General features: G+C 43.8%; 2 long non-coding RNA genes across 2 annotated transcripts; both read left to right on the forward strand.

Moving 5' to 3' along the window:
* Positions 1–15,064: 15,064 nt before the first annotated feature.
* Positions 15,065–23,692, forward strand: LOC148685582 (uncharacterized). Its single transcript, XR_015950147.1, has 3 exons — positions 15,065–15,299; positions 19,419–19,482; positions 22,400–23,692. It is a non-coding gene; the product is annotated as an uncharacterized LOC148685582 (long non-coding RNA).
* Positions 23,693–32,704: 9,012 nt separating this feature from the next.
* LOC148685583 (uncharacterized) lies at positions 32,705–115,512 on the forward strand. The gene is made up of 4 exons (XR_015950146.1): positions 32,705–33,355; positions 102,027–102,144; positions 104,568–104,665; positions 114,042–115,512. It is a non-coding gene; the product is annotated as an uncharacterized LOC148685583 (long non-coding RNA).
* The last annotated feature ends 28,667 nt before the right edge of the window (positions 115,513–144,179 follow it).

The raw sequence follows: 144,179 nt of genomic DNA on the forward strand, positions 1-144,179 counted from the left end.
TAAGATGCTGTCTAGGAGTTTTTTTATATACATTGTTTATATAATGTAAATAAATAAACATATTTATTTATTTTAGTGTAGTGTAAATAAATATATTTATTTTAGTGTAAACTAAAAGAGACAATGAGATTTAAAAATGCAATAATGCCTACTGGTAAGAGCTTGATACTGCTGGTAATGGATATGCTTGTGTTTCTATTTTACTCATGTGCAAACTTGCATCTTACACATGTATTCAAGGAAAGCATGACATTGGGGGATCTCTAATCTAGAGACAGTTGTATGTCCCAGTGCTTATTGCACTATATAGCTACCGACTTAGAAATGCTAGTGTAGTCTTGCTTGCTTGGGAGAATTAGGAAGCACCGATGAATGTCAATATAAACACATTCCTTCAGTAGCACCTTAAAGACCAACTAAGTTTATATTTTGGTATGAGCTTTCGTGTGCATGCACACTTCTTCAGATACCAAAATATAAACTTAGTTGGTCTTTAAGGTGCTACTGAAGGAATTTTTTTATTTTGCTTCGACTCAGACCAACACGGCTACCTACCTGTAAATATAAACACAGATCTCCAAATTCACAGTTATGCATGAATCTAGGGTGTTCCAGCACTCCAAAGCTCACCCTGGATGTTCCATCAGTTTCCATGGCAAATTAACGAGTGGTGTTTGGCTCTGCATAAAAGGGCATTGTTATTCATAATGTAACGACATAGTGTATACGGTATGCTGATGTTACTCCTTCCAAATGACATCCCTGACCTTTAGCTACTATGGCAACATGTGTCATTCGAGGGCACTCTGGGGATGAAATGTTGGCTCCCTCCCTTTTTCTCTCCCCCACCCCTCTATCATGGCAAATATTCATATTTTTCTACGGGGTGAGGAGGTCAGAAAAATGGGGGAAATCTGATTTTTTTTCTATGAAAAAAAAAAACTTCTTTGAAATTTCAGCTGCACTCTGTGATGGATCCCCCACCTCACTGCTTTAACCTCAGAGGCTCTCCCTGTGCTTCTCCACAAACAGGAGAAAAAAACCTCCAGAGTCCAAATTGGACTTGTCTCCAGAGTACCTCAGGCTCTGCATTCGAAACCTATGGCCACCAGTGGGGTCTCCCTCCCTGGGATCCCTACTGCTACAGTGTGCCTCTCCCTTAGGCAACTATGTGGCTCCTTCGGCTTCGCTAACCAGCCCTTTGTATGACAGGAGAAACAGCAAACAGTTTCCTCTTCCCCAGGAAAGATTTATTCTCCCCTCTTTGTCACACCTCTGAAGGTACCGAGACACTGCCGAGTCAGTGAACGTTTAAGCACATTTAACTTTATTATTTAACTTATAAACATGAGTTTCTTTGGTTCTTAAAAGCACATATCTTCTTTTTTTATTTAACACAGTTTTCTTCATACAGCTCCTGCATCCCTCTTTAACACTCTACCCTCTACCAACTCCCTAACTCCCAACTGTCAATCCCCAACTCCCAACTGCCATTTAGAATGCCCCCCCCAAGCTCCGCCTCTCAGGGAACACTTGTCTAGAATGGGAGTGAGGGATTAACCCATGATGAACCAGAATCATCATCAGGCACCATTCCGCCACATTCGTCCCTCCCCCAAAGTCATTGCATCGGCATAGTTACACTTTTAAACAATGCCGAAGCAATGTCTTGGAGCTCAATTAAAACCAATTAACTCAGAATTCCCTTTTTCAACAACTTTTATGTTCTAACATTACTTAACAAATTCTTTTCATTTACCTGTATCTTACCTCCACCAACACATATTGATTTATTATTGATATACCTTTCCAGTTGCCATAACATTGGTTTTTTTCCCTTTTCTTATCAATCAATCTTTAAAACATCTTGACAATGCATCAGCTACGATGTTATCTTTCCCTCTAATATGTTTAATGTCAAAGTCATAATCTTGCAAATGCATACTCCATCGGATTAATTTGCTATTGGTGCTTTTCACTTGGTTTAACCACCTTAAAGGAGAGTGAACTGTGCACAGGGTGAATTTTCTCCCGCACAGGTAAGGCTTCAATTTCCCAATTGACCACACTATTGATAGGCATTCTCGCTCTATCGTTGAGAGATGCTGTTCTCTCTCTAACAATTTTCTACTAAGATATAATATGGGTAGCAGAATGCCGCCTTCTCCTTCCTGGCTTAACACTGCTCCAAGTCCCACATTTGATGCATCAGTCATGAGAATGAATGGTTTAGAGAAATCTGGAGCTCTCAAAATAGGCTCCACCATTAAAGTAGATTTCAACATATCATATGCCTGTTGACACTGTACTGTCCAAATAATCTTATCAGGCTGGCTCTTCTTTACACAATCATGCAAGGCTGCAGCATGAGTGCTAAACTGGGGAATAAAGCGTCGATAATATCCTACTACCCCAAGAAAAGCTCGAATCTGTTTCTTAGTGGTGGGTCTAGGCCATTCACTAATTGCCTTTACTTTGTTGGTGTCAGGCCTGATGACCCCACTTCCTAAAATGTGTCCCAAATACCGTACTTGCCTCATGCCAATTTGGCATTTAGCAGCCTTCACCGACAACCCAGCCGATCTCACTCTCTCAAACACTACACTCAGATGTTGTAAGTGTTCTTTCCATGATTGACTAAAGACAGCTATATCATCTATATAAGCTAATGCATACATTCTCAATCCCTTTAACATTTTATCAATTAATCTCTGAAACGTGGATGGAGCATTTTTTTAGTCTAAAAGGCAAAACTTTAAACTCAAATACACCATCCCGGGTGATAAATGCCGTTTTGGGTTGATCCACTGGGTCCATGGCCACTTGCCAATACCCTTTTGTCAAATCTAAGGTGGAGATATAATTGGCCTTGCCTATTGTCTCTACCAACTCATCTACTCGCGGCATCGGATAAACATCTGCCACAGTTACCTGGTTTAACTTTCTGTAATCAACACAGGGACGATAAGTCTTGTCTGGTTTTTGCACCAAAATCATGGGGGAGCACCATGGGCCATGTGAAGGTTCAATCAGTCCCAAGTCTAACATTTCCTTAACTTCAATGGAGATTAAATCTGCTTGAACCCCAGTCACTCTATAAGGTTGGGAAGCAATTGGCTTAGCCTCACCAGTATTTATCCGGTGTACAGCTAAATGAGTTCTTCCAGGGATGTTGGAAAAGATCTGGGAGAAGTTTGCAAGGACGGTTTTTATTTGTCCTTCCTGTTCTGGGTTCAAATTTGGGTCTAAGGACACTTCTGACACAGTGGTTCCCTTACTTAAATTCCCCCATCCAGTTAATCTCACATCATGCGTTATCTGCCCATTAACCTTCAATATTACCTGGCTTCTGTCGAAATACGGTTTTAACATATTAACATGAAAAACTTTACATCGTCTCTCTTCAGCATTTATCTCAACTAGATAGTTCACCGCTGATAGTTTTTCTATCACTCTAAAGGGTCTGTCCCAGGAAACCTCAAGCTTCCGCTGTCGTCTAGGTCTCAGAACCAGGACTTGGTCACCAGGTTGGAAGTTCCGGTGTCTAGCGTGTGCGTCGTACCATCCTTTCTGGTGTTGTTGTGCTCTCTTTAAATTGCAGGATGCTAGTTCCTTGAGCTCCTGTAAGTCACTTTGCAGTTCCTGAAGATAGGTTAAGACGTCAGCACTCTCAATGGGTTCCTTTCCTACCCAGGCAGACTTCAACAGGTCTAATGGTCCACGGGGTTGCCTTCCAAATAAAAGTTCAAAGGGGCTGAAGCCCGTACTTTCTTGAGGTACCTCTCTGTACCCAAATAGAAAATGCTGTAAACGCTCATCCCAATCATTTGGGTGATTGATCGAATAGGTCTTCAGCATTTGATTAAGGGTCTGATTAAATTTTTCGGTCAAGCCATTTGTCTGCGGATGGTAAGCTGTCGCTTTTAGATGTTTAATCCCACAAAGAGATAACAGCTCCTCCATTGACTTAGATATAAAGGCTGCCCCCAAGTCCGTAATGATCTCCTTAGGGAACCCTAGCCTAGAGAACACAGACAATAAAGCTTTAGCCACTGTCTTTGTGTATATGTCTCTCAGGGGAATAGCCTCCGGATATCGTGTAGCATAGCCCAAAATAGTCAGAACATATTTATGACCACGACATGTTGCTCGAGAAACTGGCCCAATGATGTCCACACCAATCCTGAAGAAAGGCTCTGTTACTACCGGAATTGGTTGCAGCAAGCCACGGGTCTTGTCACCACTTTTCCCTGCTCTTTGGCATATCGGGCAGGACTTGCAGTAAGCCCGAATGGCCTTTCCCATCCCAGGCCAGTAAAACCGCGATTGTATTCTGTCCCTGGTTTTATTAATGCCTAGGTGAGCGGCAATGGGTGAATCATGTGCCAGCTGTAGAACCTGCAGTCGGTATTTCTGGGGCAAAACCAACTGTTTTTTTGTTTTCCATACTGCTGCACTTTCTCTCCTTTTAGCTATTCTATGAAGTCTCCCCTCTATTTCCGTAAACACACAGGGATTCTCCACGGTCACTTCAGTGTCAGGACTCTGCACCTTATCCCACAATTCTTTCAGGGATTCATCCTCCTTCTGTTCTACTAAAAACTGGGTGTTAAATTCCTGTGCATTCGGTAGTGTAAGCAGTACCTCCTCTCCCACAGGCTCTATGGGTAGTGCATTAGGGACAGGGGCCGGACCCGCAAGGGCTTTCGATTTTGCTCTTGTGACAACTTGTATTTGCTGTCCCTGTTTTCCTAAGTCATTCCCTATTAAAACAGGAACCTCCAGATCATCCCATATACCCACTGTCCACTTGCCATTAAAGCCTTGGTACTGAATGTTCACTTCCGCTATCGGCACCACAAATTCAGGACCCCATATACCTTTTAGGCTGTAAGACTGGTTTGGGAGATATTGTTCTTTAGGGATCCAACAAGGCCTCACCAGAGTAACCTGTGCGCCAGTGTCTCTAAGACCCATTAATCGTTGTCCATTTACTCTGACAGTCTCCATAAATTCCTTGTTAACCTCTCCCTCAGCTCTCCAGACCTGCATAACTTTAGCAGAATCCTCTGCTTGACTGGGCTCTGGCACCTGGCCTGCTGTCTGAGGAGGGTGTATAGTATCTGTTTGAAGCAACAATTTTACCGGTTTCGCAGCATCACCTGCAGTTTGTGCTTTTGCCAGTAGGGGGCATTTTGCTCGAACGTGCCCCTCCCTCTCACAGAAGAAGCATGTAATTCTCTTTTGAGGTGGCTTATCAGACCCCGCTTGTCTGACAGGGTTGGGTTCTTGTCTTTCCCGACTTTCTCCAGCTCGCCACAGTTTATTTTTCTGTGAAGGCCTAGGGAATATTATTTCACCATCCTCCCCTTCAATTTGATCTAAAACTTCTGCTGCTGCTGCCACAGTTTGTAATTTTTTGTCCCTCAGAAACCACCGTAAACTGGAAGGAACATGTTTGAAGAACTGCTCTAAGCCAATTAACTGTTTAAGCTCCTCAAAGCTCTTCACACCGCTTCCTTCTACCCATCTATTCAGCAGTCTATCCAAGCGACTTCCCAACTGGGCATAAGTTTCCTTTGGGTTCCGCTTAATTCCACGAAATGCCTTCCTACTCTGCTCTGCTGTGAGCCCACAACACACTAACCCGATGTTTAAAAACTGAGTAGCTTGATAATTCCTCCTCCCTCAAATCTGAATAAATTTCACTCAAGATCCCGCAGATCTGAGGTCATAAATATATCATCCAATTCTCCTCAGGGATTTGAAATTCTCCACATACCCTCTCAAAAGAAAATAAAAATGCCTCGATATCATCGCCACTCACATATTTAGGGAATCGTTTCACGTTCACTGAGGTAACTTCATTAGTATTAAGGTTTGGTGATAACTCCGCCCTTAATTTCATCTCTTCAAGCCGCAGAGAATACATCTCTCTCTCTCTCTGTCCTCAATCGTTCCAGCTGTATTTCTTTCTCTGCTTCAACTCTACTTTGTTCTGCTTGAACTCTACTTTGTTCTGCTTGAACTCTACTTTTTTCTGCCTCAACTCGAGCTATCTCCAATTGAACTTTCAATATTTGTAGCTCTGAGTTGGAATTTTCTTCACTAGTTTCAACCTCCTCAGTTCTCACATCTCCCTTTGCCTCTCTCCCCTTTCGTAAATGTGCCATCTTCTGACAGGATTTGTTTGTCTTATTCGACTTCACTCAGCGTGTGGGTGTTGTTTTCGAATCACGACGCTGCCACCAAAAATGTGATGGATCCCCCACCTCACTGCTTTAACCTCAGAGGCTCTCCCTGTGCTTCTCCACAAACAGGAGAAAAAAACCTCCAGAGTCCAAATTGGACTTGTCTCCAGAGTACCTCAGGCTCTGCATTCGAAACCTATGGCCACCAGTGGGGTCTCCCTCCCTGGGATCCCTACTGCTACAGTGTGCCTCTCCCTTAGGCAACTATGTGGCTCCTTCGGCTTCGCTAACCAGCCCTTTGTATGACAGGAGAAACAGCAAACAGTTTCCTCTTCCCCAGGAAAGATTTGTTCTCCCCTCTTTGTCACACCTCTGAAGGTACCGAGACACTGCCGAGTCAGTGAACGTTTAAGCACATTTAACTTTATTATTTAACTTATAAACATGAGTTTCTTTGGTTCTTAAAAGCACATATCTTCTTTTTTTATTTAACACAGTTTTCTTCATACAGCTCCTGCATCCCTCTTTAACACTCTACCCTCTACCAACTCCCTAACTCCCAACTGTCAATCCCCAACTCCCAACTGCCATTTAGAATGCCCCCCCCAAGCTCCGCCTCTCAGGGAACACTTGTCTAGAATGGGAGTGAGGGATTAACCCATGATGAACCAGAATCATCATCAGGCACCATTCCGCCACACACTCCATTAGGGACACTTGTGTGTTCGAGATGTTACAGCCCTATTCCTATTGGAAGCATTTGGCATGCCAGGGGATTCTACTGGAAATGGAAATTGGAGCAGAAATTGCTACGATTTGCATGTTCGTCTGAGGTGCAGGACAAAAATCACACAAGCCAATATGTGTGGTATTCATTATTATTATTATTATTATTTTCAATCTGCAAACATTATATAAATAATCTCATTGTTTTTTGCATTGTTGTTGACACTTCCCTTCTGCTGAAATGCACTGAAACTAATTCCGTAAGCTGGTAGCAAGACAAATAGTATACATTTTAGCAGAAGCTGAACTGTAGTAGAAGAGAAACAGCGCTGAATGTGACAAAAACAGGATGGGGTGGAAATTGCTGCCTCCTTACATTGCTAGTAAGGATGACACCCCACACATTATGTGTGCCTGCTGCAGAAAGCATACAGATATTTATTCATTCTGAAACAACTGACCTCATAATGTCCTATCCAATGGTGGGCTGTGCACTATGCAGTGCTTTAGTGCTCAAGCATGCGTTATTTTACCTGCACATGAAACTAGAGGAGAGATATGCTGGGGTCTTCCCCTCCCCACCAGATTTAACAAAATTCCAAGAAATGCAAGAAATGAATTGGATACTTGAAAGTTAACCACTGTAGTTGCAGTGTGTGTGCTCACACTCACACTTTTTTTTAAATGGCAATTCAGAAATATTACCCCACTCAAAGCATCACAGAGCCAATAATTTACCTGGCGATGGGACCAAAAAAATGGGGCTGCCACAAGTGAAACTACCGAACTACAGAGAGCCATTAGAATAACCAGTCTAATAGTCCTGCATAACTGTCTTCCCCAGAGATGATTGCAGCCCACCTTGCTTCATACTGTGCCGTATCCAACTGGGAACACAGGGAGTTACCCTAACAGAATCACTGCATCCCTGTTCAGAGTTACAGCTCAATTTGACTCGGCTTGGGGGTGTCCATTCAGCAGCTATGGAACTAAAAGCCATTGGACGTTTGGAAATCATATTCAAGGCAGTCAGGTTTCAAGGTGTTAACTTTACTAGCCATGCAAATCCCAGCATGAGAAATAGCTTCCATGCTTCTTTCCTAATGTGACTTCATTGCACCTGAAATTACATTGCAGAAATAGTATTTTGAACTCCCGTTTCCCAACGGAAAGCTTAGGTCAGGCAAAAGTAGCCTGGAGGGATACATTTGCCTGATTAAATCTGATATATTCTGAGTATCCTGCCTTGCTTTTAGCTTTTTCCTAGTCCATTTATTCTCGGCTAGTAATCAACCTCAGCAGCCACCTATTAGAATGATTACTGCTTTACAATATGTAACGTGTAATGCGTCGAGCTGACTGTTTCTTGCATATGAAATATAAGAGGGGAAACAGAAAGATTTTGACTTTGTCATTTACTGCATCCAATCACATCCAGGAAAATGCATTTTTCCGTGGGGGGAGAACCCCAGTCCACAAAATTGAGCTGGTGGAGATTTGGGCCTGCAAGACCAGCTGAGCCAGGGATTTGATGGCTGCACACCACAGGCTAATCTTGATGTAACCTGAGTAGTGTCTGTTTCCCTGCCACTGCTTTGCCTGGCCAGGGTGAAGGCGGTCGTCTTCTTATATACCTGCGGGATTGACAAGGCATCTGACCCTCACCTGAATCTCATAACTCTCCTGATAGGTCATTTTCTCTGCAGCCACAGTGTGGAAATAAAGGATGAGATTGCCCACCAGACACCAGGCACTCTACTATTCAAATTAGGCCCCAGTTTTTTTTGTTACAATCCCAATCTCAATTAAGTAATCAATTTTAATCTAGAATTTAAATTCTCAAAACTTTCTTATTTGTTAATTCGAGCAAGTATACTACTGCTCTCACTTCATTACAAACAGTATTTCTACCTGCAACACACTTGACCAAACCTGCTTCTCTTCCTTTCACATATATTTTGTTGCCATTTGGTAGCTGCCTCTGATTATCATTTAACTCTTGGGGGAACTAATTAGCACATCATGTGCATGGTAGTTGTTGAACCAATTAACCAACTAGAAGGATTACTTTTAATAGCACCAGTTTTCCTATAACTTGATATTGCTGGATAGTTTTGATGAACTGCAAAAGCATTTTTAGTTTGCCTTCTGGAACTTTTCTTTATTAGTGCCACTTTGACCTGGAGACTCCAATAGAGAGCATTCCATGTCAAGAAGGAGGGCAAGTGGACACTCTATCAAATGACAGGGCAGGAGTTACAGGGCCTTTTCACTGGTGGTGCCCATTGTATGCCTCGCTTTTCCCAGACCTGTTCTCTTTTGGCCTGTATTTTGGAGCTTTATAATTTAGGAAGACTTTGGAAGAACTGCTTGACAAGTCTTATCAGTCGCTGACGTATGAGCAGATTTTATTTGCTGCTATTCTGGGCTTCTGGTGCATCATGGTTTACACCAGGGGTCCCCAAACTAAGGCCCGGGGGCTGGATGTGGCCCAATCACCTTCTAAATCCGGCCCTCAGAAGGTCCGGGAATCAGCATGTTTTTACATGAGTAGAATGTGTCCTTTTTATTTAAAATGCATCTCTGGGTTATTTGTGGGGCCTGCCTGGTGTTTTTACATGAGTAGAATGTGTCCTTTTATTTAAAATGCATCTCTGGGTTATTTGTGGGGCCTGCCTGGTGTTTTTACATGAGTAGAATGTGTCCTTTTATTTAAAATGCATCTTGGGGTTATTTGTGGGGCATAGGAATTCGTTCATATTTTTTTCAACATAGAGTCCAGCCCCCCACAAGGTCTGAGGGACAATGGACCGGCCCCCTGCTGAAAAAGTTTGCTGACCCCTGGTTTACACCAGCGTAATAGAGTTGGCAAGGATGCCAGAAGGGATACAGATTTTGCAGACTTTGGCTGTGAACTGGGGTCCTAAAAAAATTAAAAAAATCAAGTTGTGCCCCACTGCTTCAAATTGGGCCCCACTGGCTAGCCCTGAGTCTCATAGTTGGTGGGCTTGAGTTGCCCTGCCCTTGCATGAAGTTTCCATTGGGTTTCCAATTTTGGGAGAGGGGAGTCTGCGGCACTGGGGAGCAGGCAGGCTGATGAGGCCCCCTAGATTTAGAGGCCCAAGTATTCAAATTTAATAAATAAAAATATATAAACTGCAGCACAACTAAGGATCTCAGTGAGGATCTTGAACAAAGTGGACCATTTATATTTAATAAAGCATTTGTTGCATGTTAAGTACCCATGGCCTGTAAATAAAGCATCTATTGAAGTCTAATTATCTTAAGAGGTGCATCTAGCTCTTTGTGTAATTAATTGCACATTACACATTCAAATCAATGCATTTGCTAGTGGTGGCTCAGCAGACTGGCGATGAGTATTCTACTTATCAATTAAGTGCCATTGCTGTATCAAATTAATTAGATATCAGCGAATGTGTGAAACAGTTATTCATGTCTTGGGCAATATCAAATAAGTGACATTTCGGCAAGAGGTCCTTATGCTTGCAGCTGATCCAAATAGTATGTTTTTTTGAGGGCAATTTCACAAACACACACACCCTCCCACAGTCCAAATTTCACACAAGTGCATTACTGTGCAGGTGCCATTATAGCAGGAGTATATGAGGCAGATATGAGGCTACAAGGACACCAGGAGCCCTGTTCAGTCACTGATTACCCGTTGCAATAGGAAGAGTGGCAATGTGCTGGCTGGGCCCATCCCCTCCATTGCATCCTTGAACTCAGCTCCGATGCCCTCTGCACACTGGAGTGCAAACACCCTTAGTAGGAAGCATCCTGACAGAGGTTGTGACCGAGAGGGTGTACCCCCTGCTCTCTCACGTGATTCTACTCAGGGCCAGCCCAAGGCATTTTGCTGCCTGAGGGTGCTAAGATTGGTGGAGGTTGCTAAGATGTATAAGAGTAAGACTGAATCAGATAAGTGCTAGAGATGCAATGAGGTCGAGGGTACGTTCTTTCATATGTGATGGACCTGTAAAAGAGTAAAAGATAATTGGGAAATAATTTATAATGAACTGGAAAAAAAATGTTTTAAAACACTTTTTTTTAAAAAAAAAAAAACCCACCAGAGTCCTTTTTGTTGAGGATAATTCAGATGGAAATTCCCAGGTGTCAAAGAAAGATTATTTATGTATGCCACTACAGTGATGCGGGTGGCGCTGTGGGTTAAACCACAGAGCCTAGGGCTTGCTGATCAGAAGGTCGGTGGTTCAAATCCCTGTGACGGGTTGAGCTCCCGTTGCTCGGTCCCAGCTCCTGCCAACCTAGCAGTTCGAAAGCACATCAAAGTGCAAGTAGATTAATAGGTACTGCTACAGCGGGAAGGTAAACAGTGTTTCCGTGTGCTGCTCTGGTTCGCCAGAAGCGGCGTTGTCATGCTGGCCACATGACCTGGAAGCTGTACGCCGGCTCCCTCGGCCAATAACTTGATATGAGTGCTGCAACCCCAGAGTCGGTCACGACTGGACCTAATGGTCAGGGGTCCCTTTACCTTTACCTACAGTGACCCATGTTTTGTTGGCCCCAAATGGAAAACGAGTGAGGTCCCAACCAAAGAAGAATGACAACTTAAACTGATGGAATATGCGCAGCTTGCGGATCTAACTTATAGAATACGAGAAGAACATTCATTTAAAGAAGATTGGAAAATGTTTATTGAATATCTGGGGGGAAATTGCATACACTTGAAAACTTTGGCAGCATTAAGATATCAACAATGGAAATAGGTTTTGATGGAAGTAATAATGGAATACTGAATGGTTTAGTTTATATAAAATACACAGGGATTTATGCTATGCAAAATGAACCATGGAAAGAGAGGAAGGGGAGTCATTGATATTTTAAGGTTGAAAAGGCACTTTTTTGACACTTGAGATGTATATTTTAAGGACACGCCTAATTTCTGTAATTTTAATGTTGCTTTGAACTGCATTTAATGGTATTTTTTAATTGTTGCAACCAACCCTGGAACCTTAGACTGCAGGGTGGGTAATTAGAAATAATTACATAATTATAATTATTATAATGGGTAGGCACAGCTTGCTCCCCCAATCAAGGTGCATAGTCCCCAAGGCTGGCCAAGTTATTTTGGTACTGAGGTAGAAAAAAATCAAAGCACCTTTCCCTGGAAGTAAAGACAGAATAATAATAAACAACAACAATGTGCTGCCTTTTTGTGACATTCAGAATCAGCTGCCCGAGGCAACTGCCTCACTCTGCCTGATTGTAAGACTGGCACATATTCTGACCATGTGGTGGAATTGAGTGCAAAATTGGGTTGTAGGAAACAGAAAGGAAACCCAAGTCAGGAACAGCCTTAAGGAGGCTCTTGAACGTAGTAACAGAGGAAGAGTGTTCGATATCAGGTACAAGGGCATTCCAGGGGCAGGGAGCTGCAAGTTGAAAAGGATGCAGGCGGAGAACAGAAAAGGTCATCTTAGGTTTAACTAGGGGATTGGTGCTTATTGTTGGGAAAACATTTTCAGCCCAAGGTCAGTTGGAAACAGGGGACTGGATTTGATGGAGCATTGGTTCATTCTAGAAAGTTCTAACCTAGCATTTGTCCTGAAATGCTAATATTGTATGTGTAGGCAGTCTTTTCTTCAGGGGGAGGATTTCAAAGATTCAACCCATTATCTCCTGCTGTCTGAAATAATATAAACTAGCAGCAGATAAATCACATACCCTCCAACATTTCTCCAATGAAAATAGGGACATCCTATTCCATCATCGTTGTCACCATTGCTGTTGTTTTTATATTTATATCCCACCCATCTGACAGAGTTGCCCCAGCCACTTTGGGCAGCTTCCAACATATATAGAAACATAATAAAACATTAATTTTTTTTTTAAACTTCCCTACACAGGGCTGCCTTCAGATGTCTTCTAAAGGTTGTATAGTTACTTATCTCCTTGGCTCAGGGATCACATAACTCCAACATTTCTCCAGTGAAAATAGGGACGCCCTACCATAACCGCCAACATTTCTCTGATGGAAATAGGGACACCCGAAGGAAAAGCGGGGCATTCTGGGATCAGATCAGAAACTGGGATGGCTTCTGTAAATCTTTGGACTGTCCCTGGAAAATAGGGACACTAGGAGGGTCTGCCATCACAGTAGCTGACCTACTCATCTGCTTTAGCTCTGAAGCACAGACAAAGGGCAGTTGGCGAGCCGCAAGCCAAACTCTAAATTAGTTCTTCTTTTATGCAGCACAGATGCTACCGTAATTCTTTAGGTCCTGGGGTCAGGGCCTATGCAACTAGAACGCTATGCAAATAATCCCTCAAAACTCTCTAGCAGTTTCTCGGGTGTGGGGCTCACCCTGAGCTGTGGCTGCTGTAGCACAAATTATTTCTTTTTTCCTAAGGTTTCATGGGGGGAGGCTGTTGCTATTACAAGTAGCAGAACTGGGTGACATTTGAGCCTGGCCAAAATTTTGATTCCACAGTGCTAGGCCTAGCATCATTCTGACACACACACTCTCTCTCTCCCTCCCCCTCCCTCTGTGGTGCTACAAATAACGGTGGTGAATATTTGGTTAAAAACCTGCAAAATTGCTTTCTTTTTAATAAAGGCATGAGGAACAACCTCAGAAATTTTCTCAGGGGGAAAACGTCCTCTGCGAAATTTCACATCAGGATTTCTGGGAATTTCAGATTATCCCCTTGGACCACTGGTCATAGCCTGGGGAGAGTCATAGCCTGGCATTTCTCAAGGGGCTATGGCACTTCTTTACTCGAGCATCCTTACCATGCTCCCCCCTTCTTTTGTTCCAGGAGTGTCCCTGCTAAGTTGTTCCTTTTCCCCATAAAGGTGTGGTAGGATGAGACCCCTGAAACTCATTTTCGCTGGTGACCTAATCAAGGCTTTGAACCCAAGTGTCCTAAGATGAAAGGCTATTGCACATATTTTTCATTTGAAAAGCCATTTGGAGAGCACATAGACCTTTTCCCCCTGAGAGGAGGTGTCAGATTGATGTACTGCAGCACAAAATGGGAGTGTAAATGTATGTGATGTTCATGGACTAGTGAATAGGGCTAGTTTACTATGAAATGAATTACTGGCAAAACAAATGGGTCAGCTCCTAAGCCAGACACTCTTTTTGCTTTTTGACTTTTCGAGGCAGCGTTAACCAAAGGAAGGCTCCGAAAGGTGTTGATTCCCGACACTTTTCTAATGATCCTGTCATTTCGCTGAAAAATGTTTTAAGTGCTGCTGAAGATTTGTTCTCATTTTTATTTAAAATGGAACAAGGACAGAGAAAAGAGCTCGAGAGGGATGGCAGGCTCAGAAATGGCTTATTGCTATATTGTCATAATGGGAAGAATTCATTTGGTTAAGGGCTTTGGGGGTAATAAACGCAGCCTCTAAATTAAAGCAGCCTTCAGAGTTAATAGCCGCAAAGACTTACTCCGGTTCTTTCTGTCACAACTCTTAAAGTGCAAATAAGCATGGGGCTGGTTTATTGCGTATGTGTTGCTAGCTCAGGACATGCCAGCTTCTTTCTAAATATGAAATGGTGCAGCTACCTGCATCTTCTGAAGCAATAACCTCTCAAGCACTTAAATGATGGAAACACCTCTGCGTGGTAGAAACCCACCACTGCCAGTATCCTATGACTGCTAGGATCTGCTATGCCTTGAAGCAGGATTTCCAGACACATCAGCATGATTGTGTCCCTTGTGGTGAACTACTTGAGGCTATCCACCTCCTGCTCAGATAGCCTCCTGATATGGCCGATCCATAAATATCTCTGAATATGGGGTAGATCGTGGGTAGGCAAACTAAGGCCCAAGGGCCGGATCTGGCTCAATCGCCTTCTAAATCCGGCCCACAGACGGTCCAGGAATCAGTGTGTTTTTACAGTAGAATGTGTTATTTTATTTAAAATGCATCTCTGGGTTTTTTTTGTGAGGCATAGGAATTCATTCACCCCCCCCCAAAAAATAATCTGGCTCCCCACAAGGTCTGAGGGACAGTGGATCAGTCCCCTGCTGAAAAAGTTTGTTGACTCCTGGGGTAGATTGTTGCTTGGGCATACTAGCTCAGGCCTTTGTGTCTCAATGTTTTTCTTATATCCACCTCCACCCAGCTTATCTGTTGCCTTTTTTTACATCCAGTTCCCTTTGGATTTGAATTGACCAGTGAATGATGTGACAGGCCTGCATTTTGTCTTGATGACCAAGTTCCTGGGAGCTCCCTGAGGATGTTAGATCCTCATCCTACACATTTGGCTCTACCGTAGCTACCTATGGCCACTGCTCTGGGGGTACTCAAGGGTTCGCAGAACCGGCATCTTTTTATTCTAGAAGAAAAGCACTGGTTAAAAGTGTGGCACTTACTGTAACAACTTCATGGTGAGTACCGGCACATTTTTTTTCCTAGAAGCACTGCCTATGTCTCATGGCTAATATTGACCGGATCCCCTTGATTTCCAGAATCTCATCTGTTTACCAGTGGAGATTTATCAGGGATGCCTACTGCCTCAAGAAAATCCACTAGTATTTTCCATGATTTTTTTTTAAATATACACATATTGGTATGTGCTTATGCCCAATGTAGACATTTTTGCTCAGGAATTTCCAGTAATATAATTCATTTTTTAATATTAGTTTCACTAATATGTGCATTTTTATACTCACTTTACTCCCAAACCCCTCACATTTATTGCAATGTCCAATCTCCAGTTTCTCTCCCCACACCGCCAACTACTGGGCTCATTCACACACAGCAGCCGTCTTGCAGAGACAGAAGTTCCTCCTGCCCACACAGTAGCCTTGAGCTCTACACCTTTCCTTTCCTTCATTTTATCTGCATTAAATATGCTCTCAATGATTGACTCCCAGGAAGTTAGAAAAAATGTATAAGACAGGTACAAATATCTGTGGGAAGTATAAAGAAAAAGAAGGCACCTTTTATCATATGTGGTGGTCTTGTAAGGTAATAAAACCATTCTGGGAAATTATATGTAATGAGATGCGAAAAAAAATGTTTAAATTAACATTTGTTTTTAAAAAAAGAGAAAAAAAGAGGTTTTTTGTTAGGAATTATAGGTGCTGATATTCCAAGGGAGCAGAAAAGACTTTTTATGTATATGACGACAGCCGCATAGATGTTATTAGCTTATGATTTAAGGAAAAACATAACCTTAAACGTAGGAATTGAGGGGAGAAAACTGGTCCGCCGTGCCCTCAATGGCCATGTGATTTGGTCCTCAGTCAGGAAAACTGTTGAGTCTCTTTTTCCAGAGGCTGAGAACTAGCACTGAACATGGAAGGTTTAAACATAGGAAACCCTATTAGAATTGCTTAGGCTTGAACGAGGTTTTCCAGCTCTCTGACCTACAGTTACAATAGTCAATTTAAACATTTGCTGTTGTAGGACAACAGCCACTCAGATGTTATTAGCCCAGAGATGGAAAGAAGATGAAGTCCCTACCAGAGAATTAAACTATAGGACTATGCCGAACTGGCAAAACTGACCGGAAAGCTCAGGAACCGAGAAGACCAAAACTTTAATAAAGAATGGGAGAAAATTATAATTTATCTTGGAGACCACTGTAAATCAGATAGAAACATTAGCAGGATTGCAAGACATTTGTAATGTAGCAAGTACTATGGAGACAATGATGTTATATAAAATAAAGATTATTGGAAAAGATGCAGTAGCAAAGGTTGAATATGTAAATGTGGATGTGAATGGTTGTATTGTTGTAATTATATAGGCCTACTTGTAAAATCAAATGAAAACTCTTTAAATAAATAAATAAATAAAATGCTCTCGGTGAGCCCTTTGTCCCTTACAGGACACCAGTCTCTGCAGCTGCCCCATGTCCCTCACAGTTCCTCATCAAATATAGATTTGGCCCTTTTCTTGCTTCAATCATCTTTGCAACTGAGCCTTCTGGTTGATCTGTTCTGGTAGATCTGGTCTTCCAGTGGGCTTTGTTATGGTCTTTTATGCAAAAGGCACAGGCCGGATCAGCTAGACATGAGCATTGCCTCAACTGAACTCAATGTGTGTTCACCCAACACACCTTCATGGCTGCACATTGCAAGGGAAGTCCAGCAGCAGGGGCCAAGGCCTTTCTCAGAGAACCTTGCTTACCGTTGCTGAATTTTTCATTGAGCAAGCTCTGGTCAGCTTCCAAGGAACCTCGGAGTCCCTACGAGCAAAAGTTGGAAGAAGATCATTGAGAGCACAGCTGCTTTTAACTGGGCTAGAGGCAGTTGGCTGCTGGGTGGCCACAAGTAAATAGAAAATTTAAGCCAGGCACATAACAGCTGGATCACAATATAGCAAACCCACACTGATTTAGAGATTTCTTTGTTTTGTAGTTTAGAAGCATTTAAGGTGTCTGAGGCTGAATTTTAATCAGTACAAAAGAAGGTGAGATCAAGGCACTGCACTGTGTGTGTGTGTGTGTGTTTCGCAGAAGGCAAACTGTGACCGTGAATAAATGTGTTGAGGAACAACACAGCACACCACATAATTCATCAGGAATAGAACCAAGAAGTTCTGGGATCTCCCTGTACTGCTTCTTTAGCCAAACTACAGTATATATGGGTCAGAAACAGACCGTTTTACCTCCACTAGGCCTGAAAAGGAAGCCGTTCCAGCCTTCTTCTTCTTCTTCTTCTTCTTCTTCTTCTCCTTCTTCTTCTTCTTCTTCTTCTTCTTCTTCTTCTTCTTCTTCTTCTTCTTCTTCTTCTTCTTCTTCTTCTTCTTTTTAAAAACCAAACAAACACACAACAATCTTTAAATCCTGCAACAATCCTTCCTGGTCTCCTCCTCTTCTTCTTTTTGTTGCCTCTGTATTTACAGTACTTGAAAACATTGCTCGCCTTTGAATATCTGGCTGTTTTTCTTTCCATGAAGTGTATGACTCATAATTGATGGCTTCATAACAAAAGTAGTTGTTTCCCAACTTGCTTCCAAATCCTTTAATATTGTTATTGAAACGCAAATGCCTCGTGGGAAATCATTGTGGATGCTTTCCACGCACTCACCGCTTCTCTGGTCTTTGGAGCTATTTTCTGTCGTTTGAAAGCGGGTCTCTAGCATTATCTTTAATGTGCCAGGCTACTATGTAGGTCTTCCGACTTGACGAAAGTCAAAGTGTATTTCAGTGCTTCATTTATAGAAATGAAAAGGAGAAGAATTGAGTGTAAAGCCTGCCCGAGACCCACATTCCCTGAGTTTTCCTTCTCCCCGGCTTCTGAATCTCAAGGCGAATTCACAGGCTTGCCTGATTCTTCAAATGCCTACCTATGTTCAACTTTGGGAGGTTTTCCGCTGACATGGCTTCTTCAGGTGTTGACATGTTTATTGTAGGTCCATTCCATGATCCAGAACAGGGTTCCAGATGTTCTGGGCTTAGCACGAAGCAGTCCACCACAGATTTCCAGTAAGCAGACAGTGGTAGGAGAAACTCTGGGGGGAAAGAACACTAGGTTCTACATTACAGTAAGCAAGCAAGGAACTCTAAAATAAACCTGCTCATCTAGTAAACATAAGAGTCCTGGAGTCCAGGTTCTTATTTCTAAGAGACCTGGTCCTTTGGATGAAACATATAAGTCAGAGGAGATCACTGTAAAGTGGAAACCTCCAGAGCCGCACTCTTGGGCCTGCTCGGTAGTGGTGCCCGCCCTGTGGAACGCCCTCCCACCAGATGTCAAAGAAATAAACAACAATCTGACTTTTAGAAGACATCTGAAGGCATCCCTGTTTAGGGAAGTTTTTAATGTTTGATGTTTTATCGCTTTTATTGTTGTTATTGTTGATATTCTGTTGATATTATGTTGGAAGTCGCACAGAGTAGCTGGGGAAACCCAACCAGATGGATGGGGTATAAATTATTATTATTATCATTATTATTATTATTATTGTACTGAACACCAGGGATGTGGAACTTACAACCCTCCAGAGGTTGTAAGTTCCATCCCATCATCCCTAGCCATTGGCCAAATTGACGGGTCGTAATGGGAATTGGAGTCCAGCAATACCTGGTTCACCATCCCTGCTTTAGAGGGAAGGGAGAAGAGGTAGCATTCTTCTTCCACGTCCCAATGTGTCAGTTCATTAGATCAATCTTTCTCCTCCCCCCCGCCCCCATAAAATGAGAGATGTATGAAAAGTGTATCAGATTATTTACACAGAAAGCAAGGAAAGGTTCCAATTTAAAAATTATATACAAGGATTCGAATTTATTGGCTTCATATCACGTTTTCCACTCCAGCAAAAAAGAGACCAGTGGGTGGTGGGGAGAAAGTGACATATTTAAATCATTACAAATATATTCACTCCACATCTGATTCTAAAGACGTCCACAGGAGTGGATTCTGTTGGCCAGTCTCCATTCCAAAATTGTACAAAGGGCCGAGCAGTTTCCTTGAAATGTGTCTATACAATTATTTCTTCCTTCCCTAACACATTTATTTATTTATTTATTTATTTATTTATTTATTTATTTACAGGCCATCATCTTTTTGATAAAAAAAATGATATTCCACATGTCAGTCCTTTATTGAGCAATAGATGGTAAGAGCCTCTTTCCACTCTTTGGCTAATAACATAAAGGCTGCAGTTCGCATATTTACAACACACAAAACATGCTCTTTCCTGTTGTCCTTTCATCATTCCCAGTAAAAGGGTTGAGGGATTCAATTGAATCATATATCGCACTATATCTCTGGTACTCCTTCTGATGTCTGACCAATATTTTTTGACCCGAGGGCGTTCCTGCCAGATGTGAGCTAATATGCCTCTTCCTCTGTTACCTCTCCAGCATTTATTTTGACAGATTTGAAGACATACTTGCTATTCATACTGGTTTGTAATACTGTCTATACAATATTTTATAGAAATTCTTCATTGATGCAACATCTGCCAGATGTTTGATTGTTTTGCACACACATACTTCCACTTGTCTTCCATTATTGCAATATTCAATTATCTTTCCCAGTTTCATTTTACAGTCTTTTGGATTAGTTGGGTCTGGCAGTATTTTGTATATTTTAGGCAGCAGCCCTTTGTCTTTCCCTAGTATGATAGCTTTTCAGAAAGTGCTAATGCCTCTCTGCATTTATTTCTCTTGCAATGTTCTGAAGGTAGAGTGATATCCAGCATTAGTTATACTCATCCATTAAAATCAATGAGTTTAAGTACTTAATTTCAATTGGTCTCTTCTGAATATATATTTATTATTTATTAAATTTGCATACTGCCCTTCATGTGAAGATCTCAGGGTGGTTCACATCATAAGAACATAATAGAAGATCATAAGAACATAATAGAACATCATAACAACAGCGTAAATCATATAATATAATTAATAAATCACCATAAAAAATTCCTTCCAGCAGCACCTTTTATACCAAAATAAAAACTTAGTTGGTCTTTAAGGTGCTGCTGGAAGGATTTTTTTTATTAATAAATCACCAGTAAAACAATTATAGTATTAGCAAACCAGCAACTAAAAAAACAAGCTAAAGATTATAATTACAGCGTAACAGGTAGGTAGCCGTGTTGGTCTGGGTCGAAGTAAAATAAAAAAATTCCTTCAGTAGCACCTTAAAGACCAACTAAGTTTTTATTTTGGTATGAGCTTTCGTGTGCATGCACACTTCTTCAGATACAGCGTAAGTCATACTTCTTCAGATTACAGCGTAAGTCATATTATATGATTAACAAACCAATATTGCTAATATGTTTGCTTTTTCTGGAAAGTCTTCAGATATTCTGCCTATAGTGGAACTTGCTAGACTTGCTAGGACATTCACTTTTGCGAAATTCAGTATTAATCTTTATTCAGTACTAGCTCAGCAGCAAGCACAAGGTCCAGGAGTCAATATTTCAAGGTTCATGAGTAAACTAATCTGCTTTCTCCTCTCCGACATCTAGAGTTACAAGCAGAGGACCTCCCAGCTCAATCCCTGGGTGCCAACCTTCCAGCCCCCCACCTGCTGCTTCCTCTTCCTCCTCTTGTGTCTAGAGCTGCCAAATCATGTCAGGTCCTGGCAGAGCCCATGACATTGGTAGACCTCCAGATTTGTTGGCCTACAACTCCCACCATCTCTGGCCATAGGCCATGCTGGCTGGTGCTGATGAGAAGTGGAGTCCCCCACTTCTGGGGGACCACTGGTTCTCCAGCAGTGCACCAGAAGGTGGACATCCATGTCAATGTGTTGACATCTCCTTTTTCGTCTAGTGAGCTGGGAAGAGGTGAACTTTGTCTCCGATTAAACTTTGAAGGCAACATACAAACCAGGCCTATATTAGAATGCTGGTATAAATGCCGGCGAAAAGCCAGTTGCAAAAAGCTCTGTTCTATTTCCACGAGAAAACTAGCACAGCTCCCCACTTAATTGCTGTGTCCCTGATTCAGAGGGAAAGCTAGAAGTCATCTCACAAGCAGAGGTGGATGATTCTGACACTGACCACAATGTTCATACCTAGAGGGAGAATATGCTTCAGTGGCAGAGAGGAGAACAACAGCAAAATTTATCTCTGTCACTCGCAATTAGAGAAGCTTGACTGAAAATCCTTGGACTGCGATGCTGCTTTATGTCCGGTCATCACACGTCATTTAACACATTATGTCCCAACTTTCCAACCTTAAAAGAAAATTTCAGGTACAATCCTGCTGGAGCTTTGTAGGCTCAATGTTTTCAAGTGGAAAGTTCAGCAAATACATATATTTCATGCAATGAAAACAATGGGACTGGAAATTGCTTCCCTTTAGCTAGATTGTGCCCAATTTTTAAATAAAAAAGTTAATCTTTAATATTGAGGACAATCAACATGTTTCATGGACCAATGTGTTTTGCTGCCAAACTGAACTTATTCTGAATGACCAAGCTCTATAATAGAATTGAGGCCATCAAGCAAGAAGGGATGTACAGTTACAGAACACACACCATGAATTATAATCTAAGTATCATCACCATGCGATAATGAATTCAAAAACATCAAAATTTGCAACCCTTCCCCAAGCAGCCCAGCAAGAGCTGATCATGTGCAGTGGTCAACAAGAGCTATGAAACATTTAGTATGAGGCTGTATAGACACTATGCATTTAAAGCATGGACCTCAAGAATCCTAGGATCAGTAGTTTGTGAAGTGTGCTGATAGCGCTGCAATGAATAAACTACAATTCCCAGGATTCTTTGGGCCTCACATAACCAACATACTTACTTCTAATTAATGCATGAATGGGTTAAGACCATAGAGTAAGCTGTCCTGCCAGGCTTAGCTAAGTCACACACCCTCACTGTGGGAGGAAGGGTTACTATATTATTTATTCTCCCATTTTTCCATCATGTGAACCAACCAGTGTTGGTAGCTCCAAGCCGAGACCACATGGTTTTAGCAAGCCATCTTTGTGTTTCTATGTAAAGAATTTAGGAACTCTTCCTATTCTTGAAACTAAGTTATACTGCCTGTCTTTTTTCTACAGTACTGTATGGAAAAGCACGCTAATCTGACCTTTGAAGAGTTCTTCTCTTTCCACGCTAAGGGAAGTGGAAAACTTTGGAAGAAACTTAGAAGAGGATATTTTAAAGCTGTAACAGTCTATATTTCCATGCTTTATTTTGCTGCATGTTTTGTGATTTTAAATCTCTTCTGGGTCTCTCTCTCTCACCAAGAATGTACTTGCTCCAAACATGGATTCCAGGGAATTCTCCTTTTATTCTGTAACCAAAATTACTAAAAAACAACAAAATGGCCCCACAAGGAAGAAGAAGAGTTTGGATTTGATATCCCACTTTATGACTACCCTAAGGAGTCTCAAAGCAGCTAAGAATCTCCTTTCCCTTCCTCCCCCACAGCAAACACTCTGTGAGGTGAGTGAGGCTGAGAGACTTCAGAGAAGTGTAACTAGCCCAAGGTCACCCAGCAGCCCAAGGTCACCCAGGAGCAGGGAAGCGAACCCCGTTCACCAGATTACGAGTCTACCGCTCTTAACCACTACACCACTATTGCTCTATAACTTCCAGAATCGACGGGAAGTCAAGGGGGGTTACAGGGAACCTGCCCACCCTGTGGGATGCCCTCCCATCAGATGTCAATGAAATAAACAACTATCTGACTTTTAGAAGACACCTGAAGGCAACCCTGTATTGGAAATTTTAAATGTCTAATGTTTTACAATTTTTAATGTGCTGTAAGCCACGCACAGATGGGGTATAAATAAAATAATAATATCAATAATAGCAATAACAATAATAATTGTTATTATTTGAACTCAGCTCCATGCATTTTCTCTTGCGAGTGAAAAGGGCGCATCTCCCTACTTCTGCACACCCCATTTTTGCTTTTAAAAAGCTTCCTGTCCCTTCCCCCATCTGATTGCCTGCTATTGTATCTAATCCAGCTCTCAATCCTGCCATTTTTAAATGGTTTTAAGGTGCTCCTGACATCTTTATGTTCGGGTTTTAGTGAGTTCCCATCTGTATGATTCTTGGCTCGCATTGCGGGGTCAAGTCCCAGGCGCCTGCCATATTTCATGGGCTTTGCAGGTGCTGCCATGCTGGTGGAAACTAGAAACGCCAGCCTTTCCCTGGGAAAACCTTTTGAAACAAGCCTCGAATGTTTTCATTCTTCCCCACCTGCCAAGATGTTTCCGTTCGGGTTGCAGCCAGAAAAACCATTACAGATGAAGATTAGATTAAAAGAAATAGATTTAGAGGCTAACAGGATGCCTTCCTTGGAGAGATCTCGATATTATACTGTTTATATAAAGATTTATGCCTAGTATTTATGTGTGTGTGTGTGTTTTGCCCATATGGATAGTAAACACTGAAACAGGATGCAGTTTGCGGGAAGGGGAGACAAAAGGGTATCAGTGAGGGTGGAGAACATCTGGTTTGAGGTGTGTCGAGTGGGAATGGGAAGGAGCAGGCACAGAGCTCGAGGGCGCAACCACTTCATTTCTCGCATAGACTTTTTTCAAGTGCGTCAAATGTCTGTATGTAAAAGCTGTCTCTGCAGACACCGAGAACCATCTGTGCCACTGCGTGGCAAGTTCTCGACCCCACCCCCCTTTGGTAGAATAATGACACATGACACAATTATTTACGGTTAATGGGCTGGAAAAAGGCCACAAGATCTCCCGGCTGCGCCCTGCGCATGCCACACACCCCGGTCAACCTGATTGGCTGGCTAGGCGAGTGACACAGCCGGGAATCCCCCAATCGCACAGGGCTGGCCTCCTACCCACTGCGCACATGGGGAGGTCATGAAAGCCCACACCACCACCTCCTCCTGAAGGCGGAAGTGGCTTTGTTAGATTTCCAGGCTTGTCTACAGATCCGTGAATGAAATGAAGCTGTACTTGTACAGTTCCCATTAGAGATGATGAATAGTTCTCTTTCTTTTCGTTTGAGTGGGTGTTGTGGGGAAGCTTGACTGATTATTATGGACTGTTTCCATGCATGCACTGAGCCATCCCAGCTAAGGAAGGTACACATTTGATAGCAAAGTCTTTATTGAAAAAAAGAAGCACTTGCAGCAACTCCTGTGTTACTCTGCATGCCCCTCAAGTGTCCCTATTTTCCAGGGATTTCCCTGATGTAGAGAAGCTGTCCCAGTTTCTGATTTGATCCCGGAATGTCCCACTATTTCTTAGGGTGTCCCTATTTTCATTGAATAAATGCTGGAGGGTATGGAGTTTCCTGACCCGCAAGCCATCTGAAGGCAATCCTGTAGAGAGAAGGTAAAGGGACCCCTGAGCATTGAGCCCAGTCATAGACAACTCTGGGGTTGCGGCACTCATCTCGCTTTACTGGCCGAGGGAGCCAGCGTACAGCTTCAGGGTCATGTGGCCAGCATGACTAAGCTGCTTCTGGCGAACCAGAGCAGTGCACGGAAATGCCATTTACCTTCCCGCCGGAGTGGTACCTATTTATCTACTTGCACTGGCATGCTTTCGAACTGCTAGGTTGGCAGGAGCAGGGACTGAGCAACGGGAGCTCACCTCGTTGCGGTGATTTGAACCGCCGACCTTCTGATCAGCAAGTCCTAGGCTCTGTGGTTTAACCCACAGTGCCACCCGCATACCACAGGGAAGGGGTGTGTGTGTGTCTGTGTGTTTTTATATGTGTTGAAAGCTGCCCAGTGTGGCTAAGGCAAGCCAGTACGACGTGTGGGGTATGAATAGTAAAATTATCATCATGGAATGGGACGTTCCTATTTTCATCGGAGAAATGTTGGAGGGTATGCAATTTTAGGCACTAGGCAGTTGTCCCTTAGTCCTCCACCCTGTGGAGCAGATGCAGCAAGAGGGAGACTTCACCTCTCTGCTGGCTTATGTACCTTATATACCTTCGCCCAAAAGGCTACACACCCACAAGCTGAGACTTCTCCTGCACAAAAGTCGATGCTGCTCTTCCTGTTTCAAGCCCCTCTTGGTTCTAGGGAAAAGTGGGGAAGGTGGGGAAGCTATGGACCCATTCCTCACCTGAACCACCCCTTCCTCCTCTGCCACACCCTGCGTGCCTCCCTCTGCCTCGGACTGCCCCGACTCTCCCTCCCTCCCCCTGCCTTTGCAGGTAGTGCCTAACCCCATCAATCACTGGTCCCCTATCCTGGGTCACTCCCTGGTCTCCTGCCTCCACTGCACACACTCAGGAGCCCTGTCATCAACTTGTGGGCAAGGCTGGGTACCAGTTTTTCTTCTCTGCTCCTTCCCTATTATGCCACTCAGCTATGGTGACTGAATAGTGAGAATCACCTGCCCCAAGTATGTGTAATATCTCCTAGCCTAACCTACTTCAATACATTGTTCTGAGGATAAATTGGGGGAAAGGGGCACACTTCATGTATACCACTTTCTTGTGTGGGGGTGGGTGGGTGGGGGTAGGATTAGGGATGAATGGACCAGTTTATTTCAAGCCTGTGTCAGTTTTGCATGATTTCGTTCATTAATCAATTCTACCACGTTTTTGTATTAACCAGGTAATATGTTAACTTGAAAAGCCTATATAGAAACTCACATTTAATTTCCTATTTAATCTCAATGTATGCATTTCTAAATGTATTTTATCCTAATATACACACTTTTAATGCATTTTTGCATATATATATATATATGCTGGATACAGTTTTGTAAAATTCAAAGAAGCGCACTATCTGAATGATAGTTATGTCCCAGACTAAGAGGTATGAATTTGAGCACTTTGCTTAAAAAAGAATTTTCCTCTATCCCTAGCTAGAATGTAAATGTAATAAAATAAAGACATGTGAGATACTGTTCCTATCCCCCCCCCCCGGTCCTATATATTCTTGCTCTGGAGAAATTTTCATTGAACTTAAAAGTACATACTTCTGAGTAAACATGCATAGGATTATGCTGCAATGGACAGAAAGGAAGATTACAACATTAATTGTGTAAAGGGATTAATGTGAGTGTGTATATCGAGAAAAAGGAAAGAGAATGAAATGTGTACACAAATGTCTGTGTGTGCAGAGAGAAAAAGGAATTAAGGGATAAGTGAGGAAGCTGGTATGGAGGGGAGGGGGAATCTGAATTTGAATGCACCAGGCACCAAACACATTCATTTTTGCACAGGCTCATTTGTTGATTTCTGCAACCCTTTGCTGGCTGAAGGAATGAACTTTAATGCCCGATCTTGAGCGCACATGCATGTGAAAAAATGATTTGTATCTGCTTCATCCTTTCCTTGCTCAACACCTTTCTCGCTCACTGTTTGATGGTCAGTTCTGCTTCCTGCAAGTCAACTTGGCCATTTCCCCTCAAGAGCGCTATTGGACAGAAAGTGGGCGTTGTTTGGCAAGTAAAAGTGGTCTGGGGTTGGATGGGGCAGGGGTGAGACATGGAGAAGGAAATTAAAAAGGGAACAGTTTACTGATTTCCATTCGCTGTGTGTTGTACAGAGAGCCAGAAGGAAGGAAGGAAGGAAGGAAGGAAGGAAGGAAGGAAGGAAGGAAGGAAGGAAGGAAGGAAGGAAGGAAGGAAGGACACAGGGAGGAAGTGAATAGGAATAGGTTGGAAAGCACAGCCTGGGGCAACCAGAGGCAAGTTCCCTCATTGCACACACAACCAAGAGAGGATGGTGGGGGTGAAGGGCCAGCCCACCAATGAGGCAAGGTGAGGCAACTGCCTTAGGCGACAGTATCCACAGGGGCAGCAGACCCCAATGTAGATCTTTATTCAGGGCTGGCCCACCTATGAGGCAAGGTGAAGTAACTGCCTCAGGCAGCGTGATTCATTGGGGCAGCAGATTCCAAGGTCAATCTTCCTTCACTGCCTTGTTTCTGATTCATTCATGTTCATTTATTATATTTCTATGCCGCTTTTCACTCACATGAGTCACATGTAGCTCTTCCTTCCCCCCTCTTCCCTGGTCCACCTCGGGTGCTAAAATGTATTGGGTCAGCCCTGCCATGTTATTTCTAAAAACATAAGAGCGTCAAGAAGAGTCTTGCTGGATCCAGTTAGTAGCCCATCGAGCCCAGCTTACTGTTTGCACAGTGGCCAACCAGATGTGTGTGGGGAGCCCACAAGCAGGACCTAGGCCCAAGAATGCTCTCCCCTTCTCTGGTTTCCAGAAACTGGCATTCAGAAGCAGACAGTCTCCAACAGTGGAGGTAGACCATAGCAATCAGGCTGAGTAGCCACTGGCTATGCGAAATAACCTTAAAATAATTATAAATCTCCACTAAAGGTAAGAGTGAATTTCATCCAGGGAAAAAAAGCAATAATTATTTCTCTTTTCAAAGCATTATAACACAGAGGACCTTGGAAGGTATTGCTGAAACAAAAAAAAAGATGCAAAAAAATCCCCTCTGCCAATTTTCACAGCATTCATCCTGTGGACTTCATTTTTTAATTGTTTTCCTGTGTTTGTTTATTAGTTTTGGAATTAAACTCTGCCATGGCGACATCTCAACTCAGTTGCTCCCTCTGCCTATGGGGCTCGTGGAAATTTTGGCAGAAGTCTGTTAACATCTGTTCCTTTTATTTGGCTGTAAAAAAAAAAAAGTTGGAGGAGGGGAGACAGACTGCTGTTGAGGGACTCACTTTGGAGAACAATTTCACTTTGTCATGCAGCAATTATTTGTTATGAGTTTTGAATATTTTCCTGATTGAATAAGGTTTTATTTGTGTTTCTATATTTAAAAGGAGAGAGAAGAGAGAGAAAGAGGAATTACTCTGGGAGTCAGTTCTGTAAGATGATAGGAGGGAAAGATCAGCTGAATTCCTTAATTGCAATTCTTTACAGTGCCAAGTCCAACCTTACCCATTAGGGATGCTCTGCGCACCACATGCCATTATTCTGCACCGTCTCCTGAGCATGATCCAGTGGCACTGCCCCTTCCTCCTTACTTTTAAAAAGAGCTCTCTGCAGCACCAACTCCTCTCAGAGAATTCACTGCCCCCTTTCTCATTACTTACCCAGCATGCTACAGATATCGCCTCTGGTAGACCGGCACTTTCAATCTTCTTGGCTACTGTCAGGTCCAGGGGATGAAGAAAAACAAGTTGTTGTTGCTGCTAGGCAACTGCAGAGCCCACAGCATCCAGCAACTTCCCATTGTTGATGATTGGAGGATGAGTCCTGAGGTTGCCTAGCAACAGCAATATGCTTCCCCCTGCTCAGGCAGGGCAAGGTGGCCATTGTGCAGAGAAAGAGCAGCAGTCTCTCTGTAGGATCAATCGAGTCAAGAAATGCCAGTTGCTCTAGTTTCTATTATATGTATCTATTGTGGCCTTAGTGCCTAAGTTGAGAAATTTGGGGGGGGCATCATAAAGTTTGAGGCTGAAGTTTGCTTCTCAACTAATTATGGGCAAAGACCAAACCCCAAGGAAGTTCAAGTGCAACTTGTAATCAATTGGTGGATACCACAACCCCCTTCCATTTCCGCTTGGCAATGGCAGCATTCTAGATGCCGAGGATTCTGGGAGATGTTGTTTTCTGAGTACCTGATGGCCATATTGAGGATTCATGTCCCCTATGTCTCGCATTTCCTTACACCCTGGGGCATTGCTGTTGTAGCAACGTTCCGAACATCAGGGAAAGAGGAAATAATGGAAGTCCCTCTGATGCGGCTGTTGTTCCTGCCACTGCTAGGTAACTTAGTTTTGGGAAAGGGAAGGGAGCAACAGGGCGGGGGACCACAGCCTGGTAGAAGGGACATTTGGTGCAGCCCTCTGAAACTCTATTTCCTCTGGACTCTCTCCTCAGCCACACCCCTGTCAGCAGCAGGTTAGCAAGAACTCACATGGTTGTCAGCGAAGTTAACTCTTTATTTGAAGAATCAAGACAGCCCAGGCAGCCAGTGCTAGTGAGCACAGCAATGCTTCCTGGGAGAACTTAAAACAGCAATGGCACACATCTGAGAGGTGCCAGGAATGAGTTCCTGTGAACTCCAGCTGGAAAAAAAAAAGCTCTATGGATAGCAGTAAAAACATTCTCTGTGTTCCCATTGGACCAAGTTCAGTGCCCTGGCTTGCCCTGGCTCCTACTTCTTCCTGGTTGGATGACATTGTGTATGGTCATGGCACTATACAGCCAATTAGATTTGACTGTTTGACACCACTGAGAGGCCAAGGAAGAGCAATTTAGCTAGGGTTGCCATATTTCAAACAGTGAAAATCCGGACAACTTTTTGACCAAAGTTATTGACCTGGGCTGCTATACATCCAGTTTTTCCCAGACGTTTAACAGATTTCCACCTGGACACTGCTGTCAACACAGACATATGACAACCCTAAATTTAGCAATGATGATGATAATGTTTTAGCTAGGAATGCAAAAAAGAATCCTCAAAAAGGGGAAAACTCCAGCATAAACAAAAATGTTTGCAAAATTAAATAAATCCTAGTATGTAGTAAGTTTGATTCAACTCTAATTAGGACCAGCGAATGTGGCATGTAAATTTTCAAGTCATGCAGAACTTGTCCTCAGACTAGATTGTTGCTAGAATTTGTATTTCAAGTGAGTAAAAGCCAAACAAAAACAGCTCTCAGAAGTGGGAAGCTGCAGAAGCAGGAGTTAAAATTAAAAAGGCTTATGTTCCTTCTACCACAGGCATTGGATTATCTCTGAAAGGTACAGGTGTGTGTGTGGGGGGGGGGAGGTTGCTGCCATCACCTCCCCCAAATGCAGAAGGGTACTCCCTTAAGGAGTCCAGGGTGTTGCCAAGTCCGAAGCCGTGGTAGGTGAGGGTCAGAGGGCACGCCCCCTAGTGGTGGCCCCAGGATGAGCTCCTAGTTGATGTGCATCGCAGGACTCATCCAATGGTGGTTAACCCTTCACAGACTGCCAGCAGAGCGGGCTGGAGTCGGATATAGTCGGTTAGATCCAATGCCTATGCCAATACCTCTCTACATCCGTAATCAATAAAGTTGTGGCCTATGCCCATTAACCTTATGCAATGTGTCCTGTGTCTTTATTTCTCCCGGGGAGGCATCGGGGTATCGCCACACAACCTGCATCCACAAGGGACAACATTGATCCCGAAATCCAGCATCGCCTGGATTTCTCCCGATTGAAGTACAGAGTGTTCGAGGACTGGGACATTTGCAGGGAAACCAAAATGCTTGTTTACAAAGCTATTGTACTACCAACCTTACTATATGCTTGTGAAACATGGACCACTTATAAATGCCCTCTCCAACTCCTCGAAAGATTCCATCAACGGTGTCTCCAAAAATTTTTACACATCACTTGGGAAGACAGGCAAACAAATGCCAGTGTACTGGAAGAAGCAAAGATCACCAGTGTTGAAGCAATGATTCTTCAACATCAACTTCGTTGGACTGGTCATGTTGTGCAGATGCCTGATGATCGTCTTCCAAAGCAACTACTCTATTTCGAACTTAAAAATGGAAAGCGTAATGCTAGTGGTCAACAAAAGAGGTTTAAAGACTGTCTCAAGGCAAATCTTTAAAAAATGTAGTATAAACACTGACAACTGGGAAACACTGGCCTGTGAACGCTCCAGCTGGAGAACAGCCTTTACCAAAGGTGTCATGGGCTTTGAAGACACTCGAACTCAGGACACAAGGGAAGAAACATGCTAAGAGGAAGGCACACTTGGCAAATCCACACTGTGATCAACTCGGCCTGGAAACCAGTGTCCCCACTGTGGAAGGAAGTGTGGATCCAGAATTGGCCTCCACAGTCACTTACAGACCCATTGTTAAAACCATGTTTATGGAAGGCAATCTTACTTGGCTACGAATGATCGTCAAAGAAGAAGAAGCATAAAGTCACATTAAAATAGCATACAAAATGCATTATATCAGGGAAAATGGCTTGCATAAATTAGTCAAAACTGCATACAAAATGTATTTTATTTGGAGACACTTGTACTAAAATGCTGGTGGATTTTCACGAGAATAGGGGGAAAATGCAGATTGCTTTGTAAATGTGGAAAACTGAATTTAAGATCGGAAAAATCATAAACCGAGAGAACTGAGCTGGCAGATTCATCCATGTCTATCTGGCAGCTCCCCTCCTCGCTTTTCTCCCTACAGGTTTCCAGAAGGACTTTTCTGTTTCTGAGGATAGACGTATGTCTAGAGCAACTGGTGATGAAAGGGTTAAACACAAGCCTGCACACACACACACACACACACACACACACACACACACACCCTGCTGCTTCTCTGCTTGAAACTGTTCCCCAGTGAGTGGCACCTGAACTGATTAAGAAAATATCTGAGCGCCAGGTGAGCTGCACAGCAGGAGGGCTTGCAAATTTATTCTGGGTTCTGTTTGAGAAAGGCAACGTGGATTCCTCTTGTCTCCCCTTTCATGGTGAGCTCCACAAAGCTATCCCTGGGAGGGGAAGCAACATGCTGCCACCCTGCCTCCATCATTGGGCTGCCGGGCTGCCAGTCCAAACTCTGAGAAGCTCCTATACCTTTTAGAGCTGCACAGATTGGAGTGCTACGGTATTTCCCCCATCACAGATATGCCCTGAGAGGAGACACTGCTGCAACCAGATATTTTGGTTCCTAGCCCCCACTTGAGGTGGTTGTTGTCATTGTTGTTGTTGTGTGCGATAGCTCATTCATACATGCAGGTCACCCACAATGTGCGTATACAGGTATATGTGAACCTGTCCTATGTTGATGTAGATCATGGGGTGGGTGCCTCTTTTTACCCACTAGGGTTTATCTTCCAGGAGAGAGGGAGGGTGGGGTGGAGGGTGGGGAGAGGCAGAGGAAATGGAAGGGGTTTCCTCCCATATTCAAGCCATGCTTCTTGTTGACTAGCGATACAATGCCATTCTGGTGACTCAGCTGCTGGAATGCAAATCACTTTGCAGTCTGCTTAAGCTACAAAAACATGCCTGTCAAGAGACGGAGGCCAGCTTTAATTGCTACTTCTGTCTGCTTATTTCTCCATAAAGATAGGTGTCAGGGTTCAGTCTTGTCTGCACCTCAAACCAGAGATCTGCTCAGAAAGGAAAGCAGATCTCTACACTGGCAGTGACCCCGAAAGGTTGATGGAGCCACATATCCCTGCCCCACACCGGGAGCTCACCACCCCAGTTTTCAGAGGTGGATTTCGGGGAGCGTGAGTCTGCACTAGGCGCCAATCCGAGAAGGTGCCACAACAAGGACTTAGAACGGAAGGCGAGAGTTTGGGGGGGGGGACCAAGGTGCTGCTGAAATTTGAAAGCCCAAACTCTGTGACCGGCACTTCCAGCATATTCCCTAGGTCCACAGACAGGAGCAGAGGAAAGAGCAAGCCAGGCACCAGGGCCACCTCTGCAGTTCCTGGCTAGCTGTGCATGGGGCTACTCAAGAGGATGAGTACATTTAATCCACACAACAGCCCTGTGAGGTAGGTTAGGCTGAGAGAATATAACTGGCCCAAGGTCAGCCAGTGAGCTTCGTGGCTGAGTAGGGATTCAAACCCAGATCTCCCAGGTCTTAGTCTGACACTCTAAGCACTAAGCCACACTGGTTCTCGATACTTAGAATGCAAATCCCGTCAGGCTCTGTTGTGGAGTAGTAACACAAATTAGTGATGTATCCAAACCGGCACTTCTCAAATGCCCTCCGCCACTGCCATCAGAAGAGGCTTCCAATTTTCTGCCTCCTCCTCAGAGCACTTTGCAGTATTATTATTATTTATTAATTTCAGTGGGTGCAGGATTTCGAGCTTATTTTATAGCTGAGAGGGGGCAGAGGGTGGTGTGGGTGTTTTAATTCCCACTAAACATTCCTCCAGCATTCTGCAGCCTCCTCATTCTGCAGCCTGCCCTTCCTGATCTGAAAAAGCCCCATGGGAAGAGTAACCTCATGATGTCTTACCCTGGACTTGAACGGTGGGATCCTGGGAAGGCTGCAGAGGGCAGACCGCTGGTGAGATGATTTGTGGAACAAAATGAAGGATCTGCACAAACACCCCTCAGTCATCTCAGAGGCAAGGTAAGCGCAGCAAAAACCCTGCACGCACCTTTAGGAATTTCAACAACATTTTCTTCCCCCTTGGGATAATTTTCTAAGCTTTTCTTCTTGAAGGATAGAAAACGGGGAAGGGGGTGGGTGGGGGAGAATGCCGGAGACATTTTCTGCGCAGCGCTGCCACAAATACCAACACACTTCTTCCTGCTTAATGAATAGTCACCCTCCCTTCCTATTCAATTAAAACAATGAAGAACCCGGTCTTCTGCAAAGATAGCAGCCTAGTGACGTATCTGGAAATATCTGCCTTCCAATTCTCCTGCGGGTCATCAGAAAGGTTTATTTGAGCAGTTAGAGGCCCCATGTGACTTTTAGATGAATAACATATCTTCCTTTTCCATTAATAAAAGAAAAGAGGCAAGGCTGATCACTTTGTGGATAAAAATGCATCACTTTTGGGTTGATCCAGATGGTGGCAGAGACATGGGGAGCTCCCCGTTTATTGAGAATCCATCCTCATTTGTTTGCAGGTGGATCAGGTGATGATGGCTATTTAATGAGCATTCATTCTCATTTGCATGCAGGGAAGTTAGATGACGTGCCCAAGCAAGTGTTATTATCCCACACTTTCCATTGTGTTTCACTATCACTTTCCTTGCAGCCATGAGTTATTTTTTGTTGTGCAAGATCTCCCAATCAACAAGTATTGTGAAATCTTTATTTTTTAGCGGTAGAAGGAGGTGTAAGCTGAATTTGCCAGCATGTTGTTGAAAGTAGTGGTGGTCTAGAAGGACCCTTGGAGACACTGCTGCTCCTTGTCTCTTTCTCCCTCTTTTTGATAATGTTGAGCATAAACCAGCCTGTGACACCCGCACCATAAATTCAAGGCATGTCAGGCTTTGGAGACTCAGCTTCCTCTCCTGTGGCAGTAGATAAGAAGACCAAAGAAAGGAACCTCTTACTAGTTAGAAACTTGAATAATCACAGCAAGAGAACAAATAATTCCATCCCTATTCATCTATGTCACTCATACATCTTGTAATATGAGCTTGTACCCCCTGTGCTTTCTGTTCTGCCACTTTCTGAGCTCTCTGTGACTTTGGAGAAAGGGGTGGTGGTGGAATGCTGTCCAGAGACTGTGAATCTGTTAACCCTTTCCCTTCCAGTGTTTCTTCGCGTAGCTGTTCCCCATCCAGTATTTCCCAGCTTCTGCCTTCTGAACTATGCCCCTCTGCAAACCACTGCTCCAAATCTATACTGTCTGCCTGCTCCTGGGAAGATCCAGGAGCAGGAGCAGGAGCAGGCTCCCACTATTCCTCCTCAGTGCATCCCTGCTCAGCACGGTCCCTGACAAGGCACTGCAGCAAATACCATTCTCCAGGCATAGAGGATGCAGGAAATGTAGTTTGTTAAGGGGGATTGTAGCTCCACAAAGTCAGCACACTTAGCAAACTACAGTTCCCAGGCTTCTCCATGACTGTTTAAGAGGTATAATAGTGCTTTGAATGTATGGTGTGGATGTGACCACGAGGTCAGACGCTGTGCTTTTCTGTCTTTGCCTCTGGGTGTGGGGAAACACGCGGGTTGGTGGTGTTATCTGGTAGCAGCTGGTTGTCTTTTATAATATATGGTATTACCCTTAGAAGCATGGGATCATGGGGATGGGAGGAAAATGAAGGCCAATTATCCCAGCTAAAGATTACTTTCATCATCATAATGTTAATCATTCAGGGGCGGGGGCGGGCAGAGAACAAAGAGCCGTTATCCCAAGGGAAAGATCCACTGTGGTGTAGCAGATGGCCTGCAGGATTTGGGTGAGGTGTATCCAGATCTCTCTAGGTTTGAAGTGCACCGGGTAGTCAGGACTGAGTTGTTATCTCTCATCTCATCTCAATCAACTTCAAAATGGGTATTTATTATGAGATCCCCATGCACGCAAGTTTTTTTTGTAGTCTCCACGTAATGGCATCATCGAAATGTCAGCCCTTGTATATTGTTTTTCCTTGTTTACCTTCTCTGGAAAGAATTTGAGTACTTCCTCCTTGCCCCTCTCCCAGCTCTCTCCATCCCACATACATGGTCCTCTGCTAACAGCAGCATTCCTCCAGAGCAGCAAGCTGCATGGTTGATGGGGATAACTGGGGGTGGGAGGAGAGAGAGCTTGGAGCCAGGTTGTTCTCCAGTTTAATATCTGGGGTGTAGAAGAACTTTGGGGGCTGCAGTGTTTGCCTCACATTTGAAGCAAACGCCATTAACTGCCAAAATCCGTATTTCTGAGCAGAGGAATGTAAAACTCAGTGAAACGCTGTCTCTGTAAATTCTGTGCCCAGGGCGGCTGTCTACCAGTTCCATTTGGTACTCCGTTTGAGACCACTGTGCCACCAGAGTGGTACATGTGCTGGTTCTCCCACTTGGACTACTGCAATATGCTCTGCATGGGGTGACATTTGAGGGTGACTCAGAAACGACAATCCACAATGTGGCACCTAGTGTTGATACTGACCTCTAAAGCCCTAAACAGCCTCAGTCTTGTATAACTGAAGGAGCGTCTCCACCCCCATCGTTCATCCCAGACACTGAGGTCCAGCTCCAATGGCCTTCTAGCCCTTCCCTCAGTGCAAGACGTGAAGCTACAGGGAACCAGGCAGAGGGCCTTCCCGGTAGTGGCACCCACCCTGAGGAACACCCTCCCAACAGATGTCAAGGAGATAAATAGGTATACAACTTTTAGAAGACACCTGAAGGCAGCCCTGTATAGAGAAGATTTAAATGTTTGATGTTCTATTGTGCTTTTATATTTGCTGGAAGCCGCCCAGAGCGGCTGGGGCAACCCAGTCAGATGGCCAGGGTACAAATAATAAAAATATTAATACTATAATTATTATTCTGTATTTGGTAACTTTAATCACTTTTTTAGACTGTTGGCTTATTCTGTTAAAATATCCTTCCCTTCTCAACAGCCCTTATTTGATATCATCATACAGCCACATCCAATTGTGTTGACCCAACTGATTTTATCACCTGGCAGCCAGTTGATGTCATTGCATCAGGTGCAGTGAGATGACATCACTGGAGCATCATCATTGGGTGCCTCCTTGCTTTCTCCTCAGGCATTGTCGACTTACCACTAGAAGCCTAAAACTTTGCCAATATAATTGTTTTCCACATTACTCCTAGCTAAATTGACATTAAAATGTATTTCCTTCCTTGGTGTATTAAATCCAAACAGATGGCTTTCCTGCTTTGCCTGCCTGCCTGCTTTGGTGAAGGGAGGAGCTCTTAGGCTGCTTTCTGCTCCTTTCGCTTTAAATCAGAGGCCCAGCCGAAAATTATTTTATTTATAACAGCAGCGGAGACACCTGCTCCTGACATGTGAGACCATTTGGTTGACACAACTGGCGACCAACAATAGTAACAGCACTCTGGGCTTTCATTAGAAGCCATGTGATGCTGCTGCAGCCTTGCCAAGTCAAACATAATAATTCCACCCACTGAGAAATAAATATTCCCCAGAGAGCAAGTGAGAGCATGAGAGAGGAAAAGGAGGCTGGCAAAGAGAGATTCTAGTTGTTTACAGGAAAGGAATGGCATCTAAATATCTCTGTGTATTCGTTTCTCTATATACCTATCATCTATGAACTATACAGCCAGATAAGACAAATGTTGTGCTCTCAGTTCCAGTGGTTGTCTGTGCCTCCTGTCTATAAAATCCAGTTCTCTGTCACATGCCAGAAATACGTGTTTGTGACCAAGAAATGGGCTATGCAGATGTGAGGCATTCTCAAATCACAATGCCCTCCCTTTAATTTCTGTGAGGCAAAATAAATGGGACTGCAGTCTGAGCAGAGCTGCCAAGTCTCCCGGTTTCCCTGGGAAATCCCCGTTTTTCCAGCTGTTCCTAGCTGAAAAAAACGGATTTTTTAGTTTTTTCCTGGTTTATTCTGGCATGGTGGCCATTTTGGAACTGGGTGGAGCATGCTCAGAAGCGACTTTTGATGCTGCTCTGCCCAGTTCCAAAATGGCTGCAGTGCGACTTCTGGCGCAGCGGCCATTTTGGAACTGGGCAGAGCAGCATCAAAAGTCACTTCTGAGCATGCTCCGCCCAGTTCCAAAATGGCGGCAGCGCTACTTCCGGTCTGCTATTTCTGGCCCGGTCCCTTATTTCTCTGACAGCAACTTGGCAGGTATGAGTCTGAGGCACCATTGACAGAGGGGTGTACCTGCCGATGAGCTGCCATGTTTTCCCATATTGCCTCTGTCGAATGTTGCTACACGGTGTTGCTACAGATATAGTGTGTGTGTTTGTGGGGCAGGGGGTGAGGGGAGATGGTGTCTGTCTTGTAGGCCCCCACCAATGCGAAAGAACATCCTGTTATGTAGGGCTCCTGACTGCTGGTTTAAGGGGTGTGGGAGAGAGCAAGAGACAGCGGTCGCTTCTGTCTCACAAATATAGAGGAAAATTACTCTGAAGAATCCTCAGATCAGCACTTGTACACACCAACATACCATCAGCATATCTTTCACACCTAGGCAATCCACTGCCCACTGCTTCCACAACTCTGTTTCCTTTGGTGCTGGAAAAGAGCTCTGAGACTTAGGCATGCGTATATCCAGGTATCTCACTGGGCTCGGTCCCCGCCATGGCATTATTAGTTTAAGCACAATAGTCCGAGACAACCTATCCATCTTGGTTCTAAAGAGCTCAGCCAATATTAGCCTCAGACCTTGAAAAACAGTTCAGCTGCCAGTCCAGAGACTGTCGGTCATTCTAGGCATAAATGTTGCTCATTTTTGTTGCCACCGCCACTAAATCCTCTAGTGCTTCACAGTGTCAATTATTATTTAAGCAGTTTGTATCCTGCTTTCCCAACCATTCCTTCAAGGGCAATCTGGTCATTAGCATAGTAGGGCATGTGGCATTCTCATGAGCGGACAGGTAATTTACAGGAAAAGCTAAATGTTACGCTTCAAAGTGATGCCTCTTAGTGCCCGTCAGTTGACTGGCACTGAGAGACATTGGCTATGAAGTCCGTTTGCAAATAGTTTCAACACAAACCACTTGCAACTGGACTCAACATGCTGGCGGACACACCGTCACCTGTCTTACACCCAGTATCATGTACAATGTCAGGAGTGGGGCAGTCAGGTGTGGTTTGGGGGAAATAGCCTCACAGGCCAAATTAAGACCCCTGATTAGGCCCAAAGGTTGCCCACCGTGGGTTACAGAGACTTGAGAGACAGGTAAGGTTATTGATGAGTGCTTGCCCCTAAGTAAAATGAACAATTCTTTTTCAAATTAACAACTGGCCTCCTGACAGTTCTAACAGCACTGGTTTTCTTTCCTACAGGCTTCTCAGATTAGTAGATCTACAGTGCACTTCTAGGGAAGAAAGAGAACTGCACAAATGGAAATATATAAAAAATAAAAATGCAATTGCTAACCCCCTTGTGAGTATCTATACATGGAGGTTACTGCAGTGAAAATGAGAATAAGTATGTCTATGAATAGAAAAACAAAACAAATGAACAACTAAATTAGATCTGGGGAAATTGTCTGCAGCAAACAGCATAATGCCTCTTACTCTTAACGCCTTGTTTGTTATTGCCGCTTTGATTTCTATTAATCTGTTATGTTGAATAGTTCAACAAACATTTTGAATCATGGATTGCCTACAAATAGTGTTCACCACATTTGCTGTTAGTGGTAACCTCTGGATGTTGCCATAGCAACACGTCTGCTTCCTGTTTATATTGTGGTAAAAAATAAAAATAAAAGCGGAAGAAGACCTACCGGTAAGTGCCAAATGCCCATGCAAAGGGTGGGAACAATTCATTTAGCAAGTGGAGTGGAGAGAAAACAATAGCAACGATAAATAACAATTATTTGCCAGGTATCTTTTAGGATGGTACTTGCAGAATTTGCTGCCACAATATCGAGATCAAATAACAGGCACAAACAACATGAGCTTCTCCCAAGGGTATTCCAACTGCCCACTGCCAGAATGCTGGACTACGCAGAGTTTGGGTGCCATCTAGGAAGACACTCCAATTCCATACAAGGCCTGTGTTGCAAACCAGCCCTTAGCTACACAGGGCATTAAAAATCATAAGATAAAGAAGTGGCTTTATTCACTGCTCACACAGTGTATATGAAATTTCCAAACAAATGCACATAAAGGACTGAACTGATCTCGGGGTACAGATTCATGCCACCCAACATTTCTCTGATAAAAATGGAGAGGTCCTAAGGAAAAGCAGGGCATTCTGGGATCAAATCAGAAACCAGGAGGGTTTCTGTAAATCTGGGACTGTCCCTGGAAAACAGGGACACTTGGAGGGTCTGCAGATTCCTTATCCTAAGTTACTTTTTAAAAGCAACTTCCTAACCTGAAGGTTCGTGGACAATGTGCTGGTGAAATCTCAGTTAGTTGAATAAGATTGTGTGGGGCTAAGCAAAAAGATCTCAAGTAAGGAATTTTGGCCCAGGGTGTTTGGGAGGAGTTTGGCAGGGGGGGGGGAAGAGATTGTTTGTAAGCTTAAAGGGGGTTTATTGGGGTTGGGAAGGGGGGGGAACCCACGGGTTTATTGGATAACAGGAAATAACTTTATGCAATGACAAAAGGCCCCAATTGTCCTTCTGAGGCAACCATACCCCTCCTCCACAGTCTTCTGAGCAGGGTTGAAACTAGGCTCTATTTCACCTGGGTAAAAGACCCAGTTTGCCCCCCCCCTCATGCGCATTTGCACACACACAGAGGCTGAAGGCGTCACATGGGGCAAAAAACCTGGCTAGCCCAGTAGCTACGGCACTGCTGAGAGGGCATTATGGGGCATTGTTCTGAGATGGTCTGTTGCCAGGAGGAGTTGCGTGGCAAGGTCCCGAACCCTCCCGGGAGGTGGAATAAAGACACATGAAACAGTATTTTAGGTTAATGGGTGAAAAAGACCACAACTTTATTGGTTACAGAATGTGAGTGGTATTAGCTTAGGCATTGGAAATCACATGACTATATCTGACTCCTGCCCATCTACAGGAGTCTTGGAAGGGTTAACCACCAGTAGGGGGAGCCCTGCTGATACACATCAACTAGGAACTCCCCCAGGGTCACTGCTAGGAGTTGTGCCATGGCCCTAGCCCCCCGCCTGGGGCTTCAGACGGAGACCACTCCCCCCATATTCCTTTAACTGAATACCCTTGAAGTAGGAGAGGTAGGTGATGGCCACTACCTCCCCTCACCTTCAACCTAATACTCCAATGCCTAACTGTTAAACCTTACAAAGTTGTGATGATTTGCTATGAGGCAGGCGAAAAAAACCCAATGGCCAGTGCCAATTTGCCAAGTGGAAAAATTCCTACCAGGCCCCTTGGACAACCAAGGCGACCAACCGAGGTCCATAGCAAGGTCAAGAAATAAAAGAGCCCAACCTAAGGGAGGGAGGGAGGGAGGGAGGGAGGGAGGGAAAACTGACCGAGCAGGGAGAAAAACAAGGGCGAGTCCTCGACCGCATGCAGTTTAAATAGCCCATGCCACGCCTCCAGACTGTCCGAATTGGACAGCCTAAGGATGACATGGCTGAGGACCATCCAATGGCGCAGGGGTGATCACGCCCTGTGTGCGTGGGGAGGGCTTGCTCCCAGCCCGCAACGTCATCTCCCCGGGAACGGGAAATAGCTTTCCTGCACCAATTAAAGTAGCAAACCAAAGTTTGAAGTCTAAGTAATTTGAAGTCAAAGTTTGAAGTCTAAGTAAAGTTTGAAGTCTAAGTAAGCCTCCCTGAAATTTGTGAATAAATCCCCCGCCCCCAAGGAGCTGGGTGGCAAATTTGTGGGGAAGATTTTTTACTGTGCACTAAGCTTTTGGAGGTTTAGGGGAGCTTCAGTGCCTTGTACCTCCACCTTCCCATAAGCAGCAAGGCTGGAAAAAATTGCGTGAAACTGTATCCATTGCAGAACGAATTTTGTAAAATAAGAGGCAGTGTGTAGTTTTGCTGGATTTGCATGATTTATGGAGATTGCAGGGTCCAGCTTTGCAGAGTGCAGGGTTACCCCGGTGATTAAGCTTGATTATTTTATATTAGCATCAAGGACACCTGACCCTTGAGCATTTCTTCCCCGCCTTCCTTAAGAGCTGGTTTATTTCCTCAGCTCTGGCATCATGAGGGAGCGATGCCAGCTTCCCCCCAGGAGAGACGGTTGGAATCCACTTGTCAGTGGCACTCGCTTATCTTTAAGATTTCTGCCTTGGGACCTTACTTTGCCAAGCGACTCTTGGAAGCTCAAGCAAATCCAAACAAGAACTAAAAATAATGCACCACCAGGGACACATTAGTATCTGAGCGCCACGCTTCATTCCCTCTGAGGAATCATTGGGGATTTAAATGATCAGTGCTGCATGGTCACAAGTGGCTGGAACTTTAATACTTGAGATAAATGGCTCCCCAGTTCTAGTGAGGATCTTGCTTAGTGTATGAAGCGCCTCCTTCAGCAGTCCAATGGAATGAAACAAAATTGGACTAATATGTACAACAGAGAGGGGCTGATAAGTGCCTTGGTTAACTCTGATTCTGGTGCTAATGAGATTGGTTCCAGACTTTCCATGATCACCTTTTCCTTGCTTCGTAAACACTGAGTGCAGCAATGCACCTGCGACATGGCTGCTTCAATCCTTTCCATGTTTGAAACAATGTCGGCTTGTTTTGAAAGGGAATCCGTGGCTTTTCCATTCAAATAAGTGGGATGTCGCTGCAATTTTGAATACAGCTACCTGAACACACTGGAAGTCATTCTGCGTAGATGTGTATAAGGTTGTGCTGTTGCAAATTTAACTTTGCCTGGATGTAAGTTTTACAGGATAAAGAAACAGGTATAGCTGAAAATACATTTTAATTTTTTAAAAACAAACATACCATATCTCACGGATCACAGCAGAACATGGGGATTTATTACAATTTTTGTCCACTTAGAAAATTACGTGCAAGCAGGCATGCAAGTCTACCTGTGTGTGTTCCTTGCAGTGAGACCAGGGCTTCTTTTTGCAGCTGGAAGTTGCCGGAACTCAGTTCCGGCACCTCTCAGATGGCTGCCATTGCCATTGTAAGAGAGCAAGGGAGGTATTCCTGGTGAGTTCCAGCACCGCGTTTTCTAGAAAAACAACACAGAGTGTTGTCTAAACCCTTTCCACGTGCTGTTTCAAACGAATGCCGCCATGCCTTAAACTCCAAACATGGGCCGCAAGCCTTGGTGTATCAATGAAATGCTCTGCCATCTTGCTAGGTAAGTGGCGATTTTGGGGTGGCAAATGCTCTTCTGATCAAAATTCAACGCGGATAAGACCAGCAAATCTGAGCTGGTTTCTTCTACAAAGAAAGAAAGGTCATTTCACTGACTAATTCAGTCAGATCACCGTGGAAAATAAAGAATCGTCTTGAACTGAGGATGGAGCCATAGGGCATAGCAGAACCGAATGGATTTTCCACCGTGGTGGCTCGAGATCAAAAAGCTGAATGTTTTTAATTTGGGGAGTGAGGGTTACGTGCGGTTTACAAGGGGAAGGGGAGATCAAAGCCGTGTGTATCAGGTGGCCCCAGAGGGACTTTTAAATTATACCGGGGACTGGAGTAATTTGTGTGATGCTTTTAATTTCCTGTGCTACCAGTTGAAGTGTTTTAATTTTTTTGCATCCTTTGGCTTAACAAAAAAAGCAATCTATTTAGTATCTTTTGACCAGGAAAAGCCGGAGAGGCAGGAAGATCGCAGAGAAAACTTCTCTTAAATGGTAGTTGGACCATACCAGCTCCTGTTATAACTCTATGAAAATGAGTATGTCATGGAGTCTAGAGCCATGGTGCTCCCTTGGCTGCGCCGTAGAAGGACCCATATGCCTAGACAAATGGGTTAGACTCAGAGCCCCAGGGTATGAGGCCAACTTGCTTCCATCAGGAAAGTGCAGGCTTCTCCATGGCTTTCCTAGTTTGGATTGGATCTAGATGTGTGCAGCCGATTCTCCACCTCCACAGCCCAGTTTCCAATTTGTTTGTCAGAAATATGTCAGCTGGTAGTTTAGTAGTCTGTGTAACAACTTCCCATTTTCTAAACTCTTTTTTTAAAAACAACAACAACAACAACAACAACAACAGCAACAACCTGAAGTTTCCTTGCAGCCAAAACACAGAGTTAGGTGGCATCTCTCCTGACCACTTGCACCGACCAGTCCGTTAGCTATCTTAGCTTGCCTAAGCTGTTGTGCTATTTATCCTAGCTTTGCTTATGTACTGTTCTGGTTTGAATATTAAAGTTTATTCCAGAAAATGTGATCCGAGTTCGAGTCCTGAATCCTGCTGGAACCAGGACAAACTCTCTTGGGGTGAGTTCTACCTGCCACAGTTACCTGCTCAGACTCATGACAGACTGTGCTTGGCTTAGCCTATCTTGACGTTTGCTCTATCAGATCCACACCCTCCAACATTTCTCCAATGAAAATAGGAACGTATATAATAATAATCATCATCATCATCATCATCATCATCCCTGTGGCAAGTTACACCGGTAAAGGGTCCCCGGACGTTTGACGGTCTATTGACCCAATACCTCCCTCGCCTATTTCTTCCCTTTGCTGCCACCAACCAGTATATCTGTGTACTGGTACACAATTGATTTGAACTCAGTCAGTTGAACAGTGAACAAAACAATTAAGTTTATTTATTGTGCAGATATTACAAGCATATCAATTCTTATTGGTTTCTCAGTTATGTTTACTTTAAGCTTAACCGTTAGTCTTAGTTCTCCCCCTGTTCTCCCTGACTGACATTCTCTTCTTAACTCTTATAGATTCTGCCCCACCACTCACCTCACTAGTTTCTCTAACCCTCTATTTCAAAATCCTCTCTACCTCTCTCATCAAATCCACCTCAACTCCTTTTATCTCCCCCTCCTGTCTGCCTGCTTCTCCTTATATACCCCTGCTTCTGCCTGGAGAGCTCCCATTGGCCGTTTACCTCCCTAGTAACTTAACTCTTGCTAGACCCTCTAGAGGTGAAACACCACACTCCCCCACCTGACAGGGTTGCCCCAGCCACTCTGGACAGCTTCCAACATATATAAAAACATAAAAAGCATAAAATACTTCCATATACAGTCAAACCTTGGTTGTCGAACGTAATCTGTTCCGGAAGCCTGTTCCGCTTCCAAAATGTTCGACAACTGAGGTGCAGCTTCTGATTGGCTGCAGGAGCTTCCTGCACTCAATTGGAAGATGTGTCATACATTCAGCTTCCAAAAAATGTTCAGAAACTGGAACACTTACTTCGGGGGTTTTCGGTGTTCGGGAGCCAAAATGTACCAAAACAAAGGCATTTGGGAACCGAGGTTTGACTGTATAGGGCTGCTTTCAGATGTCTTCTAAAAGTTGTATAGTTACTTATTTCCCTTGGCTCAGGGGTCATGCAATTCCATACCCTCCAATTTGGAGGGTCTGCAGATCTGACTCAGGTCTGCAGAACATGACCACGCCCTTCCATCAGGTGTCACTGTTTCAGCCTGGCCTTCCCCTGGATATGCCCCCCCCGGGCCCCTCTTATAGGGAATAATAATAATAATAATAATAATAATAATAATAATAATAATAATAATTTATACCCCGCCCATCTGGCTGGGTTTCCCCAGCCACTCTGGGTGGCTTCCAACAAAATTTTTAAAATACAATGGTCTGTTAAACATTAAAAGCTTCCCTAAACAGGGCTGCCTTCAGATGTCTTCTAAAAGTCTGGTAGATGTTTTTCCCTAGGGTAGTGATGGTTGGACAGTGTTCTCGAAGATGGTTGGACAGTGTTCTCGAAGCTACCAACATGAGTTTGACCAAACTGCGGGAGGCAGTGGAAGACAGGAGTGCCTGGCGTCCTATGGTCCATGGGGTCACGAAGAGTCGGACACGACTAAACGACTAAACAACAACAGTGGGGCAGGCACAGCTTTAGTGCCGGAAGTGGAAAGCTTACTGGGTTTGCACAAGCGAATGAGAAATCCACCTCAGGGGGCTGGCCCTGAGCTGTCTGTTCACACTGATGATGGCGTCTCCATGTCCTGGGTGATGGAGGAGGTGACAGCACACACTCTTTCCGTCGCACCTCCGGGTTGGAAAAGCAATGGAAATAGCTTGTGTGCATGCGCACAGGCCTCCTCTGACCCAGAAGTGTGCCGGAAATGACGCTTGTGCATGCGCGCAGAACTATTTCCAGCGCTTTTCTGACTCGGAAGTGGGCAGCCGCACCGTGCTGTGCCAGTAAGAGCAGGCGGCGGCAGTGGGCAGCGGGGGTCGTTGTGGGCCGCATAAATGAGCCTCGCGGGCCGCATCCGGCACCCAGGCCGTAGTTTGGGGAATAGTTCTGAGGTAGGGGATAATGGTTCCTAGCCTTCTGAGTCTTCCTCTGAGTCAGAGGGAGAATTGAGGCTAGAGGACATGAGAGGAGGAATATGGGGACAAAACCAGAGTTAGCTGGCTCTGCCTACCATTAGCTCCACATAATGTGACCCCTGTCCTACTCCATACCCTCCAGTGAAAATAGGGACGTCCCATTCCATAATGATAATTTTACTATTTATACCCCACAAATCTCACTGGGTTGCCCCAGCCACTCTAGGCAGCTTCCAACATATATAAAAACACAATAAAATTTTAAACTAAAAAAAAAATCCTTATGGCTTGGTGGGTCAGATAACTCCATACCCTCCAACAGGGCCGTCTCGAGCAGGTCGCACGCCCTGGCGCTGAGGGGCAGAGATCGCTCCGGCGCCCCCGGTATTGGGCAGGCCCTGTCACACTGGTAATATTCTCGTTATGCAAACTAATGATTTAAGGGGGGGGGACTGGTCCGCCATGCCCTCAATGACCATGTGATTTGGTCCTCAATCAGGAAAGCTGTTGAGTCCCTTTTTCTAGAGCAGGCACCCCCAAAATTTGGCCCTCCAGATGTTTTGGACTACAATTCCCATCATCCCTGACCACTGGTCCTCTTAGCTAGGGATCATGGGAGTTGTAGGCCAAAACATCTGGAGGGCCGCAGTTTGGGGGTGCCTGTTCTAGAGGCTCAGAACAAGCACTGAGCATAGGAAACCGTGTTAGACTTCCTTAGGCTTTCCAGCTCTCTGACCTACAGTTACAATAGTCAACTTAAACATTTACTGTTGTAGCTATATTTTTTTATTGGGAAAAGAAAAAGAAAATCCTTGTACTGCAAAGGCTACATAATCAAGAATTCAGCTGCTGCCCTCAGATTTACAAGTACCTTTATGTAAACACAATACAAAGAGAAAGGCTCTCTTTAACGACTTACCCTTTAATAACAAGACTGTACATGCTCTTAGAATATCTCATAGGAGAATCATGGCAAACGCAACTTCATTCTTGGTGGACACCATGTGGTCAGAGTTCAGTTTAAGTTCAAGGATTCTGCTGTACTGAAATATGGCATGGTTACATCTTACTTTGCTTTGAGTTTATGGCTTCATTACCTCAGGCCAAGGATACACAACTTTTTTTTTTTGCTGGCAGTCATATGAACAAATTGGCTTGATGGCTTTCTGCAAGCTTTGCTATTTATTCATTTTTCAGTTTCAGTTTTTCACGGTGGTTCGGCTTTTTGAGCCATGCGATGCAGGCAAATGCTGTGTTCTACTATAAAAGAGTCTGATATTAAACAAGAGTGGGTGAAAACATTTCCCTGGAATACTGCTGCACTGCTATTGGGGTGGGGGTGGGAGAACCAGATTTGCAAAAAATAAAATAAAATAATGTTTATATTCTTTACTGGAGAGCAGAAAATTCAAAATTTCAAGCGCACAGAAATAAGACACATAAATAAGAAACAAGAAATAGTAAACAGAACAGAACAAACAACACCCAAAAGATATTGTGTACGTTACAAAAACAAAACAAAACACCCAGACCATAACTGTACATGGTATTTATAAAAACGAATTCCAAATATCATTAAATTTGTCCATCACAAGATTTGCAAAAAAATATTTATGAACTTTGAGTAGGGTTCACTCACTGCAGTGATTCAGGAAAAACTGCAGAAAGGCTGACAAGCTGTTCTGTGCTTACCCATCAAATGTGCATTTTAGACACATTTTAACTGTTAAATACTGTTGCCTCAGTCCTTCGGTCTCCAAGCAGCAAGATACTCCAGAGGTGCTAGCACTGACCAGGGTTTGGTTTCCTTGAAATGAATGTCATTGAAGACTCCAATTTCTTTAAGATACATGGTTTTATTTATGCATGTATATATAACCTCAGCACCAGATGGAAAGGTTCACAGCATTAACACTGCAACAGATTTTGCCTCCCCATTAGGGTTTAGGGGAGGGGGTCCCCAAAGCCATAGCCTTGGATTCAGTACAGAGATAAGTTTGATGTTATTTCCAATACTGTGAGGTGCTGATGGTGTCGTAGACAGATGTTAATGAAAATGTAAATGAAGAGACAGGGTGCCGGCGTTTCCCACCTGTTTCGCCCTGGCAGTCCTGTTGTTTAGGATACCACTGTTTGCCCCCAATGGGGCCCTTTGACTGGAGTTTGCAGATAACTCACTCCCACGATAATTTCTGGGCTTCTCCAGTGGTTCTTGAAGTTCAGATACATATACAGTGGTACCTCGGTTTATGAACACAATTGGTTCCGGAAGTCTGTTCATAAACTGAAGCGTTCATAAACTGAAGCAAACTTTCCCATTGAAAGTAATGGAAAGTGGATTAATCCGTTCCAGATGGGTCCGCGGAGTACTCAACCTGAAGCGTACTTAACCCGAAGCATGGGTGTAATTGGTTCCGGAAGTCTGTTCATAAACTGAAGCGTTCATAAACTGAAGTGAACTTTCCCATTGAAAGTAATGGAAAGTGAATTAATCCGTTCCAGATGGGTCCACGGCGTTCGTAAACCGAAAATTCGTAAACCGAGGTGTTCATAAACCGATGTTCCACTGTATTGATATTCAGTTTCATGAAGAATACTATTTCTTGGCTAAAGCTGAAGAACTGAATTTACTTAGTTCCTTCTAACTACAATCTTGCTAACACAAACTCACAGGCTCAGTTCGAACCCACAGGCATCATACCAAGCAGCCCCTCAGTCCCATATCAATACATATTATATTGCATGATTTTTTGGTGAATTGAGACCGCATTGTAAAATGTGGAAGAGTGCAATCTGATAGGGAGTTGTGATTTGATTTGCAAGCAAGCATGGGACCATTGAATGGGGTTGGTCTGCTGCAAATAAATTCCTCTTTCATCCCTATTTCAATGTATTTAAATGCAAGTAATTTCTGCTGGCAGTTATATTGGTGCTGAGGTATGACCACGTTCTTCCGGTCCTGAATGCTTATGACTGCTAATTTGCCCTGGTATTATTGAAATTCAAAAATGTGTTCGCTGTGGAAAACAGAAGTGCAGTTCTGGAATCATAATTCAAAAACACAGTGCTACTGGGAGCGGGGAGAGGGGGGGATTTCTCTCCTTAAAGTTTAAAAACCACTAAACTCTCTCATTTGTTTAAAGAAGAACTTACTAGTCTGAAACCTTTAAGTCTATTGCCAGCCTACAGCAATATTCCTTTAGCTGGGTTATGAAAACCTGAAGAAAGAAAGAAAAAAAAAGGAATGGCAAAAAAATTAATTAAACATAGATTAAAAACATAATTACATATTTTATTAATTGCACTTTAAAGATGCCCTTGAGAAGAATCCAGAGGGCATTAGTCAACAGTAAAAGGCTTAAATTTAAATTTCCTTGCTAGTCATTTTTAAATCTCATTTGAATTTAGTTTTAGTTTTTTTATTTATTTTGGATTAAATTTATATCATTATCACACCGTACCAGAAAATGGTTACACCTTTTATTTAAAGTGACTGATCATTAGAAATGCATTTGCAATTCACTGTAATAACACTGATTAAAATGAATTCATTTGGAATTAATGGGGCTGCCACAGAGAGTGCTCATCCTAGCTAGAAAAGCAGCACAGCTCAAATCAACATGAGTTAAAAATAAGAGGCAGTTCTCAGCTTGTTAATAAACTTTCCAAAAGGAAATATAGCTGGTTGACTTCGCTCCTTGTGGGTCACATGCCAACCTAAACTAAAGCAATGAATGGTGGCCTAATTCACACATGCCCTCAACTGTGCGGTTCTGCTTGCCCAAAACCATGTGGTATGTTTACAATGGTGACCTGCTTCATTCACACCAAACTTTCCACGCCAGCGTTGCCCCTCCCTGTTCACTTCTGACTTTGGTGAGATAACATTCTGAGTGATAACAGAGTGGAACACAGTAGTTAGCAAAACACAGATTGGTGGCCTTGACCTGAAGCCTTTGCCACATCAGAGTGGTTTCATGTATGTGCAGGCCATACTGGGATGTATTGGGATATAAGAGCATGTATTGGGATATAAGAGATTGTGGATGGGACAGGCAAGGCCATGGAAAACCTTGAAGGTCAGAACAAGGAGCCAGAGTGCCAGCTTGGCCCCACGACCGTGGGTGCCCAAGGCCGTGGGTGCCATGCAGCGTGCATGGCCCTGGCGCCGAAATTCTTGGGTGCCCAGCCCCTTCATGGGGATTTTGTTGGTGCTTGGGTACCCGGGGCCCAGGAAGTTGGCACCTGTAGCTGGGAGTGGATCAGAAACCAGTGGAGGGATTTTCTAAGGAGCATTATGTAGGGATGCTTGAGGAGTTATACAAAACGGGATGCAAATTGCATACCCCTCCAACATTTTGGGAGGGCAATTCTGGGCACCGCCACCCCGCTGACCATGTCACTCACCCCCTCCCTGCTGCTGATCCCTCCCTCAGCTGCCTGCTTGCCCCCTCCCTCCCCCTCCTACCTTTGTGCATTGACCTCCTCCTTTGCAGCTCTCATTTTCCTACTCATATTGAAATACTGCCCCACAATGAGGCCAAACTTAGATTCACAAAGTTTTAAGGGGTATGCATACCCCTGTGTACCCCCAAATAAAAAACACAGGGTACACCCAATAAATATATCCTAATCTAAATGGCCAATGTTGAAGGTTCCCAGAATTCTTTGGGGAAACAAATTCTTTGTTGGCACCAGGGACCCCGAACCTTCGGCCCTCCAGATGTTTTGGACTACAATTCCCATCATCCCTGACCACTGGTCCTGTTAGCTAGGGATCATGGGAGTTGTAGGCCAAAACATCTGGAGGGCCGCACATTGGGGATGCCTGGTTTACACCATTTCCAGCTCATGCCTTTTTATGACGAGATGAGTCAGATCCAAAGCAGCCCTCAGACTGATGCCAGATCCAAAATCTCAGCCTGAAGAGTCTAGTGAAAATTTCAGTTAGGCCCTCATATACTGAGAAGTAGATCTCCTAGGATTGTTAGATAGCCCTTTTTTTCTTGTTTTAAAGGATCGTGCCATATAACGTTTGTCTCTCTTTTCTGATGGCACAATTTCTGTGGCTGAAATCTGGCAGCTCCTGAAATGTGGAGAGGCAGTAATAGATTTTCCCTTATTGGTGCAACAGTAGCAGCCTTTCCATATATTTTTCAGTTCCATTTGTCTCCTGCCAAGCCGCTCTAAGACCCATTTCATGGCCAGGGCCTCCAGCTGTTTTTTCTTGGGGGGTGGGGAAAGAGAGAAGATTTTTATCTTGGTAGTTAAGGTTTTACTTGGTCCATTGTAAATTGTGATTTAATCTTTTAAAAATCTCTCTTCCTCTCTCTTAGTATTTGTACAGCAGCAAAGAGGGGAGAAATGCAAAACTTTCCTGTTTTAATATTTTGTTTTCAAACAGCAACAACCATGTTTGGGTTTTTATGAAAGTCTGATTGCACAATTTGTGCTTAAAAGGAAGAGGTGTGTGTGTGTGTGTGTGTGTGTGTGTGTGTGTGGCAAATTGAATCTGAACATACAAATTAAAATCCAGCCCACCAATTTAGGAAGTAATATAAACCTGTATTAGCTATTGTGTTGTGCCAGAAAGTGAAGCCCCTTCTCTCCTTCCCTTCCCTGTATAACCAGCTAGCAAATGAGGAAAAATAAGTGTAACCAGGAAAAGCTGTCTGATGCGGACATGAGAGGCAATCAAAAACAGACTTCTAAGTACTGGTCACTGTATTCTGAGGAGAGTTCACAGGGAGGGATGGAGGAGAATTTCAAAGGAACACTGATTGATTTTGCCTCTTTAGGGTCAGGGAAAGGACTGAGAGTTTTTGAAATAAAAATGCTGATACCTGGACAAAGCTTCCGGGGCAGGGTGGAGCCAAGCTCATACCCTCCAACATTTCTGTGATGGAAATAGGGACATCCTATTTCATCATCACCATCATTTTATTATTTACTAGCTGGCCCAGTCGCACGTTGCTGTGGCTCATCCCTGTGACTGCCCCCACCCTGTTCTGACCCATGACCTATTCTGCCCCCTCCCCCACCCCCACTCATCCCTGTGACTCCCCCAACTCTGTCCCGACCCATGACCTATCCTGCCCCCTCAGCCCAGTCTGCAAAGGCGAGCCGAAATGCTGTGAAGAGGGAAGCTTTCCTAGCTGCAGTAACAGTGTAGCCATCGCTAGAGGGTGCTGTTTTGCAACCTCTCCTGTGCTCCCAGCATCCCCGGCTGTCTGAGTTTTGTGTTCGGGAACAGTGGGTTTTACCTGCTTTACCTGCCATAGGTGTGACATCTATCTACGCAAACGGTGTGCAAACCCTCGCATATCCGCATGTGACGCTGTGTCCAAATTTGAACACAATCGGTCAAGTGGTTTCGGTGAAAAGTGGAGACTAACAAACATGTCCCTTTTACATTTATATATATATTTCATTTATATATATATACTCCACCCATCTGACTGGTTTGCCCCAGCCACTCTGGGCAGCTGCCAACATATATAAAAACATAACAAACCATTCAACATTCAACTAAACTTCCATATTCAGGGCTGCCTTCAGATGTCTTCTAAAGGTTGCATAGTTACTTATAGCCTTGGCTTGGAGATTGCATAACTCCATACCCTCCAACATTTCTCTGATGAAAATAGGGACATCCTAAGGAAAAGCGGGACATTCTGGGATCAAATCAGACACCGGGATGGCTTCTGTAAATCTGGATCTGTCCCTGGAAAATAGGGAAACTTGATAGGTCTGAGTGGTTGGATTACCCCTTCCCACAAGTTCAGGTGCAGAGCCCCACACTAAAGCTGTACAGGTGAGAGATGGATCAAGTGATGTGGGGGGAATAGCCTTGATCCTTGCTTTTCTAGCAGCAGACTCCAAAGGATGGGGAAGCTTGTTTTAAAAGGGAGCTTCAGAAAGCACTTTTCCTTAAGCCCCCAGCCCAGCCCAGCAGGATGGCAAGGCTTGGCAAGGGCTTCTCCTCAAGATCTGGAGGACTTTGACTGTCTCTAAAACAACCAGGGTCATTTTGAAGTGTTTCCAACCTGTCTCTAAAGCCCCATCTGCACTAGACTGGTATAACACTGCCGAAGCATCCATGATTGATGACCATCCAACCTCTGTTTAAAAACCTCCAAGGAAGGAGATTTCACCACCTTCCAAGCAAGTCAAATTGCTCTTACCATCCGAAAGTTCTTGCATGTCTTCCGTCTTCCATGTGGCAGCCCTTTATATATTTGAAGATGGCTATAATCTCTCCTCTCAGTCTCCTCTTTTCCAGGCTAAACACACCCAGTTGTAGCAACTTTAAAGGACCATCCTGTTGTTGTTGTTGTTTAGTCGTTTAGTCGTGTCCGACTCTTCGTGACCCCATGGACCATAGCATGCCAGGCACTCCTGTCTTGCACTGCCTCCCGCAGTTTGGTCAAACTCATGTTCGTAGCTTCGAGAACACTGTCCAACCATCTCGTCCTCTGTCGTCCCCTTCTCCTAGTGCCCTCAATCTTTCCCAACATCAGGGTCTTTTCCAGGGAGTCTTCTCTTCTCATGAGGTGGCCAAAGTATTGGAGCCTCAGCTTCACGATCTGTCCTTCCAGTGAGCACTCTGGGCTGATTTCCTTAAGAATGGATAGATTTGATCTTCTTGCAGTCCAGGGGACTCTCAAGAGTCTCCTCCAGCACCATAATTCAAAAGCATCAATTCTTCGTCGTGGCGGATCAATGCCTTGTCGTGGCAAAGGGGCTTGAATAACTCAGAGAAGCTATGAGCTATGCCATGCAGGGCCACCCAAGATGGACAGGTCATGGTGGAGAGTTTTGACTAAACGTGATCCACCTGGAGAAGGAACTGGCAAGCCACTCCAGTATCCCTGCCAAGAAAACTCCATGGACAAAGACAACAGGCATATAAAAAGGACCATCCTAGGGGAGACAACTAGACCCCTGTGACGAAATGAACAAGTTTCTCCTGTAGCCGTGAATCAACACTTTCCCTTCCCAACACCTGCAGTTGAAGAAGAAAATACTTGGGCAAGAAGCCCAGTTAGGAGCAGGGACTGTACAAAAACAATCGTCTCTGGTATGGAGAAACAAATGTCTCTGGGGGGGACGCAGAAAAGAGAGAAACTCTGAGACTAAGCTGCTAGCCAGAGCTGCAGCTGTTTATAAAAGAGAAAATGTATCTTTCATTCATTTTTGAAGTGCTATTGCTGACAGATTTTCCTTGCAGCTCATCCATACCCTACTGCTCTGCCAAAGTTTTTCCAGCCTCCCATTTTCTCTTGATCGCTACTCCTTCCCCTTCAACTTACCATTTTCCTCTCCCGGAGTGTTCATTCTCCAAGCCCTTACACCCATTGATTTTTAGAAATGTTGGCAGCATTTCACCATTTAAAAGAATTATCACAACCCATTCTCCTTTTCATAGGAATCTGTGCTTTGCCATTAGAGGAAAAATTCAAGAGGTTGGGAGGCAGGAGGCAGAAAGAAAAGTGGCTCGCATAACATGGTTGGGAGATCAAGAGGGAAATTTAAAATTCAACTTCCTTGGGCCAGCATGCCTACCGGTAGCCTTGCCATACGTCAGGGAAAACCTGGATATATGTCAACACAATGGAAAAAGATACAAGTAGGTAGCCGTGTTGGTCTGCCGTAGTCGAAATAAAATAAAAAAATTCCTTCCAGTAGCACCTTAAAAAGAGGGTACCATCATCGGATGGAGCAAGAGTCTTAAAAGTAGTTTTTTTAAAACAAAAAAACAAAAAAGTCCCCAGTTTTATAGATCATCCTGAAGCCAGTGATGGTAAATTCTATCCCCTAGCATAACATGGCGTTGATTAATGTATATTATAATCATCACAGCATCTGCAGATGCCTATTAATGATGTAACTAACTGTGTTGAAAAGACTGTCAAAGTGCAGGAACAGTGATTCCACATACAGTTTGACGCTCTTGTCTTTCATATATTAGACTTTTTATACTTCATAGGCTGTGACTTCAGTTTTGCTGCCAATCAAATCTCTCTCTGTCTCTCTGTCTCTGTCTCTGTCTCTGTCTCTGTCTCTCTCTCTCTCTCTCTCTCTCTCTCTCTCTCTCTCTCTCTGCAACATCAAATGTGTTCTGAGCAGCCTACTCAGCAGTCTCTAAAAAACTGGACTGCTTCTTGAAATAGTTATTTAAAATGGCAGAGCAAAGCAAGAAAAGGAATGATCAATTTCTCCACCCAAGTATGAGCCCTTGCAGAAGACACATCAAGATTGTCCATACTGTTTTAAGTGTTGTGAACCTTGTCTCAGCAGCAAAACAAATTGCTATTTGGCCACATACATAGATTTTTACAGTTGAATGTCTTTATTTGGGCAAGAAAAGAAAACAGGTCAGCACATGGTTCATTTTAAGGTTTTCTGGAGAAAAGTTCAGGTCCTTCCATTTTCATGTCACCTTTTGAACTTTTTAAATAGCCTGGACGATAATTTGCGAACATTTTCATGTGCACCTCTGCTAATATACACATTTTGCGAAGAAATCTCTCTCTCTCTCTCTCTCTCTCTCTCTCTCTCTCTCTGTGTGTGTGTGTGTGTGTGTGTGTGTGTGTGTGTAACTTTTTGGGTACGTTATCTTTCATAATGTGTAGTTTTTGTATGAATTTTGGTTGTTGTTGGAGAACTGCCTTGCAAAATACTGAGAAATGCAAATGTTGAAGGACAGTGTGGTTTGGTTCATGTATTGGTTCAGGATGCACAAATTCGGTAGACTGAGCACATTTCTCCCTTATTCAGATTATAAGGCCTAAGAACCTCAAGCCAGGTTTGTTGAGAGGTATCTCTGCGGAAGGACTTTGACAGTGTAGTCTTATGCATGTTTATGTAAGTCCCTTAAGTTGCAGGCATCAGAATCTTTTTCTAGCTCTTTGTTCCAAATCATTGGCTCCACTTCTCAGGTGGAAGTTCACCACCACTTTCCATTCCCACCCCTCTGGGTTTACTGTACTGTCCCAGCTGAGGAAAAATGGATGCAGTCAGTCCCCCTCCTTGTTCCATTAGACTGCCTCACTTGAAAGCAAAAGGGGGAAAGATCATCTCCTTGTGGACTCAACAAGCTGAAGCAACTGCTTTCTTTTCCTTTTCTGTTACCTCTGATTCCCTCACTACATTCAGGCTTTTCTTCCAAGCATCTGTATTGGCTCTAAGGGACTGGACCTCCTCACCCATGCACACAGATCCAGCATGTTTCTAGTCCTCAGGGAAATAAAAATTGGATGGCTTTAAAAGAGGATTAGACAAATTCACGGAGAATAAGGCTATCAGTGGGTACTAGCCATGATGGCAATGCTCTGACTCCACAGTCAGAGACCGTACACTTCTCGATACCACTTGCTGACAACTGTAGGAGGGGAGAGTGCTTCTACAGACATCTGGCTGGACACTGTGGGAACAGGATGGTGGACCAGGTGGGCCATTCACTGTTTTCTAATCTACATTTTCCAGAACAATGTGAGAATTAAAACACAGCCATACTGTGAAAGTCACACTTATCAGAATTTTGCAACGCACTTCTCCAACAGATATTTGCAAGAATGCATACACATTACGTAAAAGTGGACATGAAAATGAATATATTAGGGAAAATAAGATACCCAAAAATGCACTCTGTTAGCAGAAATTGCTTGCAAAAATGTGTACATTAGTCCCCCCCAAATGGGCTTGTTAGGAGAAATTTGGACCAAAAAAATGCCAAAAGAATTTCGCGAGTGTTTTTGAAATTAAAATTCATATATTGCTGCAGAAATATGGAGAGCCAAATATAACAGTGGAAAAATGAGAAACGGGAGAACTAAAATAAACAGAGCCTTCTGTTCCTAGGCCCAATACAAATGACATAATGCTATTCAGCACCGCAGAATTAAACTGATTACAGCTGGAATCCTATACTCAGGGCTGGCTCTAGGGGTAGGCTGGGTGGCGCGGGGCGCCAGGGCGCCGGGCCGGCAGGGGGCGCCACGCGGCGGAGCAGTGCAGCAACCACGCTGCGCACTGCGCCCGCCCACCAGCCGCGGCAAGAAACGGGGCGGGGGCGCCGGAGCGATCTGCGCACCACGGTGCCAGGGCGCCCGACATGCTTAAGACGGCCCTGCCTATACACATAACTTACCTGGAACTAAGTTCCATGGAACTTCAGAGCAGACATATATAGGATTTCACTGTACAGTAAATTCTGAAATAAAAACAATAAAATAATCCCAATTGTAAAAGAGCTAAAAATGCAGGAACCTTCCTGTTAAAAGGATGGTTTCACAAGTATACTGATTTACTTCCTCTGATTGCTCATCCCCTAAGCATGAGCTACAACAGCAGAAATTGTTATAGAAAATTGGAAGAACGGTAACTTTTCTAGACTTATTTACTAGTTAGGTTTAAGAACCCTTGTGTTAAGTCAAAGAGTTATTACTCTTGTAGCTGCATGACAGATAAGTGGAGGAAATAGTTCTATTTAGCAATGGCCCTTGGGGACAACATATTCAGTTATGTATATTTGGGGCAACATACACACAGTCAAAATTCCTACCAAGCAACTCTGAAGGCTTATGATTAACTGTGCAATCGTGACTTTTTATTTCAAAAACGTGCATCTACCTGGTAGATTCCACCACTAAACAGATGAATAACTTAACAGTCAAGTTACAGGTAGGTAGCCGTGTTGGTCTGGATCGAAGTAAAATAAAAAAATTCCTTCAGTAGCACCTTAAAGACCAACTAAGTTTTTATTTTGGTATGAGCTTTCGTGTGCATGCACACTTCTTCAGATACAGTGAAATGGAAGTTTCCAGGCACTTATGTAGAGAAGGGGTGGGGAGGGGTGGGGATGGGGAGGGGGGATCACTCAGAAGGGTGGTGGAAATGGGTGATTGACTGACTGATAGCTGTTGATGACCGCAAACGACTGCAAATGGTTTTGCATGAAAAAGCAAGGGTTGAGATGGCTGAAGATCGCTTATCATGTATAATGAGATAAGAACCCGATATCTCTGTTCAAACCAGGTCCCTCCATGGTTTTGAGCTTGGTGATAAGTTGCAATTCAGCAACTTCTCTTTCCAGTCTATTTCTGAAATTCTTTTGTAGTAAGACAGCTACTTTGAGATCTTGTATAGAATGTCCTGGGAGATTGAAGTGTTCTCCTACTGGTTTTTCTGTCTTCTGGTTCCTGATGTCAGATTTATGTCCATTTATCCTTTGGCGTAGGGTTTGGCCTGTTTGTCCAATATAGAGAGCTGAAGGGCACTGTTGGCATTTGATGGCATACACAATGTTAGAGGATGAGCAATTAAATAGTCCTGAGATGGTATGTTGGATGTTGTTGGGGCCAGTAATGGTGTTGTCTGGGTGTATGTGGCAGCAAAGTTGGCATCTGGGTTTATTGCAGGCTCTGGTACCAGTGTCCATGTTAAGTCTGGTGGTTGTATTATTGTGGGTGAGGAGTTGTTTAAGATTGGGTGGCTGTCTGTAGGCAATGAAAGGTCTTCCTCCCAGAGCTTGAGAAAGGGAGCTGTCATTGTCCAGGAGAGGCTGTAGATCTCTGATGATGCGTTGTACTGTTTTAGCTTGGGAGCTGTATGTGATGACTAGTGGTGTTCTGTTATTTTCTTTTTTGGGTCTGTCTTGCAGCAGGTTCTCTCTAGGTATCTGTCTGGCTCTGTTGATCTGTTGTTTAACTTCATCAGGTGGATATTTTAGTTCTAAAAAGGTTTGCTGTAGATCTCTTAGGTGAGATTCTCTGTCTGTAGAGTTGGAACAGATGCGGTTGTAACGTAAGGCCTGGCTGTATACGATGGATTGTTTGGTATGTTTGGGATGGTAGCTAGAAGCATGTAGATATGTTTGTCGGTCAGTTGGTTTTCTGTATAAGGTGGTGTCTATACGTCCATCCTGTATTTTTATAGTAGTGTCCAAAAAATGTATTTCTTGCATAGATTGGTTCATTGTTAGGTTGATGGTGGGGTGAAAGTCATTGAATGTCTGGTGGAAGGTTTCCAGGGTCTGTTGTCCATGTGTCCAGATAATAAAAATATCGTCAATGTATCGCAGGTACAGGAGAGGTTTGAGTGGGTAGGAGTTAAGGAAACGTTGTTCTAAATCTGCCATGAAGATGTTGGCATACTGTGGGGCCATGCGGGTGCCCATGGCTGTGCCGCTGATCTGGAGGAACAGGTCATCACCAAATTTGAAGTGGTTGTGGGTAAGGACAAAGTGGCAGAGTTTGGTAGCAAAGTCCGCTGTGGTTTTATCTGAAATGGTGTTCCTTATGGCTTGTAAACCATCATTGTGTGGGATGTTGGTATATAGAGATTCCACATCCATAGTGGCTAGTATAGTATTGTTAGGAAGATTGTTCAAATATTGTATTTTCCTCAGAAAATCTGTGGTGTCACGTACGTAGCTGGGAGCACTGATAGCATATGGTTTCAGAACAGAGTCCATATAGCCGGAAACACCCACTGTAATGGTGCCAATACCTGAGATGATGGGGCGTCCTGGGTTTCCTGGTTTGTGTATTTTGGGTAGAAGATAGAAAGTTCCTGGCCGAGGTTCCGCTGGTGTGTTTGTGAGGATCTGTTCTTGGATGTGTAGGGGTAGCTCCTTAATAATCTTGTTCAGTTCTTTTTTGTATGCTTGTGTGGGGTCTGAGTCCAATTTCATGTAAAAGGCAGTATTGGAAAGTTGTCTGTGGGCCTCTTGGATGTAATCAGTTTTGTTCATGATGACGACAGCTCCACCCTTGTCTGCCTCTTTAATTATAATGTCTGGGTTGTTCCTGAGATTTTCTATGGCTCTCCTTTCAGCATGGTTTAGATTTTGTTGTAAGCGATGGTGTTTTCTGGTCACATCCGTTTGGATTCTGTGGCGGAAGCATTCGATGTACAGATCTAGTGTGGTATTGCGTCCATCAGGAGGGGTCCATGTGGAGTCCCTTTTTGTGTAACTTCTTTTCGGTGGTAGTTGGTGGTCAATGTTCTGTTCATTGATGCGTTTGGAGGGTGATGGTTGTTCCCCAGTAAGTTGAGAGGTGTTGTGTTGTGGGGATGTAGTTTGTTCTACTTTGTCTTGTTCTTGTGTGTGATGAAAATACTCCTTCAGGCGTAAACGGCGGAAAAATGCTTCCAGGTCCCCGCAGAACTGAATCATGTGTTGGGATTTGGCAGGGCAGAATGATAGTCCCCGTGAAAGGACGGATTCCTCAGCTGGGCTGAGTGTTTGCTGTGAAAGATTGACAATGTTGTTGATCTTGTTTTGATTGGTGGCCTGTAGGTTGGAAAGGTTGCAGAGTTTTTTATTTTTCTGGTTCTTCAGTAACTCCAGTTGAGAGTGGTAAATGGTTTGTTTTTCCTTGTGGAACTTCTGCCAGGCCGGGTGATTCCTGATGGAGTTCTCCAGTGCAGAGAGTTCCTCCTTTATTAACTTCTGTTTGGAATACAGAACGCCGATAAGATGTTTCAGCAGTTTCTTAGATAAAGTGTGGCATAGTTTTCTGGCATATTCTGTGGGATAAGTTGATTGAAGAGGGTTCTTAATTCTAAGACCCTTAGGTACAATGTCCAGGTTTTTGCATTTAGATAGAAAGAGGATGTCAGTTTGTACCTGGGCAAGTTTCTTGGTGAGGTTGATGGACTTCCATTTCATGCGGCTCAATGTGGTGCCTTCCATAGTTCTGGTTACAGGTAGGTAGCCGTGTTGGTCTGGATCGAAGTAAAATAAAAAAATTCCTTCAGTAGCACCTTAAAGACCAACTAAGTTTTTATTTTGGTATGAGCTTTCGTGTGCATGCACACTTCTTCAGATACAGTGAAATGGAAGTTTCCAGGCACTTATGTAGAGAAGGGGTGGGGAGGGGTGGGGATGGGGAGGGGGGATCACTCAGAAGGGTGGTGGAAATGGGTGATTGACTGACTGATAGCTGTTGATGACCGCAAACGACTGCAAATGGTTTTGCATGAAAAAGCAAGGGTTGAGATGGCTGAAGATCGCTTATCATGTATAATGAGATAAGAACCCGATATCTCTGTTCAAACCAGGTCCCTCCATGGTTTTGAGCTTGGTGATAAGTTGCAATTCAGCAACTTCTCTTTCCAGTCTATTTCTGAAATTCTTTTGTAGTAAGACAGCTACTTTGAGATCTTGTATAGAATGTCCTGGGAGATTGAAGTGTTCTCCTACTGGTTTTTCTGTCTTCTGGTTCCTGATGTCAGATTTATGTCCATTTATCCTTTGGCGTAGGGTTTGGCCTGTTTGTCCAATATAGAGAGCTGAAGGGCACTGTTGGCATTTGATGGCATACACAATGTTAGAGGATGAGCAATTAAATAGTCCTGAGATGGTATGTTGGATGTTGTTGGGGCCAGTAATGGTGTTGTCTGGGTGTATGTGGCAGCAAAGTTGGCATCTGGGTTTATTGCAGGCTCTGGTACCAGTGTCCATGTTAAGTCTGGTGGTTGTATTATTGTGGGTGAGGAGTTGTTTAAGATTGGGTGGCTGAGACAGAGCTGGCCCACCGATGAGGTGGAATGAAGCTCCCGCCTCAGGCAGCAGGAGGTGGCTTCCCGGCTGCCCCACCAGTTCTGTCATTGGAATGCCCCCCTCTTGCCAGTGAAAAGGAGCACAATGTTGCTACTCATCCTGCCCCCCACGTGGAGAAAATGAGCAGCAACATGAAATTCAGTGAGAGGGAGGCACAAGGGGGGCACAATGGAGGAAGAAAGGAGGGAAATGAGATTGGCAGAGAAAACAAAAATTATCATTCAGGTAAAGCAGCCATGGCCCACAGTTTTGATGACTAACTTTCTTTTCAGATCATACTGAGAGAAAAGAGTAGGTTTACACGTGCAGCTACTGGTCCAAAATATCACAAATGGAGGGAAGGGGTGTTTGGAAATGCCCAAGCAATTATAAGCCAAGCACCGAAATCTAAATGTCACCTTATCTCATATTGGCTCAAGGCCAGCTTTTTCATGGACCAGTTTCTTCCTTCCCCACATTTCCCTCAAACATGCCATTTTTTTGTGGGGGTGGGGTGGGGGGGAGAAGCAGGGAGGCTAAAAGCTGAGAGTTCTTTGAGGTTGTTCCAGTATTTACTTCATGAATTCTGGATAGTGTGTTTTTTGTTTTCCTCCTGATTTGTTGACCCAGAGGAACCATTTTTAAAAGACGGTACTTCCCAGAGCATGAGGACTGAAGAATGCTTGGAAGCCCATTACTGCAGAAAGATGAAAACTTGGGAAGAATCTTAGCCCAAACGTCTTTGCTCCTGTTGTCCTCTCTCCACCCTCCTTTACATGGTCAAGTTTGGAAGAAACTGGCAGATGAGAGGCCTGATGGTGGTTGAGGAAACTCTCACTGGGCTGTATCTTTCTGAGCTTTGGAGCATAGCAAATGGTCAGGTGATTAGTCATGCAGTCCAATAACATATGGAGGCCCAGTCCAAATCAGGATGGGTGGTGACTGCCCATTTCTAACCTTGAATCAGAGACTTTGGTAGCATGTGTCTTGGTCCCTGCAAGCTGCGAGGCAGTGTGCAAGCAGAGCAAACTACTGCCCTGACATCTGACGCCGCTGCAGCTTCGATCTCAGCAGGGTCAGGGGGTCTGAAGAGCCAGTAGGGACTTCAGTGGCCTTATATAACTTATGACTTTGGCTGGGCTCCAGCCTAAGCAACTGTCTAAACAACTCTTGGTACAGGTTGATCTGCTTCACAGACACACTGCTGGAAGAGAGTGTGGAGCTGCCGGCCAGCCGGCCATTTGGCCACCAGCCCTGATTCTAGGGGAATAGAATGAGCTGATCTAGGGTCTTGGGAGCTTTTCCAGATACATGGATGTCACCCTTGGTCTTGACTCTCAGTTTTCCGAGAGTTAAAATGAGCAGAATTGTCTCCTCTTCTTTGCACATGTTGCTCAGCTCGCTCACAACCGGGCGCCCACACCTGGACAAGGTTGAACTTTATAGCCATACAAACCTTGCATAGGCTCATTACTGCATACCAGGAGCATGGTGGTCCTGCTTTCTTCTGGCAAGCAGAGCATATAAAAGGATAATGAATACTGAGCTGCTTTGCTGCCAATCAAGAAAAGAGCGTGTAAAATTCCAAAAGGGTGACAGCCCCCGTTAAAGGACCCGTTTCGATCAGGAAAGTAGCATGATGTTCAAAGGATGTTTATAGGCACCTTTTAGAAGCTACAGTTTATTAAAATACTAGAGAGGGGTCTGTTTTTCTCCTATGTGCTGCTTTTATAGAAGCAAACACTTTGCTTTCACTTAGCACAATGTGGAAGCCACGCGGCACTGCAGTTCCTACCAGATAAAGCTTCTTTCAATTTGGCAGCTCTCATTTGTGGCAGGGCTGCTAACCCTCTAATTAAAGGAATCCCCACTCACGTTTTCTTAATAATAATAATAATAATAATAATAATAATAATAATATAATTTATTATTTATACCCCGCCCATCTGGCTGGGTCTCCCTCGCCACTCTGGGCAGCTGGGCGGCTCAAGTATAACTGAGGGAATATTTAAGGCAGAGCTTCTCTCCTATATTTCTTTACCCTCCCTTGTGATTTGCCTTTTACTATCCCTTGAAGCCCCTGTAATATCACCCTTGCCATTGCAATACATAAAAAGTTTTTCTTCATTGCAACTGTGGACTATGCTTCTTTTTTTAAGGGCAGGAAGTATTATTAAGTATATGTTTGATGCAGAGTGCACAAAATGTGAGGGGTGCCTAGTAGCAGAAACAACCCACGTTTCCAGCATACCTTAGTGGGGGGGGGAATGCAGCCATATCCTATGATCTGGAGGACAGAAGTGAGTTTCCCTGGTTTGTACCCAGCTAACTCCTCCTCAGATATAGACTTACTCAACTTAATGCGCCTAAATGAGTCCTATCCATCAGTATCGATGAGTCTTCTCAATATTGGGTTGGGTTCAGTGTCAATTGAAATATATGCACAGTTGCATGTCCTAGCAATGTTGATTTGCTCAAATGAAGACTTTATGGACTGACTGGATATTTTTATGTATCTGGGGTTGTAGCCAACTAAGGTCTACTCAGAATTGCACCTGAGTTAGTCCTGTTTATTAACTTCAGTGGATTCACGGTGAATAGGACATACATTGGATACAGCCCTATACTGGCTGGCACTAGCAGCTACAGCTAAACCTTCTGCTTGTGCAAGTAAATAAAATTGTTTTCCCAGGTCCTTGCTCCCCCTGCCCACTTTCTCTGCCTTTCCCTCCCTTTTCTGTGAAAGCTTCCCAAGTTTCTTCTTATTCGGCCACGGCAATTTGGACAAAGACCCAGAAATGCTAAGGGTGGTGGCACGTTAAGAGGCCATTTCTGTTAACACTTGCAGAGAACTCTTGCCGCCTACAAGGCAACCAGTACAGGAAACTCCTGGTTTCTCCATTTGTAAAGGGAATTGGCAAAGCTCTTAAAGACGTCCAGTCCCCTTGCTGGGTCCAGATGTTTCACGAACATCTCATCATGCTTCAGAATCTTCCTCTCTTTGTCTGCGATTGCTCTCAATCCAAGGCCAGACTTTGCACCGGCTGAGGAATTCCCAGCCTGGAACGCACTCTGCAAACGGCAGTCTGGCTGCTCTGGGAGCTGACATTGATCAAAAGACACCACTCCCAAATCTGCAAAGTCTGCCAAGGTTAAAATATTTCCTTCAATCTGTCTGGCCCATTAAGGCAATTCCCTGCATATTTTAATGCTAGGGTTAAGCTAGGTCCCTTTTATGTTACATTCAAGCATGTTTTAGCCAGCAAAAACAGGCTCTTTAAAATCATCCAAGTAATAAGGTGATTTCAAAAAAAGAAGGAAAAGAAGAAGGAAAGGAAAAGAAAAGAAAAAAGAAATTCTCCTGAGTGCAATAAAAGGTGGTAGTTTCTGCAAAGGGGGAGGGGAGGAACCATGACAGGCCCTTCTGTTAATACTTATCTTGCTAATGTGTCTCCCAAATGGCTAGAGCAAAGTGCTTGTGATATTAAGAAGATTTTGTCATGCAGTTCCCCATATGTTTTTCCCATGTAGCTCTCTTTATTGCAAGCTGGAGGGCTGCAATGTCACAATGCACCCCAGGTTACTTGGTATTCTGCATCAGACTAGCCCTATTCATTTTGCAGCTACAGAGGAGAAGAGGATTTGTAGTGTTACAAGCAGTCAAATCTCCAACTCCCTTTCCTCGGTCTCACGTGGCAACAAACCCTTTCACATCCCACTTGTGGACTTCCTGGGAAGCATCTAGCCAGCCAGTGCTGGGAACTACTCCAACAGATGCAAAGGGACAAAGAGCAGGATACGGCCCTTGCCTCCACACCCTGCCTGTGAACTGCTAAAAGTATGTGACTGGCCACTCCTTTTGTTTCTCATTTCCCCCAATCTTTCATTCATTCCTCATATTACTTTGTGACTGTTTTTTGCTTAAATCCACATGGAAATGCCAGTCTTCAAAGAGCACATAATTAGTTTATGGAATTCTCTGCCACAAGGTATAGTAGTGGCCACTAGCTTGGTTGCATTTAAAAGAGGGTTAGACCAGGGGTAGGCAACCTAAGGCCTGGGGGCCAGATGCGGCCCACAGGCGGTCCGGAAATCAGCGTGTTTTTACATGAGTAGAATGTATGCTTTTATTTAAAACTAGCTGTGAAACCTCTTGCATGTCCGTTCAAAAGTAAGTCCATTAAGTTCAATGGAGCTTAATCCTGTATGTGTATGCATATGCAGAATCAAGTACAGTATACCCTTAAGCAGGATGAGTGAACACCTTTTAAAGGAAGCACAAGGATTTCTAGTCCACTGAAAACGCCTATGACACAACACAACCCACAACGTAAAGGTGTTGTTGTTTTTTATTGCTGACTAGCTGGCCCTGCCACGCGTTGCTGTGGGTTATTTGTGTGATTTGCCCTACCCTGTGCCAATCCATGACATATCCTGTTTTCAGTTGGTTGGGCCTTGTTGCTGCAAAAGGCCTGTTTTCAGTTGGTTGCTGTGGAATTTTGTGATGTCATCTGGTGGCGCGGCTTTCGAGGCAGCAGTGGGCGATCTGCCTTTCTATTGGATGCTGCTGGAGTCTTCAGAGCTTCTGCTGGTGACGTCTAATTTGGGCGCCACTTTTTAGGTATGAAAGGTTTGCTTTTGGGGGGGGGGAATTGCCAGATCCCTCACTGATGGGCATGGAACGTTGTGGCCAAATTTATTACATTACAGTTCAGCAGTTACGGAGAAAGGCTGTTACATCTGTGCGCGCAATGCCTACATTTATATATATATATAGATGCATCTCTGGGTTATTTGTGGGGCATAGGAATTCGTTCATTCCCCCTCCCCCAAATATAGTCTGGCCCACCACGTGGTCTGAGGGACGGTGGACCAGCCCATGGCTGAAAAAGGTTGCTGACCCCTAGGTTGGAGGATGGGCTTATCAGTGGCTATTAGTTATGATAGCTATATGGAACTCAAAGGCACAGAGGAAGTATGCCTCCAAGTCCCATTTGCTGGGGAGCAGAAGCAGTGAGAAAGAGGGTACTAATCCAGAAGTACTTTTGATGAAGTACTTGTTCGAAGAAGAGACTGTAAGCCCATGTTTGACTGTAAATATATTTTCATTCACCTATAACTCTTAAGTTTCTGCAAGTAAAGTCTTTGATTGTTAAGTCTGGACATTGGTATAATTTCCAAAAAAAGAGTGTCAGTCATATACCTTGGTTTTCAAATGTCTTGGAAAAGGAACATTTCGGTTTCCGAACGCCGAAAACCCGGAAGTAACTGCTTCGGTTTTTGAACGCTTTTTGGAAGTCGAAGTCCGTATTGAGTTTTCCGTAAGTAAATGCTTTGGTTTTGTTTTTTTTTTTGAAAATTTCAGAAGTTGGACAGTCTTCCAGAATGGATTACGTTTGAAAACTGAGGTACCACTGTATATGATTTGAGCTTCTTACCGGTAGCTGCATTTTTGCTACTTTTACTTCAACATGCTATGGGACACTTTTCTTGTTTTCGTCCCAGTAACTAGCTAACCCCTTTGGGTTTTGACCGTTCTCCCTCTCCATCTTTGAAAAGGCATGTTTGCTCTCTCTCTCTCTCTCTCTCGCTCTCTCTCTCTCTCTCTCTCTCTCTCTCTCTCTCCCTCTCCCATTAATGTTCAGAAATGGTCAAACTAGAAGGAGAAAGATCTTCATTACTGCCTTTGATAAAATGTGCAGCGCCAGCAGTAGAGATGCCTACAGAATGTGTGGCTGAAGAGGATGCGGCAGAATTCTGTCATCTGACCACTAAGAGTTCAAGAGATCAGTTCCCAGGAGATCACATAACCGTCCTTCCTGCAAAAGCTTTAAAGGAATCCTCCTCTTCAGAGAGAAGACAACAACACAGTAGGAGGTTTGCAGTCTCAATAAATAAACCCCCAAGAGTAATCAGCCTTCCAATGAATGTCATACTAAGGAAGAACTGCAGCTGAATGAGTAGCTGTGGTCAAAATGAAGGGTGGGCAGGTTTTTTTATTTTATTAAAAAAGTGTATTTCTGTCTGTGTTTGTAGATGTATTTTACATGGAATACTCCCTCAAATGGAAATAAGGGGAGGCGTTCTGTTTGTGCCAACATGCTATGTGAATAGCTGTTACTGCACAAAAATGTTTTACTACTTTCATTGGATGGCATCCAGTGATAATCAGAGATGTGTTCAAAGGGGTATATTTCAGGGCTGTCATATGTCCGGACATCACTAGGATTCCAAAGGTGGAATTGACGTCCGGGGGGGGGGGTATTTCCAAAAGGCGGTGCTCTGTCCTGGTTCTTAGGCAAATCCATTTTAAAAAATGTGGGGTGTGGTTTTTTTTTGGCGTTTTTGTAAAAAGAAGCTCAACAACTTTCGGGTTTTCCTTAAGCAAAAACCAAACAATTTCGGTGGTTTCCTAAAAAAAAAAAGGTTCAGCAATTTTGGGGTCTTCCTAAGAAAGGTTTGACAGCTTTCATGGTGTCCTGGTTTTTACTCTTTGAAATATGGCAACGTTAGACTATATAGTGGTACCTCTGGTCATGGACGGGATCCGTTCTGGAGGTCCGGCCGTATCCTGAAAAGTCTGTAACCGGAGGCACCCTTCTGCGCATGTGTGCACGGCGAAACCCGGAAGTATACACTTCCAGGTTTGCCACATTCGCAACCCGAAGTTTACGTATCCAGAGGGATATGTAAGCAGAGGTACAAGTGTATTTCAAATGTAGAAACTGAATGAAACTTGAAAAGGAGAGGCTTTCTGTTGGTGCAAAATGTTGCATAATGGAAGTTACTACATGTATTGTTGTTGTTGGCTGTTATTCACAGTGGCTCCGGGGAGGTGAGAGGAGTGGTTTCTGCCTTCTGCTGGCTCTCGAGGGGGCCTTGGGTGGCCCATGAGATCCTGTGGGAAGATGTGGGATCTTGCGAGAGCCTTAGGGAAGCAGAGAGCTCAGAAGCCTTGGCTGCCCAACAGTTTGGGGCCATTTTACAACGTGAACTTCTCATCTGCTCTCCCTCAGTGTTAGTGCTTCACTGGGGTTGTGGTCCTGAGAGGAAATGTAACCCCAACCTCAGTTGGCCTCAGGTTGAGAGGTTTTTGCTTTTCCCTCAATGGTTTGTATCATTTTGTTAGGTAAAGATAAAGGGACCCCTGACCATTAGGTCCGGTCATGAACGACTCTGGGGTTGCGACGCTCCTCTTCCTTTATTGGCCGAGGGAACCAGCATACAGCTTATGGGTCATGTGGCCAACATGACTAAGCCGTTTCTGGCGAACCGGAGCAACTTACGGAAATGCTGTTTGCCTTTCCGCTGGAGTGGTAACTATTTATCTACTTGCACTTTGATGTGCTTTCGAACTGCTAGGTTGGCAGGAGCTGGGACCGAGCAATGGGAGCTCACTCCGTTGCGGGGATTCGAACCGCCAACCTTCTGATTGGCAAGCCCTAGGCTCTGTGGTTTAACCCACAGTGCCACCCATGTCTATATTTTGTTAAGCGTCTATAAATTGTGTCACGACTTCAGGTGGAACGGCATAGGGCAGGATTAAACATAAAGAGGTCTAGGAGGTAGAAAATGTGCAAGCCATGTCACTGCCTCAGGGCGGAGTTGACATTGTGTCAGTCACTCCACACAGTTGCCTACTGGCATTTCTAACGCTTAACCTACACCACATGGGGAGCCCCACGGACAGAGGGCCCCTCCCCACTCTCATAGGAGTGGACGGACCACACTGTTACAGCTTTTGTTCAATGGGCTTTCTTTTTAGTGTTTATTTAAATGCAAGGCTTTGGAGAATTCAATTTATTTTCCCTCAGTGACAAGGCTGATGCTATCGCTTTTTTTCAATGAGTGTTAATTTAGATTGAGATGTCAAAGAGCTGGAAATTATGAGTATATTTTCCTAATCAAGCTAAATCATTGCTGCTAAGGCTGAAACAGATATAAAAAATATTTTGTTTCACCAAGGGCTTTTAATGAGCTACAAAGTTGAACATCAAGCAAATCAACTATGAGTCAATTATCTTTATTAATGCTGGCAGGGTCTTTGCCAACATTGATATCTTCAATCCAGTCTGCTCTTTCCACTTGATGTAATGCGTAGCTGTCCCTCACACATATGGTTCAGCTTCTCCATTTTGCAAAAGATGAAAAATAGCTTAGCCAGTCTCCTGGCAGAGCTGAGATGAATGTGATTTTTTTTTTAAAAAAAAAAAATCCTTTGCAAATGCACATATTGAACAAATGTTGGGTTGACAGCTCAAGACACTGTATATTTGATGCATGACAAAATCAGAATAATCAAAAGATGCCAGAAAGGACAGAGCTCTCAAATGTGGGGGTTTCTTTTCATATCAGACTCCAAATATGAATTCAAAATTTTGGTCCCAGCCTTTGGCATATGTCTAAACATCCATTCCAGTTTGAAATTGTCGTCAATTAATCAACTAACACTAGTTGATTAACCTGCTGAGTAAACAGATTTGAAACTGCAGTCCTTAAATATATACATAGCTGAAAATGTCTCATATTGGTGACTTTTACTTCATATTGGTGACTTGTACTTTTTACTGAGCTTTCTCAGAAAAAAATGACAGTGTTCACACCTAACTTTATTATGGTTAAACATATGCATTACTTCTGTTATTTCTACTCTCTCCCCCTCCTTTCTCTCTTTTCTATTTGGGATCCGTCAGACTGAATGTCATGCAGTAATTTCCTCTCTAATGTGTTTATTCTGACGATGGTGGGTGGCTCTCTTCCTTAGCAGTTTCTAAATATTTCAACCCAGCTTAGCTCCTACTCCAAAACACAAGTTAATGCAGGAATCCATGCCATCAATCTCCCCTCCTTCAGACAGTGATGAATTTGAGGACACTAATAGATACCACCTGCTGTTTTTCTTGTTCCTCCCTGTTCAAAACGAGGTTTGGGGTGTACGAGAATTACAAAGGGAAGATCTGTCAGAAGGAATTTCGTTTCTACCACTGCCTTCTAAAAAGCAGGTCCCTCCTGTTACCTTTCTGTGAAATCCTATGAATATCTATTTGGAGGCAAGTCTAATGGCCAGTTAGCTAATTCTTCTTCTTCTTCTTCTTCTTCTTCTTCTTCTTCTTCTTCTTCTTCTTCTTCTTCTTCTTCTTCTTCTTCTTCTTCTTCTTCTTCTTCTTTTCATGCAGTACTAAGACACATTCACAAATGCAAATTTGGCCTTACAGTTTTCTCCACAGTACTTCCCACAACAAGACCCATACATATTTGGAAGACCTTACAGGTGCAGGAGCAATGCTACAAGAGATTGCATGAGCCTAGCTCAAGAGGCATACCTTGGGAGTTGGGGGAAAATTGCTGGTGCAAAATGCAGCAGCTAAACTGCTGGTGGGGTGGGCCATTGCCATCATATCTCTGGTGCTCAAAACATCCAATGGCTGCCCATATTTAAAGCCCTTTAAAGCCTTAAATGGCCTTGGCCCAGTATACCTGAAGGAGCATCTCTACCCCCATTGTTCAGCTCTGAGGGTCTTCTGGTGGTTCTCTTACTGCGAGAAGTGAAGTTACAGGGAACCCAGCAGAGGGCCTTCTCGGTAGTGGGACCCACCCTGTGAAATGCCCTCCCATCAGATGTCAATGAAATAAACAACTATCTGACTTTTAGAAGACATCTGAATGCTACCTTATCTGGGATTGGCTGTGACACTGGCTTGCCAACAAAGGCAGGATACTTGTCGTGACATTCTAGAGAGCCTACAGAAAGCAAAGCTCTTAGGCAGAGGGCTGCTCCATTCTGGATCTTCACTCTTCAGTGAGGAGGCAGAGCCCAGGAAGATATTCATATCCAGGGAACAAAAAAGGGCGTAGCTGAGAACTTGAGGCTGACCCCTTATAAGAAAGAAGTTGCTTTCTCCTGGAGAAACCGGTGAGGTTTTTTTGCCCCTCTTCTTTGAGTTCAGATAAGTGATAGCTGTTCTCCCTGCTAGCACTCTGAAGCAAAATCAGAGAGGACAAAGTGTAAGTAGCATGGGAAATGCCATTAGGTGTCCTGCCAAAAGATGGAGCAGAATTTTGATTTGGTACACATTTAAAGCCAAATCTGTGAAATTTCCTTTGAAATTTGCACATATCTGAATTTTGCAATGCCATTCTTCAACCAAACAATGTTTTCAAAAATGCATGTATTGGAGTGGGGTGGGGTGTGCATAAAGATGGAGATATGAGTGAAAATAGCACACCAAAATACAATATATTAGGAGAAATTGCTTGCTAAATGGGTACATTATCTGTGTTTATTTGCACTAAAACACTGATGACTTTTCATGTTGATTGGTTTCTTTTAATTGCAAATTGCTGTAAAATGTGGAAAACTGAATTTAAGATTGAGGGGGGAAACGAGCAACAGGGAGAGCTGAAATTTACAGATCCTTCCATCCCTAGTCCCATCACACACAACTGGCAGAACTGCATTATCAGATCAGCATCATCTATGCTTATTGTTTTAAAAATGCAAACGACACCATTGTTCCAGGGAAAACAAACACGCCAAAATATTGAAGCATTTGTCAAACAGAACAGCAACCTGGACACATTTCTTCAAAATCGTTAGGTTTTATTTTATTTATTTTGTATTTTTTTATTATTTTGCAAGCTGAGAGGAATACTAAAGATGGCGCACGCTGCATTTCCCTCCTACCACTTAATCTTGAACAAATATAACAACTCTTCTGATAGAGGTGGCCAAGGGGCTAAGCCGCAGTGGCAAGCCCCATCATGATGATGTATTCATAGTTCACAGAGTGCTAAGTCGTTGCATTTGGCTCTACAGCCTGCAATTACACACATTGCAAGCACCAGAAAACCCTCCCCCCTTTCCCCTTCACAGTTATTTCAGGCCCTTTAAAGGAAGCGCTGGCATTCTTTGTGTAGCGAATGACATTAACTTATGTTTCTAACTTGCCTTATTAACCTTTTCTAAGACACAGGCTGGGAAATGCTGGGGAGAAATGCTACCCAATTTTGGCATAAACCCATCTGCGAAACCGATCCTCAGGGTCTAAGGAAACCTCTAAGCGGCACAAGGTGCACATGTTACTTCAGATATGTGAAGTGGAACATCGGTTTGTTCAGATGTCCAGTTAAATGGTCCCAATTTATCAAAGGCTGTTGTCCATCTCTGCTGCCTAAGGGCTTATTTGGGAGGTGGGGTTCTCCAGAAACACACTCTATTTGGGACTTTTATTTCCACAAAGGAGCACACTTACTAGGGAAAGATCCCCACCGAACACAGTCAGATTTACTTCTGAGTAAATGTTCCCTGGTTTTGCATTCATAGAATCATAGTTTTGTGGTGCTGGAAGTGTCCCTGAGGGTCATCTCATCTAACCTCCTGCAGTGCAGGAATCCTGCCCACAGCCATCCCTGGGTGGGCTTGAACCACTGACCTTCTGATAAACAGCCAGATGCACTAATCCACTGCACCACAGGAGATTTTGGTTTCCTTAGGTTCGCCAATGGGGTGGCAAGCAAACTTGTCTTAAAGGTGAGGCCTGAGTCTAGGAGCTAGCACTTACCTAAAAGATAGAGATATGATCCTGTTGTTGCCTCCTAGTGGTGTACAGGGGGGAGGTTCAAAAATTATCTATATGGTGCTTAGAGAATAACTTGCACCTAAATATTAGCAAGACAAAGGAGATGGTGTTGGACTTTCTGAGGAAGAGAGGGGAACTAGCCCCGTTGTATATCAGAGGGGGTTGTGTGGAGACAGTCTCTTCCTTCAAATTCCTGGGAGTTTACCTTAGTGAAGACCTCACTTGGAAAAACAATATAACTCAGGTGGTTAGGAAGGCCCAACAGAGACTCCATTTTCTCTGGGTCTTGTGAAAGAACAATGTTAAACAACAATTGATGACCTCCTTCTACCGGTCCACAATAGAAAGTGTCCTCTCATATTGTATCACAGTGTGGTACGTTGGCTTGACAGCCACGGACAGAAAGTCTTTACAGAGGGTGGTGAACACAGCACATGATATCATGGGCTATCCCCTGAGCCCACTAGATGACATTGCAAGGGATCGTTGCCTTAGCAGAGTGAGAAAAATTCTCAGGGACGATTCACACCACGGCCAGCACCTCTTTAATCTTCTACCCTCGGGCAGGAGATATGGAAGTCTAATCAGTCGTACCAACAGGCTAAAAAACAGTTTCTATCTGTGGGCTGTTAGGCTGCCGAACGGAAAATAATATAGTGCAACTGACTTTCGGGGTTGGTGTGTTGGGCGACAAGCAGACAGAGTGCAATGAGATTGAGTGTTTGTGTTGGGGGAGGGAGGCTCGGTTAATTTCATTGTACACAAGTTGTACATTGGCAATACAGGTATTATTATTATTATTATTATTATTATTATTATTACAAAGGCAAACTCGCTTTGTTTAGAAACGTCAAGCCTGCACATGCTCCAGACCCCAAGCTTCTGTCTAGGATGGGTGCCAAGCTTGTGTGAACAGAGGATGAAAGAAAACCCAGTGTTTACTGAACATTGCTGGCATAGTCTGTTTGTTATAAGTGTTCAAGCAATCTTGACATAAGTGCCCCAGGGCATAAGCTTCTCAAAACTGACAGGGAGACACGACTGTCCCAATGTTGAAATGCAGTGCCCTTCTTAGGGGCGCACAGGAGATGCCACTGATGCCAGTCTATGCCAGGGCTGGCCTGCTGTGCATGGCTCAAGGTGAGAACTATGCAGCCACGGAAAGGAAAGTAATATAAAAGGTTGCAATATCTGTAACGGAAGTTGCCTCATACCAGGTCAAGCCATTGGTCCATTGAGCTCAGTACTGTCTACCCTGATTGGCAGCAGCTCTCCTGGGTATCAGGCAGGGCTCTCTCCCAGCCCTGACTGGAGATGGCATGGGCTGAACTTGAGACAATCTGTATGCAAAGCGGATGTTCTACCACAGAGTGACAACTTTCTCTCCACTGTCTTCTAACACTATTGTCAACAATCATTTCCCACTCTGTGGGTTTTGCCCCTTGATACTTCTAGACTCTGTTACCAAGATCTATGGGCTCCATCTCTGGGTGCAGGGCTCTAAGATTTTATCACTGGGCAAATAGACCCCATCCTTTAACCTAGACAAGTTCCAGTGCCTGATCCTTTGGGGTATTGCGCATAGAGACGTGCCCAATACATTTTGACACCTGAGGCAGACCCTAAAATGGCATGCCTCCTCCCCACCTAGGGTTGCCAGACTCAATAGTGGACAGGCCTTCTGTGCCTTTAATTGCCCTGCTCTCTTTTGAGTCTGAAAACCTTATAGAGAAACCAGCAGACCCTTTGTTTAATTTCCAAGCAAAGGGTCTGCTGGTTTCTCTTTAAGGGAAGAAGGGTGATAGAAGATCTACATCAGGCATCCCCAAACTGTGGCCCTCCAGATGTTTTGGCCTACAACTCCCATGATCCCTAGCTAAGAGGACCAGTGGTCAGGGATGATGGGAATTGTAGTCCAAAACATTGTAGCACCGAAGTTTGGGGGACAAGGAAGGAAAGAAGATCAACATCAGGTTCTGCTGCTGCTATGGATCCTGCCACCTGAGGCAGTCACTTCACCTTGCCTTATGGGTGGGCCGGACCTGCCCAGGTGTCAGAATGTTGTCTTTCAACCCTCTTCCATGTGTAACAATTCACCAATGATTGTAGCTTAGGTAGCTCAATCTCACATGGCCGAGTCCACAGCATAGTTCCTTCCTATGCTGGCTTTGTCTTAGCATCCGAGACGAGAGTTGCTGTCATGAGAAGGAGTCATCTCACCTACAAGATCGGGCATCTGAAGCCACCTGAGTGGCTGCAGCAGCCTACTTTTACTCTACTGAGCTAAAAATCAGAAGGGGCTCTCTGGTTAAAAAGAAGCCCCATTTTGTCTGTGCCACCTGCCAGTTACAGGCATTCAAACTTTGTCTGCAAAACAGGAAGCCAATTAATTTAATTACCCACTCTTCTGACCTCAATGGGCTCCACAATGCAGCTTGCAACAATAACAAAAAGATTAAATCTGAAAGAATCCAAATTAAAAGCCAGTACCCCAAAAAAATCTAAGTAACGTTTTTTCTAACAAGTACTGAAACTATTGCAGACGACAGAGCATCCTTTCATTTTTTTTTAATCACACCAATTGATTGGGTGGGTCTGTTCTCCAGGGCTCAAGCACAAGTATGAATAAGCCCTTGGAGAGAGAGTGTCCTTACCTTTCCTCTGGCTCAGGTGTCAATAGCAGCCACCTGCAACTAACTGCTTGCAGAGACAGGACAATGTATTAGAAGGTGAACCACTGTCCTGACCCAATATGGTTGCTGTTTGGTTTTCATGAATATACTTTGTCATTTCCTTTTGTTCTGAAGCTAAATTAAGGCTTGGGTTTTGGGTTTTTTTCCCCTCCCCCAAGCACTGTGCAATTCACAAATGGGGTGTGCTCTGAGCACTAAGGGCAACTCATTATTTTCCAACTTATTTTTGTAATATACTGGCTGCAGTCTGGGGGAAAGCTGTGTCAAGACATCTGCAATACAAAGCCTATTCTGTTTGCAAGCGCTTTTCCTCTTGCCTTATTCATGAGCTAAGGATGCAATGGCATGACCCGGCGTGTCAATCAAACTTCAAATTGGGATTTCTGGGGCTATCATAGCAAGGTTAAATGGCACTGTATACAAAAATATCCCACTAATGAAACGACAAGTCAGACAGGGTTGCTACAAGCAAATAGTTTGCTGCAGAAGAGAAAGAAAGCAAAACAAAACACCACCCACCCACAATATGGAAAGCATGCAGTGTTATTATGACTGAGGCTAAAGGGAGCCTTTCATTCAAAGTTTTCTTTTCTTTCTTTTCTCGACCAAGTCCCTTCCCTTTTCAGGAAATTCGATGACCGTTCAACAGTGATTTGATATTTCTTAATTATGTGTATCACATGAAAGGTGGTGCCCCTCTTCTCTGATTGTTTGCAAGGGTGATTTTGTGTGAGGCAGTCTAAGGAAAAGCGAGATGTGACTAAGACTGCACTGTGATTCTAGGCATAGTCCTGGCACAGACCTCAGAGGTAAAGCAGTAGATGTCTGCCTCTCCCTCAGTTTCTTCTGCCATTGGGACCATCTGCCACAGCAGCACCAGCAGTGGAAGCAAACCCCCCTGGTGGACTGGGGAGAGCTCCTTGCAGAACAGCTGTCGTTGTCTATCCATCCCCTATCTCCCCAAATCCCTTTTTTTTTGCTACAACTGCATTTTTAGGGGAGCAGAGCTTAAGCCACATGGCTGCCATTGTTTGCCACCATTGACAGCACCTGATCTACAGCATGCAGTTTATTTCAATCCACATTTCTTTTTTAAAAAAATAATCATCGCCTGGCCAATGTTTTATTGATTTATTGATTTAATATGCTGTAAACCGCTTTGAAATTTTTATTAAAAATATAAAGTGGTATAGAAATTTAAAAAAAATAAAAATAAAATAAATACATATCTATATACTGAGATTACTCTGAATTTCGTGACTCCCCCCCAACTCCTCAATGGGGTCCTATTCTCAACATTTAGAACTGCATATTATTCCATACTCTGAATTTTATATCAATCCATATTATCCATGGTATTTATTACATTGCAAGTGGAATTAGAATCCTGCTAATGTTTCCATCTGCTTACAGTGGTGTCCTAGATAACTTACAATTTCCCCCTATTCTTTTAAAAAGTTTCTGTCCTCTTGGTTCCTGAGTTTTCCAGTCAGCTTTGTTATTTTGGCATAGTCCATCAGCTTAGCTTGCCATTCCTCTCTGGTAGGGACTTAGTCTTCTTTCCGTCTCTAGGCTAGTAACATCTGAGCAGCTGTTGTCCCATACATAAAAAGTCTTTTCTGCTCCTTTGGGATGTCAGTACCTATTCTGTTTGCAATAGGTCCTAATAAGAAAGCTTCTGTGTTTTTTTAACAAAGGTTATTTTAAACATTTTTTCCCATTTCATTATATGCACATTTCTTTTCCCAAGGAATCCCTAGAACCCAATCTGAAACCCTCAAGAGCAATAGTCAGTAGAGACAGTTCTGAGCTACAATGCAGATTCCTGCATTGCAGGGAGTTGGACTAGATGACCCTCATGGTCCCTTCCAACTCTATGATTCTATGTAGATATGCATAAGAATTATGAACTCAGCTCTTTCCACTCACTTCTTTTCTTTTGCTCAAATTCCAATTCACCAAATAGACACCAGACTTTTTCTTTTTCCTTCCTAGACGCTGCACTTTCTCCCCTGCAACTCATACTGTTCTGACTCCTTCTCCGACATTTAAATGTTGATGTTTTGTGAATTGCTCACACCAGGCCATATTCAACTAAATTGTTGCACTAGTGGGAGCCAGGTGAATGATTAGTGCAATGCGACTTCTCCACCTTCCACAAACACCTCTGCACTCTCCCCAAATCTACTCAGGATGTGTATGGGAGAGAGAACCCATGGAACAATGCTCAGAGAGAGAGACAGTTACATTGGACAAGCTGAAATGGTTGCACTGGCAGAAGGATCTTCTGAGTGCTGCATTGAGTTGAGCCCATTGAGTTTATCTTTGTCAAATATAAACAGATTTTTAATAAACAAATTAACGAATGTACCATCGGACTCGTATCTTGTCCATCTGTTTCTGACAAGATACACATCATCCAAAAATGGGGTTTTCTTGGGAATTGGCACTGATATCTTCCACGCCGCTGCCAAGAGAGCACATTCCTTTGCCATGGGGAATGTATTCAAAGCATCTTGACTTTAAAAGTTTCCATCATGCTTTAAAAGGACAGTCCATTACTGGATGGGTGCAAAGGGCAATGTGTGTAGCAAGGGAACAAGCTCCTGATTGACGTGAGTGAGGGAGTGACCCCACCCTTTATTCGGCACCCAGCCTGATTCCAGGCATCATGTGGTGAAGCCTCAGTTCAGAGCCCTGCAAGGGGAAGGCATCCCCATCCAATTTGGTCTAAAGTGAAATTTCAAAGAAAGTTGGGGATTCCACCTCGAGCCAAAAACCAGGGAAGCAAGAAAAGAATTGACAAGACTAGAAAAATTTCCCAGGGAGATTCCACAGACCTTAAGCATTCTTCCAGACCACACTCTCAACTTCTTCCATGCACCAAATTCACACCAAACCTTGAACATTGCCAGTGCATCCTTAGAGCTTTTTGCAAGGCAAATTTACCAGCATGATGGCACCGGAAGGAAGGAAGGAAGGAAGGAAGGAAGGAAGGAAGGAAGGAAGGCATGCCAATTGTACAATGTGGAATAGTGGGAAATGATTGTAGCTCAGCATGAGAATGTCTGGTTTATATGCAGAAAGTTTGTATGCAGAATTTTTCCAGTTCAAATTCACCAAATAACCACCAGTACTGCCTTTTATTCCAGAAAGGAAAATCTGTTCCTGAATGGTATGCCTAGCCATACCTTGAGAAGAAACGGTATTAGAAATCAATAGCAAAAGAGTCTGAAAATTAAGTAATGTGGTTAAGCACCCCTGAATGATGCCATTTTAAAGAGCCGATTAGAAATAAATATGCCAATTGACACACAGATCTGAAATAAAATGATTCTTAATCAATTTAAGCTAGTGAGAGAACGAGAGGCCCTTCACAATGAGAGTCTGCAGAATGCATTGTGTGAGCACTTGTCAAAAGAGACAAAAAGCCGGATTTTTATTGACACAGCAGCTGCTATGAAATGGAGAGCAGATGAACTCCCAGGGAAACCAGGTGAGACAGAAAGGGAATCAAAATCACCATTCACATCAGCAGAGCTAAGGATGAACAACACCGGACTTAGGAGAATGGATGTCCAGGGAGATTTGAGAGGATTACCCAGTTCAATTAAGGGTAAGCTCCTTAACCTACTAACCCATGATGATGTGCTAAAAAAGAAATGAAGTGACCATTGTGGATGGTCTCGAGTCGTCTGGATTTTGTTTTGAGGCACCTAATTATCAAGACACAAAAACATCTGCAACACTAAAGTGGCAGAACATTGGAGCAGCGTCGACACACAGCATCACATCAAGGGATCTGGCTTTGTGTAACTAAGAAGTTTGACTGGTTTTGTTTGTTTGTTTGTTTGTTTGTTTGCTTGCTTGCTTGTTTTAAGTAAAATGTGGAAGCTTACATACATGAGAGACACAGCACAGAGGATTTTAGCAAGCGATTTGGCAAATTAGACTGGAATTAGACATGTTCAAAGAGGAGTGGTGATATCTGGGGTTTGAAGGGTGTTGGAGAGCCAGGGTAGTGTTGGGGTTAGAGTTCCAGAATAGGACCACAGAGGCCAGGCTTCAAATCTCCCACTCAGACATGAAGCTCCCTGGGCGATCTTGGGCCATTCAAAGTCCCTCAGCCAAACCAACTTGACAGGATTGTCATGAGGATAAAATGGGGAGGTGGGGAACCATTTATGCAAGGAAATATGGGATATAAATGCAATATTAAATAAATGTCTTGGCCAGAAGGACATCTGGCCTTAGCCAAAGGAGATGCTTGAGGCTAGGGGATGTTGTAATATACGGTCACACCTGCATGCATAGAAAGGGTTAACCTGAGCCCTGAGCTCATGCTGTAAATGGGTGTGGCTTACTCAGCAGCCTCTGCTCCCCACTTCTCATTCTTTTCTCATTCTTGCTTCCTGGAACAAACAAGAAGCTACATAGCCACGACTCCCTCCATCTGAACCAAATCTCTCCAAACGGGAGGTTTCAAAAGCCTACATCTTTGCTTACCCAAGGATTGCATGATCCTTAAAAAAAAGGAAAACAAAGTCCTTTTCTTTTTAAGTTGTTTGGAACCTTTATTTCAAATTCATTTTACTTTGGCACTGGTTTGGAGGGAACCCCAATTTTCTGGGTGTGTAGTTAATGAAGCTTCTCTGGTATGATAGTGAGTCCTCCCCACTGCCTGTTCCCTAGATAAGCATTTGTTTTGATGAAGAAAGCACAGAATGCATAGCTGCCAAGTTTTCCCTTTTCTCGCGAGGAAGCCTATTCAGCATAAGGGAATTTCCCTTAAAAAAAGGGATAACTTGGCAGCTATGAGAATGGCAATAGAGAGACTGTTCAGTTCATTAATTTGAGATCTTATTTTGGCACTCATGTTCAACAGTCAACAATTGTTCAGAGGTCTTTGCCAAAGAGAATTCCTCCACCCAACAAGTCAACCCCTATAGTTTATGCACTCTTGATGCTTCCCATCCCAACACCATATTTAATGGATCAGGCCACAGGATTTCTTGTTCCCTCTCCCAGGTGCTCCCCTCTCACATGCAAATGCCCTGCAATATTCCCTCGTTGTCTTTGATCATAGTCTGTTGTTGTGTCTGTTAACTAGAGTTAGTCTAGTTAACTAGAGTTTGAAACCACTATTAGAAGCCCCTTCCAAATCCTACACCTTTCTGGAGTTTTGATTTCTAATTCGAACCCCCCTCCTCTTGCTCTTTTCTTCTGCAAGTGGATGATCTCTCAAGCTGTCAATAAAAGCCTGTGAGAGGCAGGCTGTGGACAGCAAAAGCGCACTAGACAGCAAAGTGTGCTGCTGTACCATGCGAGCACCGTGCACTGGCTTGCCGTGAATACATTTCCCATTAAGTGCGCCCGGGCAGGGCCATTCCATTGTGTAGGAAAGCTTCTCATGTGTGGCATGGAGACCTTTTCTGCTCTCTCCTTCCTGCCCTCCTCCTCCTCCTCTTTTTATTCAAGGACACGACTGCCAAACTCCGAGTCTGGCTCCTGCACACGTTTCCCAGGAGGCCCTGTGAAATCAAGTTGCTCTCTTCATGCCAGCATGGCTTTTGTTCCATCTCTGCTAGAGCCAAGAGGCAGTCGCACTGCCAAGAACACAGGCAGAATACAGTAGAACAGAAAGGTGTGTGGGGTTTGTGTGTGTGTGTGTGCGTTTGGAAGAACACCCACCTTCAGTTTCGTTCACTGGGCTGTTTCATCTTTTAAAACCAGTGGCATCTCTCAGGCAGTTGCAGCAGGGGAAAAACTTACAGACATTGCACTCGATGTTAATAAATGTGTTTTCCATTAAGCGGCTGTTGTAATGCTCTGCTTGTTTGCCTTTCTGGGCGCACTTTCATCATTCACTGTTGCACTGGTCCTGCCTTGTAATTTGTCTCGGACGTTTACATTGCCGACTGCAGGCATACAAACCTCTAAGATCAAGTAACAGTTCCAAGACACTTGATAAAAGGGTCTCTCTGGTGATGTCTGCCTACACACACACACACACACACACACCAAGGAACAGCTTTGATGTATTCTATAAACTGTCTGAGAGCCAACAATTCAACTCTCCTTGATGGTAAAATGCCATTAGGAGATTTTTATTTTTTTATTTAAAAAAAGTTAGTGTACACGCACAATTAACACACAAACAGCCTCTCTCCTGATTTAACAAGGAGATAAAAATGCCTCCCCATGACAGATTTCTATCTCTCTATAACAGCTGGAAGCTATTCCTGGCATTCTCTGACTGAAGCCCGTGTTTCAAATAATTGAAAGGATATCCTATAATAGCATCCTTGTTGTTGTTGTTTAGTCGTTTAGTCGTGTCCGACTCTTCGTGACCCCATGGACCATAGCACGCCAGGCACTCCTGTCTTGCACTGCCTCCCGCAGTTTGGTCAAACTCATGTTCGTAGCTTCGAGAACACTGTCCAACCATCTCGTCCTCTGTCGTCCCCTTCTCCTAGTGCCCTCCATCTTTCCCAACATCAGGGTCTTTTCCAAGGATTCTTCTCTTCTCATGAGGTGGCCAAAGTATTGGAGCCTCAGCTTCACGATCTGTCCTTCCAGGGAGCACTCAGGGCTGATTTCCTTAAGAATGGATAGGTTTGATCTTCTAGCAGTCCATGGGACTCTCAAGAGTCTCCTCCAGCACCATAATTCAAAAGCATCAATTCTTCGACGATCAGCCTTCTTTATGGTCCAGCTCTCACTTCCATACATCACTACTGGGAAAATAGCATCCTTAGTGGGCTGGAAAACAGTTGTCTCCCGTGGAGCTACCTTGTGTAGGTTGAGGAGTCTCCTGCAAGTGGCATCCTTCCCTCTTCTATAGGGTTCACCCTTCCTTCCTTTGGTGGGTATCTCCTCATCTCTTAGGCAAATCTTTCTTCCTGGAAAACCTTCAACCTGCCATCATTGGATTTGACAACTGGCGTTTGTGAAATGTACACCGTTTGCAGGATGTAGAATTTGTTACCCACCAAGTCAAACACAAGCACTGCTTGGGCATTCTCCACTTGCCTCCGTCCCATGATTACTATCATGTGGGGAGAAGCATGCAGGAATCATCTCTGGTCCTCGCCCACCACTTACGTCAGTCTTGCTGTTTCTACAGCCCTCCACACATGTGGGAGGCTGAATCTCTGAAGTGGAGGGAGCCTGGTCTGCTCTTGTAGGAAGATCAGGGTTGTAAATTGTGCAAGGATCCTGCACAAGTAACAAAGGCTCCACCTTGCACATATTCAGCCTGTTAGAGTTGTTCGGCTCAATCCCTGATCTGGACCTTGTGTAGTAATATTCCAGCTTTCCACTCCAAGAATGAGTTTCAAAGCTTGACGGCAGAACAGTCTTAAAATTAGTTACATAAAGATAAATGTTTCAAGAACAAATGACTAAATAAAATATTGCACTCAAGTAGCAGTCAATGTGCCTCAGTCCTTTAGGTCCTTTATGCAGTTCAATAAACTCTCCTCTCTCTAGTCCCAGGGAGAGATCCTAAGCTCATTCATCATTGCTTCTTCTGCCACAGCGACTGCTAGCAATCACTGAATTCTCATGTTTCCTCTCCTGCTGTGAGAGATCTGCAGCTTGGGTTTCCTGCGATGAGACCTCAGGTAGCATAACCCTGTGAAATGAAATAACAACAGCTTTCCACTTTCACCTAGAGTGGAATTTCTTGCTTAATGTAAACTACTCAGCTTTGCGAATGCAAAATTTTACAGACGTTTTAACTTCAATGCATACAAAGCTGATGACGACGATTGATTAAATTTCTATAACGCCCTTCATTCTAAGATGACAGAGTGGTTTACAATATAAAAACACAAAAATACATGGCAATATCCCCCCATTACATTCTTATGCACATTAAACTTTTAACTTTAACTTGTTGTTTAGTCGTTTAGTCGTGTCCGACTCTTCATGACGCCATGGACCATAGCACGCCAGGCACTCCTGTCTTCCACTGCCTCCCGCAGTTTGGTCAAGCTCATGTTCGTAGCTTCGAGAACACTGTCCAACCATCTCATCTTCTGTCATCCCCTTCTCCTTGTGCCCTCCATCTTTCCCAAAATCAGGGTCTTTTCCAGGGAGTCTTCTCTTCTCATGAGGTGGCCAAAGTATTGGAGCCTCAGCTTCAGGATCTGTCCTTCCAGTGAGCACTCAGGGCTGATTTCCTTCAGAATGGATAGGTTTGATCTTCTTGCAGTCCATGGGACTCTCAAGAGTCTCCTCCAGCACCATAATTCACTTTAACTTAGCCTCCTTTTGTTGCTGCCTGCTAGGGTTGGGACAAGAAGACCAGGCCACAAAGTGAGAAACTCTTTTGACTTGGTGGTCACAAATCAGTCAGCCATAAGTTGTGCCTGTGAAAGAAGAGCGTCAATGAATCAAAATTAAAAATCCATCTAGTTCAGCATCTCGTTTCTACCAGGGGGACAAGCCCAACCCTTCTAGGAAATCCACAACTAGGGCATGAAGGCAACAGTTCTTGCCAGTTGTTTGTCCACCCAACAACTGGTAGCCAGAGGTCTGCTGCCTCTAAATCTGAAGGTTCCATCTAATATTTATATCCTCCATATATATATATATATATATATATATATATATATATATATATATATATATATATGCTGAGTACCCTTTTAAAGCCAATTAAACCAGTGGCCTTCACGTTTTACTGGCAGTGAATCCCATGTTAATTCTGCATAGGGGAATTTCCTGGTGAGCCGTCAACCCTGTGTTTATGTGTTCAAAGTTTGGCTGCTGTAATCATAGAGTTGGAAGAGACCACAAGGGCCATCCAGTCCAGCCCCCTTCCAAGCAGGAAACACCATCAAAGCATTCCTGACATATGGCTGTCAAGCCTCTGCTTAAAGACCTCCAAAGAAGGAGACTCCACCACACTCCTTGGCAGCAAATTCCACTGTCAAACAGCTCTTACTGTCAGGTGGAATCTTCTTTCTCGTAGTTTGAATCCATTGCTCCGTGTCCGCTTCTCTGGAGCAGCAGAAAACAACCTTTCTCCCCCCTCTATATGACACCATTTTATATATTTGAACATGGCTATCATATCTCCCCTTAACCTTCTCTTCTCCGGGCTAAACATACCCAGCTCCCTAAGCCATTCCTCACAAGGCATCATTTCCAGGCCTTTGACCATTTTGGTTGCCCTCCTCTGGACACGTTCCAGCTTTTCAGTATCCTTCTTGAACTGTACTCCAGGTGAGGTCTGACCAGAGCAGAATACAGTGGTACTATTACTTCCCTTGATCTAGATGCTATACTCCTATTGATGCAGCCCAGAATTGCATTGGCTTTTTTTAGCTGCTGCATCACAATGTTGACTCATGTCAAGTTTGTGGTCTACCAAGACTCCTAGATCCTTTTCACATGTACTGCTCTCAAGCCAGGTGTCACCCATCCTGTATTTGTGCCTTTCTTTTTTTGCCCAAGTGTAGTACTTTACATTTCTCCCTGTTAAAATTCATCATGTTTGCTTTGGCCCAGATGTCTAATCTGTTAAGGTCATTTTGAAGTGTGATCCTGTCCTCTGTGATATTAGCCACCCCTCCCAATTTGGTGTCATCTGTAAACTTGCTCAGGATGCCCTCAAGCCCATCATCCAAGTCATTGATAAAGATGTTGAACAAGACTGGGCCCAAGACAGAACCCTGTGGCACCCCACTAGTCACTTCTCTCCAGGATGAAGAGGAGCCATTGATGAGCACCCTTTGGGTTCAGTCAGCCAGCCAGTTACAAATCCACTGAATGGTAGCATTGTCTAGCCCACATTTTACCAGCTTCTTTACAAGAATATCATGGGGCACCTTGTCAAAGGCCTTGCTGAAATCAAGATAGGCTACATCCACAGCATTCCCTTCATCTACCAGGCTTGTAATTCTGTCAAAAAATGAGATCAGATTAGTCTGATATGACCTATTTTTCAGAAACCCATGAATGCACCCCATGATGTTTGCCTTAAAAGCCTATTTGAAGGGTACAAATAGTATCATAGAATGAGATGCTCTTGTTTTACTTTTGTCCCCATCAACTAAATTCATAAGAACAGCATTGCTTTCCAGGTGCCACTTTGCATGCTTTCATTCATGGCTCCCCTCAGAACTGAAACGTGAACAGCAGCAGCAGCCTTGGGCACTCAGGTTTGTGTGGCATAAATGGGCACCAGCAGCCATGGTAAAGTGGTGGGAATGTGCAATGGCCCATTGAAAGATGAAGAATCAAAAAGTGGGAGGTCACCCATGGTTGCGCAGGCAAGTGGGGTGATGGTGGGATCAAAGCAGGGCAAGACTAGATGAAGATCAGGAATGAGGGCATCCTGTGGAGGCAAGTGGATGAAGATGCAATCAAATAGGGATGGAGAACTGAATGCTGTTGGACACAAACTCCATAAACACTATAGATTTTGCCAGTCCTTAATGTTTCAACAATGACCCAGTGTGTCAAGTCTTGTTTAAAGGAATGAACCAAATTAATTAATATGGAGAATTAAATGCTTTTTAGCCTTGCTTGTATCCCTGCCGACTTGCCAATTTGTCTGCTTCTGATGTAATTACCTTTCATTTATGTCTCTAATCCTACAGACCTGTCTCTTGCCCCTTCCCACCATCCTTGATTCAATCAGGCTACCACACAGAAGTTCCACATCAAAGCCAGACGTGGAGAGGGAAACGATGCACTCCAGGCTGCTGATCAGGGAATCAAGTTTCCCCAAGTTACATCTCACAGAAAAGCATGGGGAATTGTGAAAGCAGAGATTGCAGTATCAAGCCAGGGAGCAAAATGAAAGTGCAGTAGTTCTCCTCACATGAAAGTACCAATATCCTGGGCACCCGGGATGCTGGGCAAAGATTGCCCCCTTGCTCGTCCCAGCCCCCACCTGGCTCCTGGTTCCTGAGCTGATGGATGGAGGCTGGTGCACACAGAGGGTGCCTGGTGGCGGGAGATGGCGGCCCCCTCAATTTTGGGGGGCACAGTCCCTTCTGCCCCTATATCCAGCACCCCTGGCTTCCAGCCCTCTAACTACTGAGAGAATTCCTTAACCATTTTCACATCCATATGACTCAGGAAGGTAACCCTTAGTACCTTTATGTTCTAGGTTCTAACTAAGGTGGAGAATGCAATGAGTCATGCTTGCTTTTTCATCTCAGGAGGAGAGGCACAAAATATGTCTCCTCTCCTAAGGGAGTCATGGAGCAGAAAGGAGGTGAGGTCAGGTCAGCAACACTAAGAATATCAGCCTAACCCTGAAAAAAAGATCAATAGGTCAACCCAGGAAGGACAATCTAAGATGCTTGGATATTCCTTTCTGTTGACTCTTCCCATGCAGGTGTATCTGTCTCTAGTGCAAGTTGGGTTGCATCCTAGCACTCCCAAGGTAAACTTCACATTGGAGAGGGAGGGGAAGACAAGGCAAGAGACACTAAGGTAGACCGCCACCTTCCTGGGAAGTGACTATTTAGATAGGTCAACTACATTTTACTTAAAGTGGCATTTCAATATGCACTATATCCTGCCCTGCCCTTTATTCAATTCACCTAGGGACATGTTCCTCTATTCATTTGAGAATTTTCAAGAAGGTCAATCAAATGATTTCAAAATTAGATGGTTGTTGGCTGATGTAGACATTTGTTACCTACAGAATGACTTTATACGTGTTAGCTGTGAGAAACTTGCAGACTACTTTTTGGACCCAGGACAGTGTCAACTGCTGAAAGGATTTTTAAAAATCTAAATCAGGGATGAGGAACCCCAAGCCCAGAGTCTGAATGCAGTCATCCAGATCTCTCTGCATTCTCCCCAGGCCTCCTTTGTGTCCTCCTTGAGTGCTTTTGCCTGGGTACAATGTGCCTTGAATCCTGAACATCGGTGGAGGCTGGTTCCCCTTGGGAATAGTAGGCATAAGGCAAGGAGACCAACAATACCCGGAACCAGAGTCAATGACCGGTGGAGCCAATTAATTCTAGTTTCATCTCCACTCTCCTCCATGCCGAGGTCTACAAAGGCAACACTGAGAGGGAGGAAGCAGGCAACCAGTGCAACTCAAAGTGACACCTGCTGGACTGGTTGTAAGTAAGGAAGCAAACACTTGACCTATCGGACCAGCCTCAATTGCAGTCACGCTTCTTGTTTCCCTGGATGAAAGATAGAGATGAATGTGTGACTATATTAACAGTTGTTCTTCACCCACTTTTGTTTCTGGCCATTCCCAGTATTGGCATATATCCCCAGGAAGAAGACTGTGCAGGCCACAAGCTGATAACTGTTTCCTACTCATGGTCTAAATGATTTGGGGAACTTTTGTTGTTGTTTAGTCATTTAGTCGTGTCCGACTCTTCGTGACCCCATGGACCATAGCACGCCAGGCACTCCTGTCTTCCACTGCCTCCCGCAGTTTGGTCAAACTCATGTTCGTAGCTTCGAGAACACTGTCCAACCATCTCATCCTCTGCCGTCCCCTTCTCCTTGTGCCCTCCATCTTTCCCAACATCAAGGTCTTTTCCAAGGATTCTTCTCTTCTCATGAGGTGGCCAAAGTATTGGAGCCTCAGCTTCAGGATCTGTCCTTCCAGTGAGCACTCAGGGCTGATTTCCTTCAGAATGGATAGGTTTAATCTTCTTGCAATCCATGGGACTCTCAAGAGTCTCCTCCAGCACCATAATTCAAAAGCATCAATTCTTCAGCGATCAGCCTTCTTGATGGTCCAGCTCTCACTTCCATACATCACTACTGGGAAAACCATAGCTTTAACTATACGGACCTTTGTAGGCAAGGTGATGTCTCTGCTTTTTAAGATGCTGTCTAGGTTTGTCATTGCTTTTCTCCCAAGAAGCAGGCGTCTTTTAATTTCGTGACTGCTGTCACCATCTGCAGTGATCAACGAGCCCAAGAAAGTAAAATCTCTCACTGCCTCCATTTCTTCCCCTTCTATTTGCCAGGAGGTGATGGGACCAGTGGCCATGATCTTGGTTTTTTTGATGTTGAGCTTCAGACCATATTTTGCGCTCTCCTCTTTCACCCTCGTTAAAAGGTTCTTTAATTCCTCCTCACTTTCTGCCATCAAGGTTGTGTCATCTGCATATCTGAGGTTGTTGATATTTCTTCCGGCAATCTTAATTCCGGCTTGGGATTCATCTAGTCCAGCCTTTCGCATGATGAATTCTGCATATAAGTTAAATAAGCAGGGAGACAATATACAACCTTGTCGTACTCCTTTCCCAATTTTGAACCAATCAGTTGTTCCATATCCAGTTCTAACTGTAGCTTCTTGTCCCACATAGAGATTTCTCAGGAGACAGATGAGGTATCAGGCACTCCCATTTCTTTAAGAACTTGCCATAGTTTGCTGTGATCGACACAGTCAAAGGCTTTTGCATAGTCAATGAAGCAGAAGTAGACATTTTTCTGGAACTCTCTAGCTTTACAGCTTTAAATTTGAGTAATTTGCTGTTCTGAAAATAGTTGTATTTAACTTTTTCTCGGATTGTCCTGTTCGTCTTTTTGCGATTCGTATTGACGACGAACAATAAAAATCTGACTGACTGACATTTCAAGGAAAATCGAAGATTTTTTGCTTCAGCAAAACATACATGCGATATTGACTTTCTAGAAGCGAAATTTCATAGCGAGCTTTGTCCATCTCTGAGACTACTAACAAGTGTGCTTCTTTGATCTCAATTCCTCTGAGGGAGCACAGGAGCAGACTGCTCTGGGAAGGCATATTTATATATTGGTTTTATTCCTGCAAGCCACTTCCTTGTCTCCATCAAAGCACAAACATTTTGTGGGGATGAGAAAAGCATGTGACTAGATCCTGGGAAAGGTAAGAACCTGGGAAAGGTTGTTGTTCATGTAGTTTGTTAGGGAGCCAGTCAAAATTCCAAGTCAGGTTGGTTATTCTATTGTGGTTCATAAATAACTCTCTCAGGCTCCTGGTAACAGGTATCACTCATTCATAAATGCTGCTGCAGGAAGTCCACTGGTGACTTGCTCAAGCAACCCTGCGTCTGGAGGAAATGAGCTCTAGGAACACAACATCTCACACTATGGAGCCCTGTAGAGATTGTGCATTCCCCTTCTATAGTATTCAAACCCAAGCTAGAAGCAAAAGCAGCTGCATATATCTGGAGCACAGCCAGATGTTGGGAGGGGATGTGTACCCCCTGCATCAAGCAAGTTTATATAAAATAAGCACATTTGCATGGATCTCTAGACTGTACGTTGAGCAGAGAACTTGAGCATCCCAAGCACAGAATCTTGATTCCACAGCTGCAAGATTTGTACTGTGGATGTCTTTTGCATGTGCAGACTATGATTCAGGCAGAGGGACTTTTCGGTGGTGGCGCCCTCCCACCAGAAGTCAAGGAAATAATCAACTACCTGACTTTTAGAAGACATCTGAAGGCAGCCCTGTTTAGGGAAGTTTTTTTTTTAATGTTTGACATTTTATTCTGTTTAATATTTTGTTGGGAGCCCAGAGTGGCTGGGAAAACCCAGCCAGATGGGCGGGCTATAAATGATATATTATTATTATTATTATTATTATTATTATTATTATTATTATTAAATGTTGTGTGCAGCCTTGGTTGTGTTTTTACTCTGGTAATTTCCCAAGTGGTATGATGTGTTTTTCTGGTGATTACCAGAGGGTGTTACAAGGACAACCTTTCAAGATCCTCCGATTCCAAGAGACCAGTGTAGGCAACAGTCCACAAAGAGGACTTGCCACCATGGATTTTTGAACAGACTAGACATCCAGCAGTTCTGAGAACCATGGTTACCCCTAAGTAGCCACAAAGCATTACTGGACAGATGCTTGAACTTTTTCCACTACCCCTTCCGATTTTCCCCACAACACCGACAAACACATCTGGGGAAAGCAGCCAAGAGAGGGGTTGCAGAGGTATAGGTAGAGAATAGCATATGCAGCATAATGTTTGCTACCACCATTTGGTACACATGTGATGTACATTAATGAAACAATAGCAGATGCGTGACAGCCATCTGTCAGGAATGCTTTGATGGTTTTCCTGCTTGGCAGGGGGTTGGACTGGATGGCCCTTGTGGTCTCTTCCAACTCTATGATTCTATGATTCTAATAATATGTTACCTTTATCTTTGGGAGGGGTGGGTCTGTAATGTCATTGTATGCTAGGATAAAATAAAGAATTGTTTAGGGTCTATAAGAGGTCATTTTCTTACTATTCCAAAGGTTTGTCAGGACTGCAAGACTGGCAGATTAATCAACTTGAGCATTAGTTGATTAATTAGTGGTTTTAACCAGAGATAACCAGAAGCTGAAAGTTAAGATCAGATCAGACCTGTTTTTGTTTGGGGAGAGAGAGAGAGAGAGAGAGAGAGAGAGAGAGAGAGAGAGAGAGAGAGAGAGAGAGAGAGAGAGATTTTGGTTCCGATATGTTAGTTATTGTATTACTAGTGTATTTCAGCCCGTTCAATAACGGGCTCTAGAACATCCTGGGGTTCGGAGAAGCGCTTGCGCAGCGCTTCTCCGAACCCTGGGACCTGTCATTGCTGTCGGCGGCAAGGGGACAGGAACGGAGGAGGAGAAAGCGCTGCTTTCTCCTCCTCCGTTCCTCTCCCGCAGCCGCCGACAGCAAGGACACCTCCCAGGGTTCGGAGAAGCGCTTGCACAGCGCTTCTCCGAACCCTGGGACCTGTCATTGTTGTCGGCGGCAGGGGGACAGGAACGGAGGAGGAGAAAGCGCTGCTTTCTCCTCCTCCGTTCCTCTCCCGCAGCCGCCGACAGGAAGCAGAACTCCCAGGGTTCGGAGAAGCGCTTGCGCAGCGCTTCTTCGAACCCTGGGACCTGTCCTTGCTGTCAGCGGCAGGGGGACAGGAACGAAGGAGGAGAAAGCGCTGCTTTCTCCTCCTCCGTTCCTCTCCTGCAGCCACCGACAGGAAGCAGACATCCCAGAGTTCGGAGAAGCGCTTGCACAGCGCTTCTCTGAACCCTGGGACCTGTCCTTGCTATCGGCGGCAGGGGGACAGGAACGAAGGAGGAGAAAGCGCTGCTTTCTCCTCCTCCGTTCCTCTCCCGCAGCCGCCGACAGGAAGCAGACATCCCATGGTTCGGAGAAGCGCTTGCGCAGCGCTTCTCCGAACCCTGGGACCCGTCCTTGCTGTCGGCGGCAGGGGGACAGGAACGGAGGAGGAGAAAGCGCTGCTTTCTCCTTCTCCGTTCCTCTCCCGCAGCCGCCGACAGGAAGCAGACATCCCAGGGTTCGGAGAAGCGCTTGCGCAGCGCTTCTCCGAACCCTGGGACCCGTCCTTGCTGTCGGCGGCAGGGGGACAGGAACGGAGGAGGAGAAAGCGGCGCTTTCTCCTCCTTCCTTCCTCTCCCCCAGCCGCCGACAGGAAGGACGCGCGCACTCTCCCCCCCCCCGCCTCCTCCAACCGCCGCTCCTCACGGCCAGGGAGGGTTGTGAGGAGGCCTTCGCCGGCCTCCACCCCGGCGGGAGCGGCGGTTGGAGGAGGCAGAGTGGGGGGAGAGTGCGCGCGCGCAGTCTCTGCTGTCCAATCCCTGTATCCCTGGGGCACATGCGCAGTGACCCAGGGACACACGGGACATCTGGACGCAGGGACAACATGGACATTATTATATAGGATAGGGGGGGGGCAATAAATTGTGCTCTTTCCATCTAACAATGGGTGGTAGCTCTTAATTATTACATTTGCAAATCACATTGTATGTGTCCTTCCATTAAAAAAAAATGACACCTGTGTTTTGGCGAGATGCAAATGTCTCTAAATGTAATCAATTATCTGGTTGAAAGGCAGATAATTAATCAACTAAACATTCTTTAATCGGTTGACAGCCCTATATATTAACACAAGGAGCAACTCCGCACAGGTGGCTCTAGCCAGTTTCGAGCTGGAGAACAAGGAACGGCACTTCCAGGGCCGCAGATGCAGGCGGTCTGCATTCAGAAGCAGGGAATGATTCCGCTTAACAATGCACTCCCCACCCCCACCCCTCCTCCTCTCAGAAATCTCTTTAGCTTTCCGACGTTAAATATGATGCATGTGGGAAATAGAGTGAAGTACATTAATTGCCTTATTCATCACATCATTAAAATTATAGGCCTTGCTGCAGAGGAGCGGCCAGCGTCTTTGCAGCATTTCTGGTACACATCATTAATAAAAGCATCCCTGTTAGTGGTATGCGAGATGTACTTTCTAAATAACTGCGCAGCGATTTGGGGCTCACTTATGCAACATATTGCTACAAACCATTGCAATACCCCTGGCGCATGCTTAAACTCATTGGGCTAGTGATGGAATTAATGAGGCCGCTGCAGAGACTGTATGCCGAGCACGCCCGGCTCCTTTACTGTTCTTTGTCTGCGGCAAAGCTCTTGTCTTTCAGAGCTGGCCGCCACTGCTGCCTCCGCTACCTTCACTGCTGCTGCTGCTGTTCTGTCTCCAGGGCTGATCCCAGAATCAGATAATGAACAGCAGCATCGGGTGTGTAGTGGAGGGGGGTGGCTGGAGGTGGGGGACGGCGGTGGGGGAGAGAGAAGACTTATTATTCCTTCCCTCCCAAACAAAACAAAATCATTGAACTGTCAGGGTCATTAAGGACCCTGGGTTGTCATGGAAACGACCTTTGGGGGGGTTATGGCTGCAAATGCATGAGTGACTGTATTGTGCGTGTGCGTGTAAAGGGGTCAGGTTTTTGTTGGTGGCTTCTTTTTTATATAAAAAAGAGGAGGAGGAGGAGGAGAACAAACAAGATCAGATGGCTGGTGTTAAACAAATGTGTTCCAGGATGCAGGTGGGTGTTTTCTTGAAGGAGGTATCCAGGCGCGATGGGACGCAAAGAAGTCGCATCAGCAGATATAGAGGAGTTGAGAGTTCCGCTTACAATTCTCCCAGCGTGGAGTAGTTTGTTAGAGTGTTGGGTTAGGACCTGGGAGACCACGGTTTGAATCCAGCCCTGACCTGGTCCTGGAACTCATTGGGAGACCTTGGGGGCCTATCACTGCCTCTCAGCCTAAGCCTCACCTGCAGGGTTGTGATCTGGATTAAATGAGCGGGGAACAGGGAACCGTGTATGCCACATTTTAGCTCTTTGGAGGAAAAAGGTGGCATAGAAATGCAATAAGTAAATAAATAGAATCAGGCAAAGGTGAGGTTTCGCTCTGAGTTCTTATACCTGTCTTCTGTACAGATGCACAAGCATCTGCTTTGTTGTTGTTGTTGTTGTTTAGTCGTTTAGTTGTGTCCGACTCTTCGTGACCCCATGGACCAGAGCACGCCAGGCACTCCTGTCTTCCACTGCCTCCCGCAGTTTGGTCAGATTCATGTTGGTAGCTTCGAGAACACTGTCCAACCATCTCGTCCTCTGTCGTCCCCTTCTCCTTGTGCCCTCCATCTTTCCCAGCATCAGGGTCTTTTCCAGGGTGTCTTCTCTTCTCATGAGGTGGCCAAACTATTGGAGCCTCAGCTTCAGGATCTGTCCTTCCAGTGAGCACTCAGGGCTGATTTCCTTCGGAATGGATAGGCTTGATCTTCTTGCAGTCGATGGGACTCTCAAGAGTCTGCATCTGCTTTACCCATGGATAAACACAAGAAAAAGTGAATGCAGCATGATGTTGGACTGGAAGCATTTAACAGGTTTCCCATTTGCTCTATGCAGCAACTAGGCAGGTGGTAGGGTGCGTACCCAGGGGGACAGTTTGCACACCCATTCCCCCCCATATGCTTATATCTGTCCCTCCCATTTACTGGGCCCTCACTGCCTTTCCGCTGCTATCCAAAATGCATCTGTGTCCCATATACCCCATTATAAGAAACGACTGTTTGATGTGTTGTTTCTCAAACTGGTGTCACACCAGCTGGGGTCTTTTAGCCGTTCCCAATTCATCTCTTGCCATGGTGTGAGCCCACCTTTGCCCAGAGTAAAGACATCTCTGCCCCATCCATGGGTGTGTCCCCAAACAGTAAGGAATCGAAGCCACGTTGCTGAAATGCAGGAGGAGGAGAGGGAACAACTTCACTGTGCTCTAATGTGAACACACCCTATATATGAACTGGAACCAGAGTTTATTTTAAGACTGCAGTATTGCAGGAGGCTTCTTAATGTATGAGGTCTTCTGGATGTTTCAGATCCCTCTTTTGTGCGCCAACATCTTGTTATGCACAGATGGCAAAGAATATCTCACACGGCTCCCATGCTCCAAAGCTATTCCACCTTTTAAATAATTCAGAACACGGCATTATGCGGGAAGGATTTTCCTAGTGTTTATCAGTCATATTCTCTCTCTCTCTCTCTCTTTTTTCTAAAGAAATTTTTATTAATTTTCACATAAGCACACAAATTAACAAACATTTAACAAATACATCCACTAACCACTACAAACACAAAAAAGAGAGGGGGAAAGAAAAAAACAGAAATAAAATAAAATAAAATAAAAAAGCGACTCCCCTCCCTCCCGTCTTTCGGATTTGTTTTTCCACTCTTATCCTGCTTTTGCCTACTTATTCAAAGTCAATTCGTAGGATTTATTTTAGTCCTGCAAGTGTCCTTAAACTTCTACAGTTCCTCTCGATATATTCCACGAATTTACTCCACTCTTTTTGGAACTTTGTTTCTCCCTGATAGCGGATCCCGTGGGTCAACTTAGCTAGTTCTGCATAGTCCATCATCTTCGTCCTCCACTCCTCGACTGTCGGTAAATCCTGTAGTTTCCATTTTGGGGCCAATAAAGTTTATCAGTCATATTCTCAAGTCAGCGTCATTAAACAAAACCATTGCAAGTAATGCGCCTTTACTGAGGATAACATTGGACTCAATGAAGATTAATTAGCAGCGGCCACAACCTCAACTGACGTCCACTGCCACATTTTCTTTAGCGTCACAGAGAGACTTGCATAAAGTAAACCTCTAGCTCCAAAATATCATCATGACAATATCACATACTTCCTTGGTAGTCTATGCAATGTCGGGGGACATAATCAAAATCTCTAGATAGTGCTCATACAGGACTGCCATACATCTGGAATTTCCTGGGCATATCTAGGATTTGACTGACAAAAATAGGGAAGAATTTTCAGGAATCAGTTAAAATGTCCAGGAAAATGTCCAGAAGTGTTGGTTTTTTGGCGAATTTCCCCCCAAAATAGCTCCCAAACTTCTTACCAAAAATAGGTCAACAACTTTCATGTCCGGATTTTCACTATTTGAAATATGGCAACCCTAGCTTATTTCCTGCCTGATCCTTTAGGATTCCTTTTGCAATTATTCTGGGTCCTGCAATTGTCTGCAATTTGTTCAGAGGCATGGGGGGGACCCCAAATTTGAATCCAATAATGCATAACTTGTATGGTAAGGACAGGAATTGGGAACTAATTGAGAGATGCAATGTTTAATGATAGGCCGTATTATGATGAAGATCAAGTATAGAAGGAAAATATATTGGCCCACTGGTACTTGTTCCTTCAGGCATCATCTGCCACAAAATGGTGTTCAATGTCTCTTCAAGGGCACCATCCTTTTCATTGGGGCTAGAACCCGTCTCCCCTTGATCTACACTTGGCTAACCTGGGACCTCCAGATATTTTGTGTTTTGCTAATGGGAGTTGTAGTCCAGAACATCTGGAGGGTAAGTGCTGATGTGTCCCATTTATTTCCCCTGACTCAGTAGCACTATAAAGGTTTCTAGGGCCAGCTTTGCCTGCCCAACAGTCAACCTTTACTATGTTTGCCACTCATGAGTGCCTATTTTGCTTCCAGGGAGCAGATCAGCAATAACTCACATGCTTCAGTGAAGTTGACTCTTTATTCAAAGAAACAAAACAGCTCCGGCCTAGTGAGCACAGCAACTCTTCCCAGTAGATCTTGCCCCAATGAGGAAGTTGTCCCCACCTTCCCACAAATCCCTAGGTCTCCTCCTCTCATGGGCCCTTCCCAAACAATCGGAGACTCCGAGATCTTGTCTGTTTTTGCTCCACCCTCTTCAAACCTTGTCTGGTTCTGGGAGACCGGGGGCGGGGGGACAGGAGCTGGTCACAGCAGGAGGGGGAGACCCCCTGGCTTCTTCAGCAGCCTGCCTCATCTCTGCCTCTTGACCCCACTCCTCTCCAGCCTCTGATTCTGAGCTGCTCTCTGCCACAGCCTCTTCCTGCTCACTAAACCCTGTTACCTTTTCAGCTTCCAGCACCTCCAAATCCCAGTCTTCTCCCTCTTGTCCCTCTGACCACTCACTGTTGTCCCACCACTGATCCCCTGGCTCTAAGCCTTCTTCTATTGGGGTTTCCCCAGCTGGTGCCTCCTGCCACTCTTCTGCATCCAGCCAGTCCATGACAGCTGCTCAGCCCCTGGTTCCAGCTGCCCACTTTGCTGATTTTTTGGGTTGCCTGTGATCCAGCACCCTTGCCTAGCAAAACTCTCAGTTCTTTGTTTCAGAAAGAACCTTCTGCCTAGAACAGCATTTGAGCGGTTATTCTTCAAAGGCTCACAAATTCTAGCGTTAGATGTGGGAATTATTCCCACTTTCATTACTTGGCCAATAATATCGAGATGTTAAAAATCAGGTACGTTTCAATTAATGCTCCTCCTAATCCCTTCTTTTTCTTCAGATTATATGGATTAACAAATGTAGGCTGTCTTTACCGTCATGCCTTTTGCTCCTGGGATCAACTTACGAGTCACTTTTCTCTGCACCTTTTCAAGTGTTATAATATCTATCTTTCTGCAGATGGATGGAATGGTTGGCTGGTAATTGGAACAGGGCTGATGGCCTGTTTCCATGCCTCTGTATAATGAGGACATTTAACACAGCTAAGCAAATGTTTCTGTTTTTTTTGTTCCATGTGGCACTTTGGGGCTGTGCGGTGTATCTGAAATTAACCTCCCTGACACAAAGGGAAATGACATCACATTTCAGAAGGGATACTGAACCGAGGAATAAGGAATTAAATTTACAAAGCAAGCCACTGAAACTGTAATTCGCTCCCTGCACAGTCTCGGGTGGGCCTCAAGTGAAAATTAAAAAGACAGGAAAAATCATTTCCCTTCAAACAGTGTCATCTCACAGTTCCATGGAATCCGAGGCAGAGGTGTGTTCTACAAAGAAGGGTCAGGAGTACAGAATGCCCAGCTGACCTGATTTGCAATCCTCGCATACAGATGTGTGGATTGGAACACAGTAATACATTGGATCTCCCATTTCTCTGAATACTCCAACACATTTCATTCCTCCAAAACGAAACACACACACACACAAACACACACACACACACACACAGAGAGAGAGAGAGAGAGAGAGAGAGAGAGAGAGAGAGAGAGAGAGAGAGAGAGATTGAGAGAGAGAGAGAGATTGAGAGAGATATTTGGACATATCACAAATCCTAAAGCTACCATGAATAAATTCAGGGCTGATTCGGAGCAGATTCAGGGCTGATTCGAATGGTAAAAAGATGCAGGCATTGTGCCTGAAAATAACTAAAACACTTATCTCTGTATCAGGTAAATGCCAGTGTGGGGAGATCAAGGAGGGAGAGCTCTTCTGCAGTTGACAGGTCTGACTTTTAATCAGAGGGGATGCTTATTACAAGGGATCTCCAATCACAGTGCTTTAGGGAAGTGATGTTGAAGTGATGCATCACCTCCTCCTAGCCTGTTCTTGGTTCTTTGCTGTTTCTGCTAGTGGAGATTGCTTGGAAAATGCAATAGCTCATGTCCTTCTGTCTCTGCCACATGCCCACACACCCACTCCCTGTCAAATCAGCTGTGCATTTAAGTTTCTGTGATTTTGGGTGCCAGTTGAGCAGAATACAAGCCTAAAACTTGTTTGTTTGTTTGTTTGTTTTTAAAGCATTCATCATCACCTATTAAGCCACCCATTCTTCTTAATTTTTGCAGGTTATTTTCTATGAACATCTTAATGATAGGTGTCATTTTGGTAATAAAGTTATTTACCACAAAATTGTCAGGAGGAAAGGAAATCCCTTTTAATCCCCCACTACAAAATTAACTTTAAAGGAGGCCTGCCACAGAAGACCTGTGTACATATTTGTCCTCAAATTGGCAGGTTTCTTACCTAGGGATACCTCTCTCTTGTTTGCTGTTTTCATACAAATTGCCCACAAAACAAGAGGTAAGAATAAGCAAATCTTTTTGTGTTTTTATCTAGTTTTTATTTTTGTGATCCACCCTGAGATCTACAGATGAAGGGTGGTTTATAAATTTTATGAATATATAAATAAGCCAAAGTTGTAAAAGTTGGTGGTTGTTTTTTTTTAAGGAAATACACAGCATTTGTCTTCCTGAAATCTGTCAGGAGCCATCACTTTAAAAGGAGCTGACATGTCTGCAAATTTCATGCAATCCTGCAAATAAATTATTAGTCCAAAAACCCCAGACCTATATTTCTGGAATTAGGAGGCATGAAGCCTCATTTTTTCCAACTCAAGATTCAGACCCTGAGGAAACTTTGTTGGCACCAAATAACGCTCTTTTCCAAAGCACTGATTCCAGACACTATCCCTTTAAATTCCTGCCAGTTCTTGGGTATGGGGTAAGACTGGGGCCTGGTTTGCTATTTAAGGGCACACCTCCGAACACTGTCAAAGTAGCTACTGCCCTGCCTGGATCTGTTTCTGCAAAAGCTTGCTGTCTGAATCCAGCCCCCTGGAGCGCACTGTTTCCCAGTTCCTTCTGAAATTTGTCAGATGACTCCGGCTCCAGCCAAACTATCTTAAAACTTACTTAGTGCTCCGTAAGCGATGCACCAGCCAGTACAATACAAGTGTTTGGCATGCCAATGTAAACTTGTAATCACATCTCTGTTTAGATTAGGGCACCTGCACTGGGTGTAACTTGAACAGGGACAAACATGCCAGAAATTGCCAGTAACTTAAATGACATTTAATTATACGATGTTTCTTTTCTGGTATTGAAAAAGTAAACATGTTTTCAAAACACTGAATAAAAAGCCAAGATAGTAAGCCAAGGAGTGTAGCATTGTTGCAGCTTCTGACTGGTTCTATCCCTGCAGCCTAAGACAGAAACATTCAGCTACAGAACAATGTTGTGGGATTTGAAGGAAATTGGAGACATCACGTAGCCACCACCAGCAGCAGCAGCAGCGAGCAAGAAGGGTATAGCTGCCAAGTCTCCCACTGAAAAATGCGGGATCAGCAGCGGCGTGGCACCGGAAGTCGCTTCTACGCATGTCCGGACATGCGTAGAAGCAACTTCCGGTGCCAGCGCTGCCCGATTTCCGGCGCCCAGACATAGGCAGAGCGGCACCCGAAATGGAGCCTCCCTGGCAGGTAGGAAATCCGGGGGATTTTTTTCTATTCGGGATAACAGTGGGAAACGGATTAAAATCCGGGGTTTCCCCGCGAAAAACGGGAGACTTGGCAGCTATGAAGAAGGGGTATGTTTCTCAGAAGGAGCAGTCTGGGCAGTGATAACCTAGTAGCAGTGCCCTTCAATTACAACACATAATGTGCTAATGCATGTCAGCTGTTGTCACTGTGCACGATGATGTCATCCATCCCAGCAATTATGACACAAATAGTGAAGTCACCCCTCATTCCAAGAGACAGAGGGTAAGCTTACCAGCTCTGGCCTTTGACAGTGACAATGGGAGGTAAGAGAGAAGTGGACAAATAGCAAAGGATCTAAACAGGAGAAAAGATTTGAGGTAAAAGTGGAAGGGAAAATACAGAAAACGTTATGTAATCAGTGGAAATGTGGAAGGATACGAAAAGTGTTCTCTGCATTTGTAGTAATGGCAGTGAAGAAGAATTTCCAAGACAATGTCTGATGTTTCTGTGCCCTTGAACCAGATTTGCACCAGAGTCTCCAGTAGTTAATGGGAGTTACTTGTGGTTTTGCTTGGCTACAGTGTTTTTTGTGTAACTATCATCACCTCTTTCTTTTTTCCCCTGCTACCCATGGAATACATTTTGTGCTGGCACCCACAGCACTTCTATCAAAATATGAGTATTGGTGTATCATTTCTAAATCCACCCCCCCCCCCCGTGTGGATGGCTGTATTGGGTTTCAGTACATATTTATAGGTTACATTTCTTAAGTTATGGTTTGTTATAATAGGCTTTAACGTTCTATTACCATATATGGCCCTTTTATTGTTGTGGAGGTTGGGTTTTATTGTCCTTTGGCTTGGTTTCTTGAAAATTCAGTTTTCCCAGTGACATTTTCAGACATTTTCAGCTTTACAATAATTTTATGTGAGGGACTTTCTTGTGCGCTTCCAACCTCAAAGCAGCTTTGAATGTTTTTTTTAAAAAATGGAGGGCGGGGCAGGAAGTGGGAGGGATTCCACTTATTGTTTGCACTTCCTATATAATTCCCAAAGTGAAATGTTTGTAACTCATTCAACCGAAAGCTTGAGAAACAGAAACAGCTCATATTTCTCACTAGAGGGTTAGGAGATTTATGACTTCTGTACTGATATTAGAGCATCAATATAGGATGAGGAATCATAGAATCATAGAGTTGGAAGAGACCACAAGGGTCATCCAGTCCAACCCCCTGCCAAGCAGGAAACACCATCAAAGCATTCTTGACATATGCCTGTCAAGCCTCTGCTTAAAGACCTCCAAAGAAGGAGACTCCACCACACTCCTTGGTAGCAAATTCCACTGCCGACCAGCTCTTACTGTCCGGAAGTTCTTCCTAATGTTTAATCCAAGCCATTCGTTTTCTCTTGGTTTTTGATCATGTCTGAAGGATCACATGTCTTCAGATAATAGTCTCTGACTTTTCTTCCTCTATTTTGCCCATATGCACCTGGGCTAATCCCTACATTGGGGGGGGGGGTTACACCTGTACAGCAGGCTCCCCACTTCAGGCTGAATCTTCAAATGGACAACAGGGGCATGGTTGGAGGGGGGTGGCCAGAGATTAAGGCCCTGATTTTCCTCTCACATGAGTCTAAGAGCATGGGAGATGAATGCCTGAAAAGGGCTCAAGTGCGATTAAGAAACTGAACCCAATAAGTGCTCTGCAAATAGCTTCAGGCTGGAATTACAGGGTATACTCAATGGTTTGGATTCCAAGGGGGCAGGGTTACTAGGGAGCAGAGAATATGTTTAACCACCACCACACTGATGTCTGAGTGTGCCTCTTTACTTTCTACATCTACATCTACATTTTCTGCTATATAATCATGTCCTTCACTCTGCTGGGAGAACTTATGTGCTGCACTTGAGAATAAAGTAAGAGCAAAATGTGCCCTCCACGCCAACAGTGGGTGGTTGGGCCTTACTGGCAATGTCCCTGTGGTTGCTTGCACCCGTCTCCAGCAGTCCTTTCGATAGATAAACCCCCATTCTCCACACACACTCCCTCTTCATCATTATGATAGGCATTTTGCTAGTGTTGTAATGTACAACAATGGATTCTAACTAGCATTTATGATGTCATGTTAACTGCAGCATTTGGAGACTGAACCGTCAATACATATCCTTCTTCATCTGGCATAAAGTGATTGGCAGAAATCAAAACGAATAGAGGAGGGCTGATGAATGAAAGACAACTCCTCTGCCAATGAAGGTAAGTCTCCATAGTAGGCCTACTAATAGTCTTCTCGCCACTAAGTCAGGCTGTTGTTTTGAAAACTAGGAAGCAGGATTTGCCCTCTTGCAGCTGTTGCAGCTACCGCTAGCAACTACGGTATAAGGGAGCAAGAGGATTTAGTTCATGCCTGATGAGGAAGGACTAAAATCCATCCTCCTTCGCCGAGAATGGCTGTAAGGTGGAGCTGAGGTGCTTTGCAAAATCTGTAACATCCAAAATGAAGCAGGAAATAAAACTGTTCTTTTTATCTCCAGACAGTGGAATATTAGCTTAACATCCCCTATCCCAGGAGAAATGGCAGAAGCTTGGGGGCAAATGGAAAACAGGTGTCCTAGTTGAAGGCCTTTTGAGTTTGATGAGAGGGAGGAGAGACAGAATCCAAGACCCTTATCCAATCCACCCCTTAATTCTTCGCTTTGAGACCCCTTTAAGCAATGCCCCAGATACTTTGCTGAATCGCATAAAACTCATTGACTGTGGCTGTGATCAGAGCCAACTCCTCTCTGCAGAACATCACTCCTTCAGCTGCACAATCCTATCCTGAGTCCTATTTCTTTAGGGTTGGTTTGCTACAAAGAAAATGGTGTGCCTGTACCTTTTATACTTCAGGTGGGGGTTCACATGACTGAGTGCCCCCCTGTGCCATAAACAAGCAAAAATCTCTGCTGAGACTAAAGGAAAAAAATCACATTGTTAAGGAGGCTTCTAACCTTGCAATTTTCTATGCATAAGGATTAATAATAATAACCATTGTTATTGCAATAATTTATTGCCTGCCCTTCACCCTAAAGTCCCAGGGAAGGTTTCAGCAATTAAAACACAACATTAATATTGCATCATATTGTGTTTTAATATCAAACAGTTTAATTTCAAAAACAAAGTGGGTCCTAACAATGTTCATCTCCAGTGTCAAAAGCGAGGTTAAAGAGATGCGTCTTCAGCAATCGCCCCAAGCTGTATAATGAAGCACACATCTCTGTGCGAAAGTAGTTCCACAACTTAGCGGCTGCCTCAGAGAATGCCCTCTCCAGGGATCCTCAGTCATGTGAGCACCCAGCCTTGCGGCATAAAGTGGCACAACCTAGAAACAAGTTTATCACTTCAGGTGATGTCTGAGAGAATTGGACCAAACACAACAGCATGCTGGGAAAGTGAGAAGCCTCCGATAAGCTTCCTTTTTTTTCCTTTTAAATAGTTTTTATTCAATTTTGCAAGCATAAAGTTATAACAATGCATATCCACTTTTAGAGATTTTTCTGTATCTCCAGACCACCCCCCCCTCCATGGCTCTTATTGTCAACATTTTCAGCTGCATATTATTTCATGATTCATATTTTGTATCTCTCCATATTGTCCATAGTAATTGTTACATTACAAGTGTTGTTAAAATCCTGCCAATGTTTTCATCTGCTTGCAGTGGTCTCCTAAATAAATTATGATTCCCCCCCCCATTCTTTCTTGAAGTTTTTGTCGTCTTGGTTCCTGAGCTTTCCAGTCAGTTTTCCAGTTCCGCATAGTCCATCAGCTTGGTTTGCCATTCTTCTCTGGTAGGGTCTTTGTCTTCTTTCCATCTCTGGGCTAGTAGCTAAAAAGTCATCTCCTTTGGGATGGCGGTACCTACAATTCCTAATAAGAAAGCTTCTGGGTTGTTGTTGTTTTAAATAAAAGTTATTTTAAACTTTTTTTTCCAATTCATTATATATCATTTCCCAGAATGCTTTTAATACCTTACACGACCACCACATATGATAAAAGGTGCCTTCTTTTTCTTTACATTTCCAGCAGGTATTTGCACTTGTCTTATACATTTTTTGCTAACTTACTAGGAGTCAATTACCACCTGTACATAACTTTCGTAGTTTTCTTTCAGCGTACAACATGCCGAGAATTTCAAATCTGTTTTCCATAACCTTTCCCAATCTAAAAGCTGAATGTTATGCCCCAAATCGCTCACCCAGTGTATCATTAGCCTCTGATAAGCTTTCAAGAAGCCCCGGATTTCCCCAGGTGACAGTTCAAATCCCACTGCATTATGACACCACGATCCAGCTCCTTCCTAACTTTAGTACATCTTGTGTTTTACTTACTGTTGCGGAATGTCTTGTGAAAAGTATCTTGAAGGGGGTTACTATTTCCTTCCATGTTGGAGTGGGGGATAACTCATGAGCCAGTTTCATCCCACAAGGAGTGACCCTTCTGAGTGGTTAGCTTTTAACTTGTAGAGAAGATAGCTTCTGCAAGCTGCCTTCCAAGAGCCCTAGAAAAATAGGCCTGTATCAGCAACGGGATTAACTTAGAACCTGGATTTGAATCTCTTGGGTAGTTAATAACAGTCAAATCCACTGAGACTGCATGGGCTCATTTGATTTCATAATCTCACATCTCTTTATACCCTGCAGAAACTTTACATTGTTTTGCTTAGAAACGAGGAAGCGTTTCAAAAGAGATCATCACAGGAGAAAAAATATCCACTGAGAGCAGAGCCATGTGGATCAAGGTATTTTTACTTGGCTACTCACCTGCTGTTTAGCTGATAAATGGATGATTGTATTGAAAGGAATTTGCACAACAATAATGTGTGCCCTTTCGTAATTTAACAGATGATAGCTACCACTTATTGCTGAAATGAAAGGCCATCTTTAATATTATATATTTAATTCCCTGGTACAGTAACACACCGGAGCTAAAACAGTACACACCCTCCAACATTTCTCTGATGAAAATGGGGCATCCTATTATTATTATTATTATTATTATTATTATTATTATTATTATTATATTTATACCCCATCCAATTGACTTGCTTGCCCCAGCAACTCTGGGCAGCTTCCAACATATATAAAACCATAAAAAATCTTCCCTAAACAGGATTCCCTTCAGACGGTTTGGGGGTCAGATAACTCCATACCCTCCAACATTTCTCCGATGAAAATAGGGGCATCCTAAGGAAAAGCGGGACATTCTGGGATCAAATCAGAAACCAGGACGGCTTCTGTAAATCTGGGACTGTCCCTGGGAAATTGAGACACTTTGAGGGTCTGAAACAGTTTCAGAAATGCAAGAGTATTTTTCAACTAGCTGATAAATTGAAAGTTGCTATCACTGATTAGTTTAATAAGCCAAGGGATGCATAGGCTTTGTGTGCTCACATCCAACACATTTGCTCCCACTTCACTTCATGTGAGCAAGGAAATAAACTAGGAAGCCACAATTAGCTATAGCTTCCTGTTAGTTCCAAACAAGGGACTCTGGTTGATTGCCTTCCAAACAAGAAGCTCCCTTGGCAGCTGCTGGCTCGATTCCTCCCAAAGGACAGTCTGACAGGTTACTGTCAATCTCCCAAAGGACAGTCTGACAGGTTACTGTCAATCTCCCAAAGGACAGTCTGACAGGTTACTGTCAATCTGATGCAGATGGCCCAGAAACTAGCAATACTTTGGTCTGCGTATATTAGCACATTCCTGTAAGAGCCCTGGAAAGGGAAAGCAGAGCTTAGATTTCGGGACTCAACCCATAAAAGTTTATTAAAAGGCAACAACAGCTAAATCACCTTAGCTACCGAGTATGGAGTTACTGAAACCTATCCCAGAAGGGAAGCAGGGTGGCAGTGAGTCAAGGCAGGTGGCAGGGTAGCAATGCCTAGATCAATGAGGGAGAGGGCAGGATGGTGAGGAGAAAGAGATGGAGGTCTTTACCTATTCTTAAATGGCATAGAGAAGTGGGGAGCTAGATCGTAAGAAGGAAATCTGGTGTTCCTAGGCTACTGTAGGCTATTGGGCAGGATCAAAAGGGCTTTGAGGGGATCTGGTGGCCCCTGGCCCCAGTAAGGCATCCACTGGGCAGATATGCAGGCAGATGAGGTGCAAAGATAGGCATCCAGCTGGAAATTCCAAGAGTCAAATCTGACAGTGTGTCTATGAGCAGGACTGCTCTCAAAGGCAGCCTAAAATCCAGAAAAAGAGGAGCAGGGCTGGTGAGGGGTGCGGCCTTGGGACATGGGCAGAAAGAGTGCCAAAGGCTGATTAGAAAGGCTCCTGTGACATGCTAGGAATGTGGGCTTGGGAAAGCACATCTTTGTTTGAGACTCTGTCCTGCCATTTCATGCCTTGGCCTCAGCCCAGTATACCTGAAGGAGCGTCTCCACTGCCATCATTCAGTCTGGACACTGAGGCCCAGCTCCAAGGGCCTTCTGGCAGTTCCCTCCCTGCGAGGTTACAGGGAACCAGGCAGAGGGCCTTCTCGGTAGTGGCGCCCACCCTGTGGAACACCCTCCCATCAGATGTCAAGGAAATAAACAACTATCTGACTTTTAGAAGACATCTGAAGGCAACCCTGTTTAGGGAAGTTTTTAATGTTTGATGTTTTATCGTGTTTTTAACATTCTGTTGGGAGCCACCAGGAAACCCAGCCAGATGGGCAGGGTATAAATAATAAATTTCTATTTCTGTTGTTGTTGTTGTTGTTTTGTTGTTGTCGTCGTCGTCATGCCCAGTGGTATGAAACAGAGCTGTGTTCTCACCCCAGCTCCCTTGGCATATTCTTCTCCCTGTGGCTCTCATATGCCTTCAGCTCAATTGAAGACTGTGTGTACATCCATTCAAGGAGTCACGGGGGTCTGTTCAACCTGTCATGTCTCCACGTCAAGACAAAAGTGTGGCAGGTTCTTATCTGAGAGATGTTGTTTGCAAATGACACATCCTTTACAGCGCACTCTGAGGAAGTTCTGCAGAAACTCAACAATTGTTTTGCACACGCCTGCCTGGAGTTCTGGTTGATCACCCTGACGAAGACCAACATCCTGGGTCAGGATGTCACCAGCACACCACACATTAGCATTGGTGAGCACAAGCTTGAGGTAGTAGGCAGTTTTGTCTACCTGGGCTCCACCATAACCAGCAACCCTTCCATTGACAGGGCTAAATAAGGAAGCAATACATGGTTGGTTCATTTGCCTGTGCTTAAACTTAGTTACAGGCTGATTGCCAGGCTTAGCTCCATTCCCAACATCAGCGCTCTTAGATCTCCTTTCCTTGAGTCTTAAGACTCGCTTTGATCCATAAGGAAGTGATCTCAATAAATCATTAGGACAGAGCTTCATTTTTAATGTCTACGAATGTTTTGCAGGGAGACAACACCTTGAGGGTTAAGGGGAAATGGAAGCTGCGGGAAGTCTCATCTCAGAGTTCCCAAATTGTTTTGTCAAATTAGCTTTCTATAGGTGAGGAACATTTACAAAGCTTTAACCTTCTTTGCCCCATTCAAATTAAAGACACCTGCTTTGAAACTTGGAAAATGTAAGGATCAAGTCTTAACACTGACTGAGGACTTCTCTGCCCTATTACAAGTGGTTTGAAGATAAGTCCAAAACAACCATAAAACAGGGGAACATATGGCAAGGGAAAGCACTATATGATATATTGAAACTGCAGTAATGTTTTTCTATGGAGTGATGTTTCCTTTAATTTCCTAAAGTATGCTACGAAGCATGTTAATGTAACCAGATAGTCACATTATGCCAGCTCTCCTTTTATTACCAATTTAATGATGTACCCTGCTAATTTGCTTCTCATATGTACCTTGTGCATAGAGGTCCAGTCCGCTTATAGGAGAATAGCAATGCAGTTGTTTTTATTGGGCCTAGAAGGGGGAGTTGGAAATGGATACACATTTATAACCATGTGCATCTAATTAAGTCTATGAGCAAACTTTTGAAAAAGCAAAAATCCCTTTGTTGGTGGAGTAAGTTGCATTACAGAAGGTCTTCCTTTGTTTTGTTTTTCTTTTGAAAGAAGGCAGATTCTTTTTTCTGTTTGGCAATATTGCACAGTCTGAAGAGCAGTAGTCTAACTTTATCAATATACCATTCATCCCAGGCCTGGTTCCAAAGACATTCCCACCACCCCAGTGTGAAGGTTTCAGAGTGATGGTGTACTCCCCACATCTTCCTCATCATACTTTGCTGTTTCTAGAGCAGGCTTCCTCAACCTTGGCCCTCCAGATGTTTTTGGCCTACAATTCCCATGATCCCTAGCTAGCAGGACCAGTGATCAGGGATGCTGGGAATTGTAGTCTCAAAACATCTGGAGGGCTGAGGTTGAGGAAGCCTATTCTAAAGTGCTGAAAGTAGGTGCAGTACCTCAGAGGCTGCTAACCTGTGGTCCTCCAGGTATTTTTGGACTCCATCTCCCATCAGCTCCAGCCGATGTGGCCAATGGTCTTGAGAACCAATGAGAGTTGGAGTCCAACAGCATCTGAAGCTGTGCATAGACAAAAAATAAGTCCTAACAGCGGCCAACCAGATACCTGTGGGAAACCGGCAAGCAGGACCCAGACCTCCTGTAGTTTTCAGAAGAACTATTTCTTAGAATTTTGAAGTGTCAGGCATAGCTCTAGTGGCTTTAGCCCAAACGTAGCAGAGTTTTCCTGCACAGCGCAGAAGCTAGTTGAGGTGGAAATGACTAGTCGGCTAGACGCAGAATAACTATTTACAGGATTTATTAAAAGAAAATAAAAGCAGCAGAGTTTCTGCATACAAAGCAAAGCAAAATAAATCCTTTCTCTGTCTCTCTCTCCAACCATATACACAGCACTTCTACTCCTAACACCTAACAAAAACCAACTGTGCTAGCATTCCTTGATAACAGAGTTCAGTGCTGGTCGTTAACCAATCAGAAGAGAGTAGTTTCTAGGTCAGGCAGACCTTGGCTTTCTGCCAAGAGTAAATTGACACTGCCTTGAGTTAATTGTGTGAAGCCAGAATCTGTAAGTTTCCCATGAGAACCAATTAACCAATTAACAGAAACTGAACACCCCCCCTCACAGATTCTGCTGGACAATTAACATCTATTAACACCTGTGTAAGAACTTTTACCGTTCACTAATTTTCCAGCAAACCTAAACCCTTGCACATTTGCTTGTTCTTTATCTTTGCCAATGGTTTAGTTAACACATCTGCCACATTTTCTTCACTTGATACATAAGTACATGTGATCACATTGTCTTGTACACTGCAACGTACATTTTGGTATTTTACAGTGATATGTTTGGAACGTGACTTGAAACCCTCTGTTTTACTTAAGGTTATACAAGCCTGATTATCAATGTAAACTTGTACTGGTTCTCCACAATTTACATTTAAATCTGCTAACAAACGCTTGAAATAAACCACTTCGTTGCATAATTCACTCAATGCGGCGTACTCCGATTCCGTTGACGACACACTTACAACGTTTTGCTTGCGCGATCGCCAGCTGATTAAAGCTCCACCAAACATTATGACTAATCCTGTGACAGATTTTCTATCTGGTAAATTTCCCCAGTCACTATCACAGTAGCAACTCAACATTTCATCCTCTGAAGAATTTAGTTGTAACATATAGCCAATTGTCTGTTTGAGGTATCTCAGAACTTGCTTTACCCCTTTCCAGGCATTTAGTGTGGGTTTTGAGACCAATCTACTTAGTATGCCTACTGCATAGCTAATATCAGGTCTGGACCATTGTGCTAGATACAATAGACTTCCAATTACAGAATGATATACATCAGGATGTTCAAATACAGGACTCTCATCTGTATGAAGTGTTTTTATGAAACCTGGATCCATAGGTACCGCTGCCCCTTTGCAATCCTGCATCCTGTACGTAGTCAGTAGCTGTTTTATTTTGTTCTGCTGACTAATTAGGCAGCTGCCATCTTGGGCCCAGCACACTTCCAACCCTAGATATGCCCGAACAGGGCCTAAGTCCTTCACTTTGAACGTACTTGACAATTGCTTAGCAAACCTTTTAGTTTGTTTGTCTGTCTTGCAAGCATACAATACATCATCTACATAGAGCAGACAAAACTCTTGATTACTGCCTGTACCACGTACATAAACACAATTGTCAGCTGTACTCTGCTTGAAACCAAATGACACTAAGGCCTCATGAAAACATTTGTTCCAAGATCTTGCAGCCTGTTTGAGACCATATAGAGCTTTGTTTAATTTCAGCACTCTATTGGAACCTGTCTCATACCCAGGCGGTTCAGCTAGATACAGGTCTTCTGATAATGATGCATGTAAATATGCAGCCTGTATGTCAAAATGATTTAACTGGAGTTTTCTCTTTGCTCCAAGCGTTAGAATTAGCCTTACACTGTCCCCTTTAGCAGTAGGGGAAAAAGTCTCGTCATAATCTTTTCCAGGCCTCTGAGAATATCCCTGAGCCACTAAACGAGCTTTGTATTTGTACCCTCCTGTCACCAGTGGTTTAAGTTTGTACACCCACCTGCAGCCTACAACTTTAGCCCCCTCAGGTGCTGCTACTGGTGTAAAAACCTTGTGCTCATTCAGAGAGGACATCTCTTCCTCCATTGCCTGTTTCCAAAGCTCTGCCTCCTCTTTTGGTAACTTTAACACCTCCTGAAAACTCTTGGGCTCTGCAATTACACTAAACACATTTGCAGTATCTGGAGAAAACCGCTCTGGAGGCACTCCTTTGTTTTGTCTTTTAGATCTTCTGGGAGAAAATTTTTCTTCTGACCCACTTTCCTCCTCAGAACTATGACCTCTCTTCTGTTGCTTAGCAACTGGTCTCTGGCTAATTGCACTTTCTTGAGAGCTCTTATCTGAACTTTCCTCCCCCTCAGACTCTGATTCTCTATGTTTACCTTCAGAGTCACGAAGCCCCTGGGAAGGTTCAAACCAAACCTCAGTATTGGCATGTAGTCTCTCCCAGCCACTATGTTCACAAAAACTGGCATTCCTGGAGATCACAATGCCATTTGTCCCTTCAGCAAAACGGAAACCTTTTCCTAGCTCCTGGTAGCCCACAAACACTAACTGTTTGGTCTTAGGATCTCCCTTCTTTCTCATTTGTTTTGGAATTAATACCCAGGCTTTTGACCCAAACACATGCAAGTGGTCAATTTTGGGTTTCTTGCCAAACAATTTAAAGTACGGAGTTGTCCCTATTGTTTGATTAAAGAGCCTATTTTGGAGATAACACGCGGTGAGCATGCTCTCCCCCCAATAAGACATGGGCAAACCAGCATCATCAAGCATGGCAAACATCATTTCTTGAAGAGATCTGTGTTTTCGCTCCGCAATGCCGTTCTCTTCCGGGGAAAAAGCATTCGTTTTTCTATGCCCAATGCCACGCTTCTGTAACCAATCTCTGAAAGCATTTGACATAAATTCCCCACCTCTGTCCGTCTGAATCCTTTTGAGTTTAAGGGACAGAAACCTTTCCACAGATGCCACCCAGCCTTTAAATTTAGTGAACACGTCACCCTTATGCTTCATTGGATAACACCAAGTGTAACGTGTCGCGTCATCAACAATTGTTAGCGAAAAACGCGATCCACCCCTGCTTACAGCAAATGGACCAACCACGTCCATGTGGACTAGCTGTAGCGGTGACTCACTAACTCTATCACTCCTGGGGTAAGAGACTCTGTGGGTTTTAACCTTTTTACAAATATTGCAGTCAAGGAACTGGTTACAACTCTTTAAATTGCACCCATCAGCCAATTCAGACATTTTCAGTACACTTTTCCAGCCAGCATGCCCCATTTTCCTGTGCAATAAGTGCACACAGTTGTCATGCATAGCTTTGTTGCTCACTGCAGGCTGAGATTTACTGACCACTGCTGCAACTTGAGATCCTGCTTTAAGCCAAAACAAACCTCCCTCTGACTTAGCAGTGCCTAAAATCTCACCAGCCTTCTTAATCGTGCAACTGTCTCCTTCAAAATGCACTTTAAACCCAGCTTTTAGCAAACAATCTACAGACATCAGATTGCTCCTTAATGAAGGCACACACAGTACATTTTGCAGGCATTCACGCAGACAAGGAACAAAAACTGCACCCCCCGAAATCACTTCAGAAGTACTTCCGTCTGCTAGAGCCACCTGGCTGCGCTGTGCCGAGTTCTTGGAAACAAACAATTCATCTGAATTTACAATGTGTCGAGATGCTCCCGAATCGACCACCCAGACAGCTTGTTTCTCCTCAGCAATCTTGACCTCGGCGGTCACCAGCTGAGCTGACTGTTTTTGTTTGAAGAATTTCTTTTTATGCTGCTGCTGCTGCTGCTGATCTCGTCTCTGCTCCTGCACCGGCCGCTGAGACTTGACCATCTCCGGACATTGACGTTTTAGATGCGCTGAAGACCCACATCGGAAACAACGCCTAACAGCAAACGCGGACTCCTCACTGGCACGCTGCTGCTTCACCTCTGGTACGGCATGAGAACTCCTTCCAAACCGCCCGCTTGTAGAAGCCTCTGCAGCCAACGACCTTTCTTGCTTCTTCTGCCATTCTTCAATCAAACGCCCAGTAACATAACTGACTGTTAAATCATCCTCTTTTATTGCTTCTAGAGACATAACAAGATTATCCCAGCTTTCCGGGAGAGAGCTCAGAATGATAGCCACCTTCTCCTGCTGGTCTAACGCACAGTCTCTTTCCTGAAGCGCAACAAACTTTAACTGCAAACTGTGTAGGTGTTCCTGCATTGTAACCCCAGGCTGTAACATTGCCTTGTACAATGCCTTGCGAATAAACAGCTTGGAAACCGCTGTCTCACGCACATGGAGTTCTTTAAGTGCTTGCCACACACCTCTAGCTGTCTTGATTCCCCTCACATATGGCAACTGGGAATCTTCCAGCCCCAAGACAATTGTGGCCCTTGCTCTTTGGTCTTTATCAAGGTCTTCATCATCAGGCTTCGCAGGAAACTTACTCACCACTTGCCAGAGATGATCCCTCTGCAGCACTGCCTGCATGCGTTCTGACCACAGCAAGTAATTGGAGTCATTCAGACGCTCAAAAGCCATCTGAACTGGTTGTGAGGCCATATTGAGAGCGATGTCCCTGGAACCCGGAACCAGCTACTCACGGCCACCAAGAGAGAACAGGAACCACAGCACCCAGCACTCACACGCTGCAGCTGTCGTCCTTGTGTCCACTGCGTCACCAGCTCACGACAGTCAGGAACCAGCCAGTCTCCTTCCGCTGCACCAACGCCACAGACACAACGACTTCCGGAACTACTGGAACCAACACTGCTTACGCTGACACCACCACAACTCAGGCTGGCAGCATGATACCCATAACCTCTTAGAATTTTGAAGTGTCAGGCATAGCTCTAGTGGCTTTAGCCCAAACGTAGCAGAGTTTTCCTGCACAGCGCAGAAGCTAGTTGAGGTGGAAATGACTAGTCGGCTAGACGCAGAATAACTATTTACAGGATTTATTAAAAGAAAATAAAAGCAGCAGAGTTTCTGCATACAAAGCAAAGCAAAATAAATCCTTTCTCTGTCTCTCTCTCCAACCATATACACAGCACTTCTACTCCTAACACCTAACAAAAACCAACTGTGCTAGCATTCCTTGATAACAGAGTTCAGTGCTGGTCGTTAACCAATCAGAAGAGAGTAGTTTCTAGGTCAGGCAGACCTTGGCTTTCTGCCAAGAGTAAATTGACACTGCCTTGAGTTAATTGTGTGAAGCCAGAATCTGTAAGTTTCCCATGAGAACCAATTAACCAATTAACAGAAACTGAACACTATTGACATGGCAGAGCAAGGCAAACATGGCTAGTAGCCCTCGATAGCCCTCTCCTCCACGAATTTGTCTAATCGTCTTTCAAAGCCACCTAGGTTTGTGGCCACCACTGCCTCCCAACTAAACAAAGCAGATGCACAAGGGAATGGAGGACAAAGGTAGAGGAATGGTGGGCATCTTGAGAATGTTGGAATGAGTTCTTACCAGGCATTTCAATCCATTTATGGAACCCCTTGCTGGTGTTCTTGCTGGGAGGAAGCTGTCTGTGACCTCTGATTGATTTTCTTGATTCTCTAACCAAAGTGTTCTTCCTCTCACTTCTAGCTTTGCTGCAGTGGAAGGGGAAGGAAACTCCATGAAGCTGATGGTCCTTTAGCTGACAGCTGTGGCACCAGGCCTCTTGCTAATGCTCTTGCTGGCCCATTGCAGCAGCCCCTAACTTCCTCATTGGTGGCTGGGACCAGCCTGCACTGCAACCACAAGGCAACCGTGATATTGACAATTCTAACTAGTGCTGTTCCAAAAATTCCTCCCCTCCACACACACACACACAAACTGATTTTTATTTTTATACCATTCTCTAGCTGTTAATGAGAAAATAAATTACGTTTGGGAAGAAAGGAAGTGAAATTCTTATTGTTAAAGTGCATGTTTTTGTTGCTTTCAAGGTTGCCAGAGTATGTTGGTGAGTGTTCTGCACGTGATCTCACCAGCAGTCTGTCTGTATCCTACACCTGTCCTGGATGTCCACATTTTCCCCAAATCCCATGACATCCTCTGCTGGGCTTCCTTGGAAGCATGGGAAAATGGAGAGGCTGCCTTCTGTGTTCCTGACCACTTAGTCCTTCTTTTGAAAAACATGAAATCTTTTTACTTTTAAAGAAACCAATATGGATATATATATTTTTAAAGGTAAACGGGATGGCCTTAAAAAGAAAATAAACGAGTGTACTGATCTCGGATGCTTCGTAACCAACCTCCTTTGCTTCAACCTGAGTTCTAGGGAAGACAGTGTGTGGTTAACATCTCCTATGGGGCTTTTCAAATTAGGAAGTTCAAACAGTCTGGAAGGCTTCTGAATAGGGATGGAAGAGAAATGCAGTTTTTGCATGATAATGAGAAAATACCAAATTCACACTCCTCAAATAAATATTTGAACTGAGCTGGGTAAAAGCCACCTTCCTTCCTTAGATGGAGTGTAGATAGTCTACCTCTGATGAAAGTGGTCCAGGTAGCTAATTAGAAAGTTATTTATTTAAGGGATAGTTCCATTCTGAAAGAGCTGTCATGTTCAGACCAACTGAACTATCGTGAAAGGGGCTCAGGAGGTAGACTGGAGATGAAACTAAGGATGTTTGCTTATTTATTTCATTCTCAGGGGTTCAGAACTCTAGATTCACTAGGTGGTGCTGTTGGTCTTTATCATGGGTGAGGTGCAAATAATAATAATAATAATAATAATAATAATAATAATAATAATAATGTTGTTGTTGTTGTTGCTGTTGTTGTTGTAGAACTCCTCTCTTGTGGCCTTCATACATATCTTAAAATCCTTATTGCTTCTTCAAGCCTTTTCTTGAATTTCCTGGGAACTCCACTGATGACATTTAATAAAAAAAAAGTTAAACGATTGAATTGTAATATTTGTAACTTTAAAAGCCACTGGAAGCTGACTTCTGAGGGCTTGCTCCAAAAGCCAGAATGAAGGATTTTGGTAGATCAATCACCTACTTTTAAAATGGCCAATTAATTTATTTAATTGTTTATTGTTTAAAAGGGTCTGTTAATTTATCAAATTTAAATAAATATGAACATCACTGAAAAAGAAAATCAAGAGGCTTTTTTGAGATATGGGTGTGAAAACTTAACATGCAATAAAGAAATTACCATTGGTTGCAAGAAGAAAAGCTCCAGATTTATTTTGCTTAAATAACAGGGCCATTTGTACAGTAAACTACCCTCTACACGCACTCACGCTTCTCTCTATGCTCCATTCAGCCTAAAACTTCATATCTACATTTCCTGCCTAACTTGTAGGTTTTGCATTCTAATTCCACATAAGGCTCCTGGAAAGCCCTGTTCCAGGGATGCTGTGTGGTTTTAAAAGTGGTTGTCCTATAGGGGTGCTTATATTCAAAATACTGTAGTGTTCACGGATCAAGCTGAAAGCAACTTCTTGATTAACAATATTAGATTTTTGCATTTCAGAAATTGCTAATGGCTTTTATGTCTGTTTTTTAAAAAAACATCATTCTGAGATGTCCCCAGCAATAAGGCTGGCAAACTCTTGAAAGACAAATTCTGAAACCTAAGCGATGCCTGGAGTAGATCCCACCACTAAATACTACGTCCATCTATGTTCATTTAAGGGGTCAAACTATTATTATAATTCTCTTACTGCCGAGCAATAAGGGTAGCTCAAGCAAGTACCCCCCCCCCAAAAAAACATATGCTACCTAATGCATTTTTTAGGAGACTAACAAAATCTTGTGTGTGAGACAACCACACCCTGTGAAGACATGTGACTAGTCAAATTCTTAAACCCAAGTGAATGAGCTTTAATAGGAGGAGAGAAGAGTTTGCGGGAAAATATGGTTCTTACCTGAAAAGTCGTGACTATGTGTATGTGGTTAACTCTACAGAGAGAAGATTATCCCTTTGAGATAGCCCCTTGAACAGAGTGCTTTGCATATTATTTCCTGGTTGGACAGGATACCTAAATTGGGCTTCCATTGTTTTGCTCATCCCCTTAATTGACACCTAAGCGAAACCCATTTTTGTCTAAAGAGAACCTGTGTCTGTGGATTGGAGACACAGAGTCTATGCATTTAGCGATCTTTGGGCAGCCAAATGGCTTCATTGTTATCTCTATTGCAATCCAGCCTTCCTTTTTTAAAATTATTTTTTAATGTGAAAAAGACGGAAGAAAAAGACGAAATAAAATTAAAGAAGAAAGCAGAAAACATCTGGGGGGGAATATATACAAATGATACCAATACCAGAACACCCTCAGTTCACATTGTGGATACAGTGACCATCATACCTGACAAGTTCCTGCCGGAAAAATAAGGGATCGGCAGACCGGAAGTAGCGCTGCCGCCATTTTGGAACTCGGCAGAGCAGCATCGAAAGTCGTTCTGAGCATGCTCTGCCCAGTTCCAAAATGGCCACCGCGCCAGAAATCGCTTCTGTGCATGTCCAGAGACTCCAGACATGTGCAGAAGGAGCCTCCCCCGGTCGGTAAGTAAACCAGGGGAAAACAAAAAAATCCGTTTTTCCAGCTGGGAACGGCTGGAAAAACAGGGGTTTCCCGGGGAATACGGGAGACTTGGCAGCTATGGTGACCATCAGTATATGAATCTTAAATGAAACACATAATTTAAGGAGAGCGCACACATTTCTCCTTTTCTTTCTCCGCCTCACACACCGCATGCATCTTTCTATCTGCCTAAGTACACCTCTCTCAGTAACACACAAAGAGATCACCCTTGAGCAACCCATACACATACAAAAGCCCCTCCATGGGAAAAAGGGGTGCCTGCCAGCCACCTCAAATATCCCCCACCCTAAATACAGGAGGGCCATCAACGTGGTACCCAGATGTGCTGGGTTGGTGATCCCTGACCAGGTAAGTAGCAGAGAATATGTTCACAGATTAAATGATATATGCAAGGTGGATAAGAAGAATGGTTTTTGTACTGAATCGCTAAATTTGAAAAAGAGCTGCTAGAGAATAAAACAAAATTACTTTAAAAAAATGTATAAACTAATACTAGAATGGTATACAAAAGATGAACAGGTCAAATCGGTAATGATTACCCTGGGCGAGAGACTTTGGGTATGATATGCAACTAAGAGCATGGGAGAAGTTATGGCAGTGTTTCTCAACCTTTTTTGGGCCAAGGCACACTTGTTCTATGAAAAAAATCACGAGGCACACCACCATTAAAAAAGTTAAAAAAGTTAACTCTGTGCCGCCCTATATTGACTATATAATTATGACTGTAAGAAACACTTGCCTATTGCTGTGTTGGTTGCAATCTCCTGTAATAAGGCTTCACAAGCCGCTGATTTCTCTGCCAGCACAATCCTTTGCTCAGCAAGTTTCAGGTTGAGCTCATCCAGCCAGCTTCTTTAAGTTTGTCTAAAACCACCCTCCCGTGATGTTGGCTGTTGAGAGCTGCGCTCGCTCCGCGTCATGACCTGGCCAGCTTCCTTTCCGGCGGGTTAGCGTTGACCATTGGCGGCCGCCAGGCACATAACAATGCAAATCGCCCTTCTCGTCGCCGCACGTCGCGGCACACCAGCCAGCGTCTCGCGGCACACTAGTGTGCCGCGGAACAGCGGTTGAGAAACACTGAGTTATGGGATTGGGATTTAAAGTTCACCGCATGTTACGTTGAAAGAAAATTATATGAAAATGGTGTGCCGATGGTATTTAACTCCTAGGAAATTAGCAAAAATGTATAAAAAGGGGGTCAAATGTATGCTGGAAATGTTAGGAAAAAGAAGGCACCCTTTATCATATGTGGTGGAAATGTAATAAAAGAATTCTGGGAAATAATATATAATGAGTTGAAAAAAATGTTTAAAATAATCTTTTCTTTAAAAAACAACAACCCTGAAGCCTTCCTTTTAGGAATTCTAGGTGCCGAAATCCCAAGGGAGCAGAAAAGACTATTTATGTATGTGACCACGGCTGTGCAGATGTTATTGGCCCAGATATGAAAAGAAGATAAAATCCCTACCAGAGAAGGATGGCAGATCAAGTTGATGGATTATGCCAAAATGGCCAAAAATGACTAGAAGAATCAGAAATCAGGAAGACCAAAATTTTAACAAGGAATGGGGAAAATTTATAACATATCTTAAAAACCATTGGGAACAGTTAAAATTGTTAGTAGGATTGGAATATCACTTGTAGTCTAATGGTGAATTTTGGACACAATGGAGAGGTAAAAGATTTGGATTAATCATAAAAGATGCAGGAGGAAATGATTGATTAACAATAGGACCCACAAAGGGGAGGGTGGAAGTCCAAGAGATTCCTTGGAATCTTGTTTTTATGTTGTATGTTGGATAATGTGACTGTAAAATTTTAATTTGAAAAACCAAATAAATAATTTTTCCAAAAAGAGGATGTGTTCACAAAGCTGTGTACAGATCTCCAGATGTCATTGTGCTACCACTCCCCCCGACCCCTGACCTTGGCCATGTTGATTTGGTTTGTTGGGAGGTCCAACAACATATTGGAAGGCAACAGGTTCCCCAGCTGTGGATAACCTTGCCTAGAAAATAAACTGTGTGAAGGCAAGGCATCTGCAACAATCAATGGCATTTCATGGAGCATGACAGCAGTTGGTTTCTTTCAGCTGCAGGTTGCAGTCTCCTTAGATCTATTATGTGCTTAGCACAGTCTTTTGAGTCAGCAGAAATGTAACAAGCTGGTCTGGGTTGTTTTATTTGTACAGCCATGCAAATTGCTCTCTCTAATAACCTAAGTGTTCACTGCAGTGGAGGTTGATTTGTTAATTTGCTCTCAACCCTGGAGAACCCATAAAATTTTATTAGTGCAGTCATGATTTCAAAACCTATACCATGGCATTCCTTCTTACAGTTTTGCACATTCCAAAAACATGCAGCACTTATTTATTTATTTTGGGGTTTGTTTTTTTTAAAAAAAAAAACACACACAGAGAGAACGTGTTTAAAAAAAGCAGAAGCAGAAATTCATACCCAAACTGTACTAAATCTGTGCTAAAGCTTGTGAGGGCACCTATTGACATCTTTAGTTTGGCTATAAAAATGAAATTGCTGTTATTCAAATGGATACACTGAGTACCGCAATAAATGGATGGGAATGTTAGGTTTGAATACGCAAAGGAAGTATGTTAGGAACAATTTCATGTCAACTCTACCCTTGGTCCTGTCCCAGTGAATTGAATACAGTACTGTCATTTCTATTTGGCCGGCAGGAATGCTGCAAATCAGTTTACAGTTCTGTGCCCTTATGCATATTGCTATTAAAGAGTAGCTGAATGCCATCTGGTGTGCCTTTAGAAATATACTCTCTTTTCCCCCTACTTAGAATACCTTTAAGAGTTGAGTGCTGTGATAAGAAGTGGGCCCCTTCATGTATCCCAGTGACATACCCTCTGGGGAAAATAGGGACATCCTATTCCATAATGATGATGATGATGGTGATGATTTCATTTATACCCCACTCATCTGGCTGGGTTGCCCAACCACTCTGGGTAGCTTCCAACATATATAAAGACATAATAAAACAGTAAGCATTAAACATCACAAAACTTCCCTATACAAGGCTGCCGTCAGATGTCTTCTAGAGGTTGTATCCTTGGCTCAGGGGCCATGTAACTCCATACCCTCCAACATTTCTCCGATGAAAATAGGGACGTCCTAAGGAAAGGCAGGGCATTCCGAGATGAAATCAGAAGCCAGGACAGCTTCTGTAAATCTGGGACTGTGAAACAGGGATACCTGGAGGGTCTGCTTTGATCACATGCTCTAGAAAGAAATGGTTCAAGGCCTTGCAAGGTAAACAGCCCAGTGACGTAAGAAAGTGTTCTGGTTCTCAGGGTGTGTTCAAAACAGCCTTCCAAAAACAAAAGGCCAGGGGAATAAAATGGGCAAGGCTGTGAGGATGACCTCTGTTTGCTACCTGCAGCGAACACATTTTCATTCTGAGCATGCAGCTGTCTCCATGTGCAGAACACAGCATTTTGCAGTTTGGGAGCCTCACTGCTAGTTCATCAGCGGCTGTGCCTGCTGATAAATGACAGGGAATAGATGCAGATCAAATGGTAGGGGTTGGCATCTGATAGCCTCCCTGACCAAATAGTGAGGAATTTGAACCAGTGACCTAGAAACTGAAGAATGTTTGTGTGTATCAGTTCCTCATACATGATCCACCTAAGGTCCTCTTTGCATTTACCTAAACTGTCATCTTTAGGGATGCTTTTAAAAGGTTAAAGAAATGCAGGTTCACTCCAAAGACTTAAATGCTTATGTTATGGGGAATAATAATAATAATAATAATAATAATAATAATAATAATAATAAATTGTTGTTTGTGCCTAAAGCAACAAAACACCTCTGTACCAAGGAAACAGAATAATTCTGGGATGTATATAGATAATGTGCAGTTGAGAAACTTGCAAAATTCTGCTTATTATGCATTACCCAAAAGTTGCTATGCTTGTTGTTTTGCATAATTAACACTAGTTTTGCTAAGCATTAGGAGAGTCACTTAAGCCCTGCCACAGCTATGGGAAATCTATGGGAAGTTTTGAGATTTCATCAGATATTGCCCATACCCTCCCCTAGCATTTTGCCTAATATACACATTCCTGCAAGCAATTCCCTACAATGCAGTGCATTTTTTTTTAAAAAAAAATACTTTACAGATAGGTACATTTCACAGATTTTACAATCATTTTGACATTTTAAAACTTGACTTCCTTCCCCCGCTTTCTGCGGTTCCTTAAATTTATTTTTAATATCATCTCCATATCCAAATTAACTTAACTTACTCATTTATTTATCTTCTTTAAATATATACTCTTATATAACTGCAGGTTATTACAATAATCCTGCCAGTGTTTTTATCTGTTTACGATTTATCTGTAAATGTTCAATAAAGCATTTCCATTCTTTTATAAAAAGTTTGTTATCTTGATTTCTTATTCTCCCAGTACGTTTCGCCATTTCTGCATATTCCATAAGTTTTTGTATCCATTCTTCCTTTGCTAGGACTTCTTCTTTCCATTTTTGGGCAAGTAGCATACTTACCACTATAGTCACATACATGAATAAGTTTCTATACAATTTAGGTGCAATTCCCAAGAGAAAGGCTTCTGGGATTTTTTTACAAACATTATTTGAAACATCCTTTTCATTTCATTGTATATCATTTCCAAGTGCGTTTTTAAAATATTATTTTCACAACTATTTTCATTTGTATGCACACTTTCCCCCAATACATGAATTTTTGTGCACATTTTGGGTTCGGTCACATTACAAAATTCAGAGAAGTACTACTTTCAAAGGGTAGCAGTTTGAGTTAGCATTGTGATTCAGGATGTGCAAATTAGGTAGATTCACATTAAAATGCAAAGCGACCCAAATCCCCTTCACTGCCCCATCTCTAATCCCAACGATGAGGATGCCAGTGTTCATAAATATCATACTGGAGCACTTTTCTATTTTCTGCCTCCAAACCTGCTCAGGCACCTGCCCACCACACCTGTCCAGCAAAACCTTTGTGCTTCCATGTTCGGTTCACTTTGCAGCATTTTCAAATGCCAGCTTGCCAACCCCGTGAGTGATCTGTTTCCACGGTTTCCTTCCATCACGGGATCTTTACTGCAAATCATGGCATTTTCATTCTGTAGGGCTTCTCTCCTGCAGGCTAACGGCCGTCCCAATATTAAACGAATGCTTACTTTAATGTCGAAAATCAGTAATATATGCAGCTACATTGACCTAACATGACCTAGCAGAAGTAAGAACAGTTTTTAATGGCCAGTGGGACCTTGCAGGTTATGTTCCTTCAGCTGCACTAGTATGTTAAAGAAACTTCTGTCATGGTTTTTCTTTGCCCTGCAGCTGATTACATTTTGGTCTGTAATAAAGTGCCCCACAGCGTCAGTAATATCAATTATAGACATCCCTCCCTCCCAGACAATAAAGATTTGTTTCTCATACAGCCATGCCATTTTACTTAATCAAGTCTTTGCAAAGGACTCAAGCTGGATGAAAACAAGGCAACTCGTTTAGTACAGTGAGCCAAATGAGAAATACATTGTGTGGATGATGTTGTTCATAACTTGTTGTTGTTGTTGTTTAGTCGTTTAGTCGTGTCCGACTCTTCGTGACCCCACGGACCATAGCACGCCAGGCACTCCTGTCTTGCACTGCCTCCCGCAGTTTGGTCAAACTGATGTTCGTAGCTTCGAGAACACTGTCCAACCATCTCGTCCTCTGTCGTCTCCTTCTCCTAGTGCCCTCAATCTTTCCCAACATCAGGGTCTTTTCCAGGGAGTCTTCTCTTCTCATGAGGTGGCCAAAGTATTGGAGCCTCAGCTTCACGATCTGTCCTTCCAGTGAGCACTTAGGGCTGATTTCCTTCAGAATGGATAGGTTTAATCTTCTTGCAATCCATGGGACTCTCAAGAGTCTCCTCCAGCACCATAATTCAAAAGCATCAATTCTTCAGCGATCAGCCTTCTTGATGGTCCAGCTCTCACTTCCATACATCACTACTGGGAAAACCATAGCTTTAACTATAAGGACCTTTGTAGGCAAGGTGATGTCTCTGCTTTTTAAGATGCTGTCTAGGTTTGTTATTGCTTTTCTCCCAAGAAGCAGGCGTCTTTTAATTTCGTGACTGCTGTCACCATCTGCAGTGAGTTCATAACTTATTTCATTTCAAGTTGGGGCAGTACAGGTCATGAGATGGCCTTCACACCAAAGAGAGGGGTAGGAACACCATATTGTGGGTCCAAGCAAAGGGGCTGTGGCATGGAGTTTTAAGACCTCTGAATCAGGGGTCATCAACCTTTTAGAGTCAGTGGGCACATTTGGAATTTTTAGAAAGTGTCGTGGGCACCAGTCAAAAAATGGCTTCCATGGGACCATGGCATAATATGAAATGGCTGGTTTTTTGGAGGAGAGGGGTAGCATAACACAAAAAAGCTTCCGCATCTAAAGAAGCAGAAAAATGAGAGATCAAGATAGCAAACTTTTTTTAATAAAAGAATGGAAATGGTTTATTGAATATTTACAGATGAATTTTAAGCAGATAAGAACATAGGCAGGATAAGTGTAATAACCTGTAGTTTCATAAGAGTATATATTTAAAGAAGATGAATAAACAAGCAAATTCAGTTAATTTGGATATGCAGAAGGTATTAAAAATAATTTTAAGGAACCACAGAAAGAGCGGGAAGGAAGTCAAGTTTCAAAATGTCAAAATGATTGCAAAATAACTGAAATTTATAAACCTGAAAAGTATTTAAAAAAATTAAAAAGAAAGAAAGGAAAAAACGAAAATGAAATGGGACCAGTGTGCCCTGCCATCAATGGAGAAAACAGAGTGGAAACCACTCTGCAAAATAAACAAACCAGTTAAGTAAGAATCAAATCAAGTATTGCAAAGGTGGTATTGCAGAACTAATATCCATGATTAACTCATTGTTACAAGAGAGGCACTGGCTTAGAAGGCTTTATCTAGTTATCATGACAAATAAATAGAACTTCTATGTTCAGAAGCAGAATATTTGCAAGTACCAGCAAGTAAGTCACTTTGAGGTGTTATTTTTTGTTTTTGTAGTAAGCAACAAATGAATGTTAATTAATTAATAACAGAAGATACCAGAGATTAGGATCTGATCCACTGGACTCAATCCACTTTTCCACCCCTGCTTTTTCCCTCAGTTTGACAAGGTTGCCACAATTTTTTGAAGCCAGTCAACAGGAATGTTCAGCCAGTGTCTTGTATCTGCATCTCAAGTTGTGTACACGCCATACATTTAAAGCGCGCGCGCGCACACACACACACACAATCCTGGGAACTGTACTGTCTTAGGGTTGCTGGAAATTACAGTTCTTTGGTGGGTAAACTACATTTCCCAGGATCCTTAGGGTGTGTCTGTTTGCTTTAAATTTATGATGTGTATACAGTCCAGGTTGTCTGCACATGTGTCCAGCTGCTTATGAGGAAGTTGGTTTTAAAAACCACCATGTTGGCATTCCCTGTTGAAAATGATGTTTTGTTCACGTGTTATTCGTGCCATTTTCTCTTTGGAGACAGTTTTCTCCCCATGAATCATCGGCAATGGGTTCACCTGTAGACCTTTAATACAAGTCACTGATGGCAGGCTGAACATGGGGAGACGCATAGAAGAACATGTTAAACGGGGAGCAAGTTTCTCACATGCCCTATGAATGTGGGTGCACAATTATTTTATTTACTAAAACGATGTTTTTCTCTCCAGCATTTTGCACATGTGGCTGACCAGACCATTTCCCTCCAGCATCCTCCTCCTGCCACTTTCCTCAGGTTGCTTGCATCACCGAGTTATTTTTATATATTGATTGTGGGGAGAGAGTATCGACTGCTTGTTTCAATCCGGTCCAGCGCAGCTGGATGTAACAATTTAACTCTGTTAAGGCAGAGATGGGCAAACTCCCACTGTGACAGCCAGCCATTGATTAACATCAAATACTCACAGCCTTTAATGCCATTCAAGACCCAGCCTCCTACGTTATTAGCCGGTGTATGGCTCAGGAAACACAAGGATATAAATCCAATTCTGCTGTTGACCTCCCCCGGTGAAATATACCACAATCTGTCTGCAGCTGAGGCTTAAGACGTGCCATTGTCGAGAGCAATTTCTTAATGCAGTTTGTTGAACCACCCTCTGCGGATCTCACTTTCATTTTGTCGATCGCCATGCAAATGGCTGAGAGCAAAGCCGCAGAGGCCCCACTCTCTTCCTTAACAGAGCACAATTGGTGGCATTACTGGAGAGGCACTCGGCTCGGCCTCCTGGCAAGTATGATAATCATAAGGGAATTTCCACCCCATTTTCTTTTCATGAGATTATGCGCCGGAATAAATGCAACCCCATTAGTAAAGGGGACTAACCTTCTGTTGCAGGCAGAACGAGAATGGTAAAAGGAGGCTGCCTGGGCTTGATATTTAGCCTGCCCCAGTTTACCATTTCATAGGTGGAAAAAAGATACTAGATTGTCAAAGACTGTCAAGTTGCAGTACATCTCTTGGGTTCTCAGGCCGACACTGTTTACATCATGCTTATGTTTGCAGGAAGCCTATTTTGGCATTCAGAAACATTGAAATTAAAATGATAACAATATGCTGTTTTCCCCTCCTCACATCTTGTTGTTGTTGTTGTTGTTGTTGTTGTTGTTGTTGTTGTTGTTGTGCCTATCTGACTCGGTTGCCCCAGACACTCTGGGCGGCTTCCAACAAATGGAAACACAGCAAAACATTAACAACTTCCCTATACAGGGTTTTTAGATGCCTTCTAAAATCAGGTAGTTGTTTATTTCCTTGACATCTGATGGGAAGCTGTTCCACAGGGTGGGCGCCACTACCGAGAAGGCCCTCTGCCTGGTTCCCCGTAACCTCACTTCTCGCAGTGAGGGATCTGCCAGAAGGCCCTCGGAGGCTAAGTTCATAAGTTGCCCTCTCCCCCATAGGGTTTGCTGTAGATAGCCCATGAAACTGGAGTGTTGGATTTTGGTGTTGAAATTCCTTCTGTCACCCCAGCATCTGCATCATGGATGAAAGAGTGGCAATGGCAGCGTTGTTGCTGGGCAATCAGGTTTTGAAATTGAAATTTGATATCAAAATATGAGAATCTAACTCTTTTGTTCAAGGAAAAAGTGTTCTGGTGGGTTAAATGTTAGGACGGAATGGCTACATAATACATACACAAGGGCTGCCGCCACTATTTTGGTTTCACGCACATGTAAGATAGTGGCCTGTCTGATTGTACTAATGAGTGGGGCAATATAAGAATCAGCCAGAACAATTCAGCAGGTTATGCTGCCATAATAATGAACTCAGGTGGTTCAGTGCCAAAAGGATTGGACTCAAAACAGAGCCTATGAGAAACAAGAGGGGAGGTATCAGCATGGTCAGGTGAAGGCGTGTGAGAGGGAGAGCCAGACCAATGAGGAGTGATCATGCTCAACAGCTTTCAGGAAGCACAGAATGTCGAGTGTCAATTACAAAAACACACACATACAAACAAAACACCCTGAGATGGAAAGCATGACATGGTCTTAAAATCTATAATAACCTCAGCATGGACAAGGAGTTGGACAAGGAGTTGGAACCCTCTTAAGGGCTGTGGATGCAGCACAAAATTTTGCTGAATGTCCCACTTCTCCCCACCCCCAATAAGAAATCAAACCTTCCCTTCTCCTGACCTTTTATTCCCCCACAGTGGAAAATTTTGCTTTCTTTTCGAGGCCATTAGAAACTTACATATATGTGTGTAAAATAACCATGTCCTGAAGGATCAGAACAGCACTTAGCTTTTTCGTATGTTTCGTGCAGACTTCAGGCTGTAGTTGCCTCCTAATAATAACCTCCTGTCATCTTAAATTATTTAATGAAGTCCGTTACATTGTCTTCAAGCTCTGCCTTGTGGTCATTGTGAAAAAATATCTCAGATATCTTCTTCTGCCTTAATTAAGCTGGCAACTCCATTCTTTTCTTTTCTTTTTTTCTTTTTTAATGATATCCCAAATGTTCCCAAACTATGTGAACAATCTGGGTCAATCAGTGTGCTTTACTCAACACCCAACTAGAGAGGATGATACTTATTCATGGTTCAGGCCCCTTTTCTGACAAATAGCATGACATTTATTAAAGCGGGGTGCTCTATCACCTCTTTTAAGGTGACAGACATTACCCACTCATACAATAAGGCACTTACCACAACTTGGACCCACCAAGTCTGCTGTTCCCGGCTAGCTTGTTTGAACAAGCCATGACAGGAAATGATCAAGAGGGCATATATTTGGCCAAACTGCTCCAAGCGACTCGTCCACAGTCTTCATAAGCTGGAATCGATCCCAGGCTAGATGGTTCATTGGCTGTTTCAGTGGGACCTGTCATAACATGGGATCTAAGCCATTGTGGAAATGGGGGCTGTTCTCCTCAAACTGCCTCCCAGATCTGTTACAGGAGGCCTCCAAGGGATGTAACAGACCATCCACTGGTTTGGATTATAAATAAACTTCTCCCTGCTTGGATTTTATCAGACCCCACCCTTGCAGGGAGTACCCCCCCGGGGGGCGCTGTTGCTGCTTTGCATTATTTTGTCGCTGCTTCCTCCTTAGTCCCACAGATTGACCTATGCAATCACAGGTAAATACAGTGTGTGGGGTGATGGGTGATGGATGTTGTGTGACCAATCAGATTGGCTATGTGATGGCTGTACAATGTTAGTCAAGAGTATAATGAACTGAACAATGGTCTCAATGTATCCTGTAGGTTTCCCCGCTTCCTGTAGCTGATCCAGGGAAGGGGAGGTGCCGATTAATCCAACTTGTTTCAAACTGCTGCAAGCACATTGTTAAAAATGTCTCCCAGCCTATCAATTTCTTTGACACCTGTCATATATCTTAAATCAGATCCGCATCCCGCCCCCATTTCTGATGAAGAAAGGGAGCCATGCTGTAAACATCCTTTCATTCCTCATAGCTCATGTCAAAAAGAATAATAAACTTAGTGCAACAAGCCTAATTCTTCATTCAAAAACTGCTTGTAGTTATGCATGTATCCACAATGATATGTTTTACAAAGAACAAATCTAGAATCATTTTGAGGCTTCCTAGTAAGTCGGTGGCAAAGCTAAATGAAGCTAGACACTCCCTGGCTGAGAAATAGGTCTGACTTTGGGCAGATTCACATCATACATTTAAACCACATTCAATGCACATTTAAAGCATATGCTTCTTCACCCAAATCCTGGGAGCTGTAATTTCCCTTTCAAAGAGCTATAATCCCCAGCAGAGTTCTTGGGGTGGGCGGGCAATAATTGTGTTCTTTAAATGTGCATCAGATGTGCTTTAAACATATGGTGTGGCTCCCTAGAATTTTTTTAGTAATCCACAGTTTAACCAATTAAATTTAGATAAATGCATGTAAAAATGACTGAGACCTCACTCTAAATGCCCTTTTCAGATACTTAGGAAAGGTAAAAGATAATTTACCATTATGGCAAGTTACTACTACTACTACTACTACTACTACTACTTTTTAAAAAAACTGCTACCAGTAAGGCAAAAGAGCCAAAACAGTCTTAAGAAATCAACACGTGCTCTTAACTCACAGACATTCTGATAAGACAGCTCTGTTGGTATTGTTTCATGTCTTTCTGCAAGTGGACTAGTGGGCCCATTTTGGATTTTGAGAGAGTGCTGGGGGCACCAGTCAAAAATGGCTGCCATCCAGGGTCTGTGGCATAACACAAAATGGCTGTCGTGGGGAGTCTCCCCCTCCTGCTGTGACCAGCTCCCCCCCCCCTGGTCTCCCAGAACACAGGGAGGAATGAAAAGGGCTGAGCAAAGAGAGACAAGATGAAGGAGCCTTAGGCTGCTGGGGAAGGAATGGGTGGAGAAGCCGTAGAGAGAGGTGGGAAGGTGAGGGCCTTCAGTCCTCATAACTACCTTATTGGGGTAAAGACCTACTGGGAAGAGTTGCTGGGATCACTAGGCCTGCATTGTGTTGGCTTCCTTGAATAAAGAGTTAACTTCATGGACACCAGGTGTTTTATTGCTGACCTGTCCCTGACTCCAGCTCCCAACACCACCTGTCCGAAAGCAGTGTAGTCAGTATTGAGTTACATGGACCACTGGCATAATAATAATAATAATAATAATAATAATAATAATAATAATAATAAAACCAGGGCTGCCTTCCGATGTCTTCTAAAAGTCAGATAGTTGTTTATTTCCTTGACATCTGATGGGAGGGCATTCCACAGGGCAGGTGCCACTACTGAGAAGGCCCTCTGCCTGGTTCCCCGTAACCTCACTTCTCGCAGGGAGGGAAACCGCCAGAAGGCCATTGAACCTCAGTGTCCAGGCAGAATGGTGGGGGTGGAGACGCTCCTTCAGGTATACTGGGCCAAGGCCGGTTAGAGCTTTAAAGGTCAGCACCAACACTTTGAATTGGTCTGACTTGATATAGGGCACGTTTCCTGTGTTTTTCCCTAGTTTTGCTCGAGACAAGAGCGAAACGAAATTAATCGGAACAACAATGCTGCTTTGGAAGCATCACAATGTAGTTTCCACCAGGAGGTTCATTGTTGTTCCTGTTTTGCCACTTTCCTGCCTACTTTCCACATCACCATCCAGAACCTGGCATCGTTCTCATTCAGATGTCAGAGCAGGATTGAAGGCACTCCTTGGAGGACATGAGTTTCAACTGGCAGAGAGTAAATGATGGATAATGAACTGAAGCGTTTATTTTGTCAGGGCTTTGGCATATCATTTGTTAGAAGGCATCGTCTAATGAATGCCACCCACACCTACCAGCTGTGTCATTGGAGGCTATGCCAGTTTCTGACTACTATTGTTTAATTCCCGCTGTCACTCATTGAAAAGAAATAGATTGCCTCACATGCTCAATGCATGAAAGGGAGAGTACCTGGATAGACACAGTTTTAACTTTAATTATCACATGCATCTAGCTGCATGGGAATTTTATCAGATTTATACAATTTTATGAATGCTAGTAGCTTTTGTTTCCTCTAGGTATTTTTTTTTTTACTTGAAGGAAAGAAATAGTGGAATAGCTTGTAATTATGGCTTGCTGGAGTAGGAAGAGTTTCCTTTAGGAGCTGAAATGGGAGTCAAAATGGGGTTTCTCATGAGTGCATATGCATTAGATTTTACAGAGAACTAAAAATGAGTATTTACATTTTTAAAAAAAGATGTTATGCCATGGAAAGACTGAAACCTCACAATATTTGAAGTTCTGTGGTTCTGCAAGACCTTTGCCTGGATGTCTTCTCCCTTCCCCACCATATCTGCCAGTTTGGGTGACCTGATTATCAATATTATATTTGTTTCTTGCACGCTAAAGGACTTACTTTACTAGGGTTGCAACCTTTGTTCTGGCAAAATACAGGACAGGGCGGGGGGGGGGGGTCACCTGGTTTTGAAATGACTTCAAAGCAATCCATTGCAGCCTATCAGGATGGCCCCTCTGAAATCTCTCTCTCTCTCTCTCACAAACATTTGTAACTGTCTGTGCCCTCCCAGAGCTTAAATTCTTGAGCTTTCACACACATGCAGTACTGCCCAGCAATACATGCAGGATGGAGCAAAAAAATAAAGAAACAGAGGGGCATATTATGATAAGGGGGACAAGCTTTGTTCCACATATTAAATTTCTGAAATAAAGAGAAAATATTTGGGGGTGGGGTGGGGATAAGCCTTGTGGGGAGCCACATATTCCCCACCCTCCTCTCTCAAATATCATGCCAATCACTATGTTCAGAATTTGGGCTTCTGGGCAACACTGACACAAAATTGCTTGTTTCTAGAGCCTCGGAACTGGTTCCTCTCTGAGGGACAGGGCCCATTGCCCCCAGGGTGCAGCTCTACGGATGGCTGCCTTCACTCAGCCAAAACTGCACGGAACTGGAAGGGACAACATGAAAGTCTTGCCCTGGTTTGCTCCTTCTTGGGGGCAGGATGAGGAGAGGAAGTGAGAAGGTAGAAGGAAAGAAGCGACAGGCAGTTTCTCCAGCAAAGCCACCAATGCCTTTCCTGTAGGAGTGGGGGTGGGCATTTGAAGAGGATCCCTAATTTGAGAGTGGGGGGGGCAGCAGCAGAGCAGAAACAAAGCGCAAACTGTGCATTATACTAGATGGGTGGCAAGCCTATCCTTTATCCATATGGTCCTGACCTTTTATTAAGTCAGACTACAGAGGCCCATCTCAGGTGTCCCCAAGTACAATCAATTAGGCTGCCAGGCACTTCTCAGTGGTGGCCCCACCATTGTGGAGCTCCCTTCTTATGGAACTATGAAAGGCCCCTTCATTACAGGCCTTCAAACGTGCCCCAGAGACTCATTTGTTGCAGTCTTTCATTTTCTGAATCCCACACAAGACTTTCTTTTTCAAGACAGACATGGGAGTGAAACTTTTTTTCCCTACCAAAGTTTGGAGAAGTTAATTTAAATCATCTTACTTGACTCCCACCTTTTCCTCTGGGGAAAAAAATCCTTTTGCCTTGGGGAACATACATTGGTTCTGTTCCTAGAGACCTAGAATAGTTGATTATATCCTCTTGTGAAGAATGCTTTTTTGGAGGCTGACTTTGAAATCCAGCAGTTGCCTTCAGGGCGAGTCCATTGGACTATCTACTGTTTATTCAGACAGCAGCTGCTCTCCAAGAATTCAAGCCAAATTCCCAGCCCCATCAACTTAGATCCTTTCTTTTGGAAGATAAATTGGAACTTTCCACATGGAAGGCATGTGCTCTACCACTCCCCATTCTGCACACCTTTCTTTTATGAAAGCTAACTCTTGTGCTATGTCACTTGGACAAGCTGTGGTACTAGCAGCACCTACTGACACAATATAAACACTACATAGCCTGAGGGTACTAACCAAAGGGGGGCAGAAAATGTGTTCCTGCCCCAAGAAATAAAAGCACAACCCACCATAGTTGTGAATATCATTGAGACGGGTAGGAATCTGGGGTTAAAAATGAGATATAAGAAATGAAGAATGAGCAGCAATAGCCATGGGCCCTCTAGAACGGAGGAAAGTTTGGCAAGAGGGGAGAGAACCAAGAACCTCAAAAACTGTTCTGGATTAAATGACTTGCAGGTTTGGTTTTGGTGAAGCGCCTTAATGGCACGTTATGCTTGTCCATCGTATCACGGCCCACGGGAGTGGAGCAAACCTCTTTTCAAACACCCCTGGCCTGGGTTGAAATACATGTTAGGAAACAGAGCGAGAGAAGCACAGTGATTTTGCAGATTTGCTTTACCAAGCTCAGTGAATTCCATATGCACCGATTCCATACATTCATTTCCTGTGTTGATTTCATGCAGCCTCGCTACTTTTGGTGCATAAGTGAGAAAGTGGATGGTAGATTATCCTTCTTTTTCCCGGTCCCTTCCCCCCCCCCACTTCACTTTTTATGACACTACAAGTCAAGGGTAATAGCACCAAGAGATTGTGTAATATTTCCTGTATGGGGGGAGGGGGAGGGAACTCATTAGGCCTTGGTCTTGAGCTGCTGCAGAGCAGTGACTAAGACCCCATAAATACTTTCTGTTAGGCTAGCAGCTGCAGGAATAAGGCGCCCTCTCCTCCCACCCACCCCCTCAATCTTCTTCCCAGCCCTTCCTCTATCATTCTTTCTCCAAGACCGGTATTTAAAATGTAAATAAAAAGAAAGCTTTTAGGAGATTTAAGTGTTTCCCCTTGGTATTTAAATTATTCAATTATAACGAAAGCTATTAAAATACAGTTAATTAAAATGGTTAGCGTGTTTTCTTTTGCACTGATCGCAGCGCTGCCTGACTTCTCCCTCTAGCTGTTTTAATTCCTATTAAAAATGATAATGCTCTACTTTATTCATAAATGCGGCAACTTTTCCAACGTGCAATTCTTCAAGGGATCTCTTTGGTACGCACTGTGCTAGCTTGCTTCTTTACCAGCAGTCATGCGGAAATTTTGCTGTAGTCTTCAGAGGTTTAATCGAGGCAGTCGAAAAGGACTCTGGATCCAAAATGGGAGGCATTACCGAGTCACGAGGAGGAACGGCACGTCCCCCACCCTGCGTAAATAAGGATGCCTTATTTTGATGCTGCATAATGTCGTTAGAGGCGGCAAGGGAAGCCCTCAAGTTTAATAAAAGGTGGAACTCTGATAAAGGTTTCATAACTCACGATATTGAAGTCACCAGATTGACACTTTAAATATTTTATTTGAAAGATTTCGCTGCATTCTGGGGGGAATAACTTGGGGCTGCGGTACAGATGAGCAAGGAAGAGAGACTGACAACAGAAATTCATATTTTCCACCATTCTAATAACTGAGGCTAAAGCTCTTTTCTTGGTGCTCTGTGGAGAAACATTCTCAGTCATAATTTTGTGATTCTGAGCTAAATCCCTGTGAAGGTTTGCATCATGCTTAGAAGCACAGGAACAAAAGAAGCTGCCTTTTAGTGCTCCGGTGCTCCATCTATCTCAGTATTGTCTCTACATTGGCAGGCAGTGGCTCTTGCAAGGTTTCAGACAGAGGCCGCCCCCAGCCCTACCTGGAGATGCTGAGGATGGAAGCTGCGACCTTCTGCAGATTCTCCACAACTGAGCTATAGCACATGACAATGCCAGATATTGTTAACAAGTCTGACTGGGTTAACTAAGCCCCCTCCCAGTTGCCATCCCAGTTGCCTTTTTCAATCTTGCACCTTCTCCATCCACCATGTTAAATAGTGTGAGGTCTGTGAGGGATATTTGCAGGACAGGGCCTCCCTGAAGTGGGTGCCCCAAATAGGAAGACAGACTCTCCAAGTGTTCCTATTTTCCAGGGACAGTCGTGGATTTACAGAAGCCTATCCTGGTTTCTGATTTCATCCTAGAATACCCCACTTTTCCTTAGGACACCCACATTTTCATTGGAGAAATGTTGGAGAGGAAGTCTCTGTTTTCATCAGATAAATGTTGGGGGACATGGATTGAGACGTCCCTATTTTCCTTTGAGAAATGTTGGAGGGTATGGGAAGATGATTCCTGAAATGGTTAGAGGGGCAGAGATTTCTGCTCCATTTCATTGGTGCCTATCAGACAGGGAATGTGTGGGTAGTAGGAAGAGCAGAAGCACAGACATGTCATTTTTGCTGTGGCCTATGGACACTTTTAAATTAAAATTGAATCGGTGCATTGAGGCTGCAACCCTAGACCCACACCTGAGAGAGATCCCATTTGAAGTCAATGAAACTTACTTCTTTGTCAACAGGTATAGGGTTGCACTGTACATATGGGAGCGGGTGGCGCTGTGGTCTAAACCACTGAGCTTCTTGAGCTTGCTGATCAGAAGGTCGGCGGTTCAAATCCCCGCAACGAGGTGAGCTTCCACTTCTCTGTCCCCGCTCCTGCCAACCTAGCAGTTCAAAAGCTAGTAGAAAAATAGTGCAAGTAGAAAATAGGTAATGCTGCCGTGGGGAGGAAACGGCGTTTCCATGCGCTCTGGTTTCCATCACGGTGTTCCGTTGCACCAGAAGCAGTTTAGTCATGCTGGCCACATGACCCAGAAAGCTGTCTGTGGACAAACGCTGGCTCCCTCAGCCTGAAAGTGAGATGAGCGCCACAACCCCATAGTCGCCTTTGACTGGACTTAACCATCCAGGGGTCCTTTACCTTTACCTTTTTACCTTTGCACTGTAACATCCACCAACAAATGTTTCCCATCCCTCTAGCAATGGCTTGTGGTGAGAAGACTTCACCAACTTTGGCCTCATATAAATGGATGGGCTTCGTGTCACAGCCCTCTACTTTGTGAACTGTGCAAATGTTGCTTCTCGTGAATAAGTTAAGCTTCATATTTTAGCATTCTTCTGTGGCTAAAGAAACTAAAAGGAGGTCAGGATTGTCGTGCAACGGCCGAGGATAATGTTGACGCTAAGATGACCCGGGCTGACAGATATAACGGGGACAGGAGAAGGCATCAGTACAGTGAAAGTTTTTTGTTTCATAATGCATTGGCACCTGCTGGGCTCTGAGTAGTGTTGCTAAATTCAGCTGGCCTGATGTTACTCCTCCAGCAAGCTGTTTGCAGATCCCCCCTCCCAAGCATGTTCAGACTAGGACAATTTGTTCTCTAGAGAACCCTGAGTTCCACCAGGCTGGGCTTAGATGACCTTGTGTGGGCATCTCTAACTCCTATACAACTTGTTCCCTCAATGTTCAGTAAAAGCAAGATATGAACTTCCCAAAAGAAAGTCGCTGATGCTCAGAGCCTGAGCAGAAGCTACACAACGTGTAAACTTTTCCCACTGCTTCTCTGCTCTGTAGCGTACAAGTCTAGCTCTGATGTTATTGTCCAAGGGCAACCTGATCCCAACAGATTTCACCATGGACTGGGATTTATTGTTTGAAAGGACATTTGCTCACAGTTAAACTTATCTCAGTAAGAAAAGGAGTCTAGATGCTATTACACAGAACAAAGGTTGCAACACTAACCATGCCCACTCAGAAGTAAGCACTCTTAGGTAAGTGGGGTTAGAGTAGCAGCTTCAGTCCCACTGATATCAATAGACTTCCTCCCAGATAATTAGGCGTAGGATTGTGTCCAGCATTGTGGTTCAATAGTCAGTCCTGCAGTAATTGTATTCACATGGCTAGCTGATTCTGACACCAAACAAACAAGGTAATGTGCAAATTGGATGAAGCTCAGGCATATGGGGTGGGATCTGCCTCCACATGCTTGTTGTTACGGCATCTGTGGTTTATAGGTTTTCCAGTGCCCCAATAAACCAAAGCTGTGGGTTGTTGTTTTTTAAGAAAAAGTTTGACTAATTTCATCTGTTGATCAAGAATATAAGCAAAGACTGTCATCGCTCTAGGCTTTGTTGAATCAGCCCTATAATGGATATTGTATAAGCAAACTACAATCTGTGCCTTCATCTTTGTTCCCCAGCAAATCATGGTTTTAAGTGAAGTGAGAGATCTAAATGTTTCACACCTCCAGCCTGGATATTTTTATGATTGGAAGGGATCGACAGGTGTATGCAGGGGTGTGGTGATGGGGAGTCGATGTCACAAAGTGGGAGCTACTTCAAGAAAACTGTGTATAGCATCGTAGCCTTGATTTCATTTCATTTATATTCTATTATTTTAATTTTTAAATTGGAAAATGCATATTATGATTTGCATTTACTTTCGTTTGCAATCTTAACTGAGTATTTTTGAGGTTGGGGAGAGAAGCCAGTTCAGAATCTTTGTGTGTGTTTATGCATGTGTGAAATTTCAGTAGCCAAGAAAGCTGCATTTTGAAAGGTGATATCTCAGGGACAGCAGGTTAGAAATAATATTCCAAGTAGAGCTATTTGAGCATTGTAAGTAATTTTCCATATGTAAGCACTGGAATTTGAAAGCAGCTTAACTTTGAATAGTCCAGACTCCCCTTGCCTCTGACAAAGTGATCTCTAGCACACAAAGGCTAATGCCACAATACAGTTGTTTGTAGTTAAAGTGCCACTGGCCTCTTCCCAGTCTCTCAGCATTTCAAAATTATTATATTATAAAATTATTTAACTGACCAGAGGTGTGGGTTTTTAAGCAGACTGCAGCCATTTTATGAATCTGAAAGTGGCCCTCATGAGTCATCAATTACATCAGCAAACAAAGACCTTCCAACATTTCACAGATGCAAACAAGGACACCCTCATGTACCTAGAACACACACACACCCATTAACCCTTCAAGATGCACTGCTTTACACACACATCCGATTATACATTGCTGGTGGCTCTTCCTGCCTGCTGTACTTTGTGCTTTTGGTATCTTTTGCTCCTCATCTTGGGATTTGTTTGCCCTTTTTTGTGAGGGGGAGAACTTTGGTTGAATCCCCAAATGGAGAGGTGAGGTGTATCAGATAAGGCTTAGAATTTTGGAGAATAAGAGAGCAATTAAATGGCAGCATGAAGCTTCTAACCTACCTCACTCTGAAAGCTACCATGGTGGGGTAGCAGCAGCAGAATTCTAGCTGCTCCATCTTCCTTCCCAGAAGCACTCTGGGGAGGAAGATGGCGGCAAGAGGAACCATCTCTGCTGACAGCATGCAGTTCACAGAAGCCTCCCACCATTTAAGTCCCCTGGCTAATGTGGTTACCCCCTAATTCATCACCTGTGAGTGAGGCGATGAATTTGGGGTACCTGTTTTCATCCAAGCCTATGCTATTGAAGTTCTCCTGAGAGAGGCTCAGATACAAACTCTTAAAAGATTGCCTCACATGAGAGGCAAGGTTCAGAAGCCCCTGAATTTGACAAAAGAAAATCTAATCCACAGAAGAGCTGCCAGCTTTCCCCCATTTCCCCCTGTCCTTACCGGTTCCAAAAGCTCTTCCCAACAGCTCTCTCTCTCTCTCTCTCTCTCTCTCTCTCTCTCTCTCTCTCTCTCTCTGCCAGAAACTTCCTGCATCCTACCCCCACTTGCTGTAAGATTGCTCCCTTAATTGCTAGGTATACTAGGTTTATATCATGTGTGGGGATGGAGGAGAAATTTGATTCGGTTCATGTTTAAAGCCGAATCCACCAGATTTGGATGTTCTGAAACACAGGCATCCTTTGAAATTTGCACTTCTCTGAATTGCACAACGCCTTTCTCCAACCTAACAACATTTGCAAAAATTCATATATTAGAAGGGAATGTGCATACAAGGAGTATACTAATGAATATAACATACTAAAATGCATTGTATTAGGAGAAAATGCTTGCAGAAATTACTGTACTGTACATTCATCAGAACTGCATATAAAATGCGCCTTTATTATGAGAAGTTTGCACTAAAATACTGGTGAATTTTCCCAATGATTCCTCTCTCATATCCCCACAAATTGCTGCAAAATGTGGAGAGCTGAGTTTAAGATTGGGAAAATCAGAAACGAAGAGAACAGATATTTCCATCCCTAAGTGTGTCTAAGTGTTTATCTGCTCTGCTCCTCCCATTTTAAAGTTCGGAAAAGGCTACCTAATTCATCCACTGCAGCACGTAGCTCAGCAGTGTGTAGACAAGAGGAGAGTGTGACTAAAGAGCATCTGAAAGAGATTATCGTCGCTTGTCTAGGCACATTCCTAAAACAGCTAGAAAAAGAGAGAGAAAATCCCTTTCTGGAATGATCCTCTCAACTAATCACTTCTGTTTTCAATTGGACACACACACACACACACACACATATTTTGGGGGCCACTCAGTGACTCAGCTCTTGAACGAAGAATTCAAGGAAGTGGAAGACATAAAAAGGAGACTGTGTCCTCAGCCTGCCTCCTCTGTTCCTCTCCAGACTGCGCTGCAAAATGTCAGAAGCAAACAGCCCCATGAGGGAGTTTGTTGACAGTTTCCCAAGAAAGCCCGGAGTCAGGAGAGGTTGGGAGAACCTCCATGTCCTTGTATACACCGAAAAGACAGTTTGGGCTAGCAAAGGATCTGCACCTGTTGAGAGAGTGTAATGGAGAAGTTTGTCCCCTGCTCCTGCAGTGCTCTGAGGAGTGGGAGTCGAGAAGGATGCCCTTGGGATCTATTGATGTCCTCATGCCTCTCAACTGAGCCCGCTCATTCCTGCAGGCTGTTTCCTTTCATTCACATTTCTAGCCAGCTGTCTGCTGTTGATTCAGTGCGGCCCACCTTATCCGACGGGAACAATCATGACAACAGTCGAGTTTTCTTTGTTTTTTATCAGTTATAATAAATAAACAGCAAAAAAAAAAGCCACCTTTCGGTGAGATGATTTGGCATTCACCCTGGTCATAGGAGAAATTAATGAACTATCAAATTAAAACATTGAATATGTATGTAGATGGTTTCAGGGGGAAGGAGTAGATTTGCCATTGTGCAATCAGAACAAAATAGAGGGAGCAGGGAAGGAGGACTGCAAAACACAGTTATCAAAATTCTGCCTAGTTATTGGCAGCAAATCGGGTCCTCCTTTAAAGAGGCCTAAGTTGTGGCCTAAATTCTGCCAAAAATCAAACCAAAATTTGAGTCTTGTCTGAAATTATTTAAGGGGGAGGTTTAAAGGTCTAAACACGCAAGGGCTCTTTATTGAAAAAAAAGCCCCTTCTCCCCACCCCCCACAGAGAGAGAGAGATTCATCAAATTCCTGAGATGTTTTGGTTTGGAATGTTAACGAACACTATAACTGTTCAAGTGTTAAAACATTCAGCAGACAACACCTCGAAGCAGATTTGGCTTGTGTTGCTGGCGAAAGAAGGCCCAGAGAAGCCTTGAATGCCGCATATCAGAAAGATGAAATATAAACCCACTTATAAATGAAATAAATGTGGTAGGTTGTTGTGTGAGGGTTTGCATAGGGAATGGGGAATGGACACACAGAGAGGCAGCTTAAAATGACTCTGCATTTAACCCAAGCTGCTAAAAGCCTAATGGAAGAGTTGCTGTGGTGGATCAGAAGAATGGTTTATCTAGCTCAACACTCTCTTTATCAAGAATGGCTAATCAGGCATCATGGAAGCATAGAACTGTACAGATGGAAGGGACCCCCGAGGGTCATCTAGTCCAACCCCTGGCAGTTCTCATGCAGTGCATAATGAGAAGATGGCTTTGCACCAAGTACTGGTGCAGTGTGGTGGCAAACAATCTGTGCTATATATCAGGAAGCTCCCGCTTTGAAACTTGCCTCTGCCATCGACTGCCAGTACACACAAACAGTAATTGTTGCCTTCTTGTGTCCCTCATTGTCACTCCAAAAATGTGCTCGATGTAACATTCACTGCTTTTCATGTCTTCCCTTCTCTAAGCCTCTTTTCTCTTCTTTTCTCTCGTTCTCAAATATAGAAAACCAAGCATTGCTGCAAAGCAATGAATCATTCTTCCCTGTGCAAAAACCTCTCTTTGGGTGGGCCTTTTTGGCTCTCATTTCTACTGCTCTCCTTATGTCCCTGGCAGGCTTCCACTTATCCTCTGGATAGTTGCCTCTCGCCTTTGCCCCAGCCACGATTTTTCCATTACACCAGAGGAAAGGGTGTCATGTTTAATTATCAGTGGCGTTGTGGTTCTGATACTACTATCCCATAGATCAATGTTTCCCAAACCATTTCCCCCCTGAATTAAAACTGAAGGCAGACTTTTTCCTGACACACTGGTTAGTTGGTTCTCTTGAAACATCCCAGGTTATCCTGACTAGGGAAGAAGCAAGGAAAATTTGTTTGCACCATATTTTGAAGCGAACTGATCTGATCTGCACACCCCAGAGCATTGTGTGGCTCAGACTGTCATTCCAAACTGTTGCTGTGGAAGTTTATGAGGCAGTCCAGACATGGGCTTTCAAGCGTACCGCTAAGTCTTTGTTTTCACAGGTGACAACCACTCCAGATGGCTGGAAAGTCCACCGGCTGCCATGGTTACCATGAACACATTCAAACTGGGGCTCCCAAAGCCAACAGGAAGTATATTCCATCGTCCCAGGGACTTGGATAAGAAAAAAAGATGGCTGCCACACAGTGGGCCACATCATCCCTCCACAGTGGGAGCAGCCATCTTTTCTTCCCATGAGACACAACACCTTCTGTATTTGGAGGCCACATTTTTAATCCCTTCATGCTGATTGTGGTGGTGGCAGGACTTCCTGTGGGGGGAAAAGATTTTTACACTTTAGACCACTAAAAAAGTGTCTCTGTTTCAAAAAAAAGTGCCTTTTTTCGAAAATGCAAGGAAAGGATGAACCCAGAAATGATACAGGTCAGAAATTAACCCATCCAACCATCCCAATTATGCCAACACACAATTTGGGAATTCCTTGCACATATGAACACTGGCTGCGCCTAATTTTTTTTTAACAGAGCAACAATGATTGTTTGTTTTCCTAACCCCAAATAATGAGCCCAACAAAAAGCCTTTTGATAATTTTATTGCTTTAGTTAAATCAATTTACTTATCAAAACCAAAGGATGACAGATAGAAGGTAAACAACCGGCTTGCCAAAGGAGCACATCCATTTATTAATAAGGCTGGGAGAGCACATGCCCCTTATTTTTAACTCAATTAGTACTAATTAGGCAGCATTTGTTTATTTAAACCACGACTTTCTATTATATCAGACGGCATTTCTGAAATATGTATCCTAGATTCCCAGTAATTACACAGCCATCAGCTTGTCAATGATGGGGAGGCACCCACCTTCTGTTCTCATTATCGTTGCATTAGATAAAGTAAAGCAGAAGGTGTTTACTTAATAATCGAACAAGAAGCAGGAGTCTGTTTAGGGTGGGACAGAACAGCTGCTGACCATCAGGACCACCAGGATGGGGAATTACAAACCAGGGACCTTCTGGGGCTGCAACCTCTTTTCAGGAACCACCAATTTCCTGGGCCCAGAGCGGTCATCACAGATTCACTCTGTCAGATTTTCCCCTACATCTGTATGAATTTCCCATTCTGAAATGTAATTGCCCTCCGGCCTTCAGTTACGGTTGGCTGGGACCAGGGGTGACGTACTAAGCATCACAAAAACGGGCACACGCCTCAACTGGACAGCACAACCCTCCTCACAAGTCCGCAGCAAAGCCAACTTACTTGCTCCTTTAGAGCAAGAGGTAAACAGGGCTCAAGCGTGGCATGCACCTGTGTGTCAGAAACAGTGTGAAAGAGTGCAATCGCAAAGCAGCCTTTATGCAAAACATACCGTATTTTTCTGTGTATAAGACTATATTTTCCCCTAAATTTTTAAGTTTAAAATAAGAGGTCGTCTTATACATGGATAGTGCATAGTGCATTTTCTTAATTTTGAGTCCCAAAAAAATAGAGGGCGTCTTATACACGGGGGCATGTTATACACGGAAAAAGACGGTGATTTGAAAACACCACAGTGCATGCCTAAGACATTTTGCTGCCTGCAAAATGGCAGCGACCCACACCCATCCACACCTACACACTAGATCCAATCTTTTTGGAGTGCTGCATCTTTCAGACACAAATTCATCCCGCCATCTCTTACTTCCATGGTTTCTCCTTACTGAATGACAGGCCAGGCCCTGAAACACACACACACACAGAGAGGGGGGGGGCAAAGCTGTGAGAAAAAAAGTCAGGCCATTCCCTGCTTGCATCCTTCTTAGTTCTTCTAAAAGAAAATGTTCCTCCTCACCTTCTCATAATAGCATCTTGGGACCGTCCTCAGCTTGGCTTCCGTTAATTAGATACCTCAGCTCCTCCGTTTCGTTGGGAATGGCCCATCACCCAGCTGGACTATTCACTTGACTGGCAGAGTCCCTGATTCTGTGGATAATCTTGTTGGTCTTGCAGGAATTCAGGCTTCCTATTCCTGTTGACACGATCTTTTTTCATGGCATAGAAAATGCCTCATGGTACATTTTTGGACAGTCTTTTTTCCATTTAAAATCATCTGCAGTTTTTAATCATCTTTTTCAGTTTTGTGCAGCCTTCAGCCTTAGAAAGTGTTTCACTGGCATGCCGTCCCCTTCGCGATTGGCTTTGGGATGTAAAGCATATTGTTTTGAATGAGGGGCGCAGTGTTGAGCCAACGACTTCAACCCTATGTATTCCTGTTCAGAAGTAAGCTACCCTGAGTTCAATGGAGCTTACTCCCAAGAAAGTGTGGATCACATAGCGCAATCCTACGTGGGGTGCGGAGGTTGCGAAGTGGTGGATGTGCCATCACTTCCAAAGTCCTGGTAGTTCTTTCCAGCCAGGGTGAAAGCATGAGAGAGAGAGGGGGGGTACCATTTTTTGGTGTGCAGCTTCTTCTTTTTATCCTCCCATTGGCTCCATGGGGGCGGGGAGAGTTATGCCAGCTCCAGACTGGTGTAGAGGGAGGATATGATCTTCAGGCTTCTCCAACAAATGAAAGGGCCTTGGATCCAGTAAATCCAAGGTCTTCTTCCTCCTGGCCCCGCTCCACCAGCTACCTCTGATGATAGAACTGCCAGTGTTACCTCTATGCCTGTGGAGAGTCTTCCATGTGTGTATCAGGGGCCTTCATGCTGGGAACACCCTTCCACTGAAAAAAAAGCTATTCTCCGCTGGCAAAGAGGCAGAGCTGCTCCTTCATAACCTCCTCCAGCCAGTGGATCTGGTAGTTAAGACTCTTCCATTAATCCATGTACGTACTTTAAATTGGCTAAAAAGATTCTCCCAATCAATTTGAGAGAGCAGGTTATGATTAAAAACAAGAACAATACAAGTCCTTATAAAAACTAGAGATGGCAAGCATCATCTTCAAAGAGGCCTTCTCCTTTCTCCTGCACGCAGCAGGAATGCCTCTTCAATGCAAAATATGTGTGTCTCAGTTAAATACAAAGAACGTACATTTCTTGCTTCGGAAACATTGCCCTTGTTTGTATGCAAATATACACACATTTGATCAACAGTGCTACATCTAAACAAAGCATTAAATGTGAGTTCTGATTCACCCACTCAGAAAGCAAAGCTTAACTTCTGGGTCCTTCCAAGGTGTGATGCTATCACAGTGTAACCTCAAAGTCACACGTTTGCTGCTCGAAAGGGCTTAGCCAGGCATCCCCAAACTTCGGCCCTCCAGATGTTTTGGCCTACAACTCCCATGATCCCTAGCTAACAGGACCAGTGGTCAGGGATGATGGGAATTGTAGTCCAAAACATCTGGAGGGCCGAAGTTTGGGGATGCCTGAGCTTAGCGTTGCAAACTGAGCTGCCATTGCCATGCTGACAAGAACCACCGTCACAAGATTTGACATATCCATGGATCACAAAGCAAGATGGGAGAGTGTGGAAATGGGGGGGGGTAGCCCACCCATGCAAAATCTGATTTGGCTGCGGAACTAGCAACGTTATCATATGCTATGCACTAGGGCCAAAGATGCACTGCCCTGAACAGAAAAGTTGGGCTATGCAGGTGTCATCATCCCTGACCATTGGCTAGAATAGTTGTGGATGATGGGAACTGTATACGGGGTCCAAAGTTGGAAGAACACTTAAATTCTAGGCCACTGTTTTCAATAAATACCCAGCCAGATTCTTCAAGAACAGCACAAGCAGGCTGTGAAGGCCACAACCTTCCCCTGTTGTTTTATACATGTATAGTAGTCTGAAGATGCATGGATTTCATAAATATTCTTGTATACCTGTGGTTAACGCTCATAATTACAGCTGAACGTCTTAATGAAGAGCCAGTCAGAGTTTGCAGTCCAAGTAAAC

The sequence above is a fragment of the Zootoca vivipara genome, chromosome 5, assembly GCF_965207765.1.
Source record: "Zootoca vivipara chromosome 5, rZooViv2.hap1.1, whole genome shotgun sequence".
Taxonomy (NCBI): Eukaryota; Metazoa; Chordata; class Lepidosauria; order Squamata; family Lacertidae; genus Zootoca; species Zootoca vivipara.